Genomic DNA, 144,179 nt, shown 5'->3' on the forward strand with positions numbered 1-144,179 from the left:
TTCACATTATTTGAACGTTGTAAAACACACCAATATCCCGTCCCTCTTTTTTTGCGGACAAATTAAGCTACATAGCATATAAAGGCATGTAGCCAAAGTTAATTAACAACATTTAGGATAAAAACGTTTCTGTATAGAACCAAAAAGTGTTATATACTTGCTTCATATATGGCACCCCGTAAGGTTCTATATTGAACCGAAATTGGTTCCATATAGAACCATTTATGGGATGGAACCCAATGGTTCTAAATGGAACCTTACGTGGTTCTACATATAATCTTTAGGGGTGCCATATATGAAGCAAGCAATAGAACCCTTTTTGGTTCTATCCGGAACCTTTTTTCCACGAGTGTAGGCTACTCACAAAACGTATTTTATTGGCTCTCTTGTGCAGAAATCCACTTAAGAGACTTTCTGAGTGTCTTTAAACAGTTCTAAAGAACCTGAGCATAATCATAAGATATTTCATTTTGCACGTCACTAGTGTTGCCCATAGCTTTGGAGAGGCGATGTGATAGTTATTGTAACTCCTGGCAATATTAGGTTTCTTATTGAAAAGTGGAGGCTCTTGTAGTCGGAAGAAATATCTGAGGATGAATTATAAGTATAGATACATGTGCTTGTTTCATGGTTTGTTTTACGTTGATTTAACAATGAGGTGTTATCAAACCCTTATTATTGTAACTTGTAGGCCTATCTCCTTACCAGTGATTACATTTTGTTACGATAATTACGATACGATAGTCTACCACATTTAATTAAACGTTGCTCTTGACATTTTTTTTAAACATTTCGTGCGGTTGGCAGATAATGTTTTCAATGTTTACTACTCCAATGTATCTAATTAAGTTGTTGGCACTTTGCACAGCGGGTATTGGGTGGAGTGTATTCAATTACCAATGCAACATTCAAGCCAGTGGAAGGCTACACGCAATGTTATGTAGGGAAAAACATTCAAATGGCCTTACAGATGAATCTCATCTACCCAATTCCCTTTCGCATGTTATCGTGGTTTGGAATTAGTCTATATATTTTTTAACATAACAGCTGCTAGGCTATTTAGTGCTCAATAACCCTGCAGATATATTCGAGTGCAAACACAGCGCAAAGTCTTCTCAGCCGTAGGTATTCCTATATTGCTGTTCTTTTTGCACTTGATAGACGTTGTTCTGAAGCTGAAATGCATTAGATGCTAGCACGAGAGCCAGTGGAAGGCAGAGAGAGCATTGAAGGCCGAGGCCAAAGCTTTGACCCGCTTGAATGTGACAAGTCATGCACAATACCTGGAAAGCTGCCAGAAATAAATATGAACTGTCTCCAAACCGTTAACTTATGAGTCTTCTTCGCTTCCCCCTGTATCAGTAAAATGGTCATCATCCTCTGGGTTTTCGAATATCCTGGTGTAGTCTCACTTCTGCGGTGTTTACTTTTTGTGTCTGAGTGTGAAGTGAGCGTTTTTGTCAGTGGCAGGAATGCTACAGCAGAGTCGTTTACGGTCCCCGCCACAGGCGATATATCAGGTCTATAAAAATCAAAGCTGCCTGATGTAGCATTTTATTATAGTATTAAACGACCAAAAAAGTTCAAGTAGTTTCTTCTATAAAGACAGGGGATTGGCACGCAGTAGTGTTTAATGCGCTCGTTAAGAAACATGACTGTTAATCTGCCAATAAAGCATGAACATAGACATTTCCTACACCAGAGGAAGCTCAGACGGAAGTTTGAAGAAAACAAACTATTAAAGGTCTAAAACCTGAAGATTTGAAACATAAAACGTGATAGGCAAGAGAGATGCATTTGATTTGACATCCAGAGATGAAAGTGATAGAGAAATAATGGCGCCTTAATAGTATTGTGATRTTACTTTGATTCTGATGCTGTATTGGGCATTCAAACACGTAATATATTGGATAAGGCTTATTGTATTCAACGGCCTTGTTCCATGAGACGCATGCATGTTTATCAGTTTGATAAAGAAAATAATGTGATCGCTTATTTTGTCGACCACTGTTTCCAATATGCATGTATAGTGTCGTTGGGATGCATCATTCAGCTGGATGTTTCTACGACCGCCTACAGATACCCACATATATATGGACGCATTCACATTTTGCATATTGCATAAACAAGACAATTTATTTAGAGAGGAACATTTGTACAGTGGTAGGAGAGGTGCAGCCCCCTTGGCGGATTGATTTACGCCCCATTGACGCTTTATCAGGCTCGTGAAAAAAGTCTGACCAATCATTTCGCTCCGAGCGCACAGCCCCAGCAACCTAGCTCTACTTTGTTCGTAGGCTAGTAGAAGGCTAGTAAAAAAAAGACTTCTGTCCTATATGTTTTCAATTCAATGAACCGTGAATTGTATAATGTCCGAGAATGTCAATTTCTGGAACGCTGAGCAACTATTATGTGGACTCTATAATAAGTCACGAGAGCGAAGATCCGACTTCAGTCAGGTTTTCCAATGTACAGTATTCCAACTCCAGGCAACCGGGGGGACATGGCGAGCATCCCGAATTCCCCTCTTGTAGCTTCCAGCCTAAACCTCCAGTTTTTAGCTCGTCCTGGAGCCCTTTCAGCCCCCATGCCTCCAATGGCTTACCAGCGGTTTACCATCCATACATCCCGACTCAGCCCGTGCCTTCCACCGACACCCGATACATACGCACTTGGCTCGACTGCGCTCCGCGCTCGGAGTCCCTCCCCGGGCAGGGRCAGGTCAAGATGGAGCCGCTACTGGGACACCTCGGGGAACCCCCCAAAATCGGTGGACACGAGTACATTTTGGAATCCTCTTCGGCAAGAGAGATGAATTCCAGCCAGGGCTCCGGATTCGAGGACAATAAGGATATTTGTGAAGTTAGCGAAGACAAAGACGGGCCAGATCAAAGTAAGTTATAAAACGAGGAAGTGAACAGTCTGTAAAGCTTTTAATGCTGTCATAAAACAGGAACAAAGAGATTGCGAGTCATAGAGGCTCACTACCAAATCTGGTCCCGTAGTGTGCGTCTAACTTACTATGTATGTTTACGTTAGAATTATTATCATACATTTATAYATACATCAGGTCAAGGTATGGATGATACTCTGTTTTGGATTAGTGCGATATTTCACGTGCGCGGTTTTCTGCGCTGTCCTGCCTTAGTTTTGGGGACCAACTGGTAGTGAATATAATTTTACTGCAGCCCYTTTCACACTGAGTTGTGTAAGTTTTGGCACACAGTCTCTGAGAACAGGCTCTCTGCGCTCAATTGCACTTTAGTGCAGTTCATTTTGYCAGCAGCTTGTTTTAATCCAGTAATAACTGAACAACACCTCTAGAAAAACGTCCCTCTATTGAACTATGTGCCAAGAGTCTCTCCAAWGTAAAATTAGGGGTTACCAGGGCAAGGCCCTCTTAACTGTAGTCAATATTTTAGTGTAAATATCCTCTCTAAGGGGAAACGTGCTTTTATTTTATTCACGTCTGTTGGCATTAGTCTATTTATAGACGTTTAATGTCGTTTAGAAGGTGGAGTGTGGGGGATTGGGCTATATGTTCGTTTTTGCAATTATTATTTTGGCAAAGAAACCGCATTGACGACATTTTCTGGAAAGCAAGTTTTATTGATGCCTTTAGGACTGTTGAGTGGGCAAGAGTTTCTCTTTAACACCAGAAAATGAATCTGAAACATTTTCCAAGTGAGACTCTTAGTTTTTTTTTTTTTTTACTAGCAGACTCATTTGTCTGCTATATGACATTATGTGGAGGATGTTGGTCACTACTCTCAGTTGACTCACTGTTCTAGCCATGCCTATGGTTGCCTTGACAGAATAAAATTAATTTTCTGTCCTTTACCAACACTGCCTCATAAGAKCAGGCTGGCTATTAATCAGGCCTGGAGCCGAGCCGGAGTAGAAACCTATTTATGTGTGCTACTCTGCAAAGCACAGTCTTGTTGAAATAGGCTGTGCGTGCTCGCCCGGTAACGTTTTGTTGCACCGGGAAACTGAGAGATATACCATAAATATAGGCTATCTGAGGCCTAACCTTAATTGGATGGGTCAATGTTCTGACTGATGCTCATTTTCGAGTAGCATGGACTGATGGTGGAGACGGACATTGATTTTAATCCACAAAATGGGTTCACGCAAACGTGAACTCTGTAATGGATGGTGCGCAACAGAATTCCCCTTTGTGTTGCCCTGGGCGGCATTCCAGAATAAACTACGTGCAAAGGCAATGAAGTTGGGAATTACACGTCCCTCTTTGTGCTAGCAGCCGCTCGTGAGTGAAAAAAAAGTTATTGCCTCTGAAGTTTATTAAGTTATAAGACCAGCCAACATCACTATTAATTGTTGTATGTTGGCTCCCTGGGACAGTTCGGGAAAAAATATATATAAAATACGATGCAACCTTATATATAAAATACGATGCAACCTTATCGTAGAGAAATGCAATAACGAATCTCTCTTGGCATATACGAAAGGTCAATTTCTCAGACTATTAAGGTGAAATTGCAAAGAGACACGATGGTATTATAACGGTCTGCAGCCATTATGTGTTTCCATCCCAACATTCGTCACAAAACGAATGTTTTGTGACGAATGACCCCATGATCATCCAGCGACAATACCCTCTTAAACGTGCATTGTTGCAGATCATGTCTTTGAGCTGTCTCATAAGTATTTAGATGGCACACCTCTATYTYCGACGTGTCCGCCGGCAACGGATAGGTTTACAGGGTTATCAATCATCCCCGGGGGGTTATTTCCTTTCATGATAAAAATAGGATTGCATCATACGATTTAGGATATTGGAGACAGTTGATGTGSTATTAAAGTGCGTGTCTAGGGGCATGGGCCGRTTGGATTTCCCTAMATTGGTTACATGTATGTAGCCTAAGAGAAATGGCCATGGGCTTCAATGAGCCCAGATTTTTTGTATCTGTAGAAATGCCCAGATCCATTGTCCAAAGCTATAACCCTTCACATATCCATACGCGTTATGGGATAGCACTGGATGGTTTGTCATGCAGTGACAGGAAAAGCCCTGACTTTGCACGGGATGAATGACACTAGGTGATTATGTACTTGGGGAATGCGAAGCACCACTTTGCGTGTCACAAAGCCCACTTCTACCTCCAGTGCCCCGGAACAGGAATTGGTGTCCACTTGCAGATGCAATCGTTCCAATGCCATGCCTGGGAGATTTATATCCCCACGGCCTTATGAGTAATCACGGTATTCTCAGTTKAAGCTTTTCTAGGCCATTTGAATGCCATGGTAGCCCAACATGCAGGCTCTACACAGTGATGTTATACCAAAAACARCTGTGAAGAAATGTAGATGGGCCTACATGAAAATACATAGCATGCATTCCCGAGAAAGCCACCAGAGAGGAGAGGCGTCTCCACGGAGACAGCAAGAAATGTTTCCCCTGGAACATTTCCCATAAAAAGGAGATAATCCACTTTCCAAAGCAACCGCATTTGAGGGGGACTGCATTTTTGTTTGCTGTTGCATTTTTGTTTGCATTTCTGTTGCTCACTATAGGTCTCTCATAGTTCGAATGCTTTTGGCTCTGTTGGGGGAGGGTAGCTTCTTCTCATAACCATGCTGCGCTTTCTTCCCTAATTGCATTCGGCTGAGGCCTGCTAACCAAGCCGAAGGGTGGAGTGCATTGCAATGATTGGAGGTTTTGACAACAACAAAAAAACTACGGGATACGGAGAATCATAGTTTACGAGATAACATCACATTCCAAGTGTTCCATCCATGTAGAGTGCACTTCTCACAAACAGGGTGATTTTCAAGGTCTAGTGGGGTGAAGAACACGAGTACCTTTTCCATTCTCTTGGTGTTTCCCATGTATGATATTGTTATGGTAACATGAAAAGACACCTTGTGGTCCAGGAAGTACCTTCATGGTAAACATGTACAGTGAAGGAGCTGCCTGTCCTCTAAACCCATTTACAAGACCCACCAAGGTCACCTTCGGCCTGAGGGGAGGTGATGGACTACTTTCCTCTCTCCTCTGCTCCATTACATTACCGAACACTGTTCCATTTGGAGCAATATGAGACTTGGCTTTTGATATCACTTTAACTCAATTATGTATCGCATGGGCATGGAAATCTTGTTATTACGCACGCATGTTTGTATTTAGTTATGTTATTAGGCTTGCTAGTCTAGGGCCTAWTCTGGTCTGTGTTTGTTTGCCATTTACTAAAGGTGTCCGTCTGACTTTCCCTTGTAGATGACCCCTCTGCCAACTGGTTGCATGCCCGGTCTTCCAGGAAGAAGCGGTGCCCTTACACGAAATACCAAACCCTCGAGCTCGAGAAAGAGTTCCTCTTCAACATGTACCTCACCCGGGACAGAAGGCATGAGGTAGCACGCTCGCTGAACTTGACCGAGAGACAAGTCAAAATATGGTTCCAAAACCGACGGATGAAAATGAAGAAAATGAATAAGGACCAACCCAAGGATTAAGAAAAAAAAGGGAGTTATATTAAAAATACCACCATCACAAAGAGTCTGCTTTCGCGTGACTTTTTCCTTAAATAGGCATACATGGACTGTCATGGGTAAAGTGGGGGTGCAGGAGGCTTGTTTTTATTATTTTCCATATCGATGTGAAAAACACCCCCTGACATTATAGAAGCGCAGACCAATAGAGAAAACTCTTATGGTCCTTTGTAGCTGAGTTGGTATAGCATGGCGCTTGTGACGCCAGGGTACTGGGTTTGTTTCCCGGGACCACCCGTACATAAAATGTATGCACGCATGACTGTAAGTGCTTTGGATAAAAGCGTCTGCTAAATAGCATATATTACATTATATAGTAGAAAGGAGGGTGGATTCACGCGGCTCTTTCTCAAGCACTACTTGTATCACGTATTTATTGCTTTACGCATGACACCAACGCTTCATCAGGAGAGGCATGGAGGTGCTGAAACGTCGGTTTCATGTGGTCATTAATACATAAGAGGAACGGTTGTAGTTAAAGGGAGTGTGCGACCTGCATTTATTCTTATCTTTTTGTTTTTTCGCTCCATTCCTCTCTTCAGCTCCATAGATACGCCGTACATAATTGGTCTTTCACGAAAAATACATTATTTTATTATTCGAGCAGCAGTTCCCCAACTCAGTCGCCCCAATTATGTTATATTGTAAATCGATTAATAAGCTAGTGTAAAGGGGTTGGCCTGTTATTATTATTATTATTATTATTAGTGTATTATTTATAATTCCTTGTAGTCACATCCCCCAGAGCCCCTTTGACTGGCTCGTATTTAGCAAAATATCAGGGTTCCATGTATTTGTTGTAATCCCTTTAAATACTAACTCAACAGGTATGTGCACACTCTTATATGTATCTATTTTTTCTACATGTGCATCATTTTACCTTCAAGTTCCTTGTGCGTAAAAGTGCGTAATAACCTAATAAGGGTTTCATATGGAAAGGTCTATGGCAAAGCTCTCCAACCCTGTTCCTGGAGAGGTACTCTCCTGTAGGTTTTCACTCCAACTCCAGTTGTAATGAACCTGATTCAGCTTAYCAACCAGCTAAATATTAGAATCGGGTAMGGTAGATTAGGGTTGGAGTGAAAAGCTACAGGACAGTAGCTCTCCAGGAACAGGGTTGGAGAAACCTGGTCTATGGGGTATTTATCCTTTAACATTTCCTTGCGGCCAATGTTACTATTTCGTTGTGTAATTGCTAAAAACACAACTTAAAGAGTTTAAGCCGCTACTGAGAGTAAATATTTTAGACTACTTTGATGTGGAAATTAATCAGGAATACGTGTTTTCGGGTAAATAGCGCGACATGGTATATTTCATTGAAGCATCATATGCAACATGTTAGTTCACATTCAATATGAAACCTTGTTCGCGACTGGGGTTAAGCCTAGTTTTATATAGTTCGGTCTGCCAATATAAGGTCAGTAGACCCATTGGCCTGTAGCCAACTTGCATTCATCTAATGACTGTGCATTCTAACAGTGGAACGTTTTTAAACATTTACGTGGAAATGAAAGGGCCTTCAATAACCCGCCCGTTTACACTTTCTCTCGTTTTGATATATGCCATAAAAAGATTTACTCATATGCGCTTAAATACAGGATATAACATCTGTCGAAGAAAAACAAGCCTACATTGTCTAAGAATACAAATGTTTACATTGTTAGCGCATGCCTAATATCATAATGAAATGTAATTTATTTCTTTACGTTTGTGTGWTTTGAAAATGAAATCTATCTGAAGAAAAGCAGTTTTTGGATGGTAATATTTCTAATTGATTGTAAATAGGCCTAGGTGAATAACCTCGACGGTTTTAATTGGAATGAGTTGCATATGTTAAAAATTGGTGTTTTGGGAAATGACATCTGAGTTGAATGAGCAGAAGTCGTTTCTCCAGTTTTAGATATTGTTTACATGTTCTTGTCCAGAATGTATTGAGCGTTAACTGATTTAAACCGTGTTGTCGAAACAATAAGGAATGACGTACTTATTTGGTGTACATGTATTTTTGTTTGTTTTGTTTGTGGGAGTACTTACAAACATCCTGGGAAACTCTAATGATGCATTTTCAGTGAGATATGAAATGGGTGGCGTTTCTGGAGTCGCGCGCATGGCTGTTCTTCATTCGGAATATTAAGGAGCATTAGACCCTATTGTCTCTCCATGCGCTCGAGCCTCGCAGCTTTCATTAGAGAGGCCTTCAGGTCATCTCAGTTGGACCCTTCATTTTTAATAACAACAACGCTGTAAGGACCGACTCCAGAAACTACTAACCCACTCTCAGTCTTTTTTTTTTATATCACATTAATCTCTTGTGTCTCTCATGTAAATTGTATTCAGTCCTGTGTTGTTTATCTGTGAGATAGAACTGCTGATGCTGGATTCGTATTAAAAAATAGTTTACATTAGAACAATGTCTCGGCACTTTTTACTGCTATTGAGAACTTCATGGAATTAATATGAGATCAAAATGAAAATAAAGCAATTGTATTTATGATAGCCAGTTCCTTTTAGACAGTGAGAAGGTCTCGAGAGCGCGCAAAATAGGGCGCATATGCRCCTTCTCTGCGTGTGAGTGAGAACAAAACAAGTTTGAGCCTTTTCATATTTCCAAATTCATTTCATCTTTTAGGAGGAGCATGTGTTCAAAATATGTCTCGTGCGCCGGAGCATTTGTCTTGAATTGTACTTGAAGGAAAGGAGTCAATTTGGCCAAGTATGCACATGGTTCCCTGAAGAAGATACCCTTAGACCCAAGCATCCATTAAGATTAACCTATGGCAATATTTATCTTGAAGTCTTCATCTAATACGTTTATGAAAATTAAAAGTTTTGGTTATGTGTATTTAAAATGTGCCACTCTGGGTAGAACCCGAGAAGGTTAGAGAAGGACGTGGAATGAAACCAATCGGCTGTGTGAGGTAGGTTATGATTCTAAGGCCCATGTTCACTTTTTTCCCAAAGATGAACGCAAAGAAAACTGTATGATTTTTGAATGCGTCTTTCCAAAAATGGCACACCCAGCAAATGCCCAACCCTTTGCATAACGAGTTCATGCATTATATTTAACTAAAAAGCAGTGTATTCATGAACTTGGATGAAATAGTTTTATAGATATATTGCGCGTATTTTGGTACAATGTGTTGCATAATGGTACAATTCACACCCTATATCCTCCTATATCCTATAATAAACTATTATGCTGAATGTTTAATCGATTTATTTTCAGAAATGGAAAATAACAACATGGGCGTGGAACTCTGGAAACTGAATATAGGCTACGTGAGGTTGAATGTACAATAACATTGTTGGGTGTTATTCTCTGAATCCCTGCAGCCTGTAGTAATTAAAATATATCTTGAAGTTCGGGCCAACCAGAACTACTGGCTTGCAGATGTGCAACTGAGACATTGAAGTTTTTTGCGTCGCCAAGCATATGTGAATAAAAKGCCTATTTCTTCTTAAGTAGGCTAGGGGGTCAATATTGGTTATTACGGCTCTGTACCACCCAACCCTGGGCCTGTTATGATATTTTTCAGGAGGAAACAAACAGCAAAGAGGATGTGGGCTTTCGTTTGGGGAGGAGGAGATGGGGAAGCCGACTGTCATAAAAGAGAGAAAGAAAATTCAATGCGGTGTGCCGCAATAAAATAATATGACTGCAATAAAACTTTATAGGGTATACATTTCTGAAGGTTAAGAACTAAACGGCTGTAAAGCAAACACCGGGAGAATGAAAAGTTTCAAGTCCTCCTTAATAACTGTTTCGAGGTGTCGTGGGGTAGGCCTAATCCACGTTCTAGACTGGGGATTTACGTTGTTCCATTGCGTTTGTCGTTTATTGTTTGCTGCGTTTGTTGTTTACGGATTCCACTAGGAATGGGGGGGCTTGCGTGGCGAGGTCTGGACTTCCAGATGAACCGCCGGAGTCCAGTGTTCTCGCAGCCTCCCTTTGTTTCACTTCCGAGCGCATCCTGGCCGCCCTACAGCAGTGCCATAAAACGCCAGAAAAATATTCTGGCGAGACGTCTGACATAGGGGAACCTTAATCTGTTTACAACCTCGCGCCCAGGCTAGGCTGGCCATTTTGTGGCAGAACCTTACATTGTTAGGTCGTGGAATAGGTTATAATAGGTGGTCAGCTCTCTTACTTTTCAAAGCTCTGTTTTCCCATGTTCTCAGTTTGTAATTATGTTGTATAACAGTATGCTCGGATTTTGCAGGCATTCATTGAGTAAAAAGGCAAACTCCTGGATAGAGTAAATAAAATGTATCATGGCAATTTTATCATATGCCAGATTATCATACCAAATCTGAAATTACTATGATCGTTGCAACCTCTTTTTGACAATCATCACCACTCGTCACTATTTGCTACCACTATGAGGCCTACAATTAGCCTACCTCTACGACACTTTTCAAAGAAATTACCAGAATTATAGGATACAATTAGGCCCAACAATAATAACCAGAGATGAACGAATAGTAATAAGAAACATGTATATTATACTGTCTCTAAATTTCTTTGGCATTTAAATCTCTGCAAGCTACACTTCTCAAATATGTGCATAGTCAATGAATGTTTCTATTCATATAGATTTTTATTGTGATCAAGTTTTTATTATTATTTTTGGTTGACAGGTGAAACAAAAAACAAAAACCAACAGAAATAACATAAATGCTCATTTATCCCCCCACCCCTCCGCTTCCAACCCACAGGACCTGCTTACTTAAGTACAYATATTATAATAATGACTTTATACTGCCAAGTGTTGTAGTCCATAAGTTAATATTCTCTAATTTTGCACCATGTAGTCGAGAGATCATATGAGTAAATGTGCCAGGGGTACTCTGGGGGCAGAGAATACAGACAGGGGTTGAGTTTTGTCTTCATCTGGAAAGTCGCATAACTCATATGGGCAAAATGAATATTATATTGTCTCTAAATTGCTTTGACTTCTAAATCACGGCAAGCTAAACTTCTCAAATATGTGTACTAATGAGTGTTTCTATTCACATTGTTGATCATGTTTTTCCATCAACTTTGGCAAAAGTATGGAAATGATCATTTCCTAGCATGAGCTTGATTCAAAGTTCTTAAAMTAAATATTCGGATAATTCTTATTTTCGAAAATGGTTGAAGCCTAATTTACCCTCGTGTTTAMACGTCATTCGTTGTAGAAATAATGAATAACCTCACTTGCCATATGATTACAAAGTTACATAAATATTTTAACAGTTTTGTGTTATTATTTTTTCCCTTGCTGCATCTCAAATGACATGTTTCGTTTGTTGTCTGCATATTATCAAATACAATAAGGTATGCTTTCTATTAGGTAGATAGCTCATAGTGTAACAACTTAAATCAAACAAATATGTATTATATTATTTTCCACAATATGTAGGCCCATGTACGGCAGCGAATATTTCTTACAAAAATATGTTTGTATGCTACATATAGATATTCCTCAATTGATAATGTGTTGTCAATTAAATAGACCTACATAATTACACATTTTTAGCAATATTAATTAAACCAGACGGTATTAGGCCTATGTATAGACAGAGGAACAGCCATTGTGGCCTATATGTATTCTTATTCGAAATAAGGCCTATACTTTCACTGTTTAGTTGTGAAATACCTTCATTATGTGGGTGTATGTGTCGTGTTCATAGAATCATAAACTGGTAATAACCTGAAATCCCTGCGGCACACCTAAAATGGCCTCTTGATGGCGATGTTGGTCCACGAAAGAAAGCCTCCACTGTGTTGTCCGCCTATCCGGAAGTCCTTAGAAAACTCAGACATACCACTTACACCACCTAAACGTGGGCCAAGAGAGCCTCTTGAAGAGATTTTGAAGGGCGGCAAGAAGATTAATATAGGCCTATATGTTTCTCCTGTATGATGGTAAGATTTCAATTCAGGCCTATGTATTTGAATAGTGAAATAGAAGCGCATTGACAACGATTTGAACTATTTGCTTGCTTCTTCAGAAATGTTGTTAGCCTACAAATAATTTATTTGYCCTAAAGCACTTATATAGAGGGCACAGCTCTTCTGAGAAGATTATATAGCCTACTAATTTTAAATAATTTATCTTCTGTTGGTTTAAAGTTGTTGTCCATGACTTTGGGAATAATTATTCAAATCAACTGAATGCTGTGAAGGTTTTTATGATTTATTGTTATTCGACTGCAATATGTTCAACTTTGTAGTACAACTGTTATATTCATTATTTTTGATCGAAAAACGCTGTTCATATTGATGTTTTTCACAATGTAACGAAATATGGAAATAAGAGACTCTTGCTGTAAATCGTCATACTAGAAGTAAAATGCCGGGAAATTGGGTTCAACTCTACATTGGTAACGCTTTAGCGCTGTGAAATATGTTTGAATTTACATTAGAACCCCCTGATATGTAAAGGATAACAGTTAATTCAGTGTAGCTAATTTGAAAGTTTGTTATAATTCTAATAGATAGCTAATTGGTTTGGGTTAAGAACCTTTATGRAAATTACAGTACACTCCTTAACGTAGCCTATCGTGCCGGCACATGCTATAAAATATGAACATGACTAATTGTCCTACTGTAAGTTGGACATTCACATGACATATGTTTTCTAGTTTTCCAAATACACGGTAAAAGGGTAGTCCTCATTCAGTTYTTCAGGTCTCCTATGTCAATAATATGTTTTAAAAATGGCAACGGTTACATTTGACAGTAGCCTAGCAGGGCTAAGACTTGCATACGCACACTAGGAATAAAATAATGCACGCAAAATTGATATTTTCTCACTTAATTTCAACAATCCTGAACATATAGGCCTGTATCTTACATAATATCGGAAAACTGCATAACGCAAGAATAACAAAAAGTTACAATTCGTTTGGCTCCTACACTACAAGGTAAGTCATATATCGGCTAATATAGCCTAACTTAGAAATGTTATCATAATCTTAATTATCTAGGCTAGTTGTCCTAATACTAGAATTCTGAATAAATACTCGAAGACACTCCTCCTTGGCTTCATTTTGTAAATGCAAACTACGCTCTGCCTATTTCTTAAACCAATCACGTATAGACAGGCCTATATTCTCTTTAAAACTGATTTTTAGTCCCAATCCTAASAATATTTTCGTTTTTATGAGGTCATTAACGAACACAACMTTTCCACAAGTTGTCCCCTTGTTAGTTATTCCGGAAAATACGTCTAGGGGTTAAAATATCAGCTTCTATAATGACAGTCCGTATGGAAAACACAACTAAAATGACAATGAAATACTTGAATATTTCTGTATTGGTGAAATTGCTCCAAGTGAAGCATTTATGGCTTTGGTCGTGGAACCTCATAAAATCCTAACAGCTTTTTTGATGCTAGGTGTAAACAACAAACAGCCTCAGCGTTTATTGCATTTTATAGTTTGTTAAACCATTTACAACCACTTTCTCCATTATACCACGAGTGGCGCGCCTTCCAGACATTACATCTTTATGAATATCATATTTATAAAAATACGATAATCAAAATGTTAAATCTGACTACCTCGTTTGTTCTCAACAAGCCTCAGACGCTGGTGCGGAGGCTTTGACAAGTTGTTTTAGAACTGCAATTACATTTATAGGACTTGTTAAAACTGATACCAATTACATCGTGTACTTTCACAATTTGCCAGGGCGACCCTGACATTTTCGAAAAAGAGGAACCCACCTCGTTAGAATTTAGAAATGAATGAGTAGGCTATATGTGCATCCCTTTAGGTTGACCATTAGCCAGCCTACATGCTAAAAATCWATCTCTTTAAGAGAGGTTTTTAGAGTGGGTACGTTGGGGTGGGGGCGCTCTGTATTTGATCTGATGCGAAGCGGCAGATTTCTCATTAACTTACCCGCTTGAATATATTAATGCGCATATTCTCCCCTCCTCTCTCCCTCAACCCCCCTCTCTTTCCCTTAGTCCCTTGCTCCCTCTCCGTCTCTCTCCCTTTCTCTTTTTCTCCCTTTTTCATTCTCTCACTCCTTCCATATCAGAAGCCCGCAGAGCAGAGCAGTGTCCGTGTGGGATGCGAGAAGCCAATGAGATGAGGACCCGATAATAGATGCAAATTATCGTGAAAAGACACCGCAAAATATGAAACAACTCATTTGCAGCGGAGTAAATCACAGAAAACTGTTTGTGAACTGGCACCTCATACCGGAATTGTGATGCAGGAGCATTTCAGTGGAGACGATTTTATGGAATCGGCATGATTGTGGCTCCAGCTATTTAGATTGGATGTTTTGAAATACAACATCAGCCCATATATTGCGAACCAGCTCGGGTTCTTTTTTTTACCCAAGAACTCGTCAATTGCCTTCCTCTCGAGCGCTTGAGTCTTTATAATCACAAACAACAACAAAACCAACAACAACAAAAGATGAGTTCATATTTTGTCAACTCTCTCTTCTCCAAATACAAGAGTGGAGACTCTTTACGTCCCAATTATTACGAGTGCGGGTTCGCGCAGGACCTTGGGAGTAGACCCACAGTAGTGTATGGACCAGGCACTGGAGCAACTTTCCAACATCCCCCTCAAATCCAGGAATTTTACCACCACGGCGCGTCCACGCTCTCCAGTGCCCCTTACCAACAGAGTCCCTGCGCCGTAACATGCCATGGAGAGCCGGGCAACTTCTACGGGTACGACGCTCTCCAGAGGCAAACCATTTTTGGACCCCAGGACGCGGATTTGGTCCAGTACAACGACTGCAAGCTAGCGGCTGGTGGCATCGGRGACGAGACGGAGAGCACGGAACAGAGCCCCTCTCCAACGCAGTTATTCCCGTGGATGCGACCGCAATGTAAGTCACTGAAACACTGCTTGTGGGTATGCATGAAAAGAGGGAAAGGGGTAAAATGTTAAACCTTACAGCATCTGCCAGTAGGGCTGAGGTGCATTTCCTGTGTTTAAAAGGAGAGACACAGTGCTTTTATGGTTTTATGGTGTCCAAAACTTGCGAATCACTTTACAGTTTAATGACCCCGCCATATACAAGAGAGAGGGGAATAGACAGCAGAGCAAAGCTTTTCTCTCCATGTGCGAGCTGGCCCGCAGCTGATTCTCTTACTCCTCACCCCGGTTAAAGTTTTACTACTCGCTTTTACGAYTTACAGTGGTCTCTGGGATTATTTCGCTACAAGGTGGCCATTTCCCACAGGTTAGGCGCTTTATAGCTTCACCTAATGCATTGAGTAGCCTATGTGTGGGCGTCAGACATGATTTACTTTGGATTTTACTTCATATCCTATGAATGTGTGGACATTGAACATCCAATCATTTGAATTGTATTGCAGTGCTGATAAATCACTTCAAGTCAATCTAGGTTTAAGTAACCTTGGGGATATAAAAACGAGTGGATTTTATAATTGATAGCTTCACTCTGTAGGCTGAGAGACAATAACAATTGCTTATGGGGATATTGGGGATGGCGATAAGAGGACCGTATTTGTGAACTTGTATAGGCTATTCGTAATGGCTATTTGTATGTGTTCCTCAAACATGTCCCCTCATTTTGCCAACAGCTGCCGGACGAAGGCGAGGCCGACAGACCTACAGCCGTTACCAGACACTGGAGCTAGAGAAAGAGTTCCTATTCAACCCCTACCTGACCCGCAAGCGGCGAATCGAGGTATCGCACGCCCTGGGACTGACCGAGAGACAGGTCAAAATCTGGTTTCAGAACAGGAGGATGAAATGGAAAAAGGAAAACAACAAGGACAAGTTCCCCAGCAGTAAGACAGAGCAGGAAGAGATCGAGAAGGAGAAACGACAGAAGGAGCAGGGCGCGGGGACACACTCGTCCGGGGAAGACTGCGACAAAGCYAAGCAAATGTAAGCTATAGGGAGACTGGGGGGTCAAAATCAGCACCGCGGAAAAGGCGATAAGGAAAGAGGAGCCAGCATGTGGTTTTGTCTCGGAACATGGCAGCCTTTGGCTAGCCGTTCCAGGTTTGATTCAATCGATGGGAAAGTCTCCTGACGGTGACAAAGGACAGGACCATTCACATTGTGGTTGTTGGGAGACAAAAYGAAACATTTGAACGGGAAATTAAGCATTTGTACTTTTTATCTGATGTTGGAAAGTATTATTGTGTTAAAAATAGCGTCCTTTCTTTGTGGAACAATTATCGTGAAAAAAAAACATTTTTATTGTTAGAATTTTGACATTAACAATTATCTTGGCAGCTGTATAGTTTTTAAGTTAAATTGTGCAATTTTTACTGTTCTCACTTCAATGTTATGATGACGTAGCGAATAATGAATTCCAACAACATGAAACTGCCTATTTATGCTGTAGGCTTTCCTCTTTTTACACTTGTTCTTCCTTAGTTCGTTTTGATTGATGGTATTTTGTTGTCTTCCTTATTTGGGTAAGCATGCGCACAGTGCAAAAAAAAATGAAAAAATGAAAAAAAACACAATGGAAATAAAAAAGGATGTCATGTGACCCCTCGTTTAAACAGAATGTGTACTCTAGGCTACTCGTGAATTAGTTTATGGGGACTTGATGATACGCTTTATTGTTCTTCATCACTTTGTTCTATTGTCTAAACCTGGAAGCGGCGGAAGACAGAGGACACAATAAAGTTTACAAGCGAGAATCTGTGACATCATTGCTGTTCTCTGCTTAATTTCCTCTCAAGGTGTGAATCCCAATAGCCACCGTCACCACACAGACTGACTCAGCCAATTAGTAATCTCACCCAAAATGACACAAGTGCATCAAAACCTTCACCAAACCAATAACTATTTATGGCTACTGGGTGCATACTTCTAACCATGTAGGATGACGCATGGTCAGAATTGTGTCGTACATGTTCATCTCCACACAATGTTGACGTAGATAAGGCCGTGGCATGTGGAACCACACTGTAAAGGTTGGCTAAATCATATGACTATTTTGAAAGGCCTCGCTGTAACAACGCATCCCCCACTTCAGAAAAAAACGTGATGATATWTCACTTCCCATAACAGTCACATTCATGTTGAGTTTTATTGGAGAGAGGAAAGAAAAAAAGGTGCATAAAAGCACCTGTGCRCCAGGTGAATCCTGTCAAACACTGCGATAGGGTGGTAAGTGGCACGAGGCGACTCGAGACAGCTCCTGCCCCCCCTGTTCCGTAAAAGCAAAAATGCTTGTGTTGTCCAGAGCTTCTCTGTCGTGCTGGAGATGGTTGCTGTCGACAGAGGGATGCTCGAAAGCAGAAATTCTTCCAGAACGGGCCCGAGTGGGCACCACTGGTCCACGGACAAAGTACAGGCTGCGTGCGCAGAGACCACGATAACAGACAGAGGAACTTGCTGAGAGATCCCACCACTGACAAGGATAAGTAAAATCGATATGGAAACAAATAGGTTTTTCTTATTTGTGTGGTGGCCAACGAGAAGTCGAGGMCATTTTAAGATCTGTCTGTATACATTCATTTGGATATTTGTAAGGATCAGGCCTTTTTATCATTGTGCAACGCGCCGGGTGATTACATCATATATTCTATTGACCATCGATTTCTTTGTGTTCTAGTTAGTTCCTTGATTGGAGGGAGGCCTACCGTTAGGCGTACAGTGAATAGACTGAAGTATTTTATTTGTATGGTCAGTGGTGCACTTTTTCCACATTAGCTGAGCTTGTAGGAAGCCCTGCTGTTATTGGACGAGTTTGTATCACATGGCCCTCGTCACGTGGCCCCTGAGGAAAAAGGGGTGATTTTTGGTGTAAATCTAGACTGTAATTCTGTAATATATCACAGTACCTCGTAAAACCGACACTAAAACCTCCCGGCCTACAAATCACCGGTCAAATTATGAGTTCATTGTATTATGCGAACGCTTTGTTTTCCAAATATCAAGCTGCAAGTTCGGTTTTTCCAAGTGGGGTCTTTCCCGAGCAAACTTCTTGCGCCTTTGCGTCCAGTTCACCAGGCGCCAGCAGCTATGTCTCGGGCTCCGGCGGCGCAGGCTTCTCCTCTTCTTCCTCCACACTGTCGGGACTGTACAATAACGCAGGGAACATGCCCACCCAAACCCGCAGCATGTATCCCTCTGCGTACGGGCTGGGCACCGGCTCTCTGAACATGCACTGTTCCCACTTTGAACACCCCGACCTCTCCATGATTTGCTCCGGTGGTGACCCGTCCAAGGTGTCCAGCTGCGTTAAGGCGGAGCAGAGACAGAACGAGGACAGTTTACGGATCTACCCCTGGATGAGAAGCTCAGGTACGTGAGCTTAAAATGTATGTTTTCAAAAGAAGAGGAAGGGAGAAAGGAATGGGKCTTTGCTCCCACCTAATAATTACGCTAAACGGTCTTTAAACAGTGTCGTTGCGAAGTGGCCAGAGCGACTTCCTGAACTATGCTTTACGCCGCTTTGCCTGCGCAGAATTTTAATTGCTATACGACCTCAATAAAACCATAATTTAAGACATCTGAATATTCATTAGGCGGTATTGTGTTAAAACAGAGAGAGGGGGCGTTGGATTATTTTACTCCGTCCTCGGGTAGAAAGAAATAGCCTACTTAGGCTATTCCACCACTTTCTGTTGTTTATGCTCTTGGTAAGCGCGCTCTACAACACTGCATGATTTCCAGATGCCTGGTCCCTGCCCTGTGTTCACTGGCTTATATTAGTATCGCAGAAATGCCTCCGAATGTTGCAAACACCATAAATAATACGATGCTAATAGTTGGTTAGCGCTTGGTTTGCGATGTTAGGTTATGTTGTTTTGTTATAGAAACGCCTTTGTCTCACATTCTGAACTGGCTTGTTGAATAGTTTCAGTGGGCCTTACAGCTGCCTACAGCCCACCCAGCAAACAAGTAAATCTAGTCTGAGAAAATKATGCTTACAAAATAGCATTTCATGTTACGCCAGTGTTAGATTAAGTGTACTGTCAAATAATGTGTGTATGTGTGTGTAGATGTGTAAGTGGCTGTGTAGCTGTGGTATATGTCTGTGCACGCGCCTGCCTGTGTTTGTGAGGTGTGCGTTTTTAACGCACACAACAACTTTCAGTGCGCGCGGCTCAAGTGAAAAAGTGTCTGACAACTTTTTGTCTAATGATTTTCAGTAACCTCTCAAGGCCTTGGCTACTACTACCACAAACTTCCTATCAGTCAATTGTCAATTTAGTGCTCCCTTCTCTTGTTAGCCTCTGGCGTAAAACGTACAACATCATAAATCGTTTTGAAAAAGATACGTCCTCATTAGCAGGGCTTTTGACATYTACTAGCAGGTATTCGTTGCCACACGTTTTCTCATAAATTTACACTCGTCGTGTAAGTTGGGTGTACGCTATTTATGTCCTTGTGTGAAATATACGTACTTTAAAAAAGATCCTCATGGAAGCGTGCTCATGTCTGGCATGTCTGTCTCTCTTTGCCAGCCTACCGATTGCTAATTTGGTTATAGGAGCCACCAACTGACTTTGAAAACCTAATTTAGATTTTCAAGTGTCATTTAATGAGGCACYTGGTATAAAGACATACGCTTCATTGGTGTTTGCAATTGCTAAGACTATTCATACACAAATAAATATAACAAATCAAGACATTGCTCAAGTTGACTATGTAGACACAGTGAAGGCGTCCTCTCCTCTCACACACACACACACACCCACACACACACACACACCACACCAACACACACACGACACACCACACACACAACACACACACACACACACACACACACACACACACACACACTCTCTCTCTCTCTCTCTCTCTCTTGTACAGCAACCTATGTGGGGGGACACAATTCACTCCATTCAAAATTCTATTTTCCTAACCCTAAACCTAAAACCTAACCATACTTCTTACCCAACCCTAATCTAACCTAACCCTAACAAAAAAAAACTAACCTTAACCCTAAACGTAAACCCTAGCTTCTAACCCTAACCCTAAAACTAATCCTAGCTCCAACCCTTAACTTAATTCTACACCTTACCCTAAAACCCCCTAGAAATAGCATTTGACCTCGTGGGACTAACAAAATGTCTCCAGTTGGTCAAATTTTTGTTGTTTACTATTCCTGTGGGGACTTCTGGTCCACACAGACACACACACACACACACACACACACACACACACACACACACACACACACACACACACACACACACACACACACACACACACACACACACAACAATCTTTCAGAGATGAGACTTGTTAAAAAAAAGTATTTTCCTGACATGTTCACCTGCATGGCATGGCCTAACAATGAATTTATATAATTTAATTTAGATTAGTTGTTTAACTAGCCTATATGAGTGTGATGTTTGAGCCTAAAACAAAACAAATGCTAGTATGTGAAAGGAAATATTTGGTCTGGAAATACACCCACTTCCCTATAACTCATCCTCAAGCAAATGTCACTTTATAAATAATACCCTTATCAAATATAGTTTATAGATAGTAACACACACACACACACACATTTAACTTTCAATGTTTTATACACTGGGACGGGTGTGTAGTAGACTATGCRCGAGCGTACTAGAGGGCCTCTGAGAGCACAATGCTCGCCCTTGTTAAAACTTCTGACAAAACTGCGTTTCACGGAGAAGAATTCCAGCCAAGTCGTTTCTCTCTGCTGAAACACAAATCACCGAGGACACCATAGGAGAGAAAAATATAATCAATATGAACACCCCCTCTCTCGCTCTCTCTCTCTCTTTCCCTCCCTCTCCCCTTCCTCGGCGGGCTCCCCAGACCTCCAAACCTCCTCCTGTCTCATTTCGAGCCAGTTTCACCCAGAATGTGACACGTCGCCAGAGAGGAAATGAGAACCACACCAGTGACCACGGCGTGCAATAAAACCCCACAGTGCTGCAGCTCAGCTCAGACTCCATTAGATGTCTGCCTTGAGCGGAAACGGGAGGAGACYCGTCCCATTCGCCTCGTATGCGGAACTTTTGGAAGTAAAACCCCTTGTGTATGTCAACAGGGAGTGATCTTGTTTTGCTCCTCGTCTATATGCCATCGAGGTTTATTCGAGAAGGCCCTACGCCTCATTACGAGATAGGGGTCCTGTTGTGTGGTGGAGGTTGTGTTGTTGAGCACATCAAAACTCCCATTTCTGTTCCAAAGGCAATGGAATGTTAGGTATTTTGTGCGAAAGGGAAATGCATGAATACACAGCTGAGCATTTTCAGCTGGATTTTATGGTTTTATAGCCTACTTGTATTTGAATGATACGGAATGATACGGTATATCAGTCCATATAGCATTACAGAGTTCTATTAATTGCACCATGAATGTCAATGAAAAGTAAGTGGCGCTAAGTTCGTTTAGATACTTTACAAAATCTAATGTATTATGCAAATGATGGAATAGGAAACCTATAGATTACCTAAGATGSTCATACAAAACATGTAAAGGCCTATAGTATCTCATTACAAATATTGCTTATTTATTTATTTTCTTATTATTTTCATGAAACGTTGCTGGATTCCAGAGCAAAATGACACTAAGGATTTGTGGTATGCCTATMGCTATACAGTCAACGCTATCTGACCAGGAATACTAATGAAAAAATAACACATTTCTGATAAGTGATACTTTTTACTAGAATTCCATAACTAAATAACAGTGTGGAGATTACTATCACTTCCGTTCAGGCCTATACATCCGCTTCCCTCTTACTACCCCACGGTTATACCTGCGGGGATTGTAAAACTGTTTACTGTACACTCTTAMAATTAGTAGTGGAAACAGCTCGTTAAATGTAACTTTTAGGTGTTTATATTTGCTCTGCAAGTCGTGTTTACAACATAGGCCACTACTGAGGTAGCACAACAGATGCACTACATTTGGCCCAGCTAGATTCAGAATTTGTATTATTTCCAAACTATGAGAACGATTTTCCCCAGTTGCCTTTTATTAACCTCTGAGAAGATAGTAAATAATATCAATATCCTCTCCACAACTAATCCTTCGAATCATATAATCTTCAGAAATATAACTAAATTGTTGCATTTATTCAGCAAATATCACAACATTTCCCTCCACTGCACTTATGCTTTCCATGCACCTTTATCAAAGCTTTGTTATTTAGATTGAAAAAAAAACTAACGACAAGCAATAAACTTATTCGATCTAGATTCGATTTCATTTCGTTTTTTACTCTTTCAGTTTGCTGAGAATTTTTTTTAACGTGTTTTCGCTCGATTTCTGTCTGTTCAGTGTTCTCACGCAAGCTCTGCCTCTGTTATATACAGGTGSAGACAGGAAGCGAGGTCGTCAGACGTACACGCGTTACCAGACGCTGGAGCTTGAGAAGGAGTTCCACTTCAATCGCTACCTGACCCGCCGAAGACGCATAGAGATCGCACACGCGCTGTGTCTGACGGAGAGGCAGATCAAAATCTGGTTCCAGAACCGGAGGATGAAGTGGAAGAAGGAGAACAAGACGCCTGGCCGGAGCTCCCCTGCAGCCGAACCGCCGGGGGGCGAGGAGGACGAGGATGAAGACCAGTAGCGACGGTGAATGGACGGTGAAAAGACTAATGAGCACTACATGAGACTGATATTATATTAAAACCGTAGGGGAAAACCGTGTCCCCCCTATTCTTACACTGAGTTAAACATACAATACTACCTATAAGATTAATGATTAATGTAGCCTATAGCCACGTCTTGTTTTGTTAAAAGTACAGTGAAATTGTATAAAGAAAAAAATTACAATGATTTCTAAGCGATACTAAATAAGCTATTGTTGCTTAAATGTTGATTTAGGTAAGTATTATCTAGTTCTTTGGCATAGACCTGTAATATTGCAAAACCCTGGTTGGGAAAACAAGCCTGTATGCGAGAAAAGTGATCGGCTTTGCAGCAGTTTGGCAACTCTAAGATCATCCTAGCTATTATATTTTCATTCGCTGTCATCTTGTGATCTTCTGGATGTATATTTTATGACTTGTTGTWAGGGCTTTTACCCCTATGTCAATTGATTTTACGTATTTTGTTTTTATTCTTGAGATGTTGGCCTACAGTGGACCACGATATGTAGGAATTTGTATATTTTCGTGTTGTGAGGAACTATTTGTTATTCAATTGCACAAGTGTTCTGTCAATAAAGCAAAAAGTAATCAATTACAAATATTTTTTGTTTTGGATTTCTCTTGGATTGGGTGTGTGCTACATTCCTAAATGCTTAGGCCCTATACGTTTGTAATACATAGGTCTATGCGATGGGCGATGGCCTATCGAGGAGGCTTAGGCTATTTGTTGAATCAGAAATAATATTCTTATCGAAGATTAAAAAAGAAAAAGACAAACGTTAATATTTATGATCGTTCAATGACTAGGTCTAGGCTACATGTACAGTTGTAGGTGATATTTCTTAAATGAATTTCACCAAATGAGTCTACATTAAGCATTTTGTTTAACAAAACTTGTGAACGCATGATACTATCCACAATCTTATCCGAATTTTGTCAACTTTTTTTTCCGCCCATTATCACATTTTGTTGATAGTAGGCTAGCCTTCCACTGACAGGCTAGTCTGGTCAAATAAATAAATAGGCCTATTAATTTGTAGGCCTTATAGCAAAGTGTTATAATTTTCATAGAATATTATTTTGAATCTATGTTTATAAAGACAAGGTAGCCTAAACTGTTTAATTTCTAATGCAGCCCTATGTTTAATTTTGATAAGAATAGGGATACTGGCATTGCTATGAACAGCCTGTCAGTATCATGATTTCGATCCTRTTTAGTTTATTGATGCAAGCGTTTGGGTTATTTTGAATATTTAGTTTAGTGGCATATATTTTAGGCTGACCTATGGATGTTAAATATACCCGTTTGCCCTGGAATTGTTGGCTATAGTCTCTGCCTTGGTTCTGTGCATACAACRCTGACCAAAAGAAGGCTTATATTGGGGGTTGTAACTAATGCGTTTATTGCATCAATGAAAGACCGGAAACCACCATAAAAGTAACAAATAATCAACAAAATGGGAAACAGGCGCTTACGAAAAGGTCTGCTCATGTGCCAGGATTGCAGGCCCTGCATCAATGCCCGTCTTCAGAGTTTARTCTTTCCTTTTTCATATTCGTTAATAATCAACACATTTCATTTGCTTATAGGCGGCATCAATTTGMATCGTTTAGTTATTGTATACTAGACGAAAACGAAACCAGGATGCAAATGSGTTTCATTCTCTTTAGTACCTTCTTAGAAGATATCTTTATGATTTGGGCCTTGGCCACAATGCGGCGATTACATGCCGCAGTGCGAAACATTTTACGCACGCCTTTTGTAGCATAGATGTTCAGTTGAATGTTGATATTTGCATATTTCCATGGTTGTGTTGTTCCACAATATTCGATTAAACCTTCTTTATCAATGTATCTCCTATTGGATATTTTGGTAGACTGGAATGCTTTGTTGTTTARTTTACACGCCTTAAAGTCTGTTTTCAATGCTATATCGGAGCCGTGCAATATTTGTTGTTCTGAAAATGGTTTTGTTCTGAACATACACCACCAATACACCGTCAATACATAAAGCTGGTCTCATGCAAGCAATATTGATGCGAATAATAACACTAACATCTCAACAAAGGCCTCGAGAATGCGTTATTGGCTAACATTGATGTCATTTGAGGATGCAACTATTTAATGAGACATGCTGGTTCATCATTATCTCTTGTTGTAAGTAGTTCTTGTTTTTTAATACAATTTATTTTCTTTWACATTTCAACAATACAATGATATTATAACTAAACAGCTGGAAAAAAGGTCAATATAAGCCCAGTCTTGTCCTCCAACGCATTGTGCCAATAGCACACAAAGATATCCCTTTTCAAATATCTTTGGAAAAAAGACTAGATATGAAATATCTGAGCAATGTAGTTGTATTAATTGCTTATAAGCGCACAGAAACASCCTCACAAGAAACGTTCATGTCTCACCGATCGGCCTACAAAATCTTTCATGTGAAACACAAGAGAAATCCTCCCTATGCTTTTCCTATTTGAGAGAAAAAGATGGCGATGGAGGAACCACTGCTGCTAAAGCAGTCATGAAGAAACGCAATAAATTCCTTGTTGTTTTATGAAAATTTACAACTTTGTGATAGAACTTTATGAGTGCCTGGGTCCTGGGATTGGCCGAGGATGGTCATGTGGATGGGTAACCGTGAACATGAACTTTTTATGATTTCCCAAGTGGTTATATTGCAGCAATCTTTTGGACACCGCACCTTCTGTAGCAACACTGTGCTCGTTCAAGGTTCTAGGCTGTTTAATCGCATGTATGAAATTAAGAAAAGAACCTTGTCCCCGCGCAGTGTTTACAGAGAAACTGGAAGACCTGCCTCCTCGCCCTGCGCTATGCTAATGTGGCCGACTGTGATTGGGATTTCCGCTGCGATGGAGAGAGTGACTGACTGTGAGAGATCTGGACACACCGGAGGGTCTCGTCTCATTTTTCATACCGGGATGCTTCATTCCTGTTGACTAATGTAAATGAAACGGTATGGAGGCGGCCTGCGACACTGTAAAGCCACAGTGGTGACTTCGCGCGCTAATGGCGGTACCGAGCTGGGGCAACAGGAATGCTGTACCGCGAGCTGTGCGAGACTCGCGGATGCTATCCAAGGACTTARTGACGGATTATCAACAAAGGTAAAGAGTGCTTGTCTGTCATTACACTCACGCTGTTTCGTTTCACAGAAAGTTTGAAAACAATTATTCAAAACGCAATCATAACTGCTCTCTCCAATGAAAATATTCACATTTTAAGTGTGCATAAACCTTTAGTAAATATTACATTCTATGATGACGTTCTATAAGATGTCGTCACTCGAAAGTGCTTGGAGATGTTTACCTTGTTATGTGTGCATGACGAATTTGTATTTGGCTGGGAGGCATATTAGAGAAATACATATCGATTTCGATATGCTCATTTGTGGCTGGCTGAGGGTTTTTGTGCTATAAGAATACCCGTGTCCGGGCTGCGAGGGCGAGGTTTGATGTAGCGGCTCCTATGCAAATAGGATTTCTGATGTACAGTCTTGGGTCACCTCTTAAGTGGAATCCTTCATCAAAAAGCACGGAGCTATACAACATTCCTTCGCTCTCATACGCCTCCCTAAAGCGTGGAGACAAACAACACGAGGCACACAACATGGCGTTTTGTAGAGATAGCAGATGATCTTTTGAGTTTAGCATTGAGACTGACCGTCTTTTTTTTCTAAATCCTCCATTACGCTACGGCTTGACAAATAGTGATGTAGCGTATCACTTCCAGATCACCGACACAACGCTTCCAGGTTACTGGACAGTTGGTACGTCTGTGCGGTGTAGAATGTTTTTGTATGTGTCTGCGGGGTGATCTCGCCCACTTTTATTGCTTTATTTCCCCTTTCATTCCCCCTTCTGTGCAATCACCCGGTATTTTTTTACACGCTAGACCCTTTGGTGCCCATTTGTCGTATCCTCATCATTAAAAGGTCCCCACACCCACCATAAAGGCTACTTCCACAGTGCACTTGTTATGATATCTGTTTCATTCTGTAGCCTACTATTTAGTTATTTCAATGTACCACCATACTAGAACTACCACTAATAGCCCATACTTGCTTGCCAATCCTCATCCAAAGTAACAACATATTATTTGTCCAATGTATAATCAATGGCGGTATTATTATTATTATTAGTATATAATGCGTAATTGTGTGTGATACTATTCGMTTCTAGCTGTGTATCAAGGGTCTGGCAGTCTATCTGCTTATATATCTCTCTGCAAGTATATCCATGTGCGTGTGTGTGTCTGTCTGTCTACAGCTTATCACAATACTTCTAATATCAAAATCAATTTTCTTTATCATSTCACGTCAGTATATGACATCCCATCAAACAACACAACAATTCCTTATTCAGTTTATTCAGTAGTACTGCAAAAATACAGACTAAAATCCAAGAAAAAAGTGATATGATAAAAACAAAGAACCACTGGATGAGATGGTATTTAATTGCAACATGTTATAATATACATTTACTATGTCATAGCATAGTACATTTGGTATTGCATCGCATATTGTCAGCAAAATACGCAGCCTACAATAGAAGTTCATCCATGCAGATGCAATAACTATCAAAGAAATAAACGGTAGCAGCCTAGTGCATAAACATATATCCTATTCCACTTAACGATGATAGAGACTTTGTTTTGGATTTCATTTCCAAGTGTGATAAGCTGACTTGGCGGTCTTGTAGCTTTGCAGTAATGCCAGTTGATTTGATCTTGCAGTGACGCAGGTCGCTGGTTGATGCAGCTTCTGCTCCTTCCTAACTCTTTGGTGCCATCTAGCGTCCATTTTTCCATAATGCCCAACAGCCTCCTATATCAGGGCCTTCTGTCTGGTGTGTGTGTGTGTGTGCGTGTGCGTGTGCGTGTGCGCGCATGTGCATTTATGTGTGTCTTTGTGTTCGAGTGTAATAGTGTACAGTTGAAACGTACATTTTTTGCTCCTATGATTGTGCAGAAATGTGTTTGTCGCTAAGTGCGTGAGCTCACAGATGTGATATTTCCAGTGTTATTGCTCCCTCTTCTGAACTATTGCGTGTAACAAAACTGTGAGGCCCTGGCTGGGGCAGGAGATAACAGGAAAGCTGTAATGGGCGGGTTGGGCTCGGTGGCAGTGAAACGTAAAAGAATGCAGAGGTTGTAAATTCTCGAGCTGCTGTTGCCGCGCTTTGATGTGCCTGCGTTTGGGGGAGATTTGTGGCACACATGCAGAAGCCCAAGCCTTAAGGCTCGATTTCGTGCATCCCCCCCCCCACTTCTCCCCCTCTAAAAAGCCCTTCACCAAGACGTAAGCGGATGACCGCTCCAAGGTTATTGCATTGTGCAGTGAGTGGAGCGTGTAGTGGTGGCCCCGTGTTAGAGTCAACCTGGACTCACTCAGTGTAACTTTCACTGTTATTACGCGGCTGACTTTAGTTGGTCATTTGGTGTATTAAGTGATGTTGTGTGCTCTCTCCCCAAGGAAACAACCGTGCTATAAATGCAATATGGCCTTATTATTTGTGAGGGTTGTGTTGAAGTGGAGACACAGTGAGAGGGGTATGGAGCTGTGGTGGTGGATAAAGGGGAGGTGTGTGTGTGTGTGTGTGTGTGTGTGTGTGTGTGTTGGAAGCATACAGGATTTGTCCTTGGTCACTGTTTTCATTTGGTTTAGTGGGGTCGTACACTCAAGGCAGTCATTTGTAAACACCTCGAGACATTTTTTCGTACCGTGTGTATGTGTGTGTGTTACATTGAGCTGGCTAATTGTTTAGTTTTAATGTCAAATTTTATTTTACAGCTCAGGGATTCGATCTTGCAACCTTTCGGTTACAAGTCCAACGCTCTAACCACTAGGCTGGCTACCTGCCGTCTAGCCTATGTTACAACAACATAATAATTTCCCTTTGAAGTGTGTATTTTACTATATCAGAATACAGTAATGACTAAATATCTATATGTTGACTGACAACCATGATTAAAATTGACAAAACGTCAGAATATTAGCAATACAACGTGTTAGAAGTAATTAGGTCTAAAATAGGCCTATATGAAACTCTATGAGACTAACGCTATGACACATTTAATGAGTAACCTGTCCAAAGCTTTTGGCTGTAGGCCGATCAGGTAACAGTCTAGTGACTTCACAAGAATTGAAAGTCCGTGAAGGACTAGTCACTTTCTGGAGAACAATAATAAATATGTAAGAAACGGTCTGCCCGGTCTATCACTAACCAGTACAAGTCATTCACTTAAAACCACATGATGCTGCATGGGCCTATATAGGCTACGGTAACACTATTTGCTAATATTGATCAAATGAGTTTGCTAATATTTGATTAWAGTTCTAAACGTTAAACTATGYATTTCCAAGCTAAACATGTGCGGAAAAGCATGGTTGTTATAGTTACCTTTAATTTATGCATTATTCACTTAGGCTATCTACCTCCGTTTAATTCGATATTTCCACACACTGTCATGCATGTAAAGACTTGCAGAATGCCTTATGCAGAACTGGGAGTTTTTTCAGAATTATCGAGTCGCTGTGTTTGCAATGAAAATGTATAAGACTGGTGAATCCTCGGTTTAATTTAATACAATTGACTAAAAAGTAGAATATTTCAATCACAATAATCACTTTCAATGATAAAAAAAAGGTTAAAAGTAGGATTACTGTTTATGACAACTGTAGCAGAATGGGGCAGAGAAGTGTCAAACACAGATGCTTCTTTTCGATAACCGAATGAATTAGGCTACGCACGCTARTGYGCACTAAACCGGCGAATAGAAGTGCGCACTAAACCGGCGAAWAGAAGTCAAATGGTTCAAAATACTTCTGAATTGCTTATTGTGTTATGGTTAGGCTAAGTGCACTTATATAATAAGCACTTAAAACAAATGTACAGTAAAGTAAAAGCTAAGCCAGGGGCATTTGTTATAACTTCTGTTGCCACCACTTGTTTTCAATTCCAATCGTGTCTGTGAATTTACAAGCCCCCATAAAGTCATAAAACACTAAAACACTTTCCCCAGTGAAATAAAACAGCAACTCCAAAACACAAGACACCACAACTCGTTTACAGTTTTCTTGTATTTTAATGAAAGGCCTACATTATCACCAAGATTACAGATAGGCCTATGAAAATCTACAATCGACAAAATTGGCCTTTTGACACTATACGCAGTTATTAACTTAGCAGAACAAACAATCGAGGTGTTTAATCGTGCAAATTATACTTGTAACGACAATTATTTCCATCAAAAGGCTGCGCGTAAAACCCCTTTTATCCACAGTAGCAAATATAACACTTACAAGGAAATGTAGGCTTATTACTACTTGACTTTGTTTCACACACATACTCATATACATACATGTATTAATATATTATAACTTAAACAAATATACAGAACAATGCAAGACCATGAAAAGAGCACATACTTACATATGCATATGTCATGCGGAACTCGGGGGACTATGAGGTAGTTCCGGGAAACATGACAAAAAGTGACAGGCGAGTGTTTCCTCCCTGGTCTGTATAAACAAATCACAACTTTTTCTCCATACAGTCAGACGCATCTTCACTTGGATTTCCGGTCATAGTCCATATATATTGTGTAATGTTCAATGAATTGGTATCCAGTGTGTTGCTTCTCATGCAATTTGTAGACAACTTTTCTGCAGTGCAGTTTTGTCCACAAAAGTTACCAAGTCAGAGTACTTCAGCTGGCTTTACCTTGCTGTTCGTAAAGTAATAAGGAGACCTGCAACGAGACAAAAAGCAAAATGAGAATTGGTTCAGAGGAACAGACATTAAAGTTAGTTTTTACGCAATAATMGCCCCATATCATCAGATCATTATGCTGAAATGTGCATTGTTAAGACTGAAAAAAATTGTCTTATGGTAGTTATTATTAATTMATTATTAACCGAGACTTAGACTGGCCCATTTCTCTGTGTACTTTAACAAATGGTCACACAATGGACGTTTTCCGTTCACACAAAACTAAGCCAAGCCAAAGGAAGCTCTGTGTCCTGGTTTGAAAGGGAACCAAAATGAAAGTAAAAATACACAGACTGCCGGCGCTATTCTACAGACAACACTTGTATGAGGACCGGACTTATTTATGGGACTGGCTAATTTATGATTTTGTAAATGCCATTTGTAAATGAAAAACAGATCCAGACCTGACTTGACTCGTGGTAGAAAAGTCAGCGAAACATGTAAAGCTTTACAACGCGTAATGACCTTCCCAGTCAATAATTTGGAAATAAAAACCGGTGCATGAAATGTGGTCAGGGCAGCGTGCATGTAAATACATACTCAGACTAGACAAATGCGGTAATAAGGAACTTGTATGATACCGCAACGTAGGCCAGAGCCGTTCAACAAACAACCAATGGTAACATATCGACTAATGTATGGCAGCTAATTTGCTCTAAACATTTATAAAAGCCAGGGCTCTCAAAATATTGTATCATATTCAACTAATATAGGAATATTGTTCAGTGAAGGCAACTGTTGCAAAACGCGAAGCAATTGTAATGCTGAATATTACAATAAATTCCAATAAATATAATAAGCACGTGCATGTTGAAATATACTTTAAGTATATTGTCAAATACCCGGATGGAAATCGCTATGGGAATCATGGTGATGATAATGTGCTGTAAGAGGGGAGAGGACATATTTCATCACATATCTACTGTACTGAGCGAATAAATCAGACCACCAAAAATATAAACACAAAATATTTCAAATGCAGAAGATAACTCAAACTCCCATTTGTGCGTCTCTATATGATTTACGTTTTCAAGTCCTTTTTAATGTGGGGATTATTTGAAGGGTCATATTTGTTGTCTTGAGTGAATAGGGCCTTTACCGTATATGGCTCACCAAAGACCAAAGAGAAGGGGGAGAAATGTCTATGTATTCAATTTACCACTTTAAAATTCCAGTGTGATTCGTATTGTGCAATCTCATTGGAAGGAGAGAAAGGCGAAAGAGATGGGAGAGAAAAAACGCCTGCTCTCGGGTTTGCGCTGGGGTCCCCCGGCGCATGCAATCACAGCCCCCCCTCCAGGGTGCTATTTTGCAGGCACTGACGCACGCTATTGGTCAGCGCCTGGTCAGATGGTATGGTTTCCCTCTGTCCCGCACTGGCACATCGCCACCCAGCRCCCCCCCTCAACTAAAACCCAATCTCCGATAAACTACTAATAGCTAAACCASTTGGACTATAAAACACAACAAATCATAAACCAAGGAAAAKAACCTGTACCCTCCCAATGAGTTCCTATTTTGTAAACTCAACTTTTCCAGTGACTCTGCCTGGAGGACAAGAGTCTTTCTTGGGACAGATACCGTTATACTCCTCCGGATACACTGATCCTTTAAGACACTATCCTGGTGCTGCCTATGGCGCTACCAGCGTTCAAGACAAGGCGTATCCATCCTCGTATTACCAGCAGGCGAACGGTGCCTATGGCCGGGCCAGCGCCGCCGGTGCATGCGACTACGCAGCAGCCAGCTTTTACAGGGAAAAGGACCCCGCCTGCACCCTCGCCAGCATAGAGGAACATTCGCTCGTCCTGAGCCAAGACCATCGCAAAACGGACTGCTCGGGGCAAAATAAAAGCATATTCGGGGACAGCGAGGACCAGAARCCCTCGACGCCCGTTTATCCGTGGATGCAGAGGATGAACTCGTGTAACGGTGAGTCCACATTGTCATGTCATTTGTTTTTTCTTACGGTTTGTTTTGTTTTTTGCCTGTCTGGGCTGATACATAGAGCTTGCCTATTACATGTGACCTGCAGCAGCACTGTATAGCGCCGGAAGAGCATACAGTGGGAAATATTGTCGCTCTGGTTGTGTCTTAACACCCAGRCTGAAAGTAAAGGAAGCAAAGCATGCTATACAAAAGAAAATGTACACTTTTGATGAGTCCTCCATAAGTACCGTTTTTTCTCCCCATAAACTGTTGTGATTATGGTTCCTATCGCCTCAAGGCTGACATTATTCACGTTGTAGATTAAAATCGCACGGCACACGAACACATCYTTGGCAACAATGGAGCAGCAGTTCCATCAAAGATGGGTTCTTATCACAAAATGGCTCGTATTGTTTTTCTGACAGGGTTCCAGCTATTAGTGTTTAGTTATTCACCACAAAAAGACTCTCACTATCACAAAGTTCAAAATGTATCACAAGGCAAATACACATAGTGACAGTGCTATGGGTTACAGTTATAAATGATGTCCGAGGCATGAAATATGATAGGGAAACACATTACACAACAATAGAGGAATAAATTAGCACTATAAATTACATTCGGGGAATTCCGTTTCGACACAAAAAAAGAACTAAAACAGCTCTTAATAGACAGTGAGCGAGAGCTACTCTTCCTTGACTGTTGGATATCCTAACATTTGAATTATGATCACTTTAAGTGCACCCTTCTGTATAGGCTTTTTATTGTTTTCTGTCTCTAAGCAGAAGCTGTGTGTGACTTGCCAGAAGCAGTGTGGGTAAATTAGTGAATGCTTAGAATTATGATGATCAATAAAGAGCTCCTTGTTCTTTAATGTTATGATGCGCCATGGTTTGCCCCTACTGCAGGCTAGAATGTGTTTATGAAGATAAAATACTTTGTTATTAAACTTGTCAAAACTAACACCCCTTCTCTGAATAACTTATCTTGTCGTATGTGTGGAAGAAAAAAAACAGGAAATAACATGATATTTCAGTTGCTTATATGTAATGCTGGCGCTCATTGTTTGGCGCAAAAATACACCCATGATTCAAATATCGTGCATATTTGTAAAAAATATGACATAACCCTGTGCAATAGGATGTAAACAGCACTTTTACGAACTAATTTAAGGGCAGCTTCCAGGACTATATAAATTATATCTTTATTTTTGCTACTGTACACCACATGTCTACCAGTAAGGCGTAAATCTTCAGCAAAAGCTCACGAGTTCCAGTCATGGTATTCGCCYCAAGCTCTTTCTCATCGGACATAGCCTGTCTATATCAGTGGTATAAACACAAGTTAATGTTTGACTYTCTCTTCCTTTTCTTCTGACAGGGACCTTCGGTAACCCCGGTCGAAGGGGTCGTCAAACGTACACCCGCTACCAGACGCTCGAGCTGGAGAAAGAGTTYCATTTTAACAGGTACCTTACCCGGAGGCGCCGTATCGAGATCGCGCACGCACTGTGCCTAACAGAACGCCAGATCAAAATTTGGTTCCAGAACCGAAGGATGAAGTGGAAAAAAGAGAATAAACTGATCAACTCCTCTCAGACCAGTGGAGAGGAGGAAGAAGAGAAGAGGTCAGAGTAAAGAAAAGAAGAAGACAAAAAAAATGCATAAAATGGCTTATGGCATCATCTTCGGATATCCTACACGTATGAAGATACTACCTTCATATGTCCAAAGTTCCCACCGGTAAAGTTGTGTTTGGTAAATTTGTTGTAGCATTCCAGAAGTTCACTTAACTGTCTATTTTTGTTATTGTTATTGTCATTTTATGTTTCTTTTTTTWAAATCATGATTCTGGTAGCCGAATGACAGTGTTTTTGTGCGCTTGCCTCTTGATTTAGGATGTGGCCCAAAAAACGATTGGTCATGTTTAACGAAACTATTTGAAATATAYGTYATATTCGTGTTCATATTTAAACTGTATAGAAATAAAAGGAAATTCTCCTTGTATGGTGAATTAATGTATTTCTTTTGTAAGTTAAATACCCAGCCAGTTGTTTTGTTGACTTGTTGTATAGTGTCATGGGGAGAACATACTCGATCTACTGATAATWCAAAAATACCAAAAGACTGGGTCAAAAGTTTATATTTTATGGATTTTATACGTGGTTTATGTTTGTGGTTTTGTCACAAATAGGTATCTACTTACGAAATCATTCAATAAAATGTAATAATTATTCAACCTGTCTTGCACGGTCTGAGCGAGCATACTTTACAGGTCTTTGAGATTTTGTCACTGCTTAGAACGCCATTTTCAGTAAGTAGACTAGAACACATTTGGCTCAGGAAGTGAAATAGGCCTAGGCCTATATAATTCACAATTATGTCCAGAACAAAACTTGTGGATAAGGTTATGAAACAGGAAATCATAGGAAAGCTAAATTCCCCTCTGGAAAACGTATTTTAAAGAACTGTCTACCATTTGGCCCTGCATAAAAACARCGAGCACCGTCCATCTGCTGCAGYTATAAAGGTATGCGCAAACACTGACTTGGTCATAAACCAAGGTTTGCTCTTTCACAGGTGTATGAAACACACGAATTTAAGTTTAACCGATGCAAGTGAATACCTAAGGCTCAAACAGTGACAGCAAACTGTGCGAGGCTGATTGAATTAATGGCTGGGAGAGAAAGTTGACCTGTCCRCCCAGACACTCAAGTGTCCATTCCACGACCCCCATGTCTCTCAATGGTCACGTTCCCTTTCCAGGTACCATCAGTGTGACATTTCATATTCAATAGAACCCTCGGGCCTGGTATTCCCTAGTAGATAATTACACACAAATGATCTGGAAATTGTCAACCGACAACMTCCCCAGTGTACATGACACATAAAGTRGCCAAGACATCATAGTGTTGTCATTTGGAATTTGAAGGAAAACAGCACAAATACATATGGGGGCTACTTGTGAACTACAGCAAAATCTATAGAAGTGGGTCTTGCTTGGAGTAGACTGATATTCTCCAGGTTTCATGTTACAGAAGTACCACACACACTTAAAATAGCCTCACGTGTGATATGTGGATACGTAGAATGCGTAAGTATCAATCTGTCTCCCCTTGGAGATAGTCTGGACTATTTCAACTATCCTTTTCCGGTCTATATGTAAGCATAAATGTATGTTCTGTATAGGGGGGGGGGGGTACATATCATGGCACTCATAGCCTACATGAAATAACTTGCGCCTTTCAATCAACAAACCATAAATCAATTATTACCGTATATCATGACTTTGCATTCCTCTCGTGAACAGCGACACGTTTCCAGTCAATAACTTTGCATGCATGGTGCATTAGAAAAGAGCATAAAATACATAGACAAATGATGTGATGTCGAAACAACACCTTTATTTCCTGTCACGGCTAGGCCTACTCACCGACGACATTTTACTTACAGGTAAGAAACATTACGAGGTGTGCCATTAGCTTAAGACTGAAGGTTTATTATTCGCTTTAGAGTCTAGACCTATTGTGTGGTATGTTCTAAATACAGACCTTTCCGACTTCCTAAAAATAGTCTCGTAACCTCAAATAAATAATACAAAAAGGGAATTATATATTAATATGACTAATATCATAGTGTTCAATATCTATGTTATTATTATTATTATTATTATCTATGATGGAGAGCCAGTGTGACTAAAATCTTACGAGACACTTCCCCTGGGCATGGTAGAATGAACAGGACTCTAAAATCGGCATCATAGCTATAAACGTTATTAGCTGTAGTGTGTGTTGGTCTACTGTATTAATATTCAGTTATTAATGGTGCATTTATTGCCACGAGCCCACTTGTTCTCCCATCGAAAAGGTTAGCAAAGACGCAAAATGATACTGCGATCACAACAACCGATAAAGAAAGTTATGGGATAACAAATAATTTTTATTCTTTCCGAAAAGAGACCTACATCCTAACTAAAACTCCTTCTCTAAAGTCCTTCTTTACTGCATTAAATTAAATTCCCAGTAGGTGACGCTCTCTGCCAACACGGAGCACAACCCTGCAATGGGGAGGCACACGTTGACTTGAGTCTAACGACTCCCTCCTCGTCATCATTTGTAACCATAGAGCATGAATTACCTCTTGAAGTCATCAGTGAGAATTTACGACTGGTCAACAAAAGCACGTGATTCTCAAACGCACCCCCACCCCCATATTTGGCCGCATACATAGCAAAAACGAAGTACAGTGCATTGCTATAATTCATTAATACATCATAAATCGTGAAGCACAGCGTTATAACGACCAAGATCTACAAATCAAGCCCTCTAAAACAACCTAAATGAGCTCTTACTTTGTAAACTCGTTCTCAGGGCGCTACCCAAATGGCCCCGACTATCAGTTACTAAATTATGGAACTAGCAGCAGCGCTATGAACGCCTCGTACAGGGACTCCGGCACCATGCATTCGGGCTCTTACGGCTACAACTACAATGGKATGGACCTGACCGTCAATCGTTCATCCAATACTGGCCACTTTGGGGCTGTTGGGGATAACTCCCGGGGTTTCCAGTCTCCCGCTCCGGAGACGCGGTTCAGGCAGCCGTCAAGCTGCTCGCTGGCGTCCCCGGAGCCGCTGCCGTGCTCCAACAGCGAGAGTCTGGGACCCAAATGCTCCTCGCCCCCWTCCGACCAGAGCGCCTGCACGACGGGCAGTAACCTCACCAACACCACACATTTCACTGAAATAGACGAGGTGAGCGCTTCCTCCGAGACCGAGGAGGGCACCCATAGAGCCAGCGCCAACCCCGCCGCCCGGACGCAGCAGAAGCAAGAGTCCACAGCAACCTCCAACACCACGGCATCGAGCGATGGCCAAGCACCACAGATATTCCCTTGGATGCGGAAACTGCACATTAGCCATGGTATATAGCCTACGTGATGTCTATCTCTACTTATTTTGATATCAGAAAGGTTGTGTTTTGTGTGTTCGTTTTATCCGTTAGCGTTTCCTCTTGTTGCTCCTGGTGGTGCCTATATTTTAGCAAATTCCACAAAAGCACCATAAATCTGTCAAGAGGGTAAGCCTCGCAGGGCTAGAGAAGGGAACGGGGTGAGAGAGAGAGAGGGCAAAACGGCAGGAAGACTTAAAAGTTGTTGTTCCTTTGAAAAGTTAAGCTTTATTACGTGTGGGAACTTTATTACTGCAGGGCGGAGAAGAACGGCAATAAAATGTGGAGAATGGAGAAAGGCAGTAGAGAAAGAAAAAGAGTGCAAGAAGTTGAGGGATGTATTAAGGACAGTGGCTATTCAGGAAAGAAAATACTAATGTTGTAACCAAGCATGTTCTTTGTAATGTGGAATAAGATGCCCAGTGAAAGGAATGCATTGATAGCCTAAGAAAATACACAAAAATACCCTAATACAGCCGGATGAGGCGTGTAAGCACCATTTGCGGTAGTTTTATGTGCAGTGATAGCCGTTGCCTATATCGGTGGACTCGGTCGTGTGTTGTGGTACAAACGTGGGCTGGTCAAAGTTATTGAGTATTTGCTTGTGTAATGCTTTTGGTCGTTCTTTCTCGTTAATGTTTATCCCCTTGCGTTTTATCCATGCTATTCAGATATGACTGGACCAGACGGCAAAAGGGCCCGAACAGCATACACTCGCTATCAGACGCTAGAGCTGGAAAAAGAGTTCCATTTCAATAGGTACCTTACCCGGAGGAGGAGAATAGAGATAGCCCACGCGCTGTGCCTCTCAGAACGGCAAATAAAGATCTGGTTCCAAAACCGAAGGATGAAATGGAAAAAGGACAATAAACTGAAGAGCATGAGTCTGGCTACTGCAGGTAACGCTTTCCAGCCATAGACGTCACGCAAGTAAATAATACACTAAAAGAAAAGAATACACACATTCAAAATAGTTTTTAAAAACACTATAACTGAGTACTGTAGAGCGCGGCATCTTTTGGCATGTTGTTGATGTTTTAGGGCAACTTAACTTATACTGTGGTACTGCTTCTRTAAAAACAGTTCATATTCATATGTTGTTGTCTTTTTAATACAACAGTGATTATTGTTTGGAGGGGGGAAAAAAGAAAAACAGCTATCAATGCCGCCCGTTGTTATTGTTATAAATATCGTTTATGTGTCAAGTGCTATGTTACTGCTTTCTTGAAAGTTGGCATGTGAGCTCTTAAATGTTATAACTTATTTACAAACTATAACGAATATACTTTACGAGTTTACAGCATTAGAGACTCCTCTGCCCAAACATGAAGTTAAGCTATTTTAGACAGGCCCCTGTATTGCTTTAGCAGGAGTCACGGTGTGTTATATATGATCACCTTCATGTTTTCATACCATTGTTTGAATAATTTCTTTGGATTATTGTGTCATGTGTTTAAATTACTCATTTATTTTTTTGAAAAAAGGGACACTTGTATATACAAAATCGTGACTAGAATTCCCGTATCCGTTCATACGTGTGTATAGTTATATTCCAAATGTAATTGTATATTATTGGATCATGCTTATGTTCCAGAAAGGATGTATATATTAGACATTTTTCATGTGACCAATTGGCTATTTGTATTGGGCAGAGTGAATGACAAGTGTGTGGGGGAAAATGACAATTGTCATGTCGGACTGCCTGTAAGCATTTTGCCAATAAGCTTTTTGTATTTGTTTGTAGCTTACCTTGGAGTAGAAAATAAAGTTCCTCATACTCAGACCAAACCCCTCGAGCACACTGCTTGTAATTCTCTACCCCCTGCCTACCTCACAAACGACTCAGTTGGGGTCAAACACGCATCAAACTCCCAGACCCCCTGTCTACCCACTGTCCAAACCTGGTAGACATGTATCCTGCTTTGTACGACATCAGCTGTCAATTCGTCTCAAAACCTTATCAAAATACTTCGGGAATATGTCTTCCACAAATGCAGTCGGYCAAATGATAGGCTGGAGTTAAGTCATACATGGAACAATCGCAGTTACGCATTACGCACAAGGACATAGCCACTGCAGTCATTCCCATGTTTAAAATGCAACCTGAGGGACATGTGGCAATCCCAACGACAAAACAACTGAAACTCAACTAAAATACACACCGAGCACACACTCTTGGCCCATCTCTTGTTGACAAACTTTCACATCCAAAACATTAACGAATTGGGCACTTTTCTGTAATGATTTCCTCATTGTTAAACGGCGCCCCTCCTGTACAAATTAGTTTACGTCTCACTTTCAGTAAACAAGCACTGAACTTTCAAACTTACCCGTGGGTTCTCAACCGTTGTTTCTGGTCCTACGCTACTTTTTAGAGCCGAGTAAAGGTCCTGCCAAAAAGCCCCATCTGCCCGGTGCTGCCTGGCCAATTGCGTTTTGAAAATTTGCTTTCCCCTTTGGCCAAACTATACCAAAAGAAGCTATGACATTTACATGTCAAACGGATGAGGGTTTTATCTTGAAGTTAGATCGTAAAAATCGCCCAGGCCACCGACAGATACCCCTTACTGGCTCTCAAAAGTCACGTGGGGTCCATAAAGTTAGTTTTATGGTTTTGGGGAGTTGACAATATATATTTCACATTCTAGAATGCAAGTGACGGTTTAACTGCTTCCGAGGGATTCTAAAGGGTCAGTAGTTAGACAAGAGCTCTGTAGTAGGCCACTGCCGTGCCCTTGTCTGGTACACACAATGTCAGCGCTCCAGTTCGAACCATTTCAAGGCAGAAATGTAACCCGTGGACTGTATGAATGCACCAACTGCACAGTAAGTCCAGTTTTAAGGCTTATTTGGCTGGTGGCTAGGCCTAGGGGCAAGGGAGGAAGGGAGGAAGGAGAGGGGAGGCATCGTGTGTAATGACTGTCATTTATTTGACTCTCAACAGTGGTTTTGATATGGTGCTGAGTCTCTGGACCTTCATATATTTCGGGTATTTTAGTTAGGCCTATCTGCTATGTGTGGGGACATGTGATATAGGCGTCATAGATACATGTGTTTATGTGTGCTTGTGAATATGCTTTAGTTGTGTATTTGTGGATGTAACTATACAAACCTTGACCTCTGCCTCTGAGGGAATTCATGTAGACTCAACTGTTGAGGGAAGTTACTTAGACATATAGCCTGTCGTTTTTTATTGTCGTTTTGCATCTATGAAATAAAGTTTTGTTGTGGTATACACTTTGACATCCTGATTCGGAAGTATTGTTATTAGATATAAAATTATTGAAATGTTCTTGTCAATAATCTCATGACGTATTAATAAAAAAATGTAAAAAGCTAAGGCGTTAAGGTGCTTGGTAACCTGGAGTGGAGTTGCTTCAGCCACAAACAGATTGCAGCAAAGGCTACTCGACGTTCATGGCGTTGGGTCCTTAGACAGCATAGAGCTGTGAACAGAAAAGAGAAAAGTTCAAAGTGATTATTAATATGAATATGAGCGTAATATGCGTGATTATGGTTGTACATTGTTTCTATCTGTCTGATTTGAGGATCAGATATGTTATTGTGATTATCCAGTGGGCAATAGATTAATTTTACCCACACTGGTTTAGTGTATGGAATGGATATCAATGACAGCAATCAGAAAATGTCACCAAGTCCACTATGCCAAATTCCATGATTTTCATAGAACGACCACACACACACACACCCACACCCACACCCACACCCACACACACACACACACACACACACACAATAATGATATGCGTCCTAGAGGTACAAGCAAATCTTTGTTCGTACCCTGCCCAAGTATTTTCAAGCAGGGAGGGTGTGAATAACAAAACTGGATGCGAACATTCACATTCGACCCCTGTATCAAAATGTCCATGTAGGCAGGACTATTTCAAGGAACAAAGCCTTGAGTTAAAATCCTTGAGATATATTCAATACCATGGAAATGGCACCTCTGTATGACGTATGATTAAATCATGTAAATTGTTTAATAGTTGTGTCAACGCGACACTTACATTTGAGACTGTAGCTGAACTCAATTGTAAACTTTAAACTCTAAATCATTACATGTCCTTGTGTAAAGATCTTTATCGTGGAATCTCTGGCAGTTACTGTCGTTCAAAAAACAGAGGATACAGACGTCATTATTTTAACAATTAGTAGCTATGTAGTCTACCCAAAGCAGGGGGCAACCGCAACAGAGATAGGCTAGCGAATCAACGGCTGCTAATAGGGAGGGATTTTATTTCGGAAGTTCCTCAGAACTCGTCTACAGATCTCCAACTGTCATTAATTATTTTCTCTCAGATCTATCCCAATGTATTTTCAATATGGTGACGACTGGCCCTCTTCTAGTATTTTCAACCGTCTGRACAGTTCTTGTTTATAAGGACAGTTGTGCGTGCACATAATGCAAAATATTAAGAAAAAAACATCTTTACGCAGTGGAATATTCACCAGAAAAGTTATTCAGAATCAACAGTTTTGGTTAGTCGCTCTGGATAAGAGCGTCTGCTAAATGACTTAAATGTAAATGTAATGGTTAGCGTTATTCATATTCATGACAGGCCAAAATTAATTCACAAGGATATKAGGTTTTATATGTCTAATGGCAACTTTTGCATTTGATAATCGGAAAATGGAAAATCCACTACAGGCTTCTTTCTATATGAGGCCTATTTAAACTTCTATTCCTTTGACGAATAACAGCAAAACGAACTATGAGCAGACAGATGTAAACACGTTATTAATGTTTAGTTTCACAAGAATACTTATATTACAATAACAATTGCCAATTAGGTTAATATCAGATTATTTTCACTGAGACTGCATTTAATTGCACTTTCTCTTTTCACAAATATTATCAAAATCAACATTGCAAAATCAATCATATATTCAGCTGTTGGGAAGCGTCCCATACGGTAGACAATTTGAAAATCCAATATTGTCCAGTGGGATCTCATGTGTTTTTTAACTCTCAATCCTACAGCGTCCTATTTATACAAAAMAAATGAATATTGGGTTTCCGGTGTATTTTACTCTTGGCTCGTGGTGTGTGTGTGTATGTGCTTGTGAGCGCGTAACAGACCGAGGAAGTTCCAGCCAGTAAACAGGAAGGCGAAACTCAGGTCGCGAGGAGAGGTTAGGGCTTCCATTTCATTTTTCATTGGCTTCCTTTTTATAATGATAGACAACAGTCGGGAGGGCTCTGGCCAGAGGCCTCAGCCGGTCACAGAAGTAGTGCGCGACATATGCATTTTCTTCTCTTCAAAGTTGTCCAACGGGTTCACCGACCTAAACCCCCACGATGTCGACCACTTMGTTTTTTCATCATCCGTTTACCGTTTAAGTAGGCTGCATGTACTTTTTGAACAGTCAGAGGCTTAGCATGAGCATAAAAGTTTGTAGATGTGTGGGTGAGTAACTAGGCGACAGCTTTTTCATTGCAAGGTGTGTGTGCTTTTACGTGTGGGTGTGGGGTGTGTTTTGGTTATGTGTAGGCACAACATGAGAGAGCAGAGAGAAGCGTATCGGTAAATGGGTAGGACAAMTTGTATTGTGGTTTTAACAGATATTCTAAGATGTGTGTCACAAGCCTTGGTCTTTTGCAGTGCTTTCAATTTGAGGCGTGTAATATAGCCAATTTCATTTGAGTTTAAAGAGAACATGACTGACCTACATGACTGATCTTGAATTATGGCAAACTTGTTCATGGAATTTGGAGAATTGCTGTTGCTTGTGTACCATATGAGCACGACTTTCCCGTTTGTCTGTGTCTCTACTGTTATTTGGTATCACAAAAACCTMAAAATCTTTCCGGTCTTTTCGACCTGGAACATTCGTGTGCCACAATTTCGAACGTTTAAATTGCCATTTGAAACCGCGTAATGTGTTTTGCATATTGATAGGGGTAATCTGGGYGCATATCTCATCCATAATGCATAGGGTGTCACCGCGAGGTCAGCAGACGAGCGATGCAAAGCGAGCTCTGAGTGCGCAGGCGCAACCACATTACAGCAAGCCCGTCAAGCGCAGCTATGTACCACCGACAGGGGGAAAAGGAATACAGTAAGTTGTTCTTATTTACCTATTGTTTACCCGCTTCTGTATCCGATTCTCAGGGTGAAATATCCTAAATGTGTCTTCCACGTTWGAGAGAGAACTTCAACGGAAACGCGCTGAGTACTACTATAGATCTGTTTGAAATTGCAGGCTGAGCAAATCTGATATTCCTTGCGTTGAGATAAGAACTTGATAACGCCAAATCCTTGTTAATATTCGCTAAGATTTATGATAAGGGGATCACCCTCCTGCAAATATTTGAGGTTGTATATCACCTATATTGGATGTGTATTCCATGGATGTTGAAGTTTAGTGATAACTGGAGGAAAGGGAATCTCTACATCATTTCATTACTTCAACATATTCCCTTCGACGGGCTATTAATTCATCCAGAAACCGCAAGTTATATTTGTACAACTTTTCAAATTCTTATGTAGGCCTATTTTTTTTGCATATTGCAGATGTGTAACATTTATTTCACTTCTAAACTAGTTGTTAATGGTTTGCGTCTTTCAATTCTATCTATACAATAAAAAAAAATAATAATTATAGTTTAACAATGAAAGTGGGCCATTACTGATCAAAATGTAATGTGTGGAAGCCTACCTGGTTAAATAAAGGTGAAATAAATAAAAAAATAAAAAAAATGTAATGTGTGAAAGACACGTACGATATACAGGACTGTTTCATGTGAATACATATCGAATCTCACACCATTTGATGTCAGCATTACAAAGCATTTGTATTTTCCAATAAAGTTTAGTTAACTTTGGTGATCTTATTCTTCCTCGAAAACCACTTTACCATAATCCAACCATCCACCACTAAGTAGACCTACCTATTTTCATAAATACTTAGAAATAGGATATGAAACATATTTAATTGTATATCTCAATTTTACGCATGGTGCATACCTTCATCAGGCTAAATATTTTCTGGAGTAGGCCTTAAACCACAAACACAAAAAGCTGSATGTCTTCCCCTTGTAGTTATTTTTACACAATTAGATCTGTGCCAAGGAATATTCACTTTAAATGCAACTCTCTCCCGTCGCCAGCAGAGCCCGCTTTAGACCAAGTTCATAGCCACAAGAGAGAGTTGTGAGTCCGCTTATCTTCCACCCACCCAGCGYTTCGACCATTTSAAACATAACRGTCGATAACCTAAACACTGTTCTTWACTAAAATAGCCCTCTCAGCTGCGTAAAATTAAACTTCGATTCTACAAAGTGGAGACCACGAATCGAAACAGTCTTACTACAATACAAACAGCAATTCACTTCAGACTGTCTATCTCCCTGTTTTTCGTCGATTTGTTATTAACTACACGAAGTGCTGGAAAGGCAACAAGAAAATAAACAGTCAGTGTCTGTTAAAAGCAGTTTTGAGATAAGAGAGTAAGCATCGTAGTCTCCCGGTCTTTCTCTTCTCCCCTGAAGCTAATAAAGGAAGTTGAATCCAGTATTGGTAGAATGGCTGTATAGCTAGCTGCATGGGGTCAAACAGTTGAGGGGTCAAAAGTTTACGTCGTGCGTGACTCTGCAGTCGGCTGTCGACTCTGTATTCTAGACCAATTGCTTGGTGTCAATGGCAAAGTGGGAGAGGAGAGGGAGGGATAGAGAGGAGGGGCGCGAGGGAGGGGGCTATAGATTGTCTCATGCGCAAAGATGAGAGAAATGATAGAGAGAGGAGAGGGATAGGTGAAGGGCTGACCTTCCTGGTAACAAAGCAAGCCCCAGCGCGCGACGGAGAGAAAAATGGACGCTTAGATTGAGGGAAGAAACGGAAGGATTTGGTGACATTGGGGGTCTCTCACGCACAATGCAGGTGTTTGYTCTCCCCAAACGTCCTGTCACAGGGACAACGGGAAATATCTAATGGCTCGTGCAATAACATTGTATTTATTTTCAACAGAATCAAACATTYTGTCTGTTGTTGTGGTGGTCTAGTTTACCTTTTGGCAAAGCATTACGAAGAGAACGAGAGTAAACTACCCATACAAAAAATGCATGATGAGGAATTTTGATAATTTTCTATAAAATAGCTCACATCTCTTCATTGTATTGCAATTAAATGATAGGCTACATGTGTGGTTCTATGTTAATTCGTGGGTGTGTTAAAAAACATCACCATATAGGCCTAGGTCTAGAATTATATAGTTTCCCCMTTTCCAGCATTGGATAATCAAAATAATGATAGGCCTATCAATTAAGCACACTTCATGGACACTAGCCTATATATTTCCGTTTGTGTTGCATTCTTTTAGTGTCAGACATTTAAYTAATTGGCCTGTAATGAGGACACTTGTCAGTTGAAAAAATATGGGAAAGGACAATGTAAAATGAATGATTTGCTTTATTGTTATAAATTCTACTCTTCTAATACTACAACGACTGCAACTATTATACTTGTATTAGTAGTAGTTGTAGCAGCAGCTGGCAGTAGTGATGTGCAGTAAATAATGATGGTGTTAGTGTTACTGCCATGGTGGAGGTCAAATTATACAAGTAATAGGCTATAGTATAGGCCCAATAATACAAGTTGTGTTAAACTTGAATGTAGGGAGATATCTGAAATCTCTGTATACGACCTGCGGTTATGACCCCTCTCTTCCTCTCTCTGTGCTTATCAGCGTAACGCCGTCAACAAAAATCTTTATCTTGCTTACCATCATAAAAATCCCTCACCTTATCTGATTTTCCGCTCAAAAATAATGTGCACGGAGACAGAACCAACATCTTGAAAAAGGAGTCTTTAGGCATCCTAAAGAAGGTTTATGTTCAGGCTGGAATCCTTATTGAGCAGGTTCATTATATTTCCAGACGCTACAATTGCATGTGATGGTTTTCCCCTCACAAATGTGTTAGATTGTTTTCGTTTATGTCTATTTTAAGATAATGTATTTTGCAACCCCTGTAACAATTTAAACAAAACACAACAAAGTCTGTAGGCTACTAAAGGCGTATTGCAATGTAGATTATTTCAATATTCAAAAGAAGGAAATCMCCCTCTCTGTTGAAAATGTAAATGTGTCACTTCCACAAAGAACTGCAGTAAACAGTGAAAATACAAGGAAAACATCCCGTGCCCCCACCCTGAGGAAAACAACAGTTTTCATTTCACTGCGAAAGGATGGGTAAAGGATAGTGGTTGGCAGAAAGGGGATGTTTAGACAACGTTTTGTCCACATGGTGACAACTTTCCCTAGTAAGAATATCAAAGTTGAATACCTGGAATACGGCTATCATGCAATCTGGTTGACCTTTGGAACCCTAAAACACCATCCTTCAGCAAATTCMTAAACACATTGGCCTCCATTTCTCTTTACGTAAACCTCTTTATCTACGTCGAGAAGTTGAATGGATGACTTTGGACATATTGTTGAGGTATGCTTAATGTTGGGGGGAGAAAAGAGAGACGGGAGAAACGASAAMATTGATAATTCAGTAAATAAATAATTACGTTATTGACAAACATTTGGCCTAATGGTAGAGTTTAGGATGATATAATTCTGGTTGGTCGGTATTTTGGCAAACAAGTAAGTGCRTAAGTGGTGAATAATTGTGTTAGAGAACATATCCCTATTGGAGTTCATCCGGAGTTCACTGAATTAATTTCAATTCCATTGTAGCTTGTGCKGTTGCCTAGCAGGGTATTGCCGTGAATTTTAATATCTGCAGTTTGCACACGGCTAGAGAGAGACAATAATAAATGTAGCTRTCGTAGCTTTACATTTTTCAGGACGTCAAAAGAATTAACATCGAATGATAGCAAAGATTATTTCATTTCTGTTGAGCCTAAATTCGATGCGTGCTTCCCTAAAATGTCCAATGTAGGCCTACTATATATTTAGATGAAAATAAGACAAAAAGTGAGCACATATGTTAGATCCACAATAATCAAYAAATCTAGTGTAAGGAAATGGTATCGAATATCCTCAACTGCAATTACTTAATACTTTTAAATCGACAAGTCGTGCATTTATGGTGAAATCAGCTAACAATCAATTGAACAATTTATAAAATTTTAAACAAAACATATATATACATTTTAAACAAGATATATTTCTAAATGTTAGTCTACATTAACAATATTGTATATCACGGTTTGTTAACTGCACATTTGGTTCCCCCCATTGTGCACAGGAGATTTTATTTATGCAACAAAGAAAATGAAAATCACTATGCTTGAGTTGTTTTTCGGGCTTGGAAAGCCTTTTTGAATTAGCCCCCTTCCTAGTCCATTTTTCTTCAAAGTAATGACCTGGGCACAATTCTATATGACCGAGCAAGCTATGCATACATTACTATAGAAGTTGCGTGTGGGAGAGACCCAAAGAAGGGGTGAAACGCAGGTCAGCACGTCTAACAAATATTAAAATGTCCTCGGACTCTTGACACGCCTTGCTGTTTAACAAAGACTGCCAAACTGCGAGATTAATACGAAAACTTGAGTCCACAACAAAAATGCCTTAAAGCACCCGGTGGTTTGTCGCGTTCACAACAGTAGAGGGGTAATGTGCATTTTATTTTTTTTAGATGTATTAGGTGGCATGCGGTGGTGTTGAGCGGGGGGATAGACTAGCCCTCTTTAGTCGCCCACCGCAAGGTTAAAGCGACTATGTCGCATTCGTTCGACTGAGGAAGTTGGTCTCCTGCTGTTTAATCGAATTATTTTCTTCCTCTTATAGTATGTGTAGCCTACGCGTCGGAGATTGGCTTGCGCCCTTTGGATAGTTTAATGTCCGCCTGCCCATTGTCGCCCTATGCTACCGGAGTGAAGCTTAGGCGAACACCGCGGAAATGAGAGGGAGTTTCACGCAGAAGGTATCACGGAGAGGTCACGGGCTAAACCTGTAGCGTTAGAGAAAGGAAAAGGGGGCTTCAGGGCTCACGGTACGGCGAAAGAGAAAGAAAGGYTTGGAGAATCGACAATAACCGGAGCAAGACCGCGTCCTGTGTGCAGCAGGAGAGATGGGGAAAGGAGGGAATCGAAGACGAGATGAAATGTGCCATGGAGAGAAGTAAGTAAGAAATTGGCGCTTCATTTACATATCGCSGTGTTCTCCATAGAGCAGGTGCTTGCCTGGGCGGACCACGTGCATTGCACTGCGGTGAGTGGCACTGTTCCCCCTCCTTTCATATTCCGAGTAGTTATGACTTTAATTCAACCCATTGAGGCGCAGGACCCTGAGCACCGTGTGGTGTTTTGGGGTGAATATTTACCTTGGCTATAGTTTGTGGGTGCTTTCCTTGAATGCCTGTCGGTGTACACATTAACCCYCGAAGGGGCAGATGGCTCAGGGGTCCCAATGCCGTTCAGAGGGGATGGTTAAGGGGGTGAAGGCGAGGTCGTGGACTCCAGGGGGTGAAAGGGCTAGAGTGGGCACGAGGGCTGGACTTTCTCCCTTATGCTATGAAAACATATTGGTCCTATTTTGTGCATTAGAAWTTAGTCGCGTGACATAAGTTTCTTATACAGGTATGATTAGGACTAGCTGGATTAATTTGTTCATATTGYCCACATTGTATTTTGATTCATTCAGCCGTGATATAAAGAATTCCAGCTGTTTTGAGGAGTAAGAAATAATAGACTGAGACAATGCAAGAAAAGGACGATTTGAGTGTTCAGGACATTGTTAAGGCCTATTTGTGAATTAAGCAGCCCAACGAATATGTAAACGCTAGGGGTGCTAAAGATTTCGTAATATAGATTTGGTTTGTTTTTTTCCCTCATTACAAAGTATGAAACGAACAAAGAGAATTTTGGTATAGAGAGGTTCACTTCGATTCCATCTACATTTTTTCGTTTTTCTGACATKACGTTGGCTTTTGCGCAGTAATAGTTCCTTAAATTGAATTTGGTCCCAAATTCCTTAACAAAGAGCCCTTGCGATTTCTAAACAAAGACCCATCCAAAGATGAACCTATACTCATTGATATATGAACACTTTGAGATATATATATTTAGACTAAAATGGACACATGGGATTATGAAATATCAATATACTTTTTGCTTGTTTTATCGCTCTAACTTATTGGTAGCCTCTTAAATATAAGATATTTAAAAATATTGTAATTCTCCATCATATGAGTAGCCTATCACTGGTATCGTGTTAGATTATTAAATCATATTTCCCCATTAAATAAATAGCCTATTTGAATATGTAAAAAAAAAAAAAAATTCTAAGTCAATATTGCAATTTATTTCAAAACATTTGCAAGTGAATCTAATTTGAAATTCCTCTTACAGAGGATGGGTTGAGAAACATGCTTGATGTTGATTAGAGGTGAAGGTCTTTGTTGAATGTGTATGTACATTCTTTTATTTTTGGAAAATAAAAGCTTTACTCAGAGACTATTTCACACGTAGCCCGGGCCTATCATTCTCAGGGGTAGCCTATGCACACATTTTATCCTAAATATTTCAACATCGTTTGATGCGCATTTTAAAATAACTCTGTAAGTCATTTACAGATATAAAATACCAACGCAACCTATTCCTATTAGGTATTGTTTGCAACAGATTTCACACATATTTAGCTCTCACAATGAAGTCGACATCAAATGGTCTACTCTGTAGAAGATTATTGTGGTTCTAAATGCTCTCGTACACAGGTCTTACCTTGATAGTATTGATGATATTTTAGCCTTTTGTATATGGTCAATATGCTTGCTTCTACGTCAGGTTTGAGTCTTGAGTAGCCAGAATGAGTATATGTGTTTTTTCCCAGGACGTTTAAAATCGAAATGAGAGACTCTGTGCTTGTTGTGAGGGGGAAACTTGTTAAAAAGGTCGTAAATTCTGCTGTGCTGCTTTAAGGATGTGAGAGGAGTTGGCCACTTCTTCCTTCGTGCATATTTTATTGTTTTATATACCCTACATCCGGATATCGCCGTTTGAGTGGTGTTTGCCGGTGATTGTAAACAAAAATGACCTGTCATAAAAAACAAAWGTTGTATTACAGCCTGGGCTCGAGCCTCGGTTGACCTTTCTGAAGTTTGACTCACTTGATCTATCTTACTATGTGTATCGTTGCTTGTCAATATTGTGTACAATAGTCGATAAGGAGCTGGCTATCTTATCATCCCTTACACCCTCAAGTTTATTCACTTGGCTTTTGTTCGCTCTGCATTGTCAAATAGATTACTGGCTTCGGTTATAAACGAGCTACCCCTTCTCTTGTAATTGTAGAAGTGTGAGCTTCAGTCTCCCCTGAATATGAATATTTTTTTAAACCAATTATTTACACWGATTTGCTCTTACTRTTMTTTTGTGGTTACCGAAAATCACCATGCCATTCACCTATTGTGCAATATATTTTGGCGAATCATGTCGTTTTCAAAACATAAATGCATGGAAGAAACAAATGTGAATTTGTAAAGTTGGTCCCTGCACATCACGAGCTAGCTATGTTTACGAGCAAAGCACCTTTCATTAAGTAGTGCTGTGGCACATTGCTGACACACTTGAAGGAAGCCTGCTTTGGGCGTAGCACGTTGATACCTCACATGACGCAGTCAAGGTGAGCAGCCCCTTTCAATACCTGCCCTGAGAATACCTGTCATCTATATATACCCTGTAGATCCGGATTTGTGTGAACAGACTCACGGTCACAAATTCGTATCTAAGGGAGTATGTAGTTGATGTATACGCTACAAGCAATCGATGGATACAGACGACTGCCAGTTKATGTTAATTTGAATTGTGTTGTGCCATTAGGATATATTATCCCAATGTAGGCTAATGGGGTGAGAAACTTTGTTATTGTTTTTCATTGTTGATMATTTCAGTAGAAAAGGTTAACCGAAAGTTATAATGGGTTTTATTTGCCATGTTAATCTGTCAAGTGCTGTGATTTGCTTGTCTTCCACTGAAAAGCGTATTCACGGTGCCACCATTTCGATTGTGAAACAGCCAATTTGGACAACAAAGGAGTTTTATCGCATGATCACTCACCATGCATGGAGCCTTATTCCAACGATAACATTGCATGGGTTAGGAGAATGGAGTCCTGATAAGGACCAAAACTATTATTCGGTTGGCAATGCAAGGGCGCGTGGTCTCAATTACTATGCAAGGTAGGTGTGTAAATTGGTGTGCAGGATAAACGTGGTGTTTAGGGGGGACTGACGGTGGACTCGCTTTAATGCAAAGGTCTAGCTGTGATTTAGGAGGCTTTGTAACCTGAATTAGTTGATGAATTTTCTATYGATTCTAAACAAGCCTAGATTCATCTCTGACAGCCTTCTGCTGCACGCAGCGCACGCCAGGGCATTCTCTCACCATTATTAGTGAGTCCATTTAAAAGCTTGGCAAGAACGAGCACACGCATCACTTTTCCCAGCCCTTGTTTTCAAAWGCTCCAGCCAAAATAAGAATAAAAAAATAGTGAGTGAATATGGCTTAACTATCAAGCTTTGGACGCAACACGTTTCTTGTTTATGTACTGTATCACGAATTGGACAGGTGAGGGGGTTGGTTAGTTGATCTGCTCTGTAGACGTTTGAAAACTCCGGTGGTATGTATTTCTGGCGTGGCTGCTTCAGGTTGTTATTGTTTTGATTCGTGCTTTCCGCGAGCGTGCCAGTGTGCAAAAAATTATGCAACATTCGAATGCCACAAACTATGCCCASATGATGTGCGGGTATGCCTAATCCTATTTCCTTATCCGGGAATCGTCAGGATCCACGCCATTGGCTCCCGCTGTCACATGGATTCTTAACTTTGTTCACTTGACAGAAAGTAGGAGGGTTCTACGAAACAGGAAAACGAGTAAAGCGATAGATATAAATTTTAGTATATTTTGTGTGCAATTCAAAGAAATTAATGGCCATGAGTTCCTATTTGATCAACTCCAACTATGTGGACCCCAAGTTTCCACCCTGCGAGGAATATTCACAGAATGACTACCTACCCAGTCACTCTCCGGACTACTACAGCGCCCAGAGGCGAGAGCCTGCTTTTCAGAGTGAGTCGATCTACAACCAGCGGTCGGGCTGCGCCGACCCGCCTTACACAACGTGCCAGGGTCCGGGGCAGCCCACGGTGGTGATATCTCCACGGGGTCACGTCCTCCCCCCAGCCGGACTCTCAACCCCTCTCCCGGAACCTAGCCACCATTGCGACTCCGTAACTCCAAGCCCTCCACCCGCCTGTGGCCAGAATCCCCTCAACCAAAGCCCTTCCACGGCCAGCTCTCGCAAGGATCCCGTGGTTTACCCCTGGATGAAAAAAGTCCACGTAAACATCGGTAAGTGCTGCTAACTTCTCCCTACTCTGCGTCTTTGTGAGCCTGAATCAGTTTACCTAAGGTGGGAAGCTTAGTGTTCGGTGCTAAATCTCTCTCCCCTCGTGAAGTAACCCTTGGTCTAGATTTACGATCGGCTGTTTGCAGGGCAATATAATTACATCCCCCATAAATTTTTATTGCACTTCTTCGCCAAGTACCTTTGAAGTCTATGCAAMCTAGCCCTTCTAATTTCTTCCTAAGATTGGTTTTATGACGACTCGACTATCCCATAAGTTAAGTTTTATGCTTTGGTAATTTGATTTTAAGTGGTTGGATGTACAAACGTGTACTTTCCTCTGTCACCTCTCTATTGTTCATGGAAAACTTTTATGGAAGCTAAAATATTCATATTTATGGAGACTACAATAAAACACTGATGGTAAGGCAAATAGTTGAACTCTATTATGGACCCACACAACTATTCTGCAATGATTAGAGTGTGTGCTTTGAGAACTAGAGCATGCGTTCAGACAACGACAAATGAAACTATTGTAAAGTCACTGTTTAAAGACGTGCATAATGCCAGCGCCATACGCCAGAAATTCAAAATGAAGGAGTTAGGGCCTTACTTTTAGATAGGTTATTAAGTTTGTATTTTATTTGGCTTTTTGTGGTTACCATCCACTGTGTTTTGTCTAGTTTTGAATTAGTTGAATCATTATCCAGCACCCATTCAGACTATAATAACACCCCCATGCGCCCCTCATTCACAGTGAACGTAAAGAAAATACAATGAGCATCCATGGACGGAGGCTTACTTGTAGAATTTTGCATAACATAATTCAGCAAGGTTATGTCTATATAGGCCTACCTTGTGACACGTTCTGAGGCCGATTTAATATAATATTCAAAATGTTTTGAGCTGTGTATTAATAATATATGTTTCGGCCTACAAATGCAACACATGTGTGTTTTGGGGACGGCCTGTAATATATAGCTCTCTGTCCCACAGTGAATCCAAATTACACAGGGGTGGGTGAGCCCAAGCGCTCGCGGACAGCCTACACGCGACAGCAAGTCCTGGAGCTGGAGAAGGAGTTCCACTACAATCGCTATCTGACCCGGAGACGCAGAGTGGAGATCGCCCACACCCTGGTTCTGTCCGAGCGCCAGATCAAAATCTGGTTCCAGAACCGGCGGATGAAATGGAAGAAAGACCACAAGCTGCCCAACACAAAGATCCGCTCCAACAGTAACTCCAACAACACAAACTCGCAAAGCAGCGGGCTCGCGTTGGGGAGTTCTCAGAACCGAACCAGCGGGCCTCCACCGAGCCTATAGCCTCCACCCTAACCATCCACCACCCACCCACCATGCACTTTGAAACCTCCGTTTCTGGAGTGGGATACATGGATTCCACCATGTTTTTACCTCCCCTCTTCAATTCAATTACAGGGATAGAACATGTGGGGGGAAAGAGAAGGGGGAGTAAAAAACGAAGAAGAGAAAATTTGTATCTCAAAAAATGTAGAAGGGGAGAAGATTCAAACACAAACACTTCCAATGATGTGTTCACAACCTGATCCAGTTCCTTTTTTTATCCCATGCCCCTCTCCTCCTCTCTCTCTCTTTCTCTCTCCCCCTCCATTAGAACAGAAGGCGGCAGATACTTTTCAGATTTGGTGAAGATGGATCCGTGTTTCATCTTTAATCATGCCAAACTCGGCCCCATTTGTCATGTTTACTCTGCAGTACAAAGGATGAACCGTGGGCCTGCCCATTACCTCGACGTCCAACGTTGTGTTTAATAAATGAGCCCCCTTGTTTCGTCAAGAGCCGTTTTCTTACTCCTTTTTCTCTCCTCAAAACTAAAAAATACACCGAATATGTTCTCCCCGAACATGAAGTATTTTGTAAGAGAAAATATAGCTGAATCTCAGTTATATTCTATGTTTATATATTAAGACTGACAACGATTGTGAGGTCCGTTGCTAGTTCATTTTTACAGGGACTCGTTTTTCCTTCTTTGTTTCTAGCAAAGACAGGGTGCATTTGAACAAAAGATGGTAAATCACGGTATTAACAAAGGATAGTCGTCGCAGTGGAATGATGGAGCTGGACTTATAGAATAGTTACATATATGAACCAAAATCTGGTACAAACCTACCTAAGCATTATAAACACAGCACTACAATGTACTACCTAGCTATTATAATTACCTCAGTTGTACTTATGTTCATTATTTTCTTGCCTTGTCTTATGAAGTGACAGGTTAAGCTCATTTGAATTTTGTGGCAAGTATCTGCAATACGAACATATTCATTTCTTGTAAGTGAAATGTAATTTAAGCAATTTTGTTGGCCAGGGTTGTAAAGAGAAAAAAGGTGCGTATATTGCATGACTGAATACACATTTATTTGATATTTTATCTTTCTCTATCTGGTATCCTTTCTTGGCACAAACATGCGCACACCCTCTCTCTTTCTTTCTTTCACTCTCTCTCTCGCTTTCTTCTCACCATGTGCCATTTTGGGTATTTTATTTGTACGTGTTCCTTTTATTTACATTCCAAAGATCAGTCCTGTCTCTGATAATGTCGAMATTTTAGTTTTTTCTTCCTCCATATTTGAATGTTGCTCTTTTTYTGCTCTTYCTCCTCAGTGTSTACCTATTATTTGTAAATAGCTATAGAAATGTAATAAATGGCTGAAAAAGCATCCATCAATCCTCTTTGTGTCCTCCTTTCCCTCTGCCGCTGTTTCCCCAATGCTCTGGGTCCAAAAGATACAGAGATATGTCGCTCTCTTCAGACCAGCTCCTTTCATAGCAAGGGATGTGTAAAAAAAAAAAAAAGATTCAATTTAATTTTGTCCTCCCATGGTGGGTTTTCGTTTGCCTTTCTATGTAGTCTGTCTTTTAAAAAAACACTGCACATCTCCGTGGTGATTTATATCTTATGGTCATGAGTGATCCTGGTACATTATGCCTTGTAATCTCGTTTTAAATCACGAACCCCTTCGTTTCACTCTCTTCTCTCGTTAATTTAACGGTGCTCACACACCCGCTGCTCGCTGGTGCTGAAAACAGCCTGAAAATATGGATCTTCGTTTTGAAAAAAAAAAGTTAAATAGGTTCTCGGCTCGTGGGCTTTTAATGCTTTAATGAGTCTAATTTTTGCACAACAGTTTCTCGGTGTTTGCTGGCTCGCTGTGTATTTTTTTATATTACAAAGGAGCGGGTCGGTGCCATAGCTCAAACCCTGACAACCAAATAGACAATCAAGAAGACAAATGGCTTCTTTTGTAAGGCGCGGCTCTTGTATTAATTTTCATTTTMTTCTCTTAGAGCAGGTATCGAAAATATAGAGCAGAAGAAAATAACATTCCGTTTGGGTGTTGAACTTTAAACAAAAGTGTGGCCTCAAATTGGTCTCCTCGCATTCTGTGGAACAGAGAAGATKTTCTATTACTTGCTGGTTGATGTARGCCCTTGTGCCATATAGCCTCCTCCAATCACTTTATGTGATTATATTTCTCCCCATATATTTATGAAATGCCTTTTGAAAAACACCAGCGTCCTACAGGCCTATGCTATGCCTCAAGACATTGAAGCAAGTTCAGTCAAAGATACACACATGGTACCGTTGAAATACACACAATGTGATAGGCCTACTATTGAATTCGTTCGCAGTATTTTTGAATGCGCTCTTTTTTAAGTTCTAAATTTGTTTTCGCGTGAAACCGATGGTAGGCACTATAGCTCACACACATAGATGCACACAATGGATTTTCATGTGGGGCCTTAGGCAATGTCTCTATACTTTTCAGATGGCAAGTGATATTATGTCCAAATGTTGTTATATTCACAACAGTTCAAACGTCGTTTATTTGAATAGATACATTGGTCCCCACGCACATGTGTCTTCACACAAAAAGCCCCCAAGCACTTGCATAGTAAAATAAATGAATTTGCGCGTGACATCACATACAATATGCACCTTAGAATTCTATTCTTATCCTTTATTATTATTTTTTTTTAACTTCTGCTTTCGGAGGGTGAATAGGAGCGAACAGATTTCTAAGGGGCCCCAAAAGTTCACCACCATTATTTGMGGACAGAGCCAAGAAAAATGTGAGAATTATACAGAAAAATCATTAATCACTTCTTCTCTTTAAACACTTCTTCTCCTCTCTATTGTCATTCAGCGGCACAACTGCACGGACCTTCTGCTAGGAGAGGAGTCTTGGAAGACACTTGAAGATACCACCCCCCCCCCTTCTCAACCCACCACCTTTTTTTTGACCAAGTCTTGCCACAAGAAAACTTTTTTTCTTGAAGAAAATCCCCATAGAATCCCAACGACATTGAGAATCTTCGCATTACGGAGGATGGCAGCGACGAAGGTAATGACTTTTTGTTTCGTTGGTATGCTTTGGTTGGAGTTTTATTGCTTTATAGCCCTTGCTTTCACAGCCGGGTAACAGGCGCGCATTTGTTGAGGTCGGGGGGGAAGGCTAGGTAGGTTTTATGGTCGCTTTGAWATAGTGTGTGGATCCCTACTGTTGTGTATCCACGAACGGCGTGGAGGGTAGAAATGAAGTTGCGTTTTCCTGAGAATTTGTGCAACTTGTTTACTTCTCTTGGGCTCCAAGCATCGCCTCTGAAATGGTATTAACATGTCAGATGTCTCTCTCGCTCACCCTCTTCCTCTCTCGCTCTCTCTATGTGTTGCTTATTTCAATAGGCCTATGTTTCTAGTACATTATATACATGGATATGGGTGTATAGGCTTTGTAATAGGCACACCCATGCATCATGTTGGCCTTTTGGAATGGACAGAATCATTGTCTTCAAAGCTTGACACTGCATTCTTTCAGGGTTAGAGGATATTTACATTATTAGAATACTGTCCTATAATTGGCCTATTTATATTTTTCTAATTGAATATACTTTTTTAGTGTTACCTGCAGTTATATTTGAATTTGAATATGAAGGCTAAGTCCTATCGTTTGTRTACAGGTGCGTAMATGCAACAGAGGCCTGGCTATGAGTAATTAGATGATCAATTGGTCAAACCAAAAGAACGATTCATGGGGGATACCGGAAAAAAATWATTTACTTCGAAATAAACGACTTGTAGCACAACTCTGCAACGCAATTGCATTTAGTCGTTTGCTTAGATGAGCACGAATGCCTCAGAAGTGCATTCACTGCTGGTTGACTCATTCAAATCAATCTCTGTGGATATATATAAAAAGTCTAAGGACTATATATATAAAAATATAAGTACTGGTATCGAAGGGAGAGGCAGAGAGAGAGAGAGAAAAAAATCGATGGGTGGAATTGACAACAGAATGGCCTGGCCGAGCGCGAGTTCAACCAGGGGACAGTCACAGACTGACCCTTGGTACCCCTTGACCCCTCGCAGACTGGACACCGCTCCATGTTACATTTCCAACAAAGACCCCGGGCGAGTTAGTCATAACACCGCGGCCAGGTCACTGTAACCTCGGGGCACGGTGCTATCTCGTCTCAGACACCCACGTAAACCAAACAGGGCCTTAAGAAAACAGACAGCGGTGCCCTTCACCAGAGCTATCTAGCTGCATGGAGTATTTTTTTCTTTCTCGTTCCCCTCAGAWTCACAAATATATAGGCTAAGCCTCTGGTTGCTACAGGAGACGTTTGGGTTGTGTCTCACATCTTGATAGGCCTCGCTATGAGTGAGACTGTACATTTCAGCAGCTTCAGCTTTACACAGGAAGTCATAGGGGCTTTATACCCCCCCCTCCCTCTTCCCCCAGATACGACTACTATATGGTATGCCAACGCCTTGCATTGTATCATGCTCCCTCAGTCCCTCTCCAGCCACCGCCTTCCTCCCTCCTTGGACCTAAAACCCCTCCAAGATTTGTTGGAAGCCTCTGCCGCTTGGCCCGGAGAGCTGCGGTGGTGTGGTGCCTGTTTCAGATCACACCGCTAATTGCGAAACAAATAGCCTCCGCGCATTGCTGAATTATTATTGTGGACAGCCATGGAGCGGAGGTCAGTGCCATGTAGTCACATAGATATATAGCTAACGCACGCGCACTTTGTGTGCAAAAGCTGGAAGCGTTTTTTTTTTTTTATTATTGTGGACAGCCATGGAGCGGAGGTCAGTGCCATGTAGTCACATAGATATATAGCTAACGCACGCGCACTTTGTGTGCAAAAGCTGGAAGCGTTTTTTTTTTTAAAGGAGACATTAAGTAAAGCAAAGCACCATTGTTACTGCTGCCAGCAACGACCCCCCCCCCCCCTTCTAACCCACTGTCCACTAATACATTGTACAGTATAACGCTTTACTGTATTATATGTGTAGGGTGTTGTTTTGTGAACACTGATGCCCCAGCTTACATTCATTGTGCACAAATGTTAACTTGCACAAGCTACCTAGAATAGTGGTTGTTCTCTTTGGAGTCTTTTCCCTTTTCATTGTGGACCCATGGGTTATTACTGAATGTGTGGCTCAATATGATGCGGTTTCATCATGTCGTCACCAAATGCGGAATGTGAAAATATAAGTAAAGTTCCATGTTACTATTTTAGCGAATAAGTTTTGGTTTCAAGGGTAGTAATGCATGATAATAATGGATAATGCAATGAATAATAGCACTGCWCCTATCTATAGCGTACGTCTAGCTAATCTCTTTACTACTCTTTATTACTTAGCCTACTACTATTATTATGATTATAGCCTACTACTACTACTACTACTACTAGCTACTACTTTAATTATACTACTAATGATAATAGCACAAATAATGATAGGCCGACAGACAGACAGATAGACAGACACAGTAAATACAAACAAAGGCTACTGTACATACACTAACAGCATCCATAATTCATCTTTATAATTATGATCGCAACGCCAATACCTTGATACCGTTCACCATGTAGGCCTACCTTCATGTTTTATCATATTTCAGACTGGCTTCCATAGATTTAGAATTGTTTTCAGAAGCATACAGTATTGATTGAAACATACCTAAAATAACTATAGTATAATGTCAGGTTATGTTACATGCTGACTGGATGCTGTCCTATGGAGTCCATGTCCTTCGCAGAATATATTTGAAAAAAGGTTGTGTGTGTTCTGCCGGCTCTGACAGATTTACGATCCCCAATAAAGGCCGGGATGTTGGGCTTCGTAAATCAATCTCTGCTTCCCCATATAAACCTAGCCTTTAGCAAAACGCTGTGTTTACATAGCCAAACTTCAGCTTTGATTTTCATGGACTGCTGTTTGATATTTTTGTAGATTTTTTTTGATTGACTATTTATTACTATTATGATGATGATGATGATGATGATTATTATTATGTCTTCTGTAAGCAATAGTAACCCACATATAGGCTATTCTTTATTTACACAGTATTTCAAATGCTTTTTTTTTATGGACACTTCAGTTTTTAAGTGCAGTTTTATTCAATTCCAGAGTGATTAGGTTAATCATTTACAAGGATAAGGCTTTTGGGTGTTCCCATCGATCACGGATTTTTCTTAGACCTTTTCTTGCAATGTATTTCGTCCCCCCCCCCAAGAAAATAGGCTATTATTAGGCCTATATAATCATCACTATCATTCTCATTAAGCTATTGGTGTTGTTGTTGATATCAATATTATTATTATAATTAGGCTACACAATATGGTGTCATTCTTTTGTGAGTAGTATTCGTTTGTTGTTCTTATTGTGGTAATCTTTGTTGCGGTTATATGGGCCCACTGTGATTAGTATAATTTATAGCCATCATTAATAGTGCTATCACCGCTGCAAATATTTGATTTAAATTATGTGTGAAATCTTTTGGAACTCCTTGAAATGTGTTGTCAGTTTTGGATTTCTATSTTTCCCAGTCGTACCTTTCTTTGTGTCTCCCCTATTCTGTTATCGAAGAGAGCAAAGCTACAATAATGATACAATAACGATTTGATCTGATATGCGCAATTGTATTGTTCTACTCTGCCATCCGCATGTAGGCCTATCGTGCGTGCATTGTTCACATTTCCCCCCGACCGCAAATATTTCAAAGAACCTGCTGGGCAAAGTTATAGCTGCAAAATAGCTTATCTACACAGCGTTGATTTCTTTCCTAAATAGTTCGGGGTAATTACATTTGATATCAAACCAGTTTGTGCCGTTTTCCCCTCAGGCTGTTTATTTTCTTGTTTACGATATTCCTGGGGAAAAGGGAAACAGCTTCAGTGTTCTGTTGTTCTCTGCTACTCGTAGGCACAGCAGCAAGTCCTGCTATTGTTTGACCTTCAGGATTCTCCTTTAGACATAGCTGCATGGGTTTGTTGGACACAGCCCCAGGTCTATTGTTCTGAGTGAGTGCAATGGCAGAGCACACCAAAGGATTGGTACCATTGTTGCTAAGTGCTTGCGGGCAGGGTCTCTCCCCATACAACTCTCTCCTTTCTGCCGCGTGCTACCTGTTTTTTATTCGCKCCATAATGGTCCCTGTAAAAATKAATCACCCTCGTGCCACGGGCTTCCACCAAACTTGTTAATAATTAGATGCCTGCTATTTAGAGATCTCGTTGGCGCAGCTATGTGTGCCATCGCTTCACGGCTCCTATCGAAGTCATTCGAAAAGAAGGATTCCACAAAAAGGTAGTTGTTTTCTTTGATCTCTTAGCAATTGTGCCGTATTGAATCACCATCAGTAACGATAGTGTTATTATGAAATTGACTGTGGGTGAAAGAGCGTATGCATCGATTTCATTTCTTCCAGAATGGCCAAAGATGTATTTAATTCTTGTGTAAACAAAAGATTTGTGCAAACCAACAAGGGCTTCAACGAATAACATGACATCAATAATATCAACAATAGACCAAGCGAACCAGTTTAGCTATTACAACATTGGCTTTTAGTGTACGCCTTCTGTGCACAAATCTAGATCTAAATAAGGATTGCTTGTTTTCAATCGAAATAAAAACACCCTTATCTAGAAATACATAAACAGAGGTGGTAAGGAATAAAGACCAAACGAAGTGTTTCACTATCCTCCTCTATTCGTACCATGCCATCCCTCTCATATGGCCACTTACCATAACTTCTTTCAGTAGCCTACATAGCACACACATAGCATAAGACGTATTTCTCCCTTTCACAATGAGCTGTAGAGTAAACGGTGCAGGCCTATAGGCTAGTCTTTATTGTGTATTTCTGTAAAAGATTTAAGTTAGAACGTGGGCTCTGGAGTGTTGGGTCAGAGTGGTCCCGGGAGCGTGCAAGGAGAGGTACCCCATCCCCTCCTGGTCACGTGATTCATTAAATAATTAATGCAGAGGTTGCAGAATAGATATGTATTCGTCAGGAATATCGCAGACATGGTCTCCTTGTGTCTGACGTGAAATTCAACTGTCCTTTTAAAAACAAGCCCTATAGCGGAGAAGAAAAAAAAGAGAGGGGAGAGACACACAGAGGCTGCAATAAAACAAATTTGGACGAGAGCCTCTCGTCGTGTGGACATTGTGAGTATAGCGGAAACGGGGACGCCACTTCCACGCAAGTGCATTGCTGCGCCGTTGGCTTACCCGAGTCAATGAATTATATGCTGTTTGTAATATTGTGGTAAATATGTCAAAAATACTCATCTTGCYGTACTTTGACATCATGCATGTGTTTGCACCCATCATCCCATCGTTTGACTTCAGCCTTGGTTACATGAGCAATAGTAGCCTTTACATGTCATAGTACTGCACTGTATTGCAATGCAATGATAGCGATGTATATATTTTAAAAGCAGTCGTATTACTATTCTCATCCGTCCCCCATCCCATCTCGGTCTTCCTCATGTCTGCATGTCTCTCTCTCCCTCTCTCTTCTTTTCAGCCAGCTACTTCGCTTGATTTATAGTGATATGTGTGTCAGCGGCAGCGGGCTGCCATTGTGTGTTTGTAAGGGAGTTGTGTTGTTTATGGCCGTCTCCACGATAAATCATTTCTCGGGGAAAATGATTGGCGAGTGATGATAAACGGGAATGAGGAAGAGATTCCTGGATCTTCGTTTCTCACTCTGGCTTTTTCGGTGCTTCTTGTCTCTCGCCGGTCGAGAAAAGCTTTTGCCTTTTTTACACTCCTCTCTCCCCCCGCAGTTGATTATCGCGGGCGATTTACGGCAATGGATCAGCGACTAATATGAAGGCTAAGTAGCTCGAGGTCTTGAGTTACTGCATATGCGATTACCAATTAAGGGAAGATTTGTTTAAATTTGGCAAAACGGGAACGCCTCGTCGCCATGTGAATCTCATAAAAGCGCCGGAGCTCGCCAGCATAGGCCTAGTCATAGCCAGGGGTTTAATACCTGAGCTCCAGGCGTTTTTTTTTGGACAAGATAGACAACTTAATTGGAATACAAACTTAGTAGGAGAAGAGTAGGCTATAATAAGCTAGATGAGATGTGTTGTATAGAGGGGTGGCATGACGGRCATAGCATCGACTAGCTAAAGTAGTAGCTAAAGGGACGGAAGGATTCATTTTTAGAATATTTTCCGACATTTTTTTCGATACATTTTCTGTGGATTTTGTTCGACCATGAAATGATGCAACATTCGATAACTTATGTCAGTATGGTGRTGTTTAGCAAACAGAACATAGTATTTTTTATTATTTGGTGCACTATTGTGTCCATGATGCCATCGAATGTCTGCAGGTTGTGAGAATAGCACAGGCATCATTTTTATTGGTTGTGGTGGCATTTTTGGGGGTGGGGGCATATGTTATTTTCTGGGCTAACCGTAGTCAATGTCGTATATGACGCGTTAACGTTGTTTTGGTGTGGATATAAAATATGTGTATGCTGCATTGATGCTATTGAARGAGAGAACTACAAAGACAGACAAAGACTGCAACAGTTTTCCATTTGAAAATGCTTTACTCACATTTTGGTTTGAAAAAGGATGACATTRCAGATAATGAAATCAGTATGTTGTAGGATAATGATCATAGGCCTAATAATAATAATAATGATAATAATACATATTTATAATGCAGTCCTTTCTTTTTCTATTCATGAATACAAAAGCAGYTTAAATGTCATTCCCATGGCTGGCTCCTTCCACAATCCTCCCCTTCGCCTCGCTAGTGTAAACCTTTGTGTAACAAAATTAGAACAACTCTGTGGCTCCCATCAAATATTAATGGGCATAGCAGCGAGGGGCAGCACTTTTCAAAATGTCTATTCCAGCGGCGCTACTTGTTGTCGGGCGCTGTGTCAAAAACAATATTCCAGCTCATTTCGGTGGATGCTCAGGGGGCGATGAGAAGGGGACATTGTGCGCGTAAGAGATCACGGTTGCTCACTGAAACCGCCTCATGTCTGATTTCAATGACAGCCCAGCGTTGGAAAAATTATTCAAAATGCCAGTCAGATGGGTAGCCAGACTGGGTGCTCAGATTCTGGGTGGAAACAATTGTGCATCATCATCATAGTAAAAAACGAACTGTTAGCATTACGCACAGCTCTAATACACGTAAATAGGCTAYAAATAGATTAGCATTAACATTTGTAAGTAACATGTAATGGTAGCAACAGTGGGTTATGAGGCTTCTATAATAGCATCAGTATAATACTATTGCAAATGTCCTCCCTGCCTTAACTAGAGGTTGAAAGCTGAAAGTGGGCCCTTGTTTGAATGGCTCTTCGGTTCGATTCTATAGGATAGGCTATTGCACTTCAAAACCTTTAAAACAACCTGCAACTGATTCACGGCATCCAGATTGTATATGTATATCTTTATAGGGCTCTACGTATGTATGCAGTAAGTGTGTCGGATTATTGTTTATCATTTGTGTCGCAGACAAGGTCGTTAGAATCCCACGCATAAGAGACGAGGCATCAAGAGCGCATCTTCCCGCTCAACAGCGTTGGGAACAATACAAATATATGGCAGCCATATTGAGCCCTTCTCTCACAAAAAGGCGCGACCCTCCAAGAATACACCATTCATAAGCATAGCCCCTTTTCTCCGGAATATTCTCTCGCTTACCTCAACGTATTCGTATTGTTGTGCTACAGCAAACACATCGAGATAAATGTATTTCCATCCGTTTTTTTTTGCAATTTGTTTACATAAAGAAAATGGTGGCTCTATAATAATAGTATTTTGGAGGTAGCTTAAATTCGATTGTTGCACTTCCTTTTTACAATTATAGATAGACTACGACGACACTGCTTGCTTCACTCATTGTAGTATAAAAACAATAACGGAATGTATGGTACATAACACTGCAGGCGACAAAAGATTCACTAGAACACAAAACTTTTCCTGTGGACAAAAAACAAAAGACGTACCATTAATCATTAATTTACGCGTAAATAAGTAACACATGTATCTACCACATAATAACCAGGACAAGAGGTACACAAAAAGCAATGGGATTGTTTTAATATATCCAAACAAGAGAGAACTGTTCATTCTAAAGCCTGTCCTAACCTCGATCTAACTTAGCTCTATAATTGCAATATTTGTCATTGTAAACAAATATCGAAAGCTTTAGTTTAAGTTTTATGCAATGAAAATCTAACTATCTAACATGTCTTGCATTTATCCACTAAAACATAAGCGTAATATGTATCCTCTTTATTTCAGTCACATTGACCACCCTTAGCCATAATATTAAGCCGAAATTTGACATAATAGATTACACGAAGCCTAATACAGTTTCGATGTAATGTTACTCAACGACTTGCTCAAAAGCTACACAATAATTTAGCTCCCCAAACCATCTATTAAAAGCAGGTGAAAACACAGCTAAAATATCCATCGAGTGGTCAGATTAGTCTTAAACTTGAGTCTTAAACTTGAAAATAATAGCTGTTATTTCAACCCAAGTTATATGACTTCTATTATTATTATTATCCTTTTGAGTAGTCTATTTCAAACTCCTAATTCTGTTCAGAGGGCCAGGTAGGTATTGGTTGGCCAGGTAGGTATTTCCCCGGCCTTCGGTAATGCAGGAATGATTACCCCTTCGGAAATAAATCAATATGAAGCCCCGCGCTAATTTATAATGATCTACAAGAGCAGCAATTCAAAAGCGCATGAAAAATGACCGGTGAAACCGTATCCAGAGGCTGCAAGGAGAATTTTCACTCGGTTGAAGAGCATGCAGGGGAGCGATAAGAGTACTAAGCCGGAAATGTTCAGAAGAAAGGCAAGGTTTTTCATGCAGGACTCAAAATAACTCGGATACTATCGTGGTACATTTGCATCAGTATAATTGAACTTCCCTCTCCATACCTTGTATCTCTTTCTCTCTCCCCTTTCTTTCTATCCCCCTCTCTCCATTTCTGTCTCTCTCTCTCTCTCTCTCTCTCTCTCTCTCTCTCTGTGTTTCTGTGTGTGTGTGTTTCTGTGTGTGTGTGTGTGTGTTTCTGTGTGTGTGTTTGTGTTGTCTGAGCGTAGGCAGATAACACTCAGACGCAAAAAAGGATCAGCCAAGAAACAAAGCCAAGTGCATCCGACATAGTCACAAATTCTAAAACGTAATAATCTACATTTACAAACGTGAGTGCAATAAAAACAATCACAGGGTGAGAGCTTTTAAACACATCAAGACAGAAGTCATTTATTTTCATATCCCCTTACTAGCCCTCTGCTATGATGCACGCCTATTTCATTCGTGAAGAACATACTATCCGTTATCCGCCAACCACCCCCAGCCTAAAAATGAATTTAACTCTGGCAACAAAATGGCAGTATCGGAATGAGGTTGACCACGTTCACCCCTGCAGAAGCCCGCAGGTTGTAATCGCCATATGGCCCGCGTGTCGGCCTCGCAGCCGTGCAGTCAGATCCCTATTGGACAGACGAACCCCTTTGCCTTCTCCACCCTGTGTGTCCTGTCAGTCCACTGGTTCAGTAGTTCACCTTGTCAATCCACAACGCTCCATGCAAGCAGCTATAGGCGGAAAAAAGAGGCAGAGGGTAGAGGTGGAATCTATCGCCTGCTGCTGACTGCTAAGMCCGAAGGAATCGCATGCAGGGTTCCAAGAGTTCGGAAGTGCAAAGGGTGCTCCATGTTCGGGAGCACTCGGGCTCGGAAGACCCCGTCGTGTTGATGGGTGCGCGCGCGCATGTGTGTTGTGAGCAGTCCGTCCTGCTCGCGGTTGAGGATTTATAGCTTTCCAAAGCTGCCATGTAAACTCTCTTATTTTGTTTTGTTTAGTGGAAAGATACCATTACCAAATTACGCACAGCGCATCCAAGGTCACCAAAACGCAAAAAACGATATATTCCAGGCGCGTTTACAGTAGATAATCCCACAAACGCTGGTCAAGCTGGGCTCGAGAGACCCAGAGAAGTGCTGGAAGTCAGGTAAGGTTTTCAGGCATCTACTGACGCCGGATGCTTGAGCTCTTCCGAGTGTCCTATGCTCCTCTGTAGACAAGTCATTAATTATCCGTTGTGTGACCCATCTTTGGGTGTGCCTGAGCTCGCAAACTTTTGTGTTTTCGAAYAGCCGAAGACAGATGCCTTCGAATAGGTAACCGAGGAGGGCTAAAGGGCGACTCGCTCCCCTCTCTCTCTTTTCCCTCACCCGCTCTCCATTCTCTCCCTTTCAGTGCATTTTTTTTACCTCTCCCTGCCTGTCGCCCTTCTTCTTCTTTCTACTTCTCTGTCAAGCATTAATATCTGGGCTCCCACACCCCCATTTAAAAGTTTACTCATTGCGTAAAGTGCGGTGCATCAAATGTTAAGAGAGGGGAGTGGGGGACTCGCGGTGTGGGGTGAGCCGTGAATGGATCTGATGGCTAGGTGTAAAAAGAAGATGCATGTGCTGATTTATGACCGTGTGAAAGGATTGCTTACTCTAGCTGCTCCCAATTTACCCTCGGCTTTTTCTCTCCCCCCAGGAATCCCAATATACTATCAAGCCCATCACTACGGGCTCTCTTTGTTATTATTTTCAATATTGCTGTTTGTGGAACAACTGGTGCGCCACACAAACCTACAAATGGCGTTTTAGGCTATGTCAAGTAATGTAGATTAGCGCTATTAATTCTAACACGACCTGGAGGTTCATGGATATATTGAAAGATATTGTATTTCATACTACAACTGTTAACCTCTAGGCGTGTAAAATAGAAGGTGTTCTAGTAAAATAGAACATGTTGACTTCAGAGGACRTCGAGRGCTCACTGATAATAGTAAGATGGTCATTCATAGGCCCTCAGTGAGCCTACACCCACATTGCTAATTATGCTTCCCATGCATCTCGGTCTGTACATCTGCAAACACCAAATACTTTGAGTCGATTAAATATGTTGTTTCTATTCTAAATGACCCATCCGTGAAATATTGAGATATAGATGAAGGCATATGGCACACAACCTCACTAACAACATGTTCTAATGTTACAAGAACATGAAAATAAACGGCGTAAGAGGACTTTGTACAGCAAGAGATGCAGTAAATGAAGCCATGCTATTACGTGCAGATGTCAACTTTGCACAATGTGAAACCATTGTAAAACGATTATCTGCAACTGCCATTTTACAAGTACACATTGTAAACACATTATCTATGCAAACATTATCTAGACTACCCTCGAGATAAAAACGAGCAAGATGTCAGTGAAAGGCATCTTCAAGGCACGTGGACTTGCAACTATATAGGAACCAATGACGCTACACGAACATCACGCCAACTATAGCTTCTTTAACCCACACTAAGTAGCTGCGCGTAAAGGAAAACCTAACAAGACACCCACATATGTGGGACACCTGTGTTGTTCTTGTTGTTCTTTCWGTTTTTTTCAAACATTTATTTCAKTATTTGTGAACCTGTTTGACATTTTACTGCATTGTTAGGAGCTAATAACATACGCATTTCGCTGCACCCGCTACAACATCTAAACTGTGTACGCGACCAATACACTTTGATTTGAACATGGTCCATGGGTCATCTCACTACATGACGACCATGTTTTGACAATACCATTATACTTCCATAAAATACATTTACTTCTATGGACTAACTTTGTCTATAGGCTGTACTGTATATCAACCAGTAGTTGGATAACTCGGTGGAAATCATGACCTGGCAGTTTGTGCGTCATGGGGTGGAAAACTGAATGAAACCACAAAAGTCTAAGTGGCCATGATTTAATTGATTTTATCATACATCACTGACAGTATAGGCAAGCTCCAATGGAAAAAGAGAAAGTAAAACTCCTGTGTGTCAGTATATAATATCTGACAGCTTTGGACAGCATCCATGTGACCTTTATGCAAGTTATTTGCTATAGTGGCATCTGCTTAAGACGCCTTGGATCACGTTGCAGCACAGAAATCATTAGCATCATCTCTAAAGCAAATGACACATCAAAAGGTACTATGAAAATCTAAACTTTCAATCTAAGTCGTTTTTATATTGAAAATAGGTCCAGGTTCCAGTAAAGCCGACTATATTCAACCATTAATTACCTAAAGCTTGGTCACGTCCCCCTTACCCCATCCTCACATGTCATATTGGTGAGGTTGGCACTTTTTAGTTCCCTGGAGCAGAAAGGGTCCTGTGACCTATAAAGGCCCCCAACCCCAACCGTCTCCAAGTCAGTGTCCTCTTTTGAATTCTCGGTTAAAGATTACCACCTAGAGCCCTTCTCTCATAAAGATTAACCCTGATCTCTCAATGAAACTAGCTGATGGAAGGGATTCCTTGTTGAGCATTTAGAACATGAAGATGTTCTATGTTCTGCAACCAAAAGCCAATATGCTGAAGTCCCTCATATGCAGAGAAGTCAGTGGCACTAATGCCGTAGCAAGGCATCCATTTCTTCCCTCCCCATTGGCACCTTTCTCTCTCCATTCGCACCTTCAACAAAGGAGGTGGACAAATTACATAAACACTTAGTAAAATTAGCTATAACGCCAGCATAAGAACGTAATCTAATGACATTCACTCTAAAAGCACAAAGAGCTAATCTTGCATAGACATATTTGGCCATATGTCTTATTCAAACACTAGCACACCACTTCTGAACTTGCGTAGGTCCTCTTTCACAATGACAACTAGCTCCACGGGGATCGATACAGACATAACGCTCAGGTCACCGGGCCTCAAATGGGAGTTTAATTGTAATCTGGAGATCTTTAGTAGAGGGCTATCTGCGTGGGTGTAAAACCAAGCCCACTTGCTCCACCAGTCGCCCAGTGAGCAGTGCAAAAACCCCTTTTATCACGCAAAGATTGGAGGCAGAGGCCTCGCATCCACACTGGTCTCGCTCACTAAGTCCGTGGTGTTGAAAATCTCATGTCATCCGGCAGAATGGGAGAGAAAATAAGATGTATCATGTCTCTCCTCGTTTAGAACAATTTGTCGCTTGCCATTTGGGATGCCAGTCGTTAGATCTCATTGCATTTCTAGGTAGCGGAATTCGGCGAATGGACTCGATAAAAACTACATCCTCCCAGAGATTGGGAGAAAAATATAATTTTTGGGGTGGGGGGTGCCATGCAAAATGGGGCAAAATTCAGAGAAGCAACCAATCCGGCAAAGGTGAAGGAAAATATATTTCTCCGTCGTTTTGGAGGCATCAAACAAGGGGGGAAGTGTAGCCACAATTCTATCAAAACCAGAGTATGTTGACGTACGCGCATCACGTGAGCGCATGATACCGGGGCATTATTTTGGATTTGGAAAGGACCTTATTGTTGCTTGCTGGCTGTGTTTTCGCCCAGTCACTAACTCTGCTGTTAACAACTGCCTGGTAATTACACAACAAATGGGATTTCGGCGTTTCGCTGACTTCTAGAAGCCCATGCGGCCTCTTTGAAAGCCTTGGACAGCAAGGCCCGGATTAATACATAAATATAATACATTAAGAGAGGACTGCAAAGTAGACTTCTTCAGTTGATTGATCATTAATCTGGTGAGTTATTGCTCTTCAACGCAAAGGTCACTTGGAAAACCGAACGCCAATCCGTCACATCGAGATGTAGCCCCGCTGCATGCTTGTTAATTTCGCGTGTTTTGCACCCAGCTCGTGTTCATTATTAACATGGTGCACGTAGAAGTGATGGTGGAGAACCGTTTTTCGTAACGAAATGGCACTCTGAGGGTGTGAGGGAAACATGGCCAGACGCAGGCTGGTGAACGGACAGCCAAGGAGTGTTGAGGGGGGGGGGGGTAATAAAGTTGGACAGAAACTGTTTGTGTACCAGGGCTCTAGTGTGGAGCTTCAGGGCTGTGGGATTTGATCATTGGCGTAGATTTCATAGAACATTTCCAAGCGGGCAGCATTCCCCATTCCCCTAATGCCTGTGCATCCACTTAATATGCATTTTGATAAATTATTCAGGAGCCCTTTGTTGCAACCCGTGCAGAAACGAACCAGCCAAATCSCTATGTTGTTTGTCTCCGTTATTCYGATAKCCCTTWSCACATGCCAGGCTTTTTGGATGATTTTCGTTGAATTAGTGCTTGGTTAGTCGTCATTTCTTCTGAATTTCCTCGCCCCGTGGCTTCTTTCAACCCTTTTCCACATTTTTTTTTTTGGCTCATCAGCTCTTCTGCTTGTAGCTGCCTCCTCCCTTTGTTCTGAGCGTGCAGCGTTGCTAGCTGCGGGGGCTGTAGCACCCTGCACTTTGTAGGTAACTTTACGTTAGTCCAGTAGGTCTCCGGGTCGAGCGAGCTATCGGTGCTGAAAATCTTCAAAACTACCAGGGTAGCAGTGGAGTAAAAACCGGGGCAACGGGRATGGAAGCGAGCCAATGCTGTGCGTGAGTGCGGGGATGCAATAAATAACTTTATATCGCTATAGGCCGCAAAGTCGGGGAGGTCGGGGAATCCTCGTTTTGATTTATGTGTTTGGGKTAGCTGTCAGGAGCCGGCGAACGAGAGCGTCCAACGTTTTTATTCCACTTTTAATAAGAGCTACTATGCAGACCATCATGGCCATTTGATTTCATTTCTGCTCCGGCCCTGTCTCTGGATAAAGCCCCTTTCTGTCTCCTTTTACTCTGAAACTGGATATAGTGCTACATTTCCCTAGACTTTGGGATTATTTTCCCAGAATGGTGGGGCTTTTATTTACCGTGTTTCTCAGTGGGCGCTACACTTTCGTTTATTTTCGATTTCATTCGTTGAACTATTTCGTTTATTGGGACTTTGTAAGCTATTTCTCACCTTTAAAGCTATCTTTATTATAATAATTATACTTCCCCCCCCCTATTATTATTGTGTTCATTATTTTCCTTATTATTAGCCTATGGATATTATTGCTGTTGTTATTAGGCTATTAGAATGTGATTGTCATTAGAACTTACTTTGATCCCTTTTGCCTTGATTGGTAGGCTATTATTAATTGCTAAATTAATAATAATGAGTGAATGTCAACATAGCAACAACTAGGCTACTTATTATGGTTGATTTTTTGATGTATTCTTCATTCATGCTTGCTACACGAGCAACCGTGAAGGAAAATAACATTACATCAATATCCACACAATTGCTTTTCCACGTATTAACATTGCGGGAACATTTTTGTTTATATTATTCAACATGAACCTTTTGATTGATTAACTTGCTCCATATGTAGGCCCAGTGCGCGAGATGACAGAATCTCCAAAATAAATAATGGGAAATATGTTATGTAATCTGATAGATAATTGAAATCAATACAGTGGGCTCATAGGAACACACTGGATTCTATCCTTTGGCTTTGCATTTACTCCGTGATTCCACGGGAATAATTTAAGGTTAACGATATCTGTCACCTGTGGTAAACTCTCAGGTTGCCTGTGTGTTCGATTTGTAGACAAGAGGTCATATGCACTGTATTGGATTTTTTACGACCTCCTTTGATTGCATATTTCTCTTTTTCCCCCCTCTGCAGTTCCCTCAAGCCTTCAGGAAGCTATATTCTTGCATACAATTCAGTTATAAGAAACAACATAATCCCGGTAAGTCACCCTATTACAAGTATATAAGCATTGCAAATGATTATTTGTTCGTTATTATGAATAGGAATGAATAACGGATGTGCTATTGAATGTCATCTATTCGATGAATATTTTCATTATCCCATTGAAATAATCATATTTTTTTAACATAAGAAAACGTACTTTGAAATATTTGAAAGTAAATATGTTTTATTGGAATGGAGTATGCACACATTGCATACATTCAACAGTGATGATTTAGTCTGCATATGACATTCACATAATCGGTAAACATTTCCTAGGCCAAGAGTGTGTATCATAATATTCTCTAATATGGCATACATCTAGCCCGTGAGAATGGCCTGTGAGCTTTTCAATTGAGCTTTTAAAAAAAAATATATAAATACAAAATAAACATCTCTTTGCCTATATGCATAAAGCACCACATATTAATCGAAATCATTGTCAAAATGGTGGTGCCTGTTTGTGTGTGTCCTTGTGCTCTCTTCTTTCGATGATGCAATGAATGCCATAGTGTATCTGGGGGAATATATGATGGATATTATGGATGATGAATGTATGGGTGTGTATGGGTGTGTGGCGTTATGTAGATTAGCCATCTAACAGCATTCTTCTTACAGCATATGTGTGACAGAAGAATCATAGGATAACTCAAATAGGCAAATAGGCAAAGAGGTGGCAATGTCCTATTGTCCCAAATGGAAAACGTACACTGTCAATATATATACATAGATAGGCTATGTATTTCAGTGTAAGGGGTCTGTCATATGAATACAGTGGACAACACGCAATACATTTTAAATGAAATATATTCACACTCAATGGCATATTCACCACACAATCACAAGCATTTACCCTTGAAAAAACCATACCCAACATTCAAAACACTTTCCACCTAAAAAGATTTCCTTCTCATTAACAAAATAGGAAATCCGAACGAAATTTCTCATTGGAGTTTGTAGTCTCTTTATGTAATATGTTGGTTGCAATGTTCACTGCGGGAAAAAAAAGAAAACCTTGCATCCCAAAATCTGTCCACATATTCCACCGTTGAAATAGTATATCCATGACTCAGCCAACTCCAATGTATCAGGAAGGCGACGCATCTCTGTCATCCTATGGAAATGACGAAAATACTCTTCCTCAATCTTCTAACAAGCACCGGCATGTTGTAATCCCAAAAATCATGTTGGTATAGACCCTTCTCTTGCCATAACTCTGAAATAATAATAACTTCCCACGGTATGTGCTTAGTCGTGAAAATAATTCCAGTTGTAAATACAAAATACTGGAGCGTTTGGGTTTTTAGTTCATTAGTAATCTTTTAAGTGGGTTGCATTTGTCCATTTAGCAGTAGTTGCAAATCCAGAACAATGTCAGGCAGAAAAAGTTGCAGACACCTACATTTTTGTCTCCTACCTTCTTCCTACCCCGTTGGTGATCCTCTCTATTCCAGTTCCCACACGAAATGCATCTTTTTAAAGTAGCTGTTTACAGCTAGTCCTGTGTGGTAGAAGTCATAAATCTTACGTAGCCATAAACGAAGGGGGTAGTGTCCTGAATAATAAAAAATAGAGAGAGAGGGAGAGAAGATAGTGAAACATTGAGAGAGTGAGAGAAAGAGGGAGGGGGGGAGAGATGGTGAGAGGTAGTGAAGAGAGAATATAAAACCTGTAAAACACCTTCGGCTGCGTGTTTTCATTTCCATGTTGATCTCTCCTCGTTTCCTTCTCAGTTTTCCTTCTTGCTGATTTACTTTTCTCTTTCCGTTGGGTGTTAAAGTCCTACATAGCCTACAGTAAAAACACAGGAAGCCCTTTCTTCTATTTTTTAACATGTACTCGCTATCGAAGTTTTTCTAAGAAGTTTCTGTAGCACCGGTTCGTCCTAGCTGTTAAATATCACAGATTTTCTATTCTTTTTCCCCTTTTACTGATTTGTTTTTACACCCCTCCCTTGTTTTTCAAGTGCGCCTGTTGTCTGTTCCCTGAGCCCCCCACCAGYCTCCCTTTTTCATTTTGTCCATTTGTTATTACACTAGTTGTGTGTGTTGGGAGAGATGTGTTGAAACATTAACAATACAGGGAGAATTCGGTTTCTGCCGCGAGCCAAGCGGGAGCCGGCTGTGGAAACCCACTTCCTAGTAATTTAATATAGGCTACACCAGTGGAGGAAAAAAACCAGAGGCTCCTCTCATATACTTAACAATATTACCATGGCTTGACACCTAACCAGGAAACACGTGAATCAAAAAGTACTGGCGCTGTCTCTCCGCTTGTAGGCCCCTGTCCTGTCCAGCACGTCTGCAATTAGCATAATTTTCCACTGGTGACGTTGTTTGATGGGGATTAACAGCCGCGACTGGCGCTCCAAGTCAACCCCGCTATATCCGAATAGCTGCACCAAGGCCTTGTGTTGACAATACAATAACCCACCGAAAGAGCTACGAGGAGCGAGAATAACCACGGAGAGAAACACACGCATGGGGGGAAATGCAATGGGGGAAATTTCGCGGCGAGCCGCGGCTCTGCTCGGATTATGATGTTAAGGTTTGCGCTGTGAGAGAAAGGGAAATCTGAGGCCATTGTTATCAGCGAGCAGGGCGTACCAGTCGACAGGGCAGCYAGGCRCTTGCTGCCTGTCCATTCGCAGCCCCCCTAGCATTCCTCAGATCTTTCATGCCAGACCGTCTCCCCCCTTCCCAAGCCGAGGGGATCCGTGCAGGAGCGCCCGGACTCAGGCTCGGGGCAGCAGTCCTCGAGATACCGGCGGATTTACATTCGCTGCGAGTTTTTGAAGGGAAGGGGAGAGCTCCCGTTTTATTGATTGCATCGAGGCCGAATGTGAAAAATATATGATGCCTGCCCGTGCTTCCTTCGTCAGAGGCTAAGGTAAGCTGGTCTGAAATGGGCTATCAGTTTGTGAATGGCGGAGAGTGTGTCCCGGTGATTTATGACCATATGACTCCAATCGCGGTTCAAGAAGAGTTCACAATGCTTTATGCTTCCTTCCACGACGCCCCCCTTTTTCCTTTAGAATCTCTCTCCAACGGATTCATTTTCCCCTCTGATATTTATTTACAAAGCAGCGGGGAAATCATTTTTGGGCTATCTGTTTTCGTGGGCTTTGATGTTCAGACATGGGTACGCGCTTATTTTCAGCTAGTACTTAGGCATGGATCCCCATGTTATTGGACTGCCGTGCTAAACTATTCTCAGATTGTATTCTATCTGGCCATCTTTCTAAATGTTTTGATAAAGTGTTTTTCGTATGACATGTCATTCAGACGTATAAGGCCTATTGTTTTTAATTGAAGGAAGGCAATGGGCGAATGACGACGGCTCTACATGAGAGACCATTGCACTACTCATTTGTTGTTTTGGTGGAATAATTGCCATTTTTCAATCTGTAAATGGGCTAACACATGTCTCGATACATAATGTCTTTATGTGTGTGTATTACCGGCGCCATTTGTAATTTTACCCATGCTAAAATACAAATTGGACACCCAAACTGATGTCTAGCTCGTCTCCATGTTGTTGTTGTTAACGTCCTTGTGTGGGATCGCTTTTTATCCAGCCCCCATTCGCTCTGGACCCCATAATTGTATTAGAGCGAATCTATAGGAAAGTTCGTTATTGCGTTAGTGTTACAAGCAGGCCAGGACATTACGTGTTCCATTTAATGGCATTGCGATATGATTTAATATCTATTATTCCTGTAACCATTTTTCCCCCTTCTTTCTCTCTGTCTCTCCCTCGAACAATGCCTTAGAGAAAATAATTAGGATTCCAGCCGTCTACTGGAAAGATAAATGAGCGACATTTGTGACGTGGTGAGAGTTGGTGTCGTAAAGCTGTAGCCCAGGATCCCCTTCCTTCTCTCAGACACAGCACTGCTCTCCTCTCATTTAGCCTATTCCTTACCTCTTACAAATCTTTTTTATTCAAATTGGAGAATGTCTCCCTATTCAATTTTTTTGGTCGTTTTAGTGGGTAGGCCTATATAATTAGGATGAGCTATACGTCTCACAAAGGATATACATACAATAAGATTCATTATTTCTTTATGAACACAAGCTTTGTATTTTCTTGGAATAGCATGTAAGCATTATCTTGTTTTTATGGGTAACTGATTTTAGCCTTAAAAATGTGTATAATGGTTATTATGTGGATTATTCAGGTTGTCTTTTTTATTTTTAGGCAATAGTATTGTTTTATTGTTGTCCAGGGATTTTCTAGTGATTATATCATTTCAATTTTCGTCATCAGTTTACCATTTTTGTAATTGTAGGCTATTGGGTAACTTATAACATATATTAATAGGTAATACCATAAAATATGTCCATATTATTATGCAAAAATCCTAATAATAGAACAATTCCATTGATACAACTACATTCAATGTTTGACTGTGTTTAATTGTGGGAATTTGCCATCATAATACCAAGTGTAACCACAAACACAAAGCATGTGTTTTTGTTTTGACTTATATGTAAGTGAACCTGCTAGTTGGCTTTCTAACTGAAGGCTGCCTGTTACAAAAAAAAAAAAAAAATCCTCAAAGTTTCCACGGTCCTTTCAAACCTATTTTCCAACGTTTTATCTTGGTCTTCAAGGGTCCAAACGAAATTAATCCCAGATGCATTATGGTGCTTGGCAGGACCACGCAAACTGCCCTTTGGGCCACCCCAGCAGTTAGCACATATACGGTCTCGAGCTTTTTTTAGGGGCTATAGTCCTCTATGGCCGAGCTACGGTTATGAATCAAACTCGCCTGAAGCTTCCGGGGACCCTATCTCATTCTTCTTCTATTGGGGCGTGCAGCAACGCTCACAACAGAGTCTCAAGTGCCGGTTTTTCTGGGTTTTAATGGTTGCCCAAATACAATATTGTGTAACCTGAGAAATCCTGACAGGAACTTGAACTAAGAGCGACATATGCACTGATTTCCCTCCAACAACATGGCAAAGGCCCATTCATAGCTTTCTACTACATTTTACATTTTACAGACAGCATTTTATTAAGACAATTCTTAAAAAAAACATCACTAATTGTATATTGCTCGTTTTCATTCATAATAAAGGCAAACAAGAAGAAAAGCCATTATATAGCCTAGCTTGTTTTTAACACCGAAATGCACCTTCTTTACGCAGAAGGTTTCTGTCTTTATCTATCAATTGTGAAAATAAATATGACTTTTCTATTACAACCATAACACAAGACATGTTAGGATAGTATTTTAATACAAACAACCTTGCAACCTGCGTATGAAAACGAACACATCGCTCTATAGCAATTCAAACGACTTTCAATGTATGAAAAAACAATTATAACGAAAACACGTTTTATTATCGTAGAAATAACAAAGGCCAACGCTGAAACATTATTCAAAATGTTCTAATGTGAAAATCCGGACAATATGCACAACTCATGGGTTATACCTCCCCAAACAATGCAATCACCACATATTTGGGAGGTTATATTCGTTATTTATTCAAGGACAACATCTTGAAGACAATCGTGTCCTTGCTCCCAGGTGCGAGTAAAGAGAGACTGGCTGGATGTTGTTTGTGTTCGTGTGCAGTTGCGTGTATGTGTGTGAGAGAGAGGGAGAAAGAGAGGGAGAGAGAGAGTTAGGAGAGGGGGAGTGCTGCTCGTAGTGAGATAGAGTAGGCCCAGTGCACCGTGGCCTGACATGGCATCTGCAAGCAGTGTTGTGGGAAAGCGCTATTCATGTCATGGCGCCTTTCAGCGGTAGAAGATGGATTTATTTTGCGCCTTTCTTATTATGTGCTTCTTATAACCTTTCAGGTCAGCTTCCAAGAGTCCTTTGGAAAGAGACCGTCACGTGACATCTGGTGCCAATGTTCTTCCAGAAGGTCGTCAGGACCCTGGTAGCCGGTAACTCCACTTTTGGAAATGCAGAAAACGACCTACTACGACAACTCGACGCTTTTCGGAGGTTACTCGTACCAAGGGGCCAACGGCTTYGGCTATGATGCTCCTCAACCGGCCTTCCAGTCCGCGGCTCASCTCGAAGGCGACTACCAGAGGTCCGCYTGCTCGCTGCAGTCCCTCGGTGGCAACAGCGCTCCTCCCCAGCAGCATGCCAAGACGAAAGAGCTGAATGGCAGCTGCATGCGGCCCAGCCTGCCACCTGAACACCAACCACCMCCCCAGGTGTCCCCTCCSGTCAWCCCMGCCAACGCCACCAGCAGCAGTGCCACCGCCACCAGCAGCAGTGCCACCGCGCAGCAGCCGGGAGGCAGCGGTGGGGCCGCCAAATCAGCGCCCAAGACGTACACTCTGTCCACCAACCCCACCCTTAACAAGCAGATCTTCCCCTGGATGAAAGAGTCGAGGCAGAATACTAAGCAAAAAAACAGCTCGCCAAGTGCAAGTTCAGCTAACGGTGTGTGCCCCCCTCCCCAATTCCCCTTACCTTGTTCATGCCCCTTATATACACATTCAAAGCTGGATAGCTTAATTACAATACAGTCACAAAACATAATCATGGATTTGTATCTAATGACCTAACTTATTATTTATATATTTAAAGCCTGTGTTTTTTCCTAGTTAGGTTGTTAGGAAAAGCACTCTAGTCATGACCATATTAATTTGGTAACTGAGACCTCTATTAAAGCAGTCGTTCCCTTTATTGATGAGCATTTGAAACAATTACATTAAAACATGGCAGTGTTCGGCATATACTGTGTATCTTTTCATCAGACTGGAATGCGAATGTGCTTGTTCATTTGCAGCTAAGAGCAATGCTTAATCTAAACTGTAGGTTGTCAAATATTATTGATATGAAGATATTGACAGACAAACACACACGCACGCACGCACACACCCAATGCATTTACATTTAATTGAACCTCAGAGCTGTGTGACACAATTGAAGTGAAAACAGTTAATGTCCAGCTCCTTCAAATATAGAAGGCTACAGTTCTGGCTGTGGGCTTTGTCTATGATGCAATTTACGTACACGGTCAATGTAGGGTCTCGAGTCTCTTAATAAATGCCAAAGTTATGAAGTGTTGACAACTAATATCAAGGGGATAAGTTTCGTTTCCTGGCCTCTGCTTTATTAGGAAATGATGCATTCAATTTCCGCATGTAGTAATTATGTTTTATTTCATTCCCACCCCAGCGGAGAGCAGCGGAGGTGAAAAAAGCCCCCCGGGTTCCGCAGCCTCAAAGAGAGCGCGCACCGCGTACACGAGCGCGCAGCTGGTGGAGCTAGAAAAGGAGTTCCATTTCAACCGTTACCTGTGTAGGCCTCGCCGCGTGGAAATGGCCAACTTGCTCAACCTCAGCGAGCGCCAGATCAAGATTTGGTTCCAGAACCGGCGTATGAAGTACAAAAAGGATCAGAAATGTAAAGGGCTGGGCTCGTCATCAGGGGGGCCCTCTCCAACCGGAAGCCCACCCCTACCCATGCAGTCCTCAGCTGGCTTCATGAACTCCATGCATTCMATGGCAGGCAACTACGACGCCCCCTCCCCGMCATCTTTTAACAAGTCCCATCAAAACGCMTATGCCATGTCCTCAGCCTACCAAAACCCCATGAAAARCTGCCCCTCCCAACAGAAGTATGCCAACACAGCACCAGAATACGACCCGCACGGGCTACAGGGTAACAGTGGCAACTATGGRACTCCCAACATGCAGGGCAGCCCCGTGTATGTGGGAGGAAACTACGTGGAGTCGATGCCCACCTCTGGGCCTTCCATGTACGGCCTCAATCATCTACCACACCACCAGGCTGGGAACATGGACTACAACGGTGCYACGCAGATGTCAGCAAGCCAACACCACGGACCGTGCGACCCCCACCCGACATACACAGAGCTGGCAGCCCACCATCCTTCTCAGGGTAGAATCCAGGAAGCTCCCAAGTTAACTCATCTGTAGTAGCAGGTTTGGGGAAAAAACTAAATGACAACTACAAATAACTAACCCATGGGACGCTGCAATGGGGTTGAAAAAAAATATGATCCAGTGGTTTCTTGCCATGGCCAAAAAAGTATTGTCTGTTGTCTTTATCATTGTGCGTATTAGTAACATTCACTTGAATTGCGTTTTGGTTAACGTTTTATTTCCTTGAATATGGAGCTCTCCCTCGAAAACAAGTAATGAAATAGTAATAGTTGGGTTTAATGGAACAGCTAACACGGTAGGGGGTTTATTACTGTCAGACCTTTTTGACTCGGCGAAACACATGTTATGTCAACGTGGATTTATGTTTAGCCTGCGTCCTTGCAGTCAGCACAAATGGCTAAGCTTGACTGACGTCAATATGCATTCTTCAATTGGTGCAAGCAAACCACTGGATTGTTTTCGATTACTTCCCTTATTCATATTACCTCTCTTTGGAAATGTCTCACTAACCCACTGTGCAGTGACATTTTTTTTTTTTTAACATGTCCTCGCCAAACATTGTGGCTTCAAGGGAAGAGCTCCTTCAGCATCGCGCAGACGCATCGTAAGCCTACACCCCCCACTTATGGTGTTTAGGTTCACATTGCTATGCTATGCTAGCTAACGTCCATAAACAATCACAAACACACGCGCGAGGACATTAAATTGATATTTGTTACGTTGTTATATCATCATCACAGGGTAAAAAGGAGTTGAGAACTCTTTTGACAACTATGATAGGCTCACCCCCCCCCCCCACCACTCTCTCTCCCTTTTCTCTATCGCTCCCTGCTCTCGCTCTCCCAACTCTCTATCACTCTCTCTCGTTCAATCTATAGGGTTCACTTACATTAGCCAAGACTAATGCGAAAGGCTCACAATTTCTCATGTCTTGACTTAACGTGGAAACAGGGTATATTTGAACAAAATGCATGTCAGGGAACCAAGCTGAAGTGTAGGTTTACACTAATGCTTTCTCGTCTGGGCATCATTGTTGCACTTAGAGTTTACATTTTGATGGTTAAGGGAAAAAATACATCTTATTTTGGAAACGGAAGACGTCCAATCAGCGTCTTTCTCAATGTATGTTCAAGTGAACATTCATAAATATATATTTATTTGTTATAGCCAGTTTAAATACTTTCTTTTTGTATTATTTATCCCCCATGTATTTATATCAAGAAAAAATGTAATTTTTTAGTATTTACCTGTTATAAAGACGTTGTGTTCTTGTCATTGTAACGAATACATTTTAGTTATTGTATTTTAGAAATAAATAGTTTTATGTTACCCTTGTACGTAAATAATGTCTTGACTTGTACAGGGGTCAGCGAGGACGGAATCAGACCGTTCCTGCATAGTCGAGAATTAGACGAAATATAGCTGAACACTTTTGGAGAACTTCCTTTGTCCTTTGTAGCTCCTTTTATTTCATTGTTAAGAGTTGTCTGTTGAACAATTCTTTAATAAAATGTTATGTTATTCAGTTCTATGTGGTCATTTCAAGTGTTCACCTGAGACAAAACGAGGGTCATACTTTTAAAGTTGTTAAAAAACGCAGAGGTATTCATTAGTATAGTAGACACGTGCACAAACTCTATTGGTCCCTCGCTGGCTCTATTCCCCTCTCTCTCTTTCAGTCACACACACGCACATACGCACGCACACAGCTTCTTGGGAGCATCTTTCCTCGTGCTAGTGCCAGACTACTGAAAGAGCCCTCGAGTATGCGCTTGGGTTGGTCACGTGGTCCAAGGCAACACAATCTTTGCCAAAAAGCTAAATAGTTTTGTACATCGTTTACACATAGATCGCCTCATATACTTAATCCTATTTTAACGAGAGTAGGCCTACTGTATAAAGACAATCAACGTATAGAAAATAACATTTATTTTCATAGAAATCTAATTTATTGGCAAATAAGCAATCACAGATGTTGGAATATGCCTATACCTAAACGCAAGAACATATAGTTTAATAGCTTGGATTGCTACCGAAAATACTCATTATCATTGACATTTCCGTGCAATTAAGTTCCCTTTCAGATGCTGTTAAATATTGAAAGGCAACCAGCAAGACTAATACTCTTGCTAAAACTAACTGCAACTGAGGAAGTTGATTAATACAGCAGTACTAACACAAATAACACAAGTAGCACTAACAACAGAACAGCAATAATAATAATAGTAATAAAATACACTGTTTATTCTATGCTTCAAAACACATTTGGCTTGTCATAAAATGACCAAATCAACTTACACCTAATTATAAATGTGTGAAAACACTAATCACCCACCATGAATAATAAAAAGACAACATATAGCCTAGCTAATAGTCTGTTAAACAGTAGTTAAGTCTGTTAATCGTTTTTCGAATTGTTTGCTAAGCTGTAAAAAGGCAGTAAAAAGAGCACACTCCCATCACACTCCAAATACGAAAGAGCACATCCCCCCAAAATAAACATATATAAACAAATAACGTTTCAAGTCCATGTTCTGGCAAGCGTAAAGATTTTTGTGGCACAAACAAACCACATTCAAAATTCCAAACAAATAGTCATAAAAAATGGAAATGAAATTCCTGATGGTGAGAAATACTCCTAAATTGTCCCAGTTTTTGCACAGTCAGCTCCAATATAAGCAAAGAGAACCCGTGCTTCTGACCTCCTTTCCATATTCTACAGCCTGCATGTATGGGAGAAACGCGGCCTACTCACTGCTTTGCATTTAGCTTTAAATGGGCCAAACACCCACGCACATTTCTCCCGTCTTTGTTTTTTGAAACCTAGAGTCAAGTCAAATGGAGTCGAATAGTGCACTGCAATCTTGGGCCTTTTATTCTCTTTTGAGATAATGCTGATGCCTATTTCAGCACCAGGGTTTTATGCACAATGGAAAACAATTCTAATGCCTGCGTTTGGGTTGTTAGACTACTGGCTTTTTCGTAAAAATCAGTAGGCCTAGATTCTGGGGGATAGAGAGAGCGTTTCTTTGTTGCGATCTTGAAGGAAAGAGAATCATTCTTGAGGCTGGTTGCTGTCAAGCGCTTTGCCTGGGAAAAGATTGATCACCGCAGTTCGTTTTTCTTCACTAATTCTACGTTTCCAAAAATATCCTAGCAGCTAGGCTACTTACTATCCGTTTTAAACTTCTACAACATCCTTCAAAATCAATACATGTAACCTAGACCTATACGCAATATACTATGTTATTGCTTATCAATAAACACACATTCGTATAGGGCATTAGTGTTAACACAGCCTACGTTTTTAGTTTTTAAGAAGCTAGGATTCGCAGTTGTACACGCGACCTCGCTGTGAACTTTAGTCAGTCGGCTCAGTAAACAAGCCGTCCGTTTTTTACACTGTGAGAGAAAACTCCTAGCTAGCAGTCAGTGGAAGGCCTTGCTGGGCTGCATATTTTTAGGACCATTTCACACACATACACACACACACACACACGCACAATATATAATTTAGTAGCATATCTCCCCGCAAGGTGATAAAGAGCTAGGCTAGCAGTTATAGAGAGATAACATAATGTAATTATACACTTACACACACCGACCTTTCTCTTCACTCTGTAGCTTCCCTTTATGAAAACAAAAATATAACAAGTCTACCATTACACCATGCAGGCTGCTAACCTGCACTATGCTAGGCTCTAGGAAACCGTTCTTCAGTATTTTGCTAAGCGAATCTCAGCCTTCTGTTGAGACATCTCCCATCTAGGTTGGGTGGAGATATATTTTACCTTAAGTCTGCTTCTCCTGTCAAACTTTTAAGATTAATGGGCCTCTTTTGTATAAACACCCCGTTTGCCATATTGTAAATGTGCTCTTAACAATAACCACGTTTTGCTGGATTACATCACCAGGGTCCAGGCAGAATATCTGCATGCAAATCTCCATTGTTTGACATGAAGGGCCTCACATAACCTCCCACTCGAAACAGCGAGGTGAGACAGTTGGCAACCGAACACTTTTTTTTTCTTCGAATATAATACCCCCTGCTAACACAAACCAATATCTTATGGTATTTTTGAGCATTTGCTGAAAATAATGCTTTCTTTAGCCACCAGGCCCCGGCTTTCCATTGGTTRWATCTKGTCATGTGACCAGGAATTGGCTGCAATTTCGCCCATAGTCTTCAGTTTAGTAGACCAAGGTCCCCATACGCTAGTAATATCACCAATATACACAATTATTAAAGCCCGCAAATACGGGACAGCGGGGAGCTAATAATCACGCGTTTTTGTTTTTATTTTGCTCGTTTTGATCTCGCCGTCCGCCTGTGGACTAGGAAAAGCTATGAATTTTGAATTTGAGAGGGAGATTGGGTTCATAAACAGCCAGCCTTCCCTTGCAGAGTGCCTGACGTCTTTTCCCGCTGTCCTGGAGTCATTTCAAACTTCATCAATCAAGGACTCGACAGTAATTCCTCCTCCTTTCGAGCACACCATCCCCAGCYTGAGTCCCTGCACAAGCAGCCAGGCGCGACCGAGGARCCAAAAGCGAACCTCCAATGGCCTCCAGCTTCGGACGCCACAGCCGCAACAGGGCCCAGCCCCGCCGGCGAGYRCGGCTGGCCCGCTGGCACACGAGTTCCCCTGGATGAAAGAGAAGAAATCCTCGAAAAAGGGACCCAAATCYGGGAATGCCACGGTAGCCTCCTCTTCTCCCTCTCCTGCATCCTCCGGGTACGCCACTGCAGGACTTGAATCACCGACAGGTCGGTACATGATGTAAAAGACAAGGCTATTCATTTGTTCTGCTGTTTCTTTTCTTTTCCATTTTCTTTATTTGCATGGTTCCATTGCATGTTGGTCTATACTGCAACTCATAGAAACAGATATGGAAGCCTAATATTTCTCAAATTATTGTTGCAGGGCATTTTTCTCATGTTGATGTTAATAAAAGGACAAGAAGCATGCGTTTATTTCTGAAATATGAGTGCCCTTCTGCTCTGTGTCGTGTGCATGGAGGAGTCACAGAGACCTGCATTATGCTGCAGTGTTGCTTTGAATGAGCTATTTCCCGTCATAATCCTTATTATTACTCATCTATTACACAACTTTCGATTGTATTTCGCTGTAACATATCCATTTCTTGCATTGCGTGATTTGATGTCAGGCATCTAAACGTTGATATATAGCCTACACATAATCGGCTATATGTTAGCTATATTGCAAAGTCTTTGTAATGCCTGTATGTGTCAGATATTCTATGCGTAATGCGGATGTGTGTGTGTGTGTGTGTGTGTATTCTTGCTGATAAAGTTGCCTTTCTCAAGATACAGATTGCAAATCTTGTCCTGGAATAACGATTTAATCGCAGTCAGTGTCAGTGCTGTCTTAATGTTATATATTCATAACCATGTCTCGGGGTTTGGGGTAGCCATTTTGGATGTCAGTATATAATGTGGAGGCAATGGGACAAAACAAAATATGGGGTTTAGAGGAATAACGCGTGTTCTCTGCAAACCTGATACACTGACATCAGAGAAGCACTGCAGTCATTTGAAAACAATGCACGTGTGGAAGGCCTATTGGGATTTTGATACGCCTCGTTCATTTTTATGGTTTTCAGTAGCTGCGTGCCAAATGTCTAGGCTCAACCCTATTAGCTTGCTATTTTGGACTTATTTATGTTCTATGTCTGGGCTCTTGCAGAGGCGCAGGGTGGACTGGACAGCGGAAGCGGATCCCGGAGGCTGAGGACTGCCTACACCAACACGCAGCTMCTGGAGCTGGAGAAGGAGTTCCACTTCAACAAATATCTCTGTCGGCCCCGGCGGGTGGARATAGCTGCCCTTCTGGATCTAACCGAGAGACAGGTCAAAGTGTGGTTCCAGAACCGGAGGATGAAGCACAAGCGGCAAACGACACACCACAGGGAAGGCCAAGAGGGCGACCCCGGCGGGTTCGAGCCCCTGGAAGGTGCCGATGCTTCCTCGCCTTACTCGAGCCAGCCACTGGAAGCCTCGGGCTCGGCTGCGTCCGAGGAGGAGACGTGTAACTCGGCAGCCTCCTACACGAACAGCAGTGACAATAACCAGCCCACGCCTGAGGARGGCCAGCTGAGCTGCCAGGAGCCCACATCAGTCTCTGACACAACTGTGCGGTCGACCCGGTTCCCAACGCCCACTGCAGATAACCCCGCAACAATGGGCGACGGTGGCGCATCTGGCCCGGATCATTCGTTTTCAGAGCAGCAGGACGCATCCTCCCTGCCCGATTTGAATTTCTTTTCTGCTGATTCCTGCCTCCAGATTTCTGACGCTTTATCGCCCAGCTTGCAGAGCTCGCTCGACAGCCCGGTAGATTTCTCCGAGGCGGACTTTGACTTATTTACRAGCACACTTTGTACAATAGATTTACAACATTTACAGTTCTAACGACAACAACAACAATACAGAACAATCGAATTAAGGAGAATGTCCCACCGTATTACAATGGTATGAATGCTTCTCGGCAACATTCCTGAAACACATTTATGAAAAAGATTCCTGGGTTTATTTTGAAGATAACATAGAACCTGAGATAGCAAAGGAGCKATTATGTCCTTTCCTGGCATTATAATTTTGGTTTACTCCATCGAAATCACATACGGATTTCCCCTTGTTCAAATTTCAGGTATTTATTGCCTTCTTKTTTTCTGACAGTATTAATTGGCAGTTACAGTAAWAKACTATACTGTCTCCTTAATGTTTCTAAACTGTTCAGTGCAGCTCAATCTTTTAATTCTCAGGAAATGTAGGCCTATCAGATATATAAGCCTAAAGGATAGTTGAACTGCTTTTAGAAATGATCTCGAGACGGGCGTTGATCCTGTTGATGAGGTTTAGAACTAGTTTATTTATTGAGATTCTTTAATAGTAAATTTCAAATTATTTATTGTACATTATTTTCATAGTTGAAATAAAAACMAACTTTTATAATGTGGCCTAAGTGTTTTTGATTATGTAGTTACTAGTAAATGAAAAGTGCAATTATTTTTGATAGATGATAATTCAAACAGTTATTTCAGATAAGAAAAATACAGAAATATTGCAAATAGGGATTGTTTGAGATGTATTGGTCTACCAAATATCTGTTACTGGTCTTGGAAAATGCATCATTTGCTATTGCACAGTTTATATGTTCAAAATGCAGCGTGTTATAATAATAATAAGTAATATTATTATTGTCGTTAATATTATTTCCACACAATTATGTTGTGATGGTTTCATCTATTATAGGGCAACACATGAAATCTCCAAAGGTTGTATTTGGTTGGTTGGTTTCAGATTTTGGGGTACTACAGATACAAAAACGAATCATTTGCGATTTTAAATTTCATTGACATGTTTTCATTATCTTCCAATAAGCTATTGCTGGGGCAAATGCATTCTTACTGTGAATTAATTCTGTGCAAAAATAAACACAACACATATGATAAAACGTTTTGGGTGAAGACGTTTGCCAAGATAAATCGTCATAATCAAGAGCTGATACAGAACACAATGTGTTGACCAAGTTATTGTTTTTGTCTAGCCTAGCCTGGTGGGAATTTGGTGCATGGTAGGCTAGCCGACCTAGCTTAGCTTACTTTAGCTAGCATTGTAGCATGAGGGAATGACTGAGGTAACGGCGCTCATGGCTGCTGTCATGCTGATGCAAAATGGCGCTGAGAACACAATGGGCGATATGAACAATAATGCGGCAGCCATTGTAGGACATTTGGTGTATGTGGCTTCACAGCCCAGCCTCTTGCAACACGTTCAATGGTAATTGGGTAATACATAGGCCTATAGCCAAATTGATAAAAATAAACCAGTTATGTAATTGAACCGTCCCTTATGTTAATGAGATAGGCCAGGAGTATTGACAATTTATACCTTTTTTTTTGTTGCTACTCCCTCAGTTATTAACATGGTCAGAACCAAAACAATAACGTAATAAGAAGAAGAATGATTATAATACAAATAATTCTAATAATGTTTATTATGTGCATTGTTTTATGGTAGGCCTAATAGTCATGCATTATAGCAGGCCTAAAATTCACAATGAATAGTGTGTATTCCTAAGACATAAATGAAGCTCTTTTCTAAGCTCAGCCTGTCTACTGTACCCATCTATCTGAAATACATCTCCTGGATCGGTGTTCCAATAAGCACTATTCCTCCTTGTCACCTTTACCACTGCCTGTCTATCCGCCTCTCCATAATCACATAGTCTACACACATACATGTTATCTTATCAAGCAGTATTACTACGCCATCACTACATAACTCACTAGCTAGTCCAATATTCCCTTTTATTATTTGACTTAGAGGGAGTTATTTTATTAAAGACATTGATATTAACTTCCTATATCAAACATGAATACTATCATTATTTCATACTGCAATTACTTAGCCTACTGTGTCTCTGCCAACGTAATGGCATTTACATTATACTCCTGGTGGGGAAACCAAATGTATAGTGTGCACCAGCTAGACCCAGAATGGCTTCCTAGTGTGCATGGAATCAAGTTTAAGGAGAGGAAACTGAGAACTAGAACCGGGTCACAGACCTCTGGAGTCACCAGACTCAGGGGGCCTTGAGGGAAAAAAAGTGGAGTGGGCCAGACAGGGTTCAGCCAAGATGAGTGTGTGTGGCTGTGGCAGGAATCGTCACTTGCCTATCAGCAGTCAGCCTCCACTACACCCCACCCCCCCCCCACCCCCACCCCCCAATGAAAAACAAAGACACCTGATCGATCCCAACTTCAGAGGTCCCTATCTGCCTGGTCAATGGCAGGGCACACTCACAACCCTGGGACCCTAGCAGTGACAGGTATGAATCAATTGAACATTCAAATAACCACCGGAATGAATGGGGTCAGTTCAGTTCACTGGTGTACCTTGGTGTGTGTGTATGTGGCGGAGATAGAGGAGAGTGGGATGAGGGGTGTGAGGGTTGAGGTGGTGTGCGTTCATATTTAAAGAGGGTGAGAATCACTTGATCCCTTCTATGATATATCAGCTGATCAACATACATTGTGAAGGCCATTGAAACACGGGTTGAGACAAAGTGAGATGTTATTAACAGAAGGAGCATTAGTAAACTTCACATTAGCATTAGTGGAAGGCGAAGAATTACGATTAATGTCAAGTTTAAGGTTGAAAAGGGCAACTGGGGTGTCTTATCGACCAAAAGAAAGACCATCTAAACTGTCCAGACTTGTATCCTCAGTGCTGCATCTCAGCAGAGAGTCGCTTCTTGGCTCAAGTTCAGCTAGCTCAAGCTAGCACTTCCCAACCTCCTGAAGTGAGTCGCTATGGGAATGGACATGTTCATTCAGCTTCTCATGTGAAACATCAGTTGGTACTTCTAGTCCACTCTACCTGGGACCAGACCATAACGCAGACATAAGCACGAGGAAGACGCCAGCCATTGTTTAGACAACAGAAGTCATGCCCTGAAGCCCTTACTAGATCAGTAAACACAGGAGCAGGAAGTAATGGCCCGACTGATGTGGTTTATGTGCGTGATCATTTGAGGTGTGGTGCCTGTGTCTATGCTTATCCATCTGTATTTGCTTTCTTTGGACTCCTGCCACTACTAAGAGAGAGAGTTTATCAGTCGGGTTCCCTCACAATCAGCGAGAATCAAGACGTTTGTTTATTTCCCTCTTAGAGAGTGGCCATTGCTGTGATGTTTTTGCGAGGTGTTTCTCTTGGACGGTGCAGGCTAGTAAGGTGGAGCAAGGAAGATATTTATTTCATGAAGAGGAATGTCACTGCCCAAGATTTTCCAGTATGATATTAACATAGTTATGTTTACACATAAAAGTGGGATGTGTAAGTGTTCGCTATAGCCAATCACATTTGAATGTGTCTAATGAGTGTTGGCTGTACATTGTCTGATTGGCTATAAGGCCTCACATGACTGTGTAGGAGAGGAGGTAGGCCAGGAAAATCAGCAGCTGCATGCACAAACTGTCTTCACATTGGAAACCTGACTAGGTTGACCTGTATGTACTGTGCCTTCAGAAAGTATTCATACCCCTTGACTTATTCCACATTTTGTTGCGATACAGCCTGAATTCAAAATTGATTAAATATATTTTCTCTCACCCATCTACACACAATACCCCATAATGACAAAGTGAAAAATGTTAAAAAAAATAATAAAAAAATAAACTAATATATTTCATTTACATAAGTATTCACACCTTCGAGTCAATATGTTAGAATCACTTTTGGCAGAGATTACATCTGTGAGTCTTTCTGGGTAAGTCTCTAAGAGATTTGCACACCTGGATTGTAAGATATTTTTACATTATTCTTTTTAAATTCTTCAAGCTCTGTCAAGTTGATTGTCGATCATTGCTAGACAGCTCTTTTCAAGTCTTACCATAGATGTTCAAGCCGATGTAAGTCAAAACTGTAACTAGGCCACTCAGAAACATTCAGTGTCATCTTGGTAAGCAACTCCATTGGATATGTGGTCTTGTGTTTTAGTTTATTGTCCTGCTGAAAGGTGAATTTCTCTCCCAGTGTATGTTGAAAGCAAACTGAACCATGTTTTGGATTTTGCCTGTGCTTAGCTCTATTCCGTTTATTTTTATTCTAATAGAAACTCCCTAGTCCTTGCCGATGACAAGCATACCCATAACAGGATGCAGCCACCACCATGCTTGAAAATAGGAAGAGTGGTACTCAGTGATGTGTTGTGTTAGATTTGCCCCAAACATAACACTTTGTATTCAGGACATGAAGTTCAGTTCTTTGACACATTTCTCCAGTTTTGGAATATTTTTATTCTGTACAGGCTTCCTTCTTTTCACTCTGTCATTTAGGTTAGTATTGTGGAGTAACTACGATGTTGTTCATCCACCCTCAGTTTTCTCCTATCACAGCCATTAAACTATAACTGTTTTAAAGTCACCATTGGCCTCATGGTGAAATCCCTGAGCGGTTTCCTTCCTCTCTGGCAACTGAGTTAGGAAGGATACCTTTACTTTGTAGTGACAGGGTGTATTGATTCACCATCAAAAGTGAAATTAATAACTTCACCGTGCTCAAAGGGGTACTCAATGTCTGCTTTTTTATTTCTACCCATCTACCAATAGGTGCCCTTCTTATCAAGGCATTGGAAAAACCTCCCTGGTCTTTGTTTGAAATTCACTGCTCGACTGAGGGACCTTACAGATGATTGTATGTGTGGGGTATAGACATGAGGTAGTCATTCAAAAATCATGTTAAACACTATTATTGCACACAGTCCTCCAACTTATTAAGCAAATTTTAAGTACTGAACGTATTTAGGCTTGCCGTAACAAAGACTCAAGACACTTCAGCTTTTATTTGAATTAATTTGTAAAAATTCATAAAAACATAATTCCACGTTGACAGTGTGGGGTATTGTGTGTAGGCCAGCGACACAAAATCTACATTTAATCAATTTTAAATTCAGGCTTTAACAACAAAATGTGGAAAAAGTCAAGGGGTGTGAATGCTTTCTGAAGGCATTGTAGCTAAAGGTAACGGTGTAAAAGGTATCGAACTCTGACCTTGTTCATCACTTTGTTCTTTGATTCGCATGGATCATTATGACCACAACATTGTTGTTATAGTAGATATGCAGTTGAAATATCATATTAGGATCATAGCAACATACATTTCATATTTTACACTACAGTATGATGCAGGGATTAACATAATCTCACACAAGAATGGAATAAAGAGTAACTGAAAAGTGGAGAACTCATCCCATTTCTTCTCGTATTGCCTGAATTAAACAAAGGGATTACTGATGGGAAATGAGCGACACCAAGACTTTGGCTGGTACTTTTTACGGTTTGATCCTAGAAGCAAGCGACATCAAAGAGCTATTTCCAGGATGGAACAAGACAGGTCCTGTGAGCTGCTCCTGACACATCAGAGAGAATGGTAGGCAACAGCCTCAAGTGATGCCGTGGAGTCACGTAATGTCATATCTGTACGGTGTACACTTTGTGGAACTACACTAAGACTCTCCTTGACACAATAGGACAGGTAACGCCTCATATGTAGTTCTCCTTCTATTATGTGGTTACTCGATGACATCTTTGATAGACAGAATACGATCACTCAGAATTACATTATATCTGCTAAGAAAGTAGGCCTAACATGTAATAATACATCATCATTAGGCCTACACACATGTTACACTCCACTCCATATTACTACTCCATGTATAACTATATTGTAATATAATAGGTATTTACACAATTATTACCAAATAAATTGAAATTCTATGTGATGTTTGGGCAACTTTCTCATAAAAAGTGACCTAGGTTATAATGGTATGGAACATAAAGTCTAACCTTATAAAGCACGCTGTATATGAACATGATGTCACCATCGCTCCTCCTTGAATTTCCCTGTGTTTTCCCAGGTGGCAATCTGAGGTGACAACATTGGTCGACAGTCAGATAACTTTTGAACCTTATCATCGATGGTTTCACAAAGATAAGACAAATCCAATGTGGCATTGAACCAATATGCCTGCGGACACATTGTCTCAGCCCACGACTGCTGATGTCCTTCAAACACAACTGGGGCAATCCATATAGAAAAAAGCGCAAAAGCAAAGAAACAAACAAGCTGTGTTTGAGAGCCATGTAAATATGGCTATGAATTATGCCACATGTTTTGACTAGCTAGAGGCAATACTGATTCAGTAGTTCTCCATTGTTCCGTAACAGTCTTTCGTGTCTCATCGTTCCATAGCCTCACAGCTGTGCCAGACTCCCATACACATTCACTCTCTCACGTGTATCAGGTCAGAGTTCAGGGGATATCACAACTGAAGTTTCTGCCACCATTTAAATAGGAATTTCTCAATATACAGTAAAGACAGTGATAAACATTGGAAACACTTGGCACCGTACATTACATTGCCCTCAGTTACTCTATAACCACTACGGTAACCTCTGATCTGTAACTGCTCAGCATTACACACACAGTAACCGAAGAGAAGTAACAGGCAACGAGACTTGACAACTTGACATTTGATTTGGCAACCGACCCGATTCTGTTACTACCAGCATCGTTTCCATGTAGTTACATTAAAAAAAGCATGTTGCAACTAATAAGCATGCATATATCTATATCCTGCATGTGGCACCCCACCCCACCCCACCTCACACACACACAAATTGACTGTGTTGGAATTATACTGTAGATTCCTCACATTTAGTCTTTCTCAACATATCAAGTTGAGAACTTCAACAGCCTACAGCTGAGTGCATTGTGACCAAATGTAATATGTCTGACTATAACATAACCAGCCTGGAGGGGCCTATAGAAAGGGGGGTTGTGGGAGGGGGATTTGGGGAGGGTCATATCCTGTGGTCTAGAACATGGGCGGAGAACCGTGCTGCTGGTGGGCCAGGATAGTCCCCTCCGTCAGCACCTCATTCAGAACCTGAGCAGCCAGACGAGATGACCTCATCCAAACTAAGGCTTCCATATGGCCATCCACATCATCTGAGGGAGAAAACTAACCAATCAAGTTTGTTTTTGTGTCATACTTTGACGTGATTATGAAACACACAAAGACAATGGGGAGTTTAAACCAAGAATCTGTGACACTTGAGAATATCACTATATACCGACCCTTTTCTCTCTCCTCTAGTCTTGTTTGTTTCCTGGTTCCTGGTTGGAGAGTGGTTCTACATTGCGGCAGTGTTAACGTAATAGGCTGCCTACTCAGCAGTCGAGAGGGAAATCTCCTCATCCAGTTGCCTATCACATTCCACGCTTTTCGGGAAAGACAGGGCCTGCTTCCAGGAATGCTGTAATGGGACCGGAGGGTCATGTGACTGTCTAAAAGCCCAGAGCGCGCTCAGTGGTTCTCAGACCGCCCTCTGTATAACGGAAGGATCCGATGACACAGCGCTTAGGGAATAGGTCGGCGACAAGCCGCACCCTTCAGCAGTATGGCAATACGGTACAGGGGCATTGTTTATCAAAATCAGTAGGTCTAGGTGTCATGATATGGCCCATACACTGTCAGTAAGTAGAAGGACTCACACTCACAGAAGCTGACAGGCTCTTTGAGGAGTGTGTCTCACACCAAGTGGGCTTAGTCAAATGACGGAGCTCTAACCAGGTCGAATCAAACTGTTAATATTTACGATGGAGAGAAGATGGCATAGCAGGTTATTGCACTGAAGACACTGACTTGCAATAAAGCAGTAGATCAACATAAATATTTTTTTAACCTGATATTGCACTAATTAAATCAGCCAATTTGACACATATCTGTTTGTTATATTCAATATTCAAATTTGGAAAATATAGAACTAAATACATCATGGTATTATCAGAGCCATATACACTGAGTGTACAAACATAAGGAACACCTTCTCTTTCCATGACATACACTGGCCAGGTGAAAGCTATGATCCCTTATTGACGTCACTTGTTAAATCCACATCAAATCAGTGTAGATGAAGGGGAGGAGACAGGTTAAAGAAGGATTTTTAAGCCTTGAGACAACTGAGACATGGATTGTGTGCGTGATGTGTGCCATTCAGAGCGTGAAGCGGCAAGATAAAATATTTAAGTGGCTTTGAACTGGGTATGGTAGTTGGTGCCTGGTGCACCGGTTTGAGTGTGTCAAGAACTGTAACACTGCTGGGGTTTTTCAAGCTCGATAGTGTCCCGTGTGTATCAAGAATGGTCCACCACTCAGAGGACATCCAATGTGGGAAGCATTGGAGTCAACATGTGCCAGAATCCCTGTGGAACGCTTTCGACACCTTGTAGAGTCCATGCGCTGACAAATTGAGACAGTTCTGAGGGAGAAATGAGGTGCAACTCAATATTATAGGAAGGTGATAATAATGTTTTGTACACTCAGTGTATAGCGATGTAGTCTATGTAGCGCTGGTTATAATGTGTTATGACATCACAATATTTGAATGTGTTTTATTACCTGTTGATGGATGTCATTTTCTCCCCTGAGATACTGCAACACCCATGACAATGGTGATGCCACCAGGCACTGTACAAATTGTTACATTGAGTGGCTGGATAGACAATAACTGTGGTGACAGCAGTTGACTAATCATCCCTGAGAAATACCTTACTCTGAAGTATTGACACAGTGTGACAGGTACCATTATGAAATGAAGAACTAGCTGTCACAACTGACTTTATCCTCGCTTTGTGAAGATTTATTTTTTTTGCTTCAATGTCTTACCATCTGGTTTAACTACAGTAAATCAAGTCAACATAAGCCACAGTCAATTGATACAAAGGCCGGAATAACTATGTTTGCTGTTATGTCTATCTTTTTTTAAAGACATAATGAAGGACAAAGAACAAAATAAGATACATATCTATCTGAAGGGTAAGTTAAGAAGAGGGTGTGGAGGGAAATAATGTATGAGAAATACAAGAACGCCCTTCCCACAATAAAACAATTAGGACATTAGGGAATACGGGTATTATGATGTCATAGAACAGTGGCAGCCGCCGGTTGGCTGAAAACCCGGGGAGCGAGGTGGTTGGAGTTGTCAATAAAGCAGCATGACAGAAATATGATGCCATGTTTTCAAACCACCGGTAGTTTCTTTGAGAAGATGTATAAAGCGATCTCTGCATTTCAACAACAGCATAAATACACCTATTTAACTTTTGCATGTAAAAAAATGAATGATCACTGCTGCACATGCGGACACTGTTTTGAACAGATTCGATCATACTATTCAGAATGAGCGGCCAGCTCACGAACGAAGGAGTACACGATGGAGTACTCAACAAGCATGCAGATGCACTAAGTGAAAACACAATATCCCTAACTTGGGATAGCTAGCTAACATAATGTCACAAAGCATGACGCGCTAGCAAGTTAACTTCTACTCTGAAATAACGTCATATTTTTGAGTAACTGAAATATTACTTTAGAAAGACTTGAAATTGGCATGGGAGCTCACTAGCTAGCAAAGCTACGAACTAGCTAGCTGCTTATCAAAGGTCAACTCGTTAATTTGAAGAAAAAAAATTACTGAACTATTTCTCAATGTTTCTCAAAATTACTGGAGCTGGCTAATTAATTTGATCATCCTTTGCGCTACAACGGTTTTATGCTGTTTTAGTCGACACAACATGTTGACCTGTCACCCACAGTAGAACCTGATGAATAATAAAATTGACCAGCCACCGTCATGCTTTTTTGTCCTCCCAGACCTGCGATGAGAAAGTTCTAGCTAGTGTATCCCTCTCTCCTTCGACTCTTGTCGGTTGTAGATGTCCGGTTTATCATGTCCCAGGCTCTCATGACTGTTATTATTGTTTATTTACAAGTTAATTACAATTAGCTTTTTGGTTTAGCGCCGTCTGTACCTGATAGAGCAGATCTAGTCTCACAAGTCATTTGGTGCAAGAGGCTTCTTGGGAGGGAGAGCAGACCCAGAAGCTCTGACGGGACTCACATTTGAGCGACCCAGGACAGTCCATTTACTTTGTGCTATCACAATTTGTGCTATAAAATTCTGTGATTTTCAGTTCCCCCTCATAGCAAATAGCTGGCAACACAATCCAAGCAATGTTTGCATGGCCTATGCACCTGCAGAGCTGCTGGCAGTCACTGAGGGGTAGAGTAGTAAGTAACTGAACAGCTTGTTTTGATCAAACAGGAAAATATACACATTTACCACACTTCTATGAGCATTTTAAACATAATCAATGAATGATGTAATATACAGTACCAGCCAAAAGTTTGAACACACCTACTCATTCAAGGATTTTACTTTCATTTTTACTATGTTCTACATTGTAGAATAATAGTGAAGACATCAAAACTATGAAATAACACATATGGAGTCATGTAGTTAGCAAAAAAGTGTTAAAGAAAATCAAAATATATTTTATATTTGAGATTCTTCAAAGTAGCCACCCTTTGCGTTGATGACAGTCGACACAACAGTCGTCCTTTGGTCTGATGAGTCCAAATTTGAGATTTTTGGTTCCAACCACCGTGTCTTTGTGAGGCGCAGAGTAGGTGAACGGGTGACCTCCACATGTGTGGTTCACCAAACCTCAACCCAAATGAGATGGTTTGGGATGAGTTGGACCGCAGAGTGAAGGAAAAGCAGCCAACAAGTGCTCAGCATATGTGGGAACTCCTTCAAGACTGTTTGGAAAAGCATTCCAGGTGAAGCTGGTTGAAAGAATGCCAAGAGTGTGCAAAGCTGTCATCAAGGCAAAGGGTGGCTACTTTGAAGAATCTCAAATAGAAAATACATTTTGATTTGTTTAACACTTTTTTGGTTACTACATGATTCTACAATGTAGAAAATAGTAAAGATAAAGAAAAACCCTGGAACGAGTAGGTGTCCAAACTTTTGACTGGTACTCTACATATTTTTATGCAAAAATGTGTTTACTTATTTTTTTGGACCACCCTAATGGGCAGGCCGCCACTGTCGTAGAATCAAACACATCAAGCAACCTCTAGCTATCAAAACATGACCCTTTGCAGTACCAGATCTAGCCAATGGTGGAGACAACTATATGGATTCCATAGTGACAGGATGCCTGGCCACATTCCTCCAACATGTTCATCAATCAACCACAGCTTGTTAGGGTAAATGAATAGTATAATAGTGCCTTCAGAAAGTATACCCCTTGACTTATTCCACATTTTGTTGTGATACAGCCTGAATTCAAAATGGATTAAATAGATTTTTTCCTCAGCCATCTACACACACAATACCCCATAATGACAAAGTGAAAACGTTTTTAGAAATTGTAGCAAATGTATTGAAAATAAAATACAGAAATATCTCATTTACATAGGTATTCACACCCCTGAGTCAATACTTTGTAGAAACCCGTTTGGTGGTGATTAAAGCTTTGAGTCTTCTTGGGTATGTCTGTATCAGCTTTGCACATCTGGATTTGTGAATTTTCTCCCATTCTTCCTTGCAGATTTTTCTCAAGTTCCGTTAAGTTAGATAGGGAGCAGCGGTGAACAGCAGTCTTCAAGTCTTTCCACGGATTTTCAATCGGATTCAAGTCTAGGCTTTGGCTGGGCCGCTCAAGGACTTTCACATTCTTGTTCTGAAGCCATTCCAAATCAAATCAAAGTTTATTTTTCATGTGTGCCAAAGACAACAGGTGTAGTAGACCTTACAGTGAAATGCTTACTTACAGGCTCTAACCAACAGTGCAAAAAGGTATTAGGTGAACAAAAGGTAAGTAAAGAAATAAAAAACAACAGTAAAAAGACAGTGATGCTTTGGCTGTATGCTTGGGGTCATTGTCCTGTTAAAACATAACAATTCCCCCCAATCTAAGGTCTTAGCACTCTGAAGCAAGTTCTCATCAAACATTGGCCTGTATTTAGCTCCATTCGTTGTTCCCTTTATCCTTACCAGTCTCCCAGTCACTGCAGCTGAAAAGTATCCCCCATAGCATGATGCTGCCACCACCATGCTTACCAGTGGGGATGGTGTTAGACAGGTGATGAGCTGTGCCTGGTTTTTAAAAAAAATTCTCATCGGACCACAGAATGTTTAGCTTTATTATCTCAGAGTCTTTTATGTCTTTTTTCAAGCTCCAGGCTTGCCGTCATGCGCCTTTTCCTCAGGATTGGCTTCTGTCTGGCCACTCTCCCATAAAGCCCAGATTGGGGAAGTGCTGGAGAGATTGTTGTCCTGGCAGGTTCTCCCATCTCAGTCAAGGAACTCTGTAGTTCTGTCAAAGTGGTTATTGGGTTTTAAGTTACCTCCCTGACCAAGGTCGTTCGTGCACTGTTGTTTAGTTTGGTTGGATGGCCAGCTCTAGGCAGAGTCTGGGTAGTTCCATATTTTTTACCACTTCAAAATGATGGAGACCACTATGCTCTTGGAAACTTTCAACACTCTAGAAATGGTTTAATTAACACCCTTCCACAGATACATGCCTCATCACAATTATATCTCGTAGATATACGCACAGTTCCTTGGACTTCATGGGTTCGTTTCTGCTCTGACATGCTCTGTCAAATGTGCGACCTTACATAGACAGGTGTGTTTCTTTCTAAATAATTTCCAAACTATTTAATTGGCCACAGCCGGACTCCAATCAAGTTGTAGTGACATCTCAAGATGATCAAAGGAAATTGGATGCACTTGAGCTCCATTTGGAGTTTCATAGCAAAGGGATGTGAATACTTATGTAAATGAGATATTTCTGTGTTTCATTTTCACTTTGTCATTACGAGCTATTGTGTGTAGATCGGTGAGAAAAAAAGCATATTTTATTTATTTTGAATTCAGGCTGTAACACAACAAAATGTGGACAAGGTCAAGGGCTATGAATATTTTTTGAAGGCACTGTTGTAACGATTCTCGTCTGGTGAAAGAGAAGAGGACCAAAATGCAGCGTGGTAAGTGTTCGTCATAATTTAATTGAAAACTGAACACTACACAAAATAAGAACGAGGAGAAAACAAAACAGTTCTGCAAGGTGAACAGACACTACACAGAAAATAAACACCCACAACCAAAATGGGGAAAACAGGCTACCTAAGTATGATTCTCAATCAGAGACAACGATCGACAGCTGCCTCTGATTGAGAACCATACCAGGCCAAACACAGAAATATAACAACATAGAAAAAAGAACATAGACTACCCACCCCAACTCACGCCCTGACCAACCTAACACAAAGACATAAAAAAGGAACTAAGGTCAGCACGTGACAACTGTAAATTAATTTGGCAAATTAGAGAAGTGTTATATTAGTGATTTGGTATATTGAGCTTAAAGCAACTGGTTCATATCACCAGAATACTACTAGACTAACTTATCCATGCGACACAACAAAAAAATAACTAATTTCTATCATTCTGAATATCAAAACACATAGCACCATACTTGAAAAACATTGATCAACACTACTTTCACCTACTCAAAGCTGGTGAGACTAAATGCAAAAAGCCAAAGCTATTTGTGTAGTACACAGAGTGAGTTTACATCCCTGAGAGAACACATCAAATACACGTTCTTTGCTTGGATAGAGCTGAAGGACAGTAGCTTTGCATGTAGGTAAATATTGTTGTTCGTATCTGGAGGCAGCAGGACATGTCTGAAAATAAGGGTCCATAAGGGTTCGGGGATGGTGGCATCTCCACGCTCAGCCAGCTGAAACGAAAACAGCAGCGTATACTGACGTAAATCGCTTAGTGCCATTTGCGTCATCATTTGCAAAAACACTTCGGCAGAGTCATTTGGGCTGTATCTCAAATGACACTCAATTCCCTATATTGTGCATTATGGGATCCTATGGACCCTGGTCAAAAGTAGTGGACTACATAGGGATATAGGGAATAGGGTGCCATTTGGGATACAGCCTTGGTCAATGCCAGATTGCGGCATCGGGGCACTTGAGGATAAGAGAGAGGAGGATGCCACTGCGACTCTGTAGAGTCGGAGTCTGGCTGCAGTGACATTGCTAACAAAACAAGGCTTGTAGGATTGTGATGTAATGATTATGATTTTAGCCACCCATCTGCATCTGTATGATTCAAGTCAGCTAACAAAACAACAGGGCACAGCCTGTTTTGGGGATCAGACATGTATCCACGAGCAGCATAGAAGGCCACATTCAGATCTAGAATGTAGACTGCAAATAACCCAAGTGGGTGTTCCAAACCTCCTCAGATATATTTGCCCCCCTTTGACTCTCCTCCTCATCATAAGGACTCACACGAGCCACAACACCAATGTAACAAACCCAGGTATCCTGTGTGCAACCAAACAGTGTTAACCTGCTAAGCTGAAGCTCAGGGAGCCAACATACGTACATTGGAAGTCGTAAGTTTACATACACCTTAGCAAAATATATTTAAACTCAGTTTTTCACAATTCCTGAAATTTAATCCAAGTAAAAAATCCCTGTCTGAGGTCAGTTAGGATCACCACTTTATTTTAAGAATGTGAAATGTCAGAATAATAGTAGAGACAATGATTTATTTCAGCTTTTATTGCTTTCATCACATTCCCAGTGGGTCAGAAATTTACATACACTCAATTAGCATTTGTAGAATTGCCTTTAAAATGTTTTACTTCCCACATAAAGTTGTCAGAGCTGGTGTAACTGAGTCAGATTTGGAGGCCTTGCTCGCACACGCTTTTTCAGTTCTGCCCACAAATTTTCTATGGGATTGAGGTCAGGGCTTTGTGTTGGCCACTCCAATACCTTGACTTTGTTGTCCTTAAGCCATTTTGCCACAACTTTGAAAGTATGCTTGGGGTCATTGTCCATTTGTAAGACCCATTTGCGACCAAGCTTTAACTTCCTGACTGATGTTTGAGATGTTGCTTCAATAAATCCACAATTTTCCTTCCTCATGATGCCATCTATTTTGTGAAGTGCACCAGTCCCTCCTGCAGCAATGCACCCCCACAACATGATGCTGCCACCCCCGTGCTTCACGGTTGGGATGGTGTTCTTCGGCTTGCAAGCCTCCCCCTTTTTCCTCCAAACATAACGATGGTCATTATGGTCAAACAGTTCTATTTTTGTTCCATCAGACCAGAGGACATTTCTCCAAAAAGTACGATCTTTGTCCCCATGTGCAGTGGCAAACCATAGTCTGTCTTTTTATGGCGGTTTTGGAGCAGTGGCTTCTTCCTTGCTGAGCGGCCTTTCAGGTCATGTCAATATAGGACATGTTTTACTGTGGCTATAGATACTTTTGTACCTGTTTCCTCCAGCATCTTCACAAGGTCCTTTGCTGTTGTTCTGGGATTGATTTGCACTTTTCGCACCAAAGTATGCTCATCTCTAGGAGACAGAACTCGTCTCCTTCCTGAGCCATATGAAGGCTGCGTGGTCCCATGGTGTTTATACTTGTGCACTATTGTTTGTGCAGATGAAGGTGCTACCTTCAGGCTTTGGAAATTCCTCCCAAGGATGAACCAGACTTGTGGAAGACCACCATTTCTTTTCAAGACCACCTGCCTTGAAATACACCCACAGGTACACCTCCAATTGACTCAAATGATGTCAGTTAGCCTATCAGAAACTTCTAAAGCCATGACATCATTTTCTGGAATTTTCCAAGCTGTTTAAAGGCACAGTCAATTTAGTGTATGTAAACTTCTGACCCCTTGGAATTGCGATACAGTGAATTATAAGTGAAATAATCTGTCTGTAAATTACTGTCTGAGAATTACTTATGTCATGCACAAAGTAAATGTCCTAACCGACTTGCCAAAACTATAGTTTGTTCACAAGAAATTTGTGGAGTGGTTGAAAAATGAGTTTTAATAACTCCAACCTAAGTGTATGTATACTTCCGACATCAACTGTAAGTCTTCACAGGTCTCAAGCAAAGTTACTTATCATGTGAGCGTGGTGAACCAGACATAATGGTCTGGGAAATAAAGAGGTTTTAGGGCTATGCTTCAGCTGTAATATAATGTCTTATAGGAATTCCTGACTCATTCTCAAAGATTCCTCTTTACACTTAGGTCTTAAGTGTTCCTTATCTAGAGTCAGCCCTGGACTCTTTCACTGACCAGTAGACCAACTAAAGCAGGGGGAAATGTTTTGGCAAGAGAAAATCATATGAAAAACACAACATAAAGAGATTTACACAACTTTCTCCACTTTCTAGTATTGCACCTTTTTAAAAATTTAATGGGCTATCAATAAAAGTATATTCACATTGTAGCCATATGTATTGTTTCTTGTTTTTATCCTCTCTTATAAACTACTAATATAGCCAGCCAACTATTGTCATGATAGTGTTATTAATGATTACAGGCGAAATCAAATAGATTCTAATGTTATCTTGTTATCGTTTCGAGTGGTACTACAAAGATAACTTTTATGCTCCTGAACAGATAAGACAAGCTGGAATGGGACTCTGAAAAAACATCGCCAAGAAGAAATCGAACTCCCTGCTGTTACGTCGTCGTACCGCTAGGTGGGTCCTACCAGTGTCATTACCATTTGCTTGTATTTGCCGTATCTGTTCTGTTTGTTAGCAGTTTTCTGTAAAGGGATTACACGCTGGGAAGTGTTAAAAAGGGGGAAATGATCAGAGCGTTCGATTCTAATCCCTGTTTACATTTGCATTTGAATTCATCTTTAGATGGATCAAGATTTCTTTCTCCGTGACCTTTTGTTAACCTTGCAGCTAACTGGTGATTTTACCACAACAGTTCGTTTACAGCAGAAATGTAGTCTGTTTCCTCAATGGCCTGGAAGACTTTACAGTGTAAATTACAAATTGTGTTGAGGTAAATTATATGTTTATTATAAACTCACAAAAGTGGATATATTGGAGAGCATATTAGCTGTTAGAAATTGCTTTTCAATGATCCAACAAAGTTTTTTCATAAATAAACGAACACAAACGATCGAAGGAATTCGTAGCCTACGCATAGTCAGATGCGGCCGTGCGTAAAGTCCATCCAATAGGCAAATTGTCCATTCAATGGGAAAATAACAATAACAATTTCCATAGTTAATGAATATTTAAAAAACGTTTCACATAGCGATTTAGTTTTATTTGGAGCGTAGCCTATTACACACTGATTGTTGGCTATTGCTTTTTATTTCATGTTCTACTTTTTTTTGCATGTTAACAATTGTTAGTGTTTATTGAAAATTACCATGTAAGAAATAGGTCTACTATAACCACAAACAAACACAGCCTGATGTGGGCAATTTCGTTTACACCTAGCTTTTAAATCGTTTTGCAGGCTGCTCATTGGTAGATTGAATAGCGTTTGGACATTTTTACCTTTTTATTGCCAGTTTGAATAACTTTGCCAAAGAAGTTCGGATAAAAAACCAAGTCATGTTTTATATTAAAGTGAGGGATAGACATGTATGGATTTGATTGACTTTAATGCATGGCTAGTTAAAAAGGTGTTTTATTTCAATATTTTTAATGAATAAGACAACATCACAGATTAGAGTTGACGTCTGACACAGTCGATAACGAATATAATGTAATCTAGCCTGTTTTGCATTGAATAAACAAAGAAATTGTGAGTTACAAAAACAAAGCTATTTAGAATAAGAACAGCCTTTTTAAGAGTCTATAAAAGTATTAAGCTCTAGTTTAAAACTCAAACAAGAAAGCAAATGCAAGATAGCACATGATTTTATTGTTGTTAGTAAGGCGTTACAACGCTCCTCAACTATTGATATGCGTCACTCGTCAGGGGCAGTGTTTTGAGTCTGTGTGCGTGAGGGGATGGTCGGGGTGAGCAAGTTGAGATGAGCTTTTCTCCTGAGAAAAACCAGGCCTGGTTGACTTACTTGCAATCAATGTTTTCTGAAGAAACACGCTGAGGTTAACCAAAACGGATTTTCTCCGATGGAGTCAATGACAAAATGATTGTAAACTGAGTAGACTACTAAACCTATAAAGACAGACTATATAACCCATTAATAATATTTAGAAAACGAGGACTACTTTTGCAGTGAGGCAACATGTCGAATGACACTTTAAAGGTTGGCTCTACTAAACCGATAAGTACATTTGAGGGGTGGTAGCTAAAAGGTTGGAATAATCTTAAGAGAGGAAAGATATCACTAAGGTAAACAACAAGCTACTTGGTTTGAACTTTTGGCCACGCAATGCAACCGTCCGGTTCTCGTGGATGCGAGCCCAACAGTAACCTTCCTGACAAGTAACAAATTACTGTGGGCGTAGTATTGTTAGTCCCTCTTGTCCAGCATGTATCAACGAGCAAATATATTGGAGATTCTTCATTCTCCCTCCTCTGAGCGTGGGCTGCTTCATGAACAGGCTAACTATCTTACCTATTGTCACCACAATTAATAATTAGCCTTCGCCATTTCCTCTCTTTTTTCACCTACTCCACCTACGCTTGTTAACCACTGGTCTAGACAACTCATTCACTACACTTATTGATGGGGTCCTGGTTGTTATGGAATGTGGATGAAAAAATATATCATATTTCAACATAAGTATAATGCCTCTTAATATGCTCAGTAATGCTTATTCTGCCTTTCTTAAATTGCAACGTCATGTTAGTTCAGAATATAGAACAGAAAGTTCCATTCAACACTTATGAAACTGTACATACAAAGGACTCTCCGTATCAGTGAGAGAAATCCTGGCTTCTTTCTGCTGGTCCGGGGTTACCAGAAGGCTTGCTGTCGGCCTAACCTCGTTTCTGTAATAGATCAGCTCATTGATTCAATTAGATAGGCCAATGCAGGCTCGGGACCGATCTGAAAACGATGGCGTCACTTCCAATTCGAGTGTTAAACAGATTTCAACCCAAAAACAGATATTGGGTTCTGTGGTGAGCCCTTTTCGCTTGGGTCAGAAATATCTAATGACATTACGCAGTCCTCTTTGTGTAACGCGGACCACGGTAAAGAGTGGATTTTATGTATTTAGTTTTAGCAATAAGCAAAGTGCATCCACCTCTCACCATAGCCCAACACTCTGATAGGCCTAACCAAATGGATGTCTACACTTTTAAAGGAAGTATAGTGAATCCAAGAATCGGGGAGAAACGAAATGGGGGGATAGCGAATTTCCAACTCTTTCTTTATTTCTCTGCCGGTTCGGGAGAGGTTTCTTCAGAGGGGTTTGACATATACGTGCTGTTATCAGATTGATGGGCCGGTTTGATTGAAGTGGCTTTGTCATGCAAATGTCAGCTACGTGATCGATGATCGCAGTGCGCTGACAAACTTCTGGAGGTCCCCCTCACCATTGGCGCCGTGACGGCACACGTGACCAGCAGTTGAGGTTCAAAAAGTGTTACAGGGAATCCCAGGGTGACTGCTCAGGGAGGTGAGCTCTTCTTTTTTTTCTCTTCCACATGACATACCGAGAGGTTGCAGGGTAGGAGGAATCCCCCGAAACGCAGGTTGACCCTCCGTCATCAATTTGCACATGGAGAATTCTAGAATGAACTCTTTCTTAGAGTACTCAATTTGTAACCGTGGGACGAACGCCTACTCACCCAAGTCCGGATACCACCACTTGGACCAAGGCTTCCCGGCCCCTCTTCACTCGGGCTCCGGCACAACAAGTGACAGCTATAACGGTGATGGACGGCTTTACATGGGGGGCAGCGCCCAGGCGGTTGTGGCTCAACATCAGCACCAGAGCAGTAGCTACGCGCATCAACATCAGCCCCAGCCGCATCATGCCAGCATGGTTCTTCCATATGGCAGTACAGGTACTGCGGGATATGGGGCGCAGGCGTGCGCAAACCCGGACTATGGACACCCACAGTACTTTATCAACGAGCAGGAAGGGATGTACTATCAATCATCGGGCCTTTCCGCCTCTAATGTAGGCCCCAACTACGGCTCTCTGGCCGGGGCATACTGCGGGGCGCAGGGGGCTGTCCCCGCGGCACAGTACCAGCACCACGGCTGCGAGGGCCAGGACCACCAGCGGGGTTATTTGCAGAGCACCTATGTTGACATTTCGGCCTCACAGGAGAGGGAGAAGGACGCAGAGCAAACAGCACAAGGAAAGACTTTCGACTGGATGAAAGTCAAGAGGAACCCCCCTAAAACAGGTGAGATGGGAGAGTCCAAAAAAAAACTAATCACACTGACCCATGCACGAAATCGAAAGGTTTTTGTCAGATAAGGTAATTCAAAGTTCATTACAAGTCAACCAGGTGCCCCAAACATGTCGACCCACCGCTCAGGTAGGCTAATGGATGTGATATGGAAATGCAGATGCACTCTCCAGCCCATAAGGGACATACATGACTGTGGACTGAGGATAGTGTTGCCTCACTCCACTATCGCTGATCCACAACCTATGGGGATTTCTCAGCACCATTCCGGGTCATAGTGGTATCTCTGACGAGACATGCCTCTGGTAGATTTGCCTGATGTGTTATTTTCTCCCCGTCTACTCAGCCCGTGCACTAATGCATCGAGCAGACGTGCTTTCTTACGCCCTAGGAAGTGCCCCAACTCTGTTGTCTTTAATTAACTTGTCCCAGTTCTCGTTTTTGTTGGTCTCCATTGTATTCCCCAGCCTTTCCTTCCTCGCCATGCTTGGCCGGTCTGAATTGAGTGCACCGAACCACGTTTCAACCTCACTCAGTAGGCCTACTGCTGTGGTCAAAGATCGTAAAATGTTACGGTCGGGAATATGGAATTACACGTATCATATGCGTTTATATCTCCCCCAACGTGGGGCAGCTTTATTTCATTCTTCAGGAGTGAGTAATGGGTACAGAAGTAGGAGGTTGAGTCTGTGAACTGGCCTATATACAGTAGTCAACAGTTTGGGACTTGAAATGGTTGGGTGCGTAATTGATGACCCCTTTAGTATGTCATTATTCAATCTTTATTCCAAATAAATATTTTAATCATTAAGAATGATTTATGCGGTAGTGATGTCAAGTCGCACTTTTTTCCCTTTAGGAGCTTAACAATAGAACGACGGATTGGTGAATTTAATATGACTTCGAAGACGGGACAATTTTCATATTTTTAGGCATACAATCTATTCCACATTGTAATGCGTTTCTCCCCCTCTTTCTCCTTTTCCCCCCCAGCCAAAGTGGCTGACTATGGAATGGGACCTCAGAACACCATCCGCACCAACTTTACAACCAAACAGTTGACCGAGCTCGAGAAGGAGTTCCACTTCAGCAAGTACTTGACGCGGGCCAGGCGCGTGGAAATCGCCGCCACCCTCGAGCTCAACGAAACGCAGGTGAAAATCTGGTTCCAGAACCGCAGGATGAAACAGAAGAAGCGCGAGAAAGAGGGCCTGGCCCCGGCCTCTAGCACGGGTTCCTCCAAAGACCTGGAAGACAACTCGGACCATTCCAGCTCCATATCTCCTGGTGCGTCTCCCAGCTCGGAGACCTAACGGACCAAATAAACTGCAACTTGCAGGCACTGAACTTCAAAGTGAGGATCTCGAATGTGAAGAAAAAAAAAGTTGTTTGATTGATAATAAGTCAAAACATTCCTATACATGCTTGAATAGACTATTCGACTGGTTATGCTACACGTCTGTAATAGGAGTTTGTTTTTTTATATGATTTAAACTCAAATAATTACTTCGAAACGCACATTTCGAGAGAGAAAAAAAACGAGGTGACAAAAGCACAAATGTGGAGGAAGTGCGCAACAGCTTTCTAGACTAGACGTTTCTTTCCACCCCACAAAATCTGTTTGGATGTAAAGGGTCGTAAATCTTCATACCCACGACTATTGGAGTGATGCACTTTTGCATGTTTACAAATCTCAAAGCGAGCCTTATAACAATGTTTATACAGGGAGCCTCTTGGCAAAACATTATAGTATTGTTGAATTTGTTTCTATTTTGTAGTGTTTTTTCGGAATGTGTTTTTTTGGTCCTTCTTATTTGTATAGAGGTTTTGACATGAAGCAACTTTACCGTCAGTAAGTTATGTAGAAAGGGTTCATGTGTTACTGACTCTTTGCACTATAGAATTACAGGGTATTCCTTTACACGGGAAGTTGTGTTCTTGACTTGGCGGATGTTCTTTAATTGAAATATACAGTAAAATTACTAATTTCAACACGAGCCGGTGGATTACCCAATGAAATTCAGTCTAGTAATGTTAACACGTGTCTGTATAGCCTATTGTTATTGTCTAAATAGCAGACGTGAACTAAACCTGCACAGGGAGTGGTTCACGCAAGATGACGTTATCCAAAATGACGAACGATGATTAGAGGGAGTATTTATATTATTAAATGGCCAGAGGATAGAAAACGTTTATCATGTCATACAACTACAAGGAAAGTTTATTGCAACGTTCAACACCTGCCTGAGTGAAACCAACTCGACAATTTCCTTTTGAATTGGGCCTTTTTGGATAAATAGGCTGTAACTTTTCCAGTATGGAGTCAAAGGTTTTGATAATAGGCTAGTGTCTTGCGAAAAACAGGGTATTCTGAAGTTAGTTTTATTTACTACGGTTAGGCCTACATTTCGATTTCAAGGCAATAGGAGTGGATTGTATTATTTGTATGTGCAGACCGACTGAGTTATATTAGTTAATGTCTGTTTTACATGTTTTTTTTGGAAAGGATCTCAATCAATGCTGGTTCATCTCTGTCTACCTCAAATAAAAAATAAGATATTGCACATTTTGTTGTTAGTTGTATTATAATTCATGGCAGATACGTGCATTTATAATTGTTCTTAATGATTATCTTGATTGTAAAAAAAAAAGTATATTCCATGAGGCATGAACCTGGGCCTAGAGTAGCCTATAGCCTATTTGTTGCCATGGTCGATTCCTTTTGAATGAGTTTTGTCCCAAAATGTGATAGCTAGTACATCACACAAGTGACGTACAGATTCTAAAGTATTTCAATGGTATTACTGCGTACAGTAAGCCTACCCTTGGTTTGACCCCCGTGGAACTTACGAAACTAGCCCTACAATCCCAATAGTGTTGCCCTGCACTCTGCGTGGGGTGTGGAATGTTGCGGTGCATTCCGGGTGGCACACACTGACCTTTTTACCCATGGACGCCTCTGGGATATCTAAACATGTAAACATACTCTCCTCTCCCCAAGTCGCTCTCTACCTCACACTCTCTGTATAGGCTCGAAACAAACTGGTACGAAGTTTGCACGTTTTTTTAACGTTCTCTGAAACACACCCTTGATGAGGTAAACTCACGAGAAAAAAAACTCATTCTTTAGCGTGCAGTGTTGTTTGTCCATGTTCAGGCCTATCAAGGAGCGTCTGTATCTCGGTCTCATCTATAGCTAGGACACCGCTGTCCCCATGCATCACCCTATAGCAGGTGAAGACTAAAACAGACTTCAACTGGGAATAAAATAGAGTCATATACAGGTGTAGACGGCCAGCCTAGAGTTATGTACAACGCCATTAGCCCACGGCAAGGCTGTTCACCAAACAATCTTCTGATAAGAAGCCAGGTGTATGATAATTAGGTATACATAGAACAGAATATATGCTATTTCAATTATTAGTACCATGCAGGTATGTCACAATATTGTGGTAATACAGACCACTATATTTGTAATAAAAAAAAAACGTTGGAAAGTTGAATTAGTGACAATGTTTGGCTATTTTAAACACAGACCATTGATTAGCAGGTACATTTAAATAGGAATGTGGGGGTTCTTTTTTGACTGTGTGTGTCAAGCTCAATCATCAGCTCGTCTCTGCCACTGGGGTTTGGTGAAAGGCTACCCACACACACACACACACACACACACACACACACACACACACACACACACACACACACACACACACACACACACACAGTGGCCTTAAAAGGTACGGATGTAAACTCTAGTAGCCCTAAAACGAACCGCTGCAGCATCAATTCAATTCGTCCACTTAACCTATTAAACAATGACTTAAACCTATCAACTGATAAAAGACTTAAACCTACATCTAATGATGGTGGGGGGTTTGTCGGACAGTTGCTGAGCTTCTTTCATGGTTGACAACTATTCCAGCATGATTATATTATTTCTTAATTAGTTACATAAGTAGGCTAGTCATTCCGCAAAATGGGTGATATAGGAATTTTTATAGACAATGCACCAACTATTGCTTTAAAAGTAAACTTTTAGAGAGGCCATAACGTTTTGTGGAGAGTAAGATCACAATAACTTACATTAAAGGACAGACTCCATTGTAATACATACATTATAACGCAACATAAAATCGTGCATGATAGCACTGTGGATCGACACAGTGGCAATGACGTGCCCTTGTGACCATCTGTGGTGCAGTTGATGTTAATTTCAAGCCTGCTGTTTGGGCGTTTGTCCTGTGTTCCCTCTGCAGAGCTTTGATCCGGCCGCTGATCCCCGCAGTGCCGTGCACATCCTCACAAAATGACGAAGAAACTATAGTCCGACTATGGTATGCCGAGTTGTCCAAAGCTCGCAGCCCACCTATGAGTAGCTCACCAAACAATTCTGAAAGTACATGCAATGTTCACGTGTTTCACCACAAACTGTCGTAAACAAATCTCACTAGTATCAGACACCAGTTGATGTGATAACCGTCTTGTGGGTTGACAGAAATGCTTTCCCGAAAACCTTCTCAATTATATGTTAACCCCAAAGTAGACTTACCTGGCAGAAGTATATAATGTGTCTATTATTTGTTATTTGCACACTTTCTCATGAAATGAGCAGCAGCAGTGCAGAACCATAGCTAGACCGGCACATTAGATGGCACATTCCTCACTAGCTAGAGGCACAATTAAAAGGGCCAGATGCGCAATTAAGGGGGAATTACACTACTAATGCAAAATGTTTTTTTTTTAACCTTTATTTAACTAGGCAAGTCAGTTAAGAACAAATTCTTATTTACAATGACGGCCTACCGGGGAACAGTGGGTTAACTGCCTTGTTCATGGGCAGAACGACAGCTTTTGACCTTGTCAGCTCGGGGATTCGATCCAGCAACCTTTCGGTTACTGACCGAAACCACTACGCTAATGCCGCAGTTTTCTTCCAGATAAAAAAAAAGGTCTTCAGGTGTGATTTAAGCATTGACATGGACTCAGAACATCATGTTTCGTTGTTTCTCTATGAACAATTGTAATTTTGAGAGTTGAAAAACAAAACCATCTAAAACCAAGATAAATAAAACTCAGAAAACATAATTTATAGAGTTGTTAATTAACTCTTATTTTACCAGGTATTTTGACAGAACACATTGCACTACTTTATCTTGTACGCTAAGGACCTGGGTAAGAGTTGCAGGGGAGAAGAGAAGAATGTGCCTATTTGAAAGCTAGAAAAAAAGAGACATTTTTAAGTAGCTGTCATGCTAGAAAAGGCTGGAGACCCCTGGTATAGGCCCAAAAACCCACAATTCCCATGAATGATGCTGGTATAAACCTTTCAGATAAACCTTAATATAATAGTAGGCCAATAGGCCAAATTATTTTGATAACAAAGAATTTAAGACATTTCCATGTTTCTCTAGGTGACCTATTTTGATTATCTGTAAAGTGGAGCCCTGAACTATTGAACTATTAACCATTTGCCTTAAGTTTCTTCCCCGTTTCAACTCATGTCAGGCTCACATACTCTCCTCAAATTCAAATACTACATCAAAGACGAAAACAATATTTGCTGAAACCTCAGCCTCCTGAACTTGAGATGAGTTATGGAAGGAAAAATCAGGAGTCAGGGGGTAACCCGATGAGTTCACCCTGAAAGAATCTCAACCCTCACCCCCCTCCACCCAAAGCAAGAATCGCGAGATAGCCCGGTCTAAATTTGCCATGCAATTAGAATGCCCAATTTAGCCTCTCTGAGCTAACAGGACGCGCCCGCAGTGGACAGGTGAGTCCGGGGGGAAGCGTTATTTAAGGTGTTAGGGATTGAGTTCTGGAGGGTGCTGACAACATGGGGGGGAGGGGGAGGGAGGGGTTGAGGAAACGAGTTTGACAAAGTTTTTTTTCCAAGCGCTCTCTCGTGGCCTCATCTCTTCTCCAAAGTTTACGCAGACTTGGCAGTTCCATTTCATCCACGACCCTCTGACGGACTGCTTCAATATTTACACAGGCGGATTGGTTTGCCCAGGCCCCTGCCTCAAACAGCCCCGGCTTGCCAGCTTCGCTCTCCCCAGGCCCAGGTTCACCCCGAGTTCAGGCCCAAATTAATTCTCGAAAGGCGTGGGTCAGCCTGTCAGGAGCCGTAGATGAGCTTCCATCTCTCCGGGGTCATCCGCAGGTCTCTCTCTCCAAGCGCCCGTCCTGGAGCAGCACTCGGGGGCTCGCTTTGTCCTGCTCAAATTCTATAGAATCTCACCGTTGTCTCGTTTCTTTTATTTCTCTTTCCTTTGATTCTGTTTAAGGAGTTCTGTACTGTAAATGTTCATTTTGGAAGCGATAAAAGGCCCAGCTTTTCAAACTCATGGCCAGCGAACCTATTTCTACAGTTTCGTTGTTCCTCTTGTTGCCTGTAAAAAGGTCAAAGTTCAGGCCTTCACTGAATACATGCATACATCAACGAGACGCATAATGTCCCGTGCCCGCGCATAGCACAGACAGACCTTGCATCAGAAATTGTTGTGTAAAACGTCACAAAAAATGGTAGGCTATCGATGGCAAAAATGACATTTCAATCAATATGAACTTAAGTTAAATGCTTAAAGCATTGTTTGGAAATGTTAATATTAAAATAATTTTATTCAGGACTAATTGCAGATTTCTACAAACATAGATTTTACAGCTACATAACTAATTATTTTACTATCCTGAATCACGTAGGTTCCTTGATCGGCTTATTATTTTCTTCATCAGAATTAGCCCACAAACTAGTCTAATTCTAAAATAGGTTCAAAGTTCACACTCTGTATTGAGTTTTCAGAGATATCATGTATTTACATGAGATGTTAGGCTAACTAATTTAACAGAATATGTCCAGTTTCCTTTAAAAATAAATTCAATCGATGTTAACCTACCAGTTCTGAAGTGGCCTTGTACAGCTAAATGCTAACACTTTGATTACCAAACCCGAATAGTAGAAATGCGTTTAAAAGTTGTGTAAAAGGACCCATGACAACTTTATTACAATGTTAGAATTCACTAATTCACTTATTTTCTATTGAAAATGTAAAGATGACAGACTGAAACTTTGAATTGTTATTCTGATATGCAACAATAGTTTCCACATATATATTTATTAAGCTTTTATTATTATTATTATTATTACAGTCACTTTGGATGACCAACTTCCGCCAGAGTCTTCAAGGTATGTTTTTACTTTCTTTAAAACAAAAATAATGTAATCACGAAAATACACGTCGCAGTAAACCGATTAAATCTAATATTCTCGAGGATATCTTAATCGAAATAAGTCTATATAGGCCTATAGTTATTATTGTATAGCCTAAGGATAGTAGCAGAACTATTTAGCATGAAATCATAACCATAAGCTCAAACAGCTTCGTATTAATCACTTGATTAAGCTTTAATTGTGTATTTGTTCATAAAAGATAAGTCGTCCTTTCATTAGACCTGTTTTCTACTAACATGTTGAGACAATCGTGTTGAACATAGGCGCCTGCAAAAAATAACAAGTTGAAACTTTTTTTGTTTTATAAAACATAATGCTGAAAATATTGTCGGACATACAGTATATGAAGGCGCAACACAGTCTCTCATTCAATTCGCGCATATATGTACAAAATGTATTTCAGCAGATTTCGTGCGTTTTTGTGCATTTTTGGGGTGGTTGTATTTCAGCAGATTTCGTGCGTTTTTGTGCATTTTTTGGGGTGGTTCAATTCGTTTGAAAATACACGAATTTCTGTGCTACTTAATTCGTGCGAAAAGACACAAATTTAACCAGTAGGCGACACACAAGCCGTTGCAACAACCATGTAGACGCGATAATTTGTATTTCATTTTTGTTCTTCTTAATGGCTAATTCAACGTCATGAATATAACAGAATGTTGTCTTTGTTTACCATGTTTTAAAATGTGTCGTTGTATGCATTATTGTACTGTTTTAGACTTGCTGAACAGAATTTTGAGAAAAGACGCACATTTAAGTGCGACTTAATTCGTGGGAAATATAGTTTTATTGCCAATGCTGTTTTCTGTGCTTGATTTCGCTTAATACTTTGGATACTGGTGCACTTGTAATCAGAACGCCTTTTTGTCATGTAGGCAACCATACACGATTTTCTCATAACCTTTCAATTGTCGTGGAGCCTAAATTACACCATTTCTTCATAATGGCATGTAGTTACATGTGAATGTAAAATAATGAATTATGTTGGCTTACACTTATGGCCTTTCAAAGGCCTTTCCATACCTTAAGGGAACATTTTAGCACTCGCCATATGGTTAGTGAAAACGCCACATTGCAAATGTAAGGTCCCTTACATAGACATCCTGCAACGTTTCTAAAATCTGTGGACGCGTCGGCCGTGCCGCGGGGGAGAGGAGCTTTCAGGAAGTCATCAAACTAAATCTCTCGGACGTTCGGTTTCGTTTTATAAAAATAACACATTTTGGTCATTTTTCGCAGTCTCGGAAATTCCCACCAAAGGGAAAAATAAAATATATTGCAAATGCACAGCACATTGCAAAATGCATGTGGCCTTTTCTCCTAAACGGAAAATATTTCGAAGACTTAATGGACAGTTGGCCCCGAACAAGATGGCGTCGAGGCCTCAACGCTTTTTGAGTTATGGCCATTTTCTGGGATTCAGGTCAAAAACGCAAAGTAGGGGTGCTAATTTGACCACTTCACGTCAAAGTACATAAGCATACGGTGTCAGGAAAAAAGAACCAGCCATTTATCTATCGTAATTAAGAGAAATCTACATTGACAAATTGGTCATGTTCACAAAAAGGAGTAATAAAAAAAAAAAAGTTACAGATCCAGTTGCAGTGTGTTCAGACGAACATTTTTTAAGTGGGTCTCGAAGCTCTGCCAGAATTCTGTGGATTTTATGTGTGATTTTATGAAATAACACACCTCATTTAACCCTCTGTAAATAAGTCAGTTCTTAACATAAAGACTTAAACCTCAACATTATATAAGAGCCTACCCCAAGGGGATATGTTTTCATTTCAGCTTCCTATGTCAACCGGAAGTACCTTCAAATGGTGCCATAGGGTCAGTTTCGAAGGGTTAAAAAGGTCAGATCTGCCTCCCGGGTGGCGCAGTGGTCTAGGGCACTGGCATCGCAGTGCTAGCTGCGCCACCAGAGTCTCTGGGTTGCGCCAGGCTCTGCCGCAGCCGGCGCGACCGGAAGGTCCGTTGGCCTAGCGTCGTCCGGGTTAGGGAGGGTTTGGCCGGTAGGTATCCTTGTCATCGCGCTCCAGCGACTCCTGTGGCGGGCCGGGCGCAGTGCGCGCTAACCAAGGGGCCATGTGCACGGTGTTTCCTCCGACACATTGGTGCGTCTGGCTTCCGGGTTGGAGGCGCGCTGTGTTAAGAAGCAGTGCGGCTGTGTTTGGGTTGTGCTTCGGAGGACGCGTGGCTTTCGACTTCGTCTCTCCTGAGCCATACGGGAGTTGTAGCGATGAGAAAGATAGTAATTACTAGCGATTGGAATCCACGAAGAAAAGGGATAAAAGGATGGAGTGAAAAAGTACGGTGCTTAAAGAAACACAAAGCCTGCAATGGCATTGCCATTATCTCCAGGCCGTGCCGAGTTCAACGAGATGCCCTGCTTGACCGTAGCTAGCTCGGTCTGAGTGAGCGACAGGGACAAGAAGAAGGACCCAAATGACCCTTTGACCACAATTTCATATTTTTGCTTTTGGGAGACAGAGAGAGAACGTTAAGGTTAGAAGCACAATATGACCCAGGAAGTTCCTAGAGTTCCCGATCTGTGCAAGCCTAACATTGACCGTGTGGCATTAACCCTTAATAGTTTAAAGAAGGTGTTTACATCAAACAGTTTACAATGACATCTCACCCATAGGAACACAATTGCCTGCACCCCTAAATTTCATCCTATGTGGGTTAATAATGCCTTATGAACCTGTCTTCGATGACAATCCATCAGGCCACTATGAGGTCTACCTGTATCGATTCTAAGCTTCCTGGAGCAACCGGAAGTGGTTAAATCACCCTAAAAGTGTTTGCCATACCCAACCTGCAGTTTGAGAGAAATAGTGCATTCAACCCTATGTAAATCAGTGAGTTCTTAACGTATAGACTTAAAACTCAGGATTCTTGTAAAAGCGTACTCCAATGAGGATATGTGTTTACTTTCAGCTTCTGTGCCAACCGGAATGTGCATAATTGGTGTCAAAAGGGCTGTTTCGAAGGTTTAAAAAAGTCAAATCTTTCCAAAACTTAATATATGTGAATAGGCAACCCTCATGAACTGTAAATCAGTCATTCATCCCATCAGATTTCAAGGAAAAATTTACACACCCACACAGAAAGGATGGAGTGACACACTGAGGGGCTTAGAGGCAGACAGTGCCTGCAATAGTTACTTTTGTTTGAACTTTTAAAGAACCGTCAGACCTAGAGTTCTGAAACTTTACAAACCTGTTCTAGAGCTCAGGTCGATTAAGCACGGTGAGTTATGTGGCTCTAGAAGTCTCGGACCGATAAAAACCTCGGCGCATGGCATTGACTTCAATTCATTTTGAGAATTACAAAATGGTGAATTTAGAAAAGTCCCAGAGTTGCAAGACTAGGTGCATTGAAACCGGCTCGGCCCATAGAGACGGACCCCGACATTCTGTCCGATAGTCATTCAGAGACCCCGTAGCAAGGCATGGAAAAAAGTGGAATTTCAGCACCAATTAAGGTTTTGCTCGGGCACCGAATGACCTATCGAGCCGAAACTTGGGATTCGAGGTCGCCTCACATAGGGCTAAACATAATGTGAAAACTGGACCCGCAGCTGAACATAACTACCTATTATTTGTTTATTATGGTTTAAATGGAAGGGCTGTGAATTTTGGGCCTGCTCTGAAATATGATTAGTTGGCTTCTAAACGAGTTGGAAAAGTGAGTTTGGAGTCAGATGGTATCAGTTTGGTGTCTGAAATATCTAATTGGCTGATGGACACTGACTTGCTAGTTGACTTTTGTGCATTGCATATGTTTCAACAGTGAAAAACCACAACAGCAAAGTCTGAAATCACCACTAAAATGACATCACCATAGCCGTGCCGAGTTCAACGAGATGCCCCGCTTGACCGTAGCTTGCTCGGTTGAGCGCAGCGAAAGTGAACAAGAAGATGACCTTGACCTACATTTCAAGTCTTTTGCTTTTTGGGAGACAGAGAGAGAACTGTTAAGGTTTAGAAGCACAATTTGACCTCAGGAACGTTCCTAAGGTCTCTGTGCAAGCCTAACCTTGACCGTGTGGCATTAACCCTTAACAGTTAAAAGAAGGTGTTCATCAACCAGTTTACAATGACATCTCACCCCATAGGAACAATTGCCTGCACCCCTAAATTCAACCTGAAGCCTATGTGTGTTATGAATGTCTTATGAACCTGTCTTCAATGAACATCCATCAAGCCACTATGAGGTCTACCTGTGTTGATTCTAAGCTTCCTGGAGCAACCGGAAGTGATAAAATCACTAAAAGTGTTTTTGCCATACCCAACCAGCAGTTTGTGTTATATAGTGCATTCAACCCTGTGTAAATCAGTCAGTTCTTAACGTATAGACTTAAAACTCAGGATTCTGTAAAAGCATACCCCGATCAGGATTGTATTTACTTATAGCTTCCTGTGCCAACCAGAAGTGCCTTAAATGGGGTCATAGGCTGTTTCGAAGGTTTAAAAAAGTCAGATCTTTCCAAAACTTTAAATGTGTGAATCGGTCAACCTCATGAACTGTAAATCAGTAATTTCGCTAAACAGATGTCAAGAAAAGCTCTCTCACACACACACACACACACACACACACACAACACACACACACAACACACACACACACACACACACACACACCACAACAACAGCAAGGACTGAGTGAAAAAGTATGGTGCTTAAAGACACACAGAGCCTTAAATGCTTTTAGGGGGATCCAGACTTCCATACCCGCTCTGGGATACTACCTATACTATACTACCGCCCCAAATCATGGGTGCTGGCCTGAGTGATTTATGGAGGTTTTCAAAAAAATATCTGTTTTTTCTCCTGGAAAATATTTTATGTTTTTCTTCTCGAGTCAATGGCCTGAGTGATTTATGGAGGTTTTCAAAAAATATTCTAAGTCCAAACTTTTCATGCACCTGGTATTTTTTGGGGTTACCAGGCGTCATTTTTCAAAAACGGTTGAAATTGCTTTTAGGGGGCATCCAGAGTGTCACATGACCGGATGAGGTAACTATTCTTGTTCTTCTTGTAACTTTCCGGTAGGCTAGAAGCTTTCCGGTGTTTTGCTGCTCGACACAGGTCGACGCAGGTATTGCACTTGATTTATCGTTATCGTAACCGTAGGTGCAGCCAAGTGGAAATACGAAAGCTTTCTAGCTATTTCGCACTGACGGTAATTTGAACACAAGAACGTTTCTAGTGAAAAGGTGCTTACACTCAGAGCCATGTATTTACACTCAGCCACCCTAGCCTTATTACGGGTTAACGTTTTGGTAATTTTGGTTGGCCAACAAAATGTAAGACTACAATGACTGCATACGTTTCCCCAAATGTTATACGGAAAAAAAATGTTTTGTTATTGATGGACAATGGCAAGGCTGCCATTGTATTTTCAGTTACATTCTGGTCAATAAAAATGGTTTACACGTTTGTTTTTTAAGAAATACATGGAACTACAACCGAATAAAACACCATTAGCCATCATGCATTGCATGATTCATTCCATACTGAAGTCTGTTCAGAAAAATCGAAAACAGTACATATAGGCATAAAACCACAATGTTTTAATAGGGATTAAATAAAGACAATATATATATATAAACTCTTATGGTTATATGGTTAAAAAAAGACAAAATATCTATATATTCATAACGTAAAATAAATAAATACAGGCGATCGCGTCTATGGTTGTTGCAACGGCTTGTGTGTCGCCAACTGGTTAAATTCGTGTCTTTTCGCACGAATTAAGTAGCACAGAAATTCGTGTATTTTCGCACAAATTAAGTAGCACAGAAATTCGTGTATTTTCAAACGAATTGAACCACCCCCAAAAATGCACAAAAACGCACGAAATCTGCTGAAATACATTTTGTACATATATGCGCGAATTGAATGTGAGGCTGGGCTGGAAGGCGATAGGACCATGACATTATGATTTTCACCTATTCCACCTATTTTGCCTTTGTCCACAACATGGTCAACAACGGTGAAAACTCGAAAGAGTATTTTCAATTACAATGTCTCAATAGGAAATTATAAAAAATGATTGTTATGATTACGTTTTATGATGATCAATTTTCATAATATTAATATCAATAGGCCTATATGATCGTATATGCTAGTAAAAGTCGGTTACTGATGACTGTTGCAGCTTATCGTTATTATCCAATTATTAAATGGCATGTTAATTCCACAACATCACTGTACTTTGTGTCATTTTTCTTAGTCGCTCCGAGAAAATTATTCGTGCAAGTAAGTAGAGGCTGCTGAGGGGAGGACGGCTCGTAATAATGGCTGGAACGGAGCGAATGGAATGGCATCAAACACGTGGAAACCACCCGCCATTACCCCAAGCCCGTTCTCCCCAATTAAGGTGGGTCCTAGAAAATACAGGGTGGCTTTCCAATGCTGCTCAATCGAATGAAGCATTACAGACCTGTGAGTGAGCCTCCCTGCAAGACATAATTTGACGAGCACTGTCGTTGTATCATGGTCCCACACCTTTCCAATTTTGTACCATATTTAGAAACGAATAACAAGACCAGTCCATGTGGAAATTATTTGTATATTAAATTACATTTCTATAGCGACTAAATGCGACTAAAATATGCTCACATTTATTTGAGCAAAACAATCTTCGCAATCAAGGTACATTTCTTGAGTTTGAGTGTAGTTTTTTAATCCTGTTTTTTTAGTTTCAAGTGCTACGGACAAGCCTCTCCTCTGCTTCGCATCACATTTTTGTGTGAATCCAGATCAAAAGGTTATCGACGTGACATTCCTAACTCCAGCCGACCAGAGTGAAAAAGGCCAGAGAAAACATCAGAACGCAGTCATGCGGAGACGCACAGATTGCGTGGTCTCACAACACAAACGTTTGGTCGAAAATTGTACAGAAAAAGTTGAACCAATGAGCTGTCTATTTCATAAGCATTAAACTGCTATCTAACTTAATTGGTCAACTTTATTGAACTTTTATGGCAAAATGACATGGACCTACTTATTATTTTAAACAACATCATTCCAGGCTCAATCTCACATAATCAATCGGATATCCCACAATTGCGCATATTTCCATTTTAGAATCGACAAGGTCTCAACGACATAGTAGTAAGTCACGGGATCAGTGCAATGTTATTTTCAATGCCTGATAGCGTTCGATTAAAACTTCATGATTACATTCCTATTGCACAGCGTCTCCCACTGTAGCATTCTTTCAACTAAGTGACTGCTACGGCGATGTCATGCTCCGGTGAGTGAAATGTGCCCGCGCCTTTATGCTATGAAGGGCTAAACCCGTTTAACCCATCATGTCATGGCGTGCTAAATGAATACAGGTGATATGAGCTGATATGATATCTAGTACAGATAAGAGACAGTCATCCCTGCACTTTGGCCAAATGTGAATGTGGCCACCTCTTCAATGAAGAAATAAAGAAGAACGGACGTGTACCAGGGGGCAATTGGGTTACACTGACGTAATTAACAAACTAGATAATACCGTGATACCATGATACCATTGACCTATGGACTTGCATTTGTCTTTGTGGGGGACTGAGAGGGATCAGAGGTTGACAGAACACACTATAGTTGTGATTTACAACAGCGGATGAAAACGAGCTAACTGTTAGAGTGGGGATGTCAGTGTGTGGTGCACAGGAGGTCGGTGGCACCTTAAACGGTGAGGACGGCTCGTGGTAATGGCTGGAGCGGTATTAGAGGAACGGTATCAAATACATCAAACACATTGTTTCCACGTGTTTGATGCCATTCCATTTACTCCGTTCCAGCCATTATTATGAGCTGTCCTCCCCTTTTTTATTTTACCTTTATTTAACCAGGTAGGCTAGTTGAGAACAAGTTCTCATTTGCAACTGCGACCTGGCCAAGATAAAGCATAGCAATTCGACACATACAACAACACAGAGTTACACATGGAATAAACAAAACATAGTCAATAATACAGTAGAAAAAAAGAAAACAAAAAAAGTCTATATACAGTGAGTGCAAATGAGGTAAGATAAGGGAGTTAAGGCAATAAATAGGCCATGGTGGCGAAGTAATTACAATATAGCAATTAAACACTGGAATGATAGATGTGCAGAAGATGAATGTGCAAGTAGAGATACTGGGGTACAAAGGAGCAAGATAAATACATAAATACAGTATGGGGATGAGATAGATAGATGGGCTGTTTACAGATGGGCTATATACAGGTGCAGTGATCTGTGAGCTGCTCTGACAGCTGGCGCTTAAAGCTAGTGAGGGAGATATGAGTCTCCAGCTTCAGTGATTTTTGCAGTTTGTTCCAGTCATTGGCAGCAGAGAACTGGAAGGAAAGGCGACCGAAGGAAAGGCGACCAAAGGAGGAATTGGCTTAGGGGGTAACCAGTGAGATATACCTGCTGGAGCGCGTGCTACGAGTGGGTGCTGCTATGGTGACCAGTGAGCTGAGATAAGGCAGGGCTTTACCTAGCAGAGACTTGTAGATAAACTGTAGCCAGTGGGTTTGGCGACGAGTATGAAGTGACGGCCAACCAACAAGAGCTTACATGTCGCAGTGGTGGGTAGTGTATGGGGCTTTGGTGACAAAAAGGATGGCACTGTGATAGACTGCATCCAATTTGTTGAGTAGAGTGTTGGAGGCTATTTTATAAATGACATGGCCGAAGTCGAGGATCGGTAGGATGGTCAGTTTTACGAGGGTATGTTTGGCAGCATGAGTGAAGGATGCTTTGTTGCGATATAAGAAGCCGATTCTAGATTTCATTTTGGATTGGAGATGTTTTATGTGAGTCTGGAAGGAGAGTTTACAGTCTAACCAGACACCTAGGTATTTGTAGTTGTCCACATATTCAGTTGTCAGAGCCGTCCAGAGTAGTGATGCTGGACGGGCGGGCAGGTGCGGGCAGTGATCGATTGAATAGCATGCATTTAGTTTTACTTGCATTTAAGGGCAGTTGGAGGCCACGGAAGGAGAGTTGTATGACATTGAAGCTCGTCTGGAGGTTAGTTAACACAGTGTCCAAAGAGGGGCCAGAAGTATACAGAATGGTATCGTCTGCGTAGAGGTGGATCAGAGAATCACCAGCAGCAAGAGCGACATCATTGATATATACAGAGAAGAGAGTCGGCCCAAGAATTGAACCCTGTGGCACCCCCATAGAGACTGCCAGAGGCCCGGACAACAGGCCCTCCGATTTTACACACTGAACACTGTCTGAGAAGTAGTTGGTGAACTAGGCGAGGCAATCATTTGAGAAACCAAGGCTGTCGAGTCTGCCAATAAGAATGTGGTGAGGTCGATGGCCAGGTCGATGAATACAGCTGCACAGTATTGTCTTTTATCGATGGCGGTTATGATATCGTTTAGGACCTTGAGTGTGGCTGAGATGCACCCACGACCAGCTCTGAAACCAGATTGCATATCAGAGAAGGTACGGTGGGATTCGAAATGGTCGGTAATCTGTTTGTTAACTTGGCTTTCGAAGACCTTAGAAAGACAGGGTAAGATAGATATAGGTCTGTAGAAGTTTGGGTCTAGAATGTCACCCCCTTAGAAGAGGGGGATGACCGCGGCAGCTTTCCAATCTTTGGAAATCTCAGACGATACAAAAGAGAGGTTGATCAGGCTAGTAATATGGGTTGCAAAAATGTCGGCAGATAATTTTAGAAAGAGAGGCTCCAGATTGTCTAGCCCGGCTGATTTGTAGGGTTCCAGATTTTGCAGCTCTTTCAGAACATCAGCTATCTGGATTTGGGTGAAGGAGAAATGGTGGGGGCTTTGGCGGGTTTCTGTGGAGGGTGTCGGGCAGTTGACCGGGCTACGGGTAGCCAGGTGGAAAGCATGGCCAGCCATAGAAAAATGCTTATTGAAATTCTCAATTATAGTGGATTTATCGGTGGTAACAGTGTGTCCTAGCCTCAGAGCAGTGGGCATCTGGGAGGAGGTGCTCTTATTCTCCATGGACTTTACAATGTCCCAGAACTTTGAGTTTGTACTACAGGATGCAAATTTCTGTTTGAAAAAGCTAGCCTTAGCTTTCCTAACTGCCGGTGTATATTTGTTCCTAACTTCCCTGAAAAGTTGCATATCACGGGGCTATTCGATGCTAATGCAGAACGCCACAGGATGTTTTTGTGCTGGTCAAGGGCAGACAAGTCTGGAGTTAACCAAGGACTATATCTATTCCTAGTTCTACATTTTTTGAATGGGGCATGCTTATTTAAGATGGTAAGGAAGGCACTTTTAAAGAATAACCAGGCATCCTCTACTGACGGGATGAGGTCAATGTCATTCCACGATACCCCGGCCAGGTCGATTAGAAAGGCCTGCTCGCAGAAGTGTTTTAGGGAGCGTTTGAGAGGGGTGGTCGTTTGGTCGCATACCCATTACGGATGCAGGCAATGAGGCAGTGATCGCTGAGATCTTGATTGAAAACAGCAGAGGTGTATTTGGAGGGTGAGTTAGTTCAGATGATATCTATGAGGGTGCCCGTGTTTACGGATTTGGGGTTGTACCTGGTAGGTTCATTGATCATTTGTGTGAGATTGAGGGCATCAAGCTTAGATTGTAGAATGGCCGGGGTGTTTAGCATGTCCCAGTTTAGGTCACCTAGTAGCATGAGCTCAGAAGATAGATGGGGGGCAATCAATTCACATATGGTGTCGAGGGCACAGCTGGGGGCAGACGGTGGTCTATAGCAAGCGGCAACAGTGAGAGACTTGTTTCTGGAAAGGTGAATTTTTAGAAGTAGAAGCTCGAATTGTTTGGGTACAGACCTGGATAGTAAGACAGAACTCTGCAGGCTTTCTTTGCAGTAGATTGCAACACCCCCCCCTTTGGCAGTTCTATCTTGGCTGAAAATGTTATAGTTAGGGATGGAGATTTGATAGGCATGCGTAGCCAAGTGAACATATGGGTCCAGTGAGGGGTTGGGCTGGCTGGGGACACGGCGATTCAGACAGTTAGCAGGCTGGTGCTAACAAGCTAGCAGTTAGTAGGCTGGGGCTAACAAGGTTAGCAGACCGGTTTAGCAAGCAAGCAGTTAGCAGACCGGGGCAAGCAAGCTAGCAGTTAGCAGACCGGGGCAAGCACGCTAGCAGTTAGCAGACCGGGGCAAGCAAGCTAGCAGAAGGGCCTTTGGGGGACGTCGCGATGGAGGTAAGTCTGTTTTTGCCTCTTCGTGCGGTGATGTCGATAGACCAGTCGTTGGTTAGTAGGGTTCCAAGTAGGTCTAGGTAGCTAGCAGGCCGCGGTTAGCAGAATGGGCCTTCAACAGACGTTGCGCCTGAGGGGCCTGTTGGAATCCTCGGGTAGATTATGTCGGTATTCCAGTCGTAAAGGATCGGCGGGGTTCCGTGCCCCGTACCGGCAGTAGAAAGGGTCCGGATATTGTAGCCCAGGAGTGGGCTTCGGTGATAGCCCAGGAGCCCTAGCCGGGCTAGCTTCAGGCTAATTGGTGCTTGCTCCAGGATGGAAACGCTAGCCAGGAGTAGTCACCCGGGATTGCAGTTAGCTAGTTGCGAAGATCCAGATGAAAATGTTCAGAGTTTGCGGTAGGAATCCGGGGATATGGAGAGAAAAAAAATTGGTCCGTTATGCTCTGGTTTGAGTCACGTTTTACGAACTGGCGAGAGCTTTCTGAGCTAAAGGTTAGCTGATGACCGCTAGCAGTGGTTTGCTGACTGATATCTGGTAGGTAGTTAGCTGGCTAGCTTCAGTTGAGCGATTCCAGATCCGAAGTAAATATAAATACTTTAGAAAAAAAACAGATCCACGCTACATTGGGTGAGGCGGGTTGCAGGAGAGTATTTACAAGTTGAGGTTTTTGGAAAAGGTTTGAAAAAGATTTGCGAAGAAAAATATATATATACAAGGGACACAACAGGACAAAGACAAAGACGTCTGACTGCTACACCATCCCTCAGCAGCCTCCTGTGGTGGAGTGAGCCGTGTCAGGTGGTTGGTTGTTAAGTGATTGAGGGAGGACTAATTTGCTCCTTCCTGACCCCATGTCCCCATCCCCACCCAATCACACACACACCTTTACTTACTGGTGGGTGCTGAATGAAGCTGGCACAATAGCAAAGTTTATCTTGGACTAACACTGCATGTGGACACTTGTTTCTCTTGGCACAGAGAGGAAATTAGCAGCTTGAGCTAAAATTACATCCTCTTCCTTTACTAGGGCCAAGGCGAGGGCTGATCAATCACGTATACAACAATGACCGCCCTGCAACCACACCAGGACCGCACTGGGACCGCAGTGGTCACACAGCAAACACAACGTGACCACAATCGATCAATGTCTGCTACCTCTGTGACAACCCAATGGTCCATCGTCATAGATAATTAACATGCATCGACATTTTACTTTCAAAACAGTTTGTTTACATTTTATATTCCTCTTACATTACTGACTTACCTTAACACTCTCTTTGTCAGAGTAGCTAGCTACTAAATTGATTACTGTACATGAGACAACAAACCACTCTAAACCACATACAGGTAACTGCCAAAATTAAGGAAACACCAACATAAAGCGTCTTAAAAGGGCGTTGGGGCCACCACAAGGCACCAGAACAACTTCAATGCTCCTGAGCATAGTTCCTGGAACTCTACTGGAGGGATGCGACACCATTCTTCCACGAGAAACTCCATCATTTGTTGTTTTGTTGATGGTGGTGGAAAACGCTGTCTCAGGCGCCACTCCAGAATCTCCCATAAGTGTTCAATTGGGATGAGATCTGGTGACAAACGCAACCATCTACCCCCTATGTTCCTTTGAGACCCCTCTTTCAATATCACATATCTCTTCTTCTAGCCATGTTAGCCAAAATAATAAGCATCTGGGCATTTTTATACATGGCCCTAAGCATGATGGGATACTAAACGCTTAAATAACTCAGGAAACACACCTGTGTGGAAGCACCTGCTTTCAATATACTTTGTATCCCTCATTTACTCAAGTGTTTCCATTATTTTGGGTGTTACTTGTAGATCCCAGCGTGATCTCATTCCAACACCTATGACCACACGTTGACCGTGTTTCAACTTCAATGCCCTGACAAACTTACGGTCACTCATTATGGGTCCTTGGGTTTGCCAGGTCTGGATCCTTCCTGCCCCCGTAGATGAGTTTGTCTCTTGATTATGACTGCTGCCCCCCCCCCCCCCCCCTGTCACCTCCGACTTGATGAAGACATCCTAACGCCACTGAGCCATCCAGTAAATCACTTGGGTTCAGTCGCAGAGCTGACAAACAGAGAGATGCATGCACGTCAGTGACATTTAGGGTCAAAAGGAGTGTGTCCGTCAAATGTAAGCACCCTTGTTGATCCCTCTAGTCCCCTACATTGACAATCCCTCTACTGTAATGTTTGTATTGGTCAAACACGCTACAGGCCAAACAAGCTATAGAAGTTGGCGTGACGTGTTCCAAAGGTCTGCAGAGAATCATTGACGCCATGTCTTATGAAATAAGCACACAGAGGTTATGCACCTCTAAAATGTGTTGTGTGAGCACCAGTCAGTGTTTCGCCACAAACAGATTATTTGGGCCAAATCTAAATTAACCATGTTTCTCTTCTCCCCTCATGTTTTTCTTGTGGTTGTTGTAGTCCATCAGGAGCATGGGTTTGACTCCAACTCCCAGAATTCCCCAGAGCTTTGGAAGAAATTCAGACAGAGGCGGTGTGATGCTCAGTGAAAGGTTTCAGACTGCAGAATTTCCCCACTGCCTGCCCCTCTGACTCCGGTCTGAGCCTCAGCCATCACACAGGGTCTCCCAGAGGCCTCTTCAGGGGCCCCACACTTAGAAATCCAAGCAGAGGGAGAGCGATGCAAGTCGAAGAGAGCGAGAGAGAGAATAAGAGAAAACAAGGGGGAAATAGGGAGCGAGGGGTGATGAAGAGATTGGAGTTAATAAGAGAGGCACATGGTCGGGAAAAAGAGTAGGAGGCAGGAGAGTTCGAGTGATAGTGCTAAAATAAATTATATAATTTATTATGTCTGGAAATGCACACACCATTACTACATTTTGCATACATATGCAAATCTATTACCAGGATTCAGATATATCTATACTACTTGCTTTCCCCCTTTCCTATTTTCATCCTCTCTCATTGCTCAGTTCTAATTTTTTCTCCCACCCAAACCCTTAATTTTTTTCTCTCTCTATTTGACCTGGTTTCCATTTGTTTTCCAATTTATCTACTCTCCCTCCCTCTCTTGCTTGCTCTAATTCCCCCCCCCCCCACTCTCTGTATAACCCCCGCCCCTCTCTCTCTCCTTCTTTCCTCCTCCCCTCGCTGCGTGTAAAAACAGAGGCTGGGGTCAGGCCGGATTCGGTTGGGCCGCTGATGCATGGCATGTTGAAACCTATCTGCAGGAGCCGTCACTTTTCTCATCACCAGCGCCTCAATAAACAATGAGCTCTCTCCAATTCTAGCCAGCTCCCGCTACCCGAACCCCTCTCGCACTGCTAGCCAAGGAGGAGAGTGTGTGTTTTGAATGTGTGTGTGTGTGTGTGTGTGTGTGTGTGTTGTGTGTGTGTGTGTGTGTGGTGTGTGTGTGTGTGTGTGTGTGTGTGTGTGTGTGTGTGTAAGTGAGTGAGTGAGTGTGGTTTATTGAAGGAGGAGGTAGGTGGAGTGTTGGGAAGACAGGGACACATGGAGACAGGTCAAACTCAGTGCATTCGCCCCGACCCCTCCGAAACGCCCACAGATCACAGCGGGAGATAGGAGAGGAGGGATGAAGGGGTTACAGGCTGCAGGGGGTAAGGGGCGGTCAGCTGTCGTTCCAAACCATTTTCCCCCCCCGCCCGTCCTTTTTCGTGTTCGCTGTCAGCAATGGGTTTGGTTGCGCTCCCGTGACTGGTCCAAGAGCGATTCCTCCCAGACCTTCCTTCCTCTTCCTCCTTCGCCAAGAATAACAGGAGAGCTCGGCCTGTCAGTCTCCTGTCCCTCACCGCCCGTCTGACTGTCCGTGCTGTAATTCTCAACATGCGGAACGGAACAGGAGAGGGGAGTCCAGCTCATATACTCGCCATGAATGTGTGGCACCGAGCTCGTGTATTTTTATGTGATGGAGAATGTTGTCCGGGTGAGTCTACATCCATCAAATGTTTCTCTCCTCATGTACAAGAGAGAAAGATGGAGATTAGGAAATTGTACACTAAATGCCTTGCGAAACCACACCATATCCTATCTGAAAGGTTATAGATGTCCATCTTCCATATCCTCCCCACTTACAACAAACACCCAGACAGTATGTAGTTCCACCACTGTCTATGGAACATCTCCAACTCTAAACCACAACTTATCTCTGGCAAATTCATGCCCACTTGGCTTGCGTTGAGGCTGCAGCCTGGCTAGGCCTGTGTCTGTGTTGAAGGGTCCAGCCAGGGAACCAGAGACCTGGGGAATTTCAACCGGCAAGCCCCAGTAGGAGCGCCCCTCCCTCTGGAAGCTCGAAGGTTATCGGGGCCTGTCAGGAGCCCAGCGGGTGGAGGGGTATGAAAGGTATGGAGGGAGGGAGGGATGGGAGACAGGTGCAGCTCAGATGCCAAGGAGGAAAACGGAACTCAGGTCACCTTATCTTCTCCAGCCTTTTTATACCCTCCAGCGCTGTCACTCTCCCCTCTTCTCCTTCCCTCGGGTTCTCTTCCTCTGTTAGCCCTCACTTGGCATTTTCCCGCTTGAACTCTTCTTTGAAACTCTTTAGAGATACCACATTGTCAAGCTGACAGGAAGAGCACACACACAATAACTGTACATGGGTTGGACCAATGGTGCAAGTAAATGAAAAAGTGAGACATACCTTTCTCACCTGTTTACATGCGCCCAAATGTGTTTTGATTTGTTGGTGATGATGACAGAGTTTTGACCCTTTGGTCGCAGGTGACCAAACAAAGACCAGAGGCTTGAAATGTCTAAAGTTCTTTATTTTTTTCTATAGGTTAACAGGTAGGAGAGGGCGAGAGAGAGAGAGAGAGGTCCCTGAGGTCACAGTAAGTTGACCCACTGAAAGGTTACAGCCAGGTCAGTCCAAGAGACTCTTGAACTCTCCACTCGCCCCTCCCTTCTCGTTTTACAGTACTCCACGCAGGCCTTAGCAACACATACACGACACCCACAAAACCTATACAACAACTACACACCAAGCTTGTAGTGTACAGCAAATGAAGTACAATCCCTTCATTGAGCATTAAACAGTACAGCAGGTCGACCCGCTTGAGCATTATTTGGTACAATCACTTTCAATCCCAGCTAATTGAACAGGATAGTTTGAAATTGAATTTTTATGGAAACATCTGTCTCTCCTCCTCCCTGCCCCCTCCACTCCCTTCTTCATATCTCTTCTCTTTCCCCTCTTTCCTGTCTTTCCCCACTTTCCTGTCTTGTCCAGAGAGCCATTCCTACTATGCTATAAGCTGATCTGATCAAGGGCTTAGCGTTACTAGACTGAGGTGATGAGAAGGTGGGAGTTGTGTGTGCCCTTGTCTGGACCAGAGTAAATCACAGCCACCCAGGAGAGAGACGGTGTGAGTCTCTGTGTGGCTGGGGCTGGGAATCGGGCTGGGCTGGAGGTTGATTGGCTTCCATGAGGGAGATCCATCGGCCAGGGGCCTGTCCCTATAAATCAGATGGATAATTAGGTGAGGAGAAGAGCTTAAGTGGGCTTATCACTGTGATGAATACCGGCCTCCCTGGGCTCTCCGTCCGGACGGACCCACGGGCCTTCTGGGCTGTTTACGAGCCGCGCCGAGCCAGGAGAGAGAGAGTGTGTAAGGTAACAGGGCTGAGGGAGTAATGGCTCCACAATGATAAGTGTGTGTTTGTGTTTGTACAGTGGGGTCCGAAATTGACACCATGTCATGGCTCTCCTGTGAGGATCCAAAGATCCGGTTATCGTGGATCAGCTCTACAGGGCCCTCTCACCCGCAGAGAGGATGGGGAGGGATTGATGTGTTTAATGACACCTCACATCAATCGTAAATTGTAATGCAGCAGACCGACTTCTTTCTGAATGGAATGTCTGTGTGTTACAGAAGAGTGGCAACCCAAAACTCCAACATCAATCAATGAACACTGGGACAATATATTTCAACATCTGAATGTTGGGAACGATGAGAGATGGAATATGGAAAGAATGTGTATTTTGTGATGTCATTAATATTGATAGAAAGATGTTATGAATTCAGCAAAAAAAGAAACGTCCTCTCATTTGTGAACTGTGTTTATTTTCAGCAAACTAAACATGTGTAAATATTTGCATGAACATAACAAGATTCAACAACTGAGACATAAACTGAACAAGTTCTACAGACCTGTGTCCCTGGACAAAGGGGGGGGGGGCGGGTCAAAATCAAAATAACAGTACAGTTATCTGGTGTGGCCACCAGCTGCATTAAGTACTGCAGTGTTCTCCTCCTCATGAACTGCACCAGATTTGCCAGTTCTCGCTGTGAGATTTACCCACTCTTCCACCAAGACTCAAGTTCCTGGACATTTCTGGGGGGAATGGCCCTAGCCCTCACCCTCCGATCCAACAGGTCGCAGATGTGCTCAATGGAATTGAAGATCCGGGCTCTTCGCTGGCCATGCAGAACACTGACATTCCGGTTTTGCAGGAAATCATGCACAGAACGAGCGGTATTGCTGGTGCATTGTCATGCTGGAGGGTCATGTCAGGAGGGTCATGGCCTTCCTGTACTCAGCAAAGCGTCACACTGATATCACTGCTCCTTCCTGTACCTCAGCCCAGCATCACACTAATATCACTCCCCTCCTGTACCTCAAATCAGCATCACACTAATATCACTGCCCTTCCTGTCCTCAGCATCACACTGATATCACTCCCTTCCTTACCTCAGCCCAGCGTCACACTGATATCACTGTCTTCTTGTACCTCAGACCAGCATACACTGATATCACTCTCCTTCCTTACCTCATCCCAGCATCACATGATATCACTGCCCTTCCACCTCAGAAAGCGTCACACTATACCCTGCCTTCCTGTACCTCAGCCCAGTGTCACACTGATATCACTCCCCTTCCTGTACCTCAATCCAGCATCACACTAATATCACTGCCCTTCCTGTACCTCAGCCCAGCGTCACACTGATATCACTCCCCTTCCTGTACCTCAAATCAGCCATTACACTGATATCACTGCCCTTCCTGTACCTCAGCCCAGTGTCACACTGATATCACTCCCCTTCCTGTACATCACCCAGCATCACACTAAAATCACTCTCCTTCCTGTACTCAGCCCAGCATCACACTAATATCACTTTCCTTCCTGTACCGCAGCCAGCATCACACTAATATCACTCTCCTTCCTGTACCTCAGCCCAGCATCACACTAATATCACTCTCCTTCCTGTACCTCAGCCTAGCATCACACTAATATCACTGTCCTCCGTACCTCAGCCCAGCATCACACTAATATCAGTCCTTCCTGACCTCAGCCAGCTCACACTAATATCACTCTTTCCTGTACCTCAGCCCAGCATCACACTAATATCACTCCCTTCCTGTACCTGCACCAGCCATCACACTAAATCAGTCTCCTGTACCTCACCCAGCATCACACTATACACTGCCCTTCCTACCTCAGCCCAGCGTCACACTGATATCACTGTCCTTCCTGTACCTCAGCCCAGCGTCACACAAATATCACTGTTCTTCTGTACCTCACCAGCATCACACTAATATTCTGCCTCCTGTACCTCAGCCCAGCATCACACTATAATCTGTCCTTCCTGTACCTCAGTCCAGCATCACACTAATATCACTGTCCTTCCTTACCTCACCCAGCATCACACTAATATCACTGTCCTTCCTGTACCTCAGCCCAGCGTCACACAAATATCACTGCCCTCCTGTACCTCAGCCCAGCGTCACACAAATATCACTGCCCATGGGAATCAGTGTTTAAACCCTTTACAATGAAGATCTGTGAAGTTATTTGGATTTTTACGAATTATCTTTGAAAGACAGGGTCCTGAAAAAGGGTTGTTTCTTTTTTGCTGAGTTTACATGGAAACATTGTAAGTTGAAGAGCTTGTACACTGCGTGTATCAGGTTTACATCTACATATTGTAAAAATTATATGATTAAATATGAGAATACTTTTGTGAAGATAGCAATGTGATTTTAGCCTTCTAAATGATACTATACCCCGTTTAATGGCGCTTAAATATTTTGTCTTGCCCATTCACCCTCTGAATGGCACATACAGAATATATGTCTCAAGGCTTGGAAATGATTCTTTAACCTGTCTCCTGCCCTTCATCTATACTGATTGAAGTGGATTTAATAGGTGACGATAAAAGATCATAGCTTTCACCTGGATTCACTTGGTCAGTCTATTGTTTTGTACACTCAGTGTATGTTGTAATTTTTAAACTAGTTTTTTTTCAGGAATGCAGATAGTGTTTTAATCAAAATCAATCCCTTTGGCATGTGAAAAAACGGAATCCTACTCATTAGTCCATGTGGTTAATTATTTTATTTTTTTGAGCCTACTTCACTGTGGGCTCCAAAACGAATGCAATCACTTTTCACCCGATGCAAACTCCTCCCACTGGGGTAACCTGTGCCAGATAACAGAATCCCCGTCACATGTTATCAGATTAACTTCCCGTAAGGGTCATACCCCAAAGGCATGTTAACCTCTCACCATTACCAATAACAGGGGAGGTTAGCATGTCTTGGGGGTATGATCTTTGACCCTTTAACTTTCTTACTTATCATTCAATTCAGGATTATCCATAATCATGGTAGCTTCCACGTTAACGTAGAAGTATTTAAAAACATTCTATTCATAAGTGCAATAACAGTGACTACAAAATTACACAATACATTATTTACCATTCATTTTTATTGGGCACAAAATCTGAAACGCAATCAAAACAAACTGAAAAGGCATCCAACAAGTTTGTAAAGTCTGTTACGTTCCCCAGCAAGAAAGAGAAATAAAAGTCACTAAAACAGATGAGGAAATTAACAAAGAGTCACTGACCAACAAACAAAACAAAAAAGGCGGGGTTTTAGGAGGGGTTCTGAAAGACTCCTGTGGATGTGTCCAATGAAAGTTGACTAGCAACAACTACTGGAACCAAAAGACAGCCACCATGAGCGTACACTTATTTGCCCACTAAGAGGCAACAGAATAAATGCCCACACCGAACATATTGACAGGAAGCAAACCAAAAAGGTGCAGCAAAACAAAATCACCTAAACGATTGTCTAGAAATCAAAATAGGGAGAGGCAACTGAAGGTGTTAACCCTCCGTGTCTATCAAGACAACTGGAGCACTGGGTCAGCCACTCTTAAATAGCACCTGGGCCAGCACAGGTGAAACACCTTCTCACTAACGAGATGGCAAATAGCACAGGTGTGACACATACTGACTAATGAGGTGACACCAATCGGTGCGCCCTGTGTGCTAGCAAGCTATACGTGCTAAAGTCCAACCTCAAAACATAAATGGAAAAACCAAAGCCTGTAACAAGGTTGATGTAGTCATTGCTGTGCTAGGAATACGGGACCAAATACTAAACTGTTGACTATTTTATTTATAAGAATATTTAGGGGTTGTCAATCATTTTGACCCCTACGTTTTGAATTTAAAAAAGTACCGCTTGTTGAACAAAATCTCTTTCTTTGAGAAATTGTATAAGTATAAAATAATATAGTTTCCGAATGTTTTTAGGATACAACATTGCTCATTATTTGAAATATTTATTTTAAGCAGTCATTATTGCTCATGTAACAAAACCCTTTCCCCAGTTAAATTAGATCTGAGGAGCTAGATTTAGTTGTAGCCACAGTGATAGTAATGACTGAACATAGTGGCAATATTGCTAGTTAATCACCATACAATCGGGTCCTGCGGTGGATAGGCCTGCAAAGAGGCACAGAGGTGTCTACAGTTTCTGCCGCCAAGCCTCCGATAACACATCCAGCGCTGAAGACGAGCCCTCACACCACTTGACAAGTCACCTCTAGCTGAACTTCCGTTACCCCTACCTCTGTCCAACCTCCTTCTTACCCCCTGCTCTCTACTCCTACACACCTCTCACACCGCCTGCCCTCACGCACCCTTATGAGTGGATGCTGGAATGCCTGAAAGTCTATCTCCGGTGCACACACACACACACACACACACACACACACACACACACACACACACACACACACACACACACACACACACACACACACACACACACACCTCTCCCCTGGCAGCCCCAGGGTCAGTCCCTGCCTCTACCTCCCCAGCAGCCCAATCCCAGCAGTGTCCTGCCCACACAACTTGACCAGGTGAGCCCCACGGTGCAGCTCTGCCTCTGGGCTCAGGCCTCACAGCCATTCATCACCCAGCCGACACATTCCTGCTGAACGCCTGGGAGGCTTACGCTGCTCTCTGACGCCTACGACCCAGCAGCCTACCGGCCCTGGGATGAGCTCACTGAGAAGGCATAGCAGACTTTGTTTTACAGTAGGTTCACTTTAGTTTACATCATTTTAAAGCAGTACTTTCCTTGATAATTAAAAAAAGGAAATGTTGATGACCAAAATCGATAATTTATGCATAAATTCAGTTCAGTACATATACTTGAATAACCACAAACAGTGTAGGCTAGTTTACAGGAATTAAGTCCATCCAATCCAGCCCTAGCTCAAAGCTTCAACACTATCTACAGTAAATCGTCCTTGAGTCTAGCTAAAACCCTCTTACTCATGTCCATGCCTGCTTTTCCCCTGTACTCAGTCACACCTGTATATAAGTCTCAACACTATCTGCACCACACCAGCAGCCCAGCCACTTTCACCAGACCTGATCCCACACCACCAACCGACAAAATCTGTGTTTGCAACGCCATGCACTTCCATTCCTGTGCAATCTGATGCCGCTGCTTTTCTATTGTTCGTGTTTTCCTCTCTCGGCTCTGAGTCCCAGCAACAGCTGGAGCAGCTGGAGATCATAGATTTCAGACTGATTCATTGTTTGATGTCCTCTGACATGCTCGCGCGTTCTTCTCCTTGCACTCCTCCTTCTCCTCCGCTCCTTTCCTCCGTCAGAGATGGATGGGAGGACGAAGCTGCTTCTCTTTCAAATAGAGCGTTGTGCGTTTCCTGTTCAAAGGTTCATTACCAGTTGTCACGCTGCTTTAATTACACAGATCTCTGACTCTAATCAGTCCACCAATGGGCATTGCTGGAATCGCCCGGGACTTCCTGGTCTGAGTTTATTGGCTAATCCACAAAGGAAGGACCAGATGCTCTGGCGTTAGTCTTTCTACTACTATTTAGAATACATAAATGCTGGAAGACTGATGGTATTAACAATTTGTTGGATCTCTTCGGTAAAGTCAAGCTGGCGGTGGAATTCTTTGACTTGATTAAAGGCATTGTCTTTGTGTTTTATGTAGTGGGGTTTGTGCAAATGGATGTTACCACCTCTGGTTGTAATCATAATCCTGCTGTTCCACAGCGTGTTTGTGTGCTGGGGTAAGCATTTGTGTGTGGTGGTTTGTGTTCTTTTAGGTACGAAGTGAAAGCTATGGTTTTCGGGTGAAGTAGGTACTGTACAGTGGCAAGAAAAAGTATGTGAACCCTTTGCAAATACCTGGATTTCTGCATAAATTGGTCATAAAATTTGATCTGATCTTCATCTAGGTCACAACAATAGACAAACACAGTCTGCTTAAACTAATAACACAAACAATTATACATTTTCATGTCTTTATTGAACACACTGTGTAAACATTCACAGTGCAGGGTGGGGAAAGTATGTGAACCCTGATTTAATAACTGGTGGACACTCCTTTGGCAGAAATAACCTCAACCAAATGTTTTCTGTAGTTGCGGATCAGACCTGCACAACGGTCAGGAGGAATTTTGGACCATTCCTCTTTGCAAAACTGTTTCAGTTCAGCAATATTCTTGGGATGTCTGGTGTGAACCGCTCTCTTGAGGTCATGCCACAGCATCTCAATCGGGTTGAGGTCAGGACTCTGACTGGGCCACTCCAGAAGGCGTATTTTCTTCTGTTGAAGCCATCCTGTTGTTGATTTACTTATGTGTTTTGGGTCGTTGTCCTGTTGCATCACCCAACTTCTGTTGAGCTTCAATTGGCGGACAGATAGCGTAACATTCTTCTGCAAAATGTCTTGATAAACTTGGGAATTATTTTTTCCAATCGATGAGAGCAAGCTGTCCAGGCCCTGAGGCAGCAAAGCAGCCCCAAACCATGATGCTCCCTCCACCATACTTTACAGTTGTGATGAGGTTTTGATGTTGGTGTGCTGTGCCTTTTTTTCTCCACACATAGTGTTGTGTGTTCCTTCCAAACAACTCAACTGTAGTTTCATCTGTCCACAGAATATTTTGCCAGTAGCGCTGTGGAACAGCCAGGTGCACTTTTGCAAACTTCAGACGTGCAGCAATGTTTTTTTTGGACAGCAGTGGCTTCTTCGGTGGTGTTCTCCCATAAACACCATTTTTGTTTAGTGTTTTACGTATCGTAGACTCATCAACAGAGATGTTAGCAGGTTCCAGAGATTTCTGTAAGTCTTTAGCTGACACTAGGATTCTTCTTAACCTCATTGAGCATTCTGCACTGTCCTCTTGCAGTCATCTTTGCAGGACGACCACTCCTAGGGAGAGTAACAACAGTGCTGAACTTTCTCCATTTATAGACAACTTGTCTTACCGTGGACTGATGAACATCAAGGCTTTTCGAGATACTTTTGTAACCCTTTGCAGCTTTATGCAAGTCAACAATTCTTAGTCTTAGGTCTTCTGAGATCTCTTTTGTTCGAGGCGTGGTTCACATCAGGCAATGCTTCTTGTGAATAGCAAACTCAAATGTTGTGAGTGTTTTTTATAGGGCAGGGCAGCTCTAGCCAACATCTCCAATCTTGTCTCATTGATTGGACTCCAGGTTAGCTGACTCCTGACTCCAATTAGCTTTTGGAGAAGTCATTAGCCTAGGGGTTCACATAAATTTTCCAACCTGTGAATGTTTAAATTATGTATTCTATATAGACAAGAAAAATACAATAATTTGTGTGTTATTAGTTTAAGCACACTATGTTTGTCTATTGTTGTGACTCAGATGAAGATCAGATCAAATCCGATGACCAATTTATGCAGAAATCCAGGTAGATCCAAAGGGTTCACATACTTTTTCTTGCCACTGTATGTGACTTTGTATGGACGTATGCGAGTGTGTTTCATTGAGTTTGTATATTGCTGTTTGCAGGGATATTTACCACATCAGAAATGTAATTGATGTGTAGCAGAGCTGCAGGGTCTGTACAAGGGAGAGGGAGAGGTAGAGGAGGAGGGAGAAGGAGGGGGAGGTGGGGATTTTAGGCCAGATGTGGCGTGGTGAGAGAGACATGGCTGTCTGGCAGGCAGAGATGAACGAGACCTGGCAACTCTCCTCTAGGTGGGGGAGACCTGGAGGGAATGATACCGGCCGGTACGTAACATACTATAGAGACCTGTAGCTGCACAGCGCGAATGAGCAAGAGAGAGAATGAGAGATAGATAGATAGATACCATGCCTCCCTCTTTCCCATGCTGTGGATGTATCCCTTGCTCTAAAGTGCCAGATTGTTAAAACAGAGGAAGGACAAGAGAGTGCATTTGTGGCTTTGTTTGAGAAACTAAGCAAGAGATTGGGAAGAGGGAGCTGTTTTGGATGAGCTGTGTGTGTGTGTGACGTTTGGGGGGCTGCCAGGCCGGGCAGGGCCCAAGCTGTGGGCATTGTTGGCTGATCAGGAGGACAGGCCTCAGGCCAGGGGTCTGCACTGTGCCCCCTTCAGCCCTGTCACCCTGGCCGTTATTGATGGGACAGCAAGGCAATGGACCACTGGGACAGGAGGGTCCCCAGTCCCCCGAACCCCCACTACGGGGACAGACAGCGACACCCCCTCCACCCTAGATGAATAAGAAACAGCTGGGAGAAGACTGTCCAGCAACTAAGGTCTGGGGGGTATGAGGGGGGCTATGGGGTTGCACCCCCCCGAATGAAATCGGTTTATTTTCTGCTGCTGACAAGGGTGTCAGTGTTCATTAAAGACAACGGGAGAGAAGCGACAGATTTTCCCCAGCTACCAAAGAAAGGGGATTGGATAAAGTCTCACTCGACAAAGGAGTTTTCAGATGAACATTTCACAACACCCATTTCAGTTGTTTTGCCCGACATTTCAACAAACTGAATCCCATTTTAAGCATTTAAGATATTCATCTTGTTTTAAGCTATTTTTGTATATTCATCAGCAGTTGTTGTCCCAGTTCCATTTTTAGTTCATTGATGTTCCCTCCACAGAGGAAAGCAGTCTGCACAGATAGTTAGGCCACAATGATATACAGGCAGACGTGCTGCCATGACGATGGCCCTGTTGACGCTGACGACAATTATCCCTGCTCCTGAGAGACGGCGCACCGGATCAGAACCCCTTCGCTGTGCCGCAGGAGACCCGATGCGTTCTGACAGAGCTGTCAGAGGCCAGGTGGTGTGTTTGGGCTTTTTTCTCCTTCGCCAGCCCCGACCGTCACAGTCACCACCTCTATACCTCTCATCTCCACAGCCGGTAATTTCGGCAGCCGACGTCGAAGCAGGGCGCCACCACCGTCGCACGTCGCGCATGTCTTAATTTCCCTCCGCAAGGCCCCGTTGTTCTGGCTGACAGTGAAAAATGGTTAGTCGGCTTGCATCTCTTTGCCGGAGCGCGCAAGGCCAAATGGCGCAACATCTGGCGGAGGTTCATTGTCTCGGAGTTTACTGGCACGAGTTCCTGGCTAGCGCTTCTGGTTGCTTTTCCTTTTTTCCCCTCTTTCCCACAACCCCTCCCTCTTCTCCCAGCGTCTTCCTTACCTCCTCTTCTCCTCCCTGTGTCTTCCTTTCCTCCTCGTCTCTTTTAACTGCGCGAAGAAGAGAGGGAGATGACTGATGCTCTCGCTAACGAGGTAGCATCGAAACTACGTTGAGGCTAGGTGATGTTGAGGCTAAAATTCCACAGAGAACATCAGGGGGGGGGGGGGGAAATCATTCTCCATTTTGTACTCCCTCACATACCAGCATGTTTCTGCTCTTGTTAAGTATGAATAATACAACCCATCACCACTTAGAGAAGAGCACCTTTTTAACACAAGCCCCATTGCGCGATCTTATCAAAAGCCTATTTTTCCAGTGATGAAGACGTCAAAGCAAACCCTGGGTGTCTTCAGTGATTCTTCACACGAGTAACATGATTGGGCCATATCCCTGTTTTATGGGAATGGCCTTGGGTCTGAATAAAGACTCCCATAATTCATTGGTTATCTCGTCAGTGAAAGTTTCTATGACGATATACGGCCACAAGACTCTTTTCCTCTCCGGCTGTATTCTTTAGCCCGGTGCCTCAATCGGTTGCAGAGAGTTCAGAAGCAATGCATCAGTATACTGCACGATTGTGAATCACACAGCACATTTGGGGAAACAGCTATGCTATAAAAGGGATTAGCAAGAAGCTAAAGACCATCAGCTTGGACGGCTGCTGTTGGTGGCTGCATTACTAGGTGGATACACATTGATCATGACTTTGGTCATGCAAACATCAAATTGGAAGCCATTTTCAAGTGGCACACTCAAAATATTACTCCACAAGTCTAAGGGCCAACGTGCTCAAGCGTCTGTCGTCAGACAAAGTGGAGAACCGTGCCGTGACACTTACTGTCCTACTGACCCACTGATCCAGCCTTATACAGCACTTATGACAAACCATAAGTGCACTTATGACAAACACTTATGACAAATCAATTAGCTTTCAAGAACTTATGCGCTTTGAAGGACTTACTCAGGTTTATTTATTTAGATGCCAGAGTAATGTTACAAGGTGTATTTAACTGTGTGTGTACTACTGTGCATGTGCGGATGTCTCCTGTCACTGCTGATGATCCATCCCCTGATCCGAGAGAAGCTTTCGGTTCCTGCAATTAATCTCCCATGCGGATAATTCATTACCGTTTTGAAATGAAATGGTGTAGGCCTGTGAACAGATGTGTGCCTGTGATTTAAAGCTAGTGGAAAGGAGGGTGCAAGGAGAGCTTCTCCATGTGTCCACGCAGCCAGGCAGGTCGTAATTGTTTAATATTTACGACCCCGGCGCAAGGTTGTGTAATCTACTGTTTTTTTGAAGGTGGAAATTCCTCCTGAGGCCGGTTATTAAAAACAGATTTATTCAAAGCATTGAAATATGCAGCTCCCTCTCCTCTCTCTATCTGCCTCCTCCTCAGCCGTTAACTCTCCATGGGAAATGTTTCTCTTTTGCCGGCAGGAAATATACTCTCTCTCTCTTCTGGAGAATCATTCAGCCAGAACGCTACTGTAACTGATCCGAGACAATGAGGCCGTTTTAGTACAAACCGCCGGGCTGATGCAGATGGGAGAGAGATTATAGCAGACTTGATTTCAGACCCCCCCCCCCTCACAAATCTACTTTACGAGACCCTCCGGATCGAGCTGGGGATTCTCTTTTGGCCTTTCTGTGCTCCGCCGCGTTTATTCCGTCTGTCTTCATTTTCATTCTCTCTTGCGGTGTATAAAAGAGGACAAATAAAGAGGAATAAATCAGACTTTTACTGTACTGTTGCTGCTCCTCCGTAAACTGTGGGAAGGAAGACAGCTTTATAAGAGCGCAGTTGCAGGAGGCGTGGAGCGAAACGCTGTAGCAACGGGGATTTTATGTCGTCGGGTTTGGTTTGAGGCTTTGTTCCTCTGGGTCAGTTGGTTTCCACTGTGGAGACGGCACATCCAGCTAGAGAGGAATTGGGATTGGAGCTGGAATTCTTTCGCTTTCCCTAATTAGCTCAACCCGTATCTCTCTCCATCCGGCCGCTCGGCGGCAACTCGTTAAAAGACAACGGGAGACCAGACTGTCCAACCGATACATTTATAGGAGTCAAGTTCTCACAAGTTCTCAGTAGTCTATCACACAACCACAAAAGGTGTTAAACAGCTCCAAACTGTATCAGACCACAAAGATAACCTATATTGCACTCGTTTCCCAAGGCAGTCTAGGGAATTCACCACAACTGCTATGTTATCTCATCAAGTTAGTCTCTCCCTCTCCCCCTTCCTCCGACGGCTTTATTGGCATGGGAAACATATGTTAATTGTTAAAGTACATAAGGGAAAATAAATAAACATAAATATGGGTTGTATTTACAATGGTGTTTGGTCTTCACTGTTTGCTCTTTTCTTGTGGCAACAGGTCACAAATCTTGCTGCTGTGATGGCACACTACCACCCAGTAGATATGGGAGTCTATCCAAATTGGATTTGTTTTAGAATTCTTGGTGGATCTGTGAAATCTGAGGGAAATATGTGTCTCTAATATATTTGGCAGGAGGTTAGGAAGTGCAGCTCAGTTTCCACCTCATTTTGTGGGCAGTGTGCAGTCTTCTCTTGAGAGCCGGGTCTGCCTCCGGCGTCCTTTCTCAATAGCAAGGCTATGCTCACTAAGTCTGTACATAGTCAAAGCTTTACTTAAGTTTGGGTCAGTCACAGTGGTCAGGTATTCATTCTTTCCAGGGCCCAGGTTGGGCAGAATCTGTGCAGAATACATAGGTGCTGCTGTAGGCCCTTTTTGGTTGGTGACAGAAGCACCAGAAACAGTAGACATTTGACTTCAGATTCTATTAGGGTCAGGCCGGGGGCTGCAGACTGTTTTAGTGCCCTCGCCAATTCGTTGATATATATGTTGAAGAGGGTGGGGTTTAAGCTGCATCCCTGTCTCACCCCACGGCCCTGTGGAAAGAAATGTGTTTTTTGCCAATTTTAACCGCACACTTGTTGTTTGTGTACATGGATTTATAATGTCGTATGTTTTTCCCCCAACACCATTTTCCATCAATTTGTATAGCAGACCCTCATGCCAAATTAAGTCAAAGGCTTTTTTGAAATCAACAAAGCATGAGAAGGCTTTGCCTTTGTTTTGGTTTGTTTGTCAATTAGTGTGTGCAGGGTGAATATGTGGTTTGTCGTATGGTAATTTGTTAAAAAGCCAATTTTACATTTGCTCAGTACATTGTTTTGATTGAGGAAATGTACGAGTCTGCTGTTAATGACAGTGCAGAGGATTTTCAAGGTTGCTGTTCACGCATATCCCACGGTAGTTATTGGGGTCAAATTTATCTCCACTTTTGTGGATTGGGGTGATCAGTCCTTAGTTCCAAATATTGGGGAATATGCCAGGGCTGAGGATGATGTTAAAGAGTTTAAGTATAGCCAATTGGAATTTGTTGTCTGTATATTTTATTTCATTGAGGATACCATCATCACCACAGGCCTTTTTGGGTTGGAGGGTTTGTATTTTGTCCTGTAGTTCATTCAATGTAATTGGATAATCCAGTGGGGTCTGGTAGTCTTTAATAGATGATTCTAAGATTTGC

At 41.8% G+C, this 144,179-nt stretch overlaps 9 protein-coding genes and 1 long non-coding RNA gene across 23 annotated transcripts; 9 read left to right on the top strand and 1 right to left on the bottom strand.

Moving 5' to 3' along the window:
- Window positions 1–2,202: 2,202 nt before the first annotated feature.
- On the top strand, window positions 2,203–8,138 carry LOC112068778 (homeobox protein Hox-B9a-like). Its single transcript, XM_024135976.2, has 2 exons — window positions 2,203–2,893; window positions 6,242–8,138. The coding sequence occupies exons 1-2, from the start codon at window positions 2,380–2,382 to the stop codon at window positions 6,475–6,477; spliced, it is 750 nt and encodes a 249-aa protein (XP_023991744.1). The 5' UTR covers window positions 2,203–2,379; the 3' UTR covers window positions 6,478–8,138.
- Window positions 8,139–14,792: 6,654 nt separating this feature from the next.
- hoxb8a (homeobox B8a) lies at window positions 14,793–17,002 on the top strand. The gene is made up of 2 exons (XM_024135977.2): window positions 14,793–15,355; window positions 16,077–17,002. Exons 1-2 carry the CDS (start codon window positions 14,932–14,934, stop codon window positions 16,388–16,390), a joined length of 738 nt encoding a protein of 245 aa, XP_023991745.1. The 5' UTR covers window positions 14,793–14,931; the 3' UTR covers window positions 16,391–17,002.
- A 915-nt stretch (window positions 17,003–17,917) lies between these two features.
- hoxb7a (homeobox B7a) lies at window positions 17,918–23,653 on the top strand. Its single transcript, XM_024135978.2, has 2 exons — window positions 17,918–18,768; window positions 22,773–23,653. Exons 1-2 carry the CDS (start codon window positions 18,357–18,359, stop codon window positions 23,030–23,032), a joined length of 672 nt encoding a protein of 223 aa, XP_023991746.1. The 5' UTR covers window positions 17,918–18,356; the 3' UTR covers window positions 23,033–23,653.
- A 2,092-nt stretch (window positions 23,654–25,745) lies between these two features.
- Window positions 25,746–82,405, top strand: LOC112068781 (homeobox protein Hox-B3a). Of its 13 annotated transcripts, none has more exons than XM_024135980.2 (5): window positions 25,746–26,185; window positions 57,239–57,436; window positions 72,928–72,994; window positions 78,808–79,408; window positions 80,150–82,405. In XM_024135980.2, the coding sequence occupies exons 4-5, from the start codon at window positions 78,916–78,918 to the stop codon at window positions 80,911–80,913; spliced, it is 1,257 nt and encodes a 418-aa protein (XP_023991748.1). In that variant the 5' UTR covers window positions 25,746–26,185; window positions 57,239–57,436; window positions 72,928–72,994; window positions 78,808–78,915; the 3' UTR covers window positions 80,914–82,405. The 13 variants fall into 13 exon arrangements, with proteins under 13 accessions (XP_023991748.1, XP_023991749.1, XP_070294399.1 ...); XM_024135981.2 differs by lacking the exon at window positions 25,746–26,185 and adding an exon at window positions 40,462–40,553; XM_070438298.1 differs by lacking the exon at window positions 25,746–26,185 and adding an exon at window positions 43,744–43,808.
- Window positions 30,866–35,017, top strand: hoxb6a (homeobox B6a). Its single transcript, XM_024135993.2, has 2 exons — window positions 30,866–32,782; window positions 34,160–35,017. Exons 1-2 carry the CDS (start codon window positions 32,356–32,358, stop codon window positions 34,414–34,416), a joined length of 684 nt encoding a protein of 227 aa, XP_023991761.1. The 5' UTR covers window positions 30,866–32,355; the 3' UTR covers window positions 34,417–35,017.
- Window positions 36,846–40,970, top strand: hoxb5a (homeobox B5a). Its single transcript, XM_024135991.2, has 2 exons — window positions 36,846–37,700; window positions 38,399–40,970. Exons 1-2 carry the CDS (start codon window positions 37,118–37,120, stop codon window positions 38,644–38,646), a joined length of 831 nt encoding a protein of 276 aa, XP_023991759.1. The 5' UTR covers window positions 36,846–37,117; the 3' UTR covers window positions 38,647–40,970.
- Window positions 51,440–55,758, top strand: hoxb4a (homeobox B4a). The gene is made up of 2 exons (XM_024135992.2): window positions 51,440–53,054; window positions 54,046–55,758. The coding sequence occupies exons 1-2, from the start codon at window positions 52,631–52,633 to the stop codon at window positions 54,372–54,374; spliced, it is 753 nt and encodes a 250-aa protein (XP_023991760.1). The 5' UTR covers window positions 51,440–52,630; the 3' UTR covers window positions 54,375–55,758.
- LOC112068786 (uncharacterized) lies at window positions 73,164–75,176 on the bottom strand. 2 transcript variants are annotated; one of them, XR_002893623.2, is made up of 2 exons: window positions 74,677–75,176; window positions 73,164–74,551 (listed from the first exon to the last, which is right to left on the bottom strand). It is a non-coding gene; the product is annotated as an uncharacterized lncRNA (long non-coding RNA). The 2 variants fall into 2 exon arrangements; XR_002893624.2 differs by having other exon boundaries at window positions 74,666–75,176.
- A 1,326-nt stretch (window positions 82,406–83,731) lies between the features above and the next one.
- Window positions 83,732–87,856, top strand: hoxb2a (homeobox B2a). Its single transcript, XM_024135990.2, has 2 exons — window positions 83,732–85,648; window positions 86,589–87,856. The coding sequence occupies exons 1-2, from the start codon at window positions 85,228–85,230 to the stop codon at window positions 87,311–87,313; spliced, it is 1,146 nt and encodes a 381-aa protein (XP_023991758.1). The 5' UTR covers window positions 83,732–85,227; the 3' UTR covers window positions 87,314–87,856.
- Window positions 87,857–106,564: 18,708 nt separating this feature from the next.
- hoxb1a (homeobox B1a) lies at window positions 106,565–108,941 on the top strand. Its single transcript, XM_024135994.2, has 2 exons — window positions 106,565–107,461; window positions 108,461–108,941. The coding sequence occupies exons 1-2, from the start codon at window positions 106,825–106,827 to the stop codon at window positions 108,778–108,780; spliced, it is 957 nt and encodes a 318-aa protein (XP_023991762.1). The 5' UTR covers window positions 106,565–106,824; the 3' UTR covers window positions 108,781–108,941.
- The last annotated feature ends 35,238 nt before the right edge of the window (window positions 108,942–144,179 follow it).

Source organism: Salvelinus sp. IW2-2015, unplaced genomic scaffold, assembly GCF_002910315.2.
Source record: "Salvelinus sp. IW2-2015 unplaced genomic scaffold, ASM291031v2 Un_scaffold712, whole genome shotgun sequence".
NCBI classification, from domain to species: domain Eukaryota; kingdom Metazoa; phylum Chordata; class Actinopteri; order Salmoniformes; family Salmonidae; genus Salvelinus; species Salvelinus sp. IW2-2015.

Excerpts from the sequence above, each read along its gene's own strand:
- hoxb1a (XM_024135994.2), top strand. The coding sequence starts at position 106,825 with ATGGAGAATTCTAGAATGAACTCTTTCTTAGAGTACTCAATTTGTAAC. Across the intron at positions 107,462-108,460 it reads GAGGAACCCCCCTAAAACAG|CCAAAGTGGCTGACTATGGA; the intron begins GTGAGATGGGAG and ends TTTCCCCCCCAG.
- hoxb4a (XM_024135992.2), top strand. The coding sequence starts at position 52,631 with ATGGCCATGAGTTCCTATTTGATCAACTCCAACTATGTGGACCCCAAG. Across the intron at positions 53,055-54,045 it reads AAAAGTCCACGTAAACATCG|TGAATCCAAATTACACAGGG; the intron begins GTAAGTGCTGCT and ends TCTGTCCCACAG.